A 144179-nucleotide genomic window follows, 5' to 3' on the forward strand; every position below is an offset into this window, starting at 1 on the left:
TGTGCCGAACGGTAACACCAGGATTTGGCTCGGAACATATTCGACGGTGGAGATGGCCGCTCGTGCTCATGACGTGGCGGCTCTGGCTCTTCGTGGTAAATCGGCTTGCCTGAATTTCGCTGACTCAGCTTGGCGGTTGCCTCTACCGGAATCAACCAATGCGGCGGAGATCAGACGGGTGGCGGCTCTGGCTGCTGAGGAATTCGGCAGGAGTGGTGATGATTTTGAAGTTTGCAGTCTCAGTAGTACAACGGCCGAAGAGGAAGTCATCGGAGATGCGCCGAATGTACAGGATTATTGTGAAGAAGATGAAGCGACGTATATTTATCAAAATCCAGCTGTGTCAACGAAATTTGACGAGCTCCGTCATTTGATAGTGAGTATGGCGGAGGAGCCGCTCCGATCGCCACCCTCTGTTAGGCCATATGGGTGGAGTTGGGATGACGTGGAGGCAGACACTGAGGTCTCACTGTGGCAATATTGAGACCAATTGAGACGTTAGAGGAAATAGGTCAAGAGCTTCTTCTTAACCTTGGACTAAGGTCAAATGTTCGATTATTAATAAGAATGTACAAGAGCTGTTGTTTAGTTTATTATCTATTCGGTACGCTCATTACAGCAGCAATTCTCATAATCATAAGAATCACCTGTGTCCAAAAACCAAAATATTAAATTTATGTTATGTGTGTTAATATTTTTAGGTTAAATTGGGAAAAATGCTCTTATAAAAAATTTTATCGGAGAAGATGACCTAATAAATATTTACACAGAAAATATTAATACCAGGGTATTCATGGGACATCCTGGTCTCATTCTCGCGAGATGGTTTTTTTATCTTATGTCTTGTCTCGTCTTAATGGTGTTCCATCTCGTTCTTGATGGGACAGGAACATCCTGTTTTTTTTTTTTTAATTTTTTCAAACTAAATGTATTTAAAGTATAAAAACTCATAGTAAACATTATATTAAAAAAAATAGGTAAAATTGACTAAAAAATTGACAATGATAAAAAATTAATAAAAAAATGTTTCTTTTTGAAAGATAGAAAATATATAAATTTAAGATATTTCTTAAAAACCATCATATAATCTATATTAAAAAAAACTCTTAAATTGTAGACAATATAATCATAAAAGTTATAATATTATTATATTAATAATAAAGTAAAATAAATTTAAAAAATAAAAAAAGAGAATATATCAACACTAAATTGGAATAGGACATCCCGTCCCATCAATTTTTGTTCTGTCCCAAATTTTCGGGATGAAACTGTCTCATCCTAAAATGATTAGGACCAAGATGAGATATAAGTGAATACCCCTAATTAATACTTTACAAATTTTTTACGCACAAAGTATTCTATTTTAATGTAGATCATTCTAAAACAAAAAAAAATAATCCTTCTAATATTAAATATAAGACTTATTTTGTTGTGTAATTTACACAATAAAATGTGTTTTATATTTAGGATCAGAGGGGTAATAATAATGGAGGACTTTCTCCTAGTTTTTCTTATTTTTATAAAAGAATATTTTTATATTATAGAACTTTGATTTCATAACTTAAATTTGAAATTTATGAGATTTAATTTTTTATTATTTAAAAATTAAAAAATAAAAATAGTAAAAATAACAATAAAAGAGCATGAAAAATATGAAGTCCCTTAAAAAGGTGCTTGAATTAACATAATCTAAAAAAGTATAAAATTCTAAAATAGAATTTTGAAAGTCAAGTAAAAAGCCATAAATGCCCCTATTTATTAAATGGGTAAAAATGAACTGAAAACTTGTTATTATTAGTTGAAGTTTAAGAATTAAAATTTTTCTAAAAACATGATTCCCCCCCCCCCTCGTTTTTCTAAGTTTTTGATATGAGGGGATGGCATGGATCGACTAAAAACAAGTATCGAATGGATTGATACCCAAAAAGAACCAACCTCTTGTAATCTCAAACATACAAAACCGAACAGATGATCGAGGCAGGACCTTAAGAGAACTTGTCTCTTACAACCCTAGTCATGAAAACACCATAAAGTCGATCACTTCCCTTATACTGTTGAGTATTCTCACGAGAATATGAGGATGCAAGCAAGACTCACATAAGAGAAATAAAATTCTCATATTACTAATTATTCAAATCATCTCTATATGAAAAGAGTATATACTGAAATATTTATAAACTAAGAGCTTTGAAAAAAACCTAATATAAAAACAATAATTGATAACCTAAGCCCTAAAAGCCCTTTATAAGCTATTAGAGCTTAAAATACTAACTAAATAAAATGCATAAAACATAGATGTGAAAATACAATAAAAATAAGAAAACCAAAAGACCTTCTAGAATACCCTAACTTGCTAGTCGAAAAAGAATAATCTAGATCACTCACTGCCTAAGAGGATCCTATTACCAATAAGATGGATCTTATTTGACTATCTACTAACTAACAAAGGACAAAATAGGCAAGTCTTTGCATACAAGAAGCAATCAATACAAAATAAAAAACTAATTAAAACAAATAGAATAATGATTATGCCATATAAAACCACTCTTGATGTTTCTTGAATTTTCTTGATTAATGCCATATAAAACCACTCTTGATGTTTTTTGAATCTTCTTAGACCTTTTAAATAGAACTTCATAGATGTTATTCACGTCCATAAGTATGTATAGGCTTTCAAGACATCTATTTAGACTTGAATATGAATAAGCCACGTTTTGGAACTCCCATGGTCCAAAACATAATGCATATAGGGCCCAATTTGAAAGATTATAGTTCCAATAAACTCCTCCATGCATATATAATTGTGCTGGGCCTTCAATAACATGGGAATTGGATTCAAATACTTCTTTTAGGCTCTTAGAATGTGCTCTTGTCTTTCTCAAGATTCAAGCGTTCATATTGCAATGACTCACATGCCATGGTGGCTTTCAGGGTGACCTTCCATATGTCACATTAAGCTCTACATGTGTCTATATCATCATCCACGTAAGCATTCTTGATCTAGAGATCCATTAAACATTTTGGAAGGATTGTTGGGCCTCTAATTGGATGAGTGCTTCTTAAGCTTCAGGACCTCCATATTGAACACTTTTTGATATGCTATCGGTTTTTGTGTTAAAATCACGACCTATTAATTCCTATTTTAAAATGGGTAAAATGCATTCAAAAGTTGTTATCACTATCTAAAGTTTATAATTGAAATAAGGTCATTCTTTCATGTCAATGTTTTTTGTAATATCCCGAATTTTGGGCTTAAAAGTACTAGAATTAGCCTGAAATGGGCAAGCTACCAGATCCCTTTTGGCATGAGTTCTAGAAGTTCCTTGAAAGGATGAGAGAATTCCTGTGGACTAAATCATAAAGTAAAAATTTGTTGAAACCATAACATAAGCAAGTTAGAGACTCTGATAAAGTCTTGAAGGCTTGAGTATGGGAATTGGAGATGATTAGCTGCTAAAAGGTTGTGTTGGGAACCTTAGTAAGATGATTCCTGAGGCGAAACCCGATCAGGGACCTAATCATACATCTGAAAAGTTTTGAACAAAAAAGGGCGGTGATGGTAACTATACCAAAAAAATTTTATAAAAATTCTAAAAAATTCCAAAAAAACAGAAAATGAGGTTTTGAGGTTCGTATAAAGTTAAAAATGACAAAAATATCCCTGAAGCAATTTGATGAAATTTTCAAGGTTTTGACTAATAATAAATATTAGTGAAAATTAAATTATTTAAAATATAAGGGGGTCTCAGATAATTGGAGAAAAATAGGAAATATATACTTGAGAAATTATCATAGGTTTTGAAAATAATTTTATCCCCAGAAAGCGGAGAGGTTCGTTTTACCATAATTTAAAGCCTATTTATATGCTATCAGAGAAAAGTCAAAATAAACCGTCTGTGGGTTGACTTTTGACTTGAAAAAAAAATTAAAAAAATTCCCCATAATAAAAAGGTAGTATTGGTATACAGAGATAGGTTTTCAGAATCATGGACCATTAGAAAGAATTTGGTTAATTTTACTCTGAAATAAATATTGTTAAACATTTTAATGAAGGGACAAAGGGAAGAGCATCATTTCCTCTTTAGGCATATTATATAATTCCTTGTGAGATTAATTGTGATGAAAAAAGGATTCTAGAACATGTTCTATGGTTACCTGATAGGTCAGGACCTAAAAAAATACTCGATATGACATAAAATTGTAAAATAGGTGGAGGAATAGACAATGATATGGTTATGCATGAATTTTCCTTCATTTTCCTCCCTATTTTAATATAAATTTCATGAAAGGTCAAGGATGGAATAATACAAATTGTCAAGAGGCAAGCTTGGAAGAATAAAATTATATAATAAAATATTATGTTTTTACACATGTGGAATAGGTAGGGGTGAGTAACGGGTAGATTGAGCAGCCCAGGGGTCAACCCGTAACCCGCCCATTTAACTTTAAACAGGTATGGGCTAACCCGTATCTGTTGAAGACCCATTTAAACCCAGATTAAACGGGTTATGCTAACACGGGCGGGTTGCAACGGGTTACGAGTAACCCGTTTTCACATCCAACCATGGAAAACATAGAGGAAATTGTAGATGCCAAATTAGAATCAAACGTTAGAAAAAGCAGCAACAAGATGTCGCGAATTAAAATCTAGTGCTGAAGGCCGCAACAAGTGGTTAATAATTTAGACTATAATAATAATAATCAAAAGATCTAGATTCAACAACAACTTGGCAAGAAAGAGAAAAGATTCAACAAGAGTAGCCTGAGAATTTTTTTTACAAATGATAGATTGAAGAAGATGAAGGAGGATGAAGAAGGACACAAAAATCTCATAGCAAAAATCACAAAAATCTTAGAGCCATCAACAATATCTATTACAAACAGAGCTGCATAGATCCGAATTGAGTGGATTGAGTTTGAGACTTGCAAGGCAAAGGCACGGCGGATAATAGTGAGCCATGAGAGCGACTGATTTGTTGCCCTCGCTTGTCGCTCGTCGCTCGTCGCCCGTCGCTCGTCGCGTGGCAAAGATAGGAGGTTGAGCTGAGGGGGCTTAGCAACGATGAAAGAGGAGGTTGTAATGGCAATGGGGGAGAGGAGGAAAAGAAGATAAAAAAGGGAGGAGGAGGAAGGCAACGGCAAAATGGCGATGCGTGGAAATGCCCAGAGGAACAAGAACAGCGATGGTTTGGAGGACCTAAGAAGACGAGGGTTCCATCTTGTTTTCGAGTTTTAAAATTTATTATAAAAATTAGAAAAAAAAAAGTAATTAAAAGCTACGGGCATCAGATCAGATTCGAACCTGGGAATAAGCACTACGTTTGTGGGCAACACATCTTAACCACTGAACTAGGAGCCACATGGGACAATTTGTTGCAGAAAACAATATATTATAAATAAAATACATACACATAACAAACAAAAAATAAATGGGCGGGCACGGGCAGCCTGGGGGTATGCCCGTAGCCTGCCTATTTATTTAACTAACCCGCCCATTTTACATGTTTTTTGGGTGGGTTTAAACGGGTAAAATTTCCACGGGTTGCTTACTCAGCTCTAAAAATAGGTGACATGTGAGGTGTCCCTTCAAGTGGCATGGGAATTGAATGAGAAACACACTTAAAAGGGTTCAAGTGGAAAAATCATAAAGGAAGTGAAGCAAGATCAAAACAACTGTCCTAGGGTAAATTTGAAGGATCATCCTAAGGTAAATTTGGCTTGCACTATAAATACCTTCCTCCTCCCATTTGGTTAAGATTTTCGGCCATAGTGAGTTCAAGGGAAGGGAGAACGAAATTCTTCAAGGGAAAAGGGAGAAGAAGAAGACCCTGAGGTTCAAAACAAATCTAGGCTTCAAGACAAGGTAAGAGTATGATTTTTGATGTACTTTGTCTTGCTATTTGTCTTGTTGAGCTTAGCCATAGTTTTAATAGATTTTGGAAGGTTAAAACCTTATGTTGATATGATGTCTAAATGGGTTTAATCCATGGAAGTGATTGATTAATGTTGGAATAATGTTTAAAGGCTTAAAAGAAATAATAATCAAATGGTTTTGTGATGAGATTGCAAAGAATCCAATTTTTCCTTAACCTTGGCAGAATTTCGAACAAACATAGGGTTCATTTTAGGGTTGGATTTTGATGATTTTGGTGCTTATAATGTTTTTAGAAAAATTGTGTAGGGTAAAGGTGAAAAAGTAAGTTTGGAAGCATTAGAATTAAAAATAGAATTTTGAATCCTAAAACACTATGTGCTCGAACAAGGCTTGTTCATCAGGAAGAAGTTGGATTTTCTTTGATTTGAGCTTGAAAATAGATTCTAAATGCAAAATTATGTGGAAATAGCATGTAAAATTAATTTTAGAAAGATTGAGAAGTTAGAAGTCAATGTAGCTTAAAGAGAATAAAGTGTTGATGTTGATTGTAATCATGGTTCTAATGAATGAATGGCATTATGTGTTAATGTATTTAGAACTGTGAGATATTAAGGAAGATAAATGGAAAAGGTTGAGCAAGCAACCTAAATGGTTGGAGGCCAAAGGAGCAAAGGGAAGCAAAAAGAAAGCTTAAAGATGCAAGGTAGTAAACTTACCGTTATGTGCCTAAGATTTATGCTTGTGTATTTGATGTTGCTTGATGATGATCTAGAATATGAAAGATTGAATGTTTCTCTCTTTTTTTTTGTTTCATGGCCATGTGTGAATAAAATATTGAGCTTTAGAATATATCATTTTACAAGCATGAAAGCATGAGACTAAGCATGTCATATACTTAGTATTTGCCTTGCATACATATGAGTAATGTTTACTACTAAGATTTTTCTGAATCTCACCCTTCCTTAACAAACCCTAAGAGGTGCAAAGAGCATGGAAAAAACAATACAAGAAGTGGAAATGCAAGATGGAAGGAAAAATTGAATAATTGAATAAATTATTATGATATGTCATGTTATGTTAATCAATGTTTAAATATGTCATTGGTATTACGTAATGTGAAAAGATAATAATGGCATGTATAATTAACTATGATGATGTATGAAAATTGTTAGTACAATGATAAAATGATCATATGTATGAAAAGAATTAATTATACATTGTTGATGTAAGTAAGGAGGATAGATTATCCCTAAACAGGCCACAAATTTGTGATAAAGTGGAAGTGAGAAAAACGATGAAATTTGCCCATGAAATTTGATATGCTTAAAGTAAATATCTTGAGATTTAAAACAAGTGGTAGATTATTTAAAATGGATACGTGTGCTAACAGTTATGACTGTTCAAATTTAGGACAAAGAAATTAAAAAGTACAATTTTTACCAAATAAATAGTAATCTTCCATGAACTAACTGTATAAATTGAGAAGGTTTGGGTCCAAACTTATGTTTTTTCCCTACAGAAAATTGAAAGAGTTTTAAATGGAGACTAGATCACCTTAATATGATTGTTTTTATAATTAGTTATGAATTTTTAAAGTTAGACTAAAAAGTTGAAATTTACTGGTAAATAGTAACCGGAGAATCAAATTTTAAATTTTTAATCTACGGGCTTATTTTGTAATTCGCTTAAACCACAAGGCTTCTAAACGTATACTAGAAAGGGTAAATAGAAGGATGTTTAATTTTCTGTACCAGTTTTAACTACACTTCATCATATATCAACAATCTTTTAGCAAGGCCATTCACAAATTTTATGGGTACTGACTACAATTCATTATATATTGATCACTTCCCAAAACGACTCATCTCGCTGGTGGCCGGCCACTAGAATATTCTTTGCATTGGCTGTGGCACTAGCGACTCCGACAACGGGTCTTGAAAGTGGGAGTATTTGTATTTTGTTGCTTGAATTTTAAAATTATTTTTTTGTGTTTGGTCCCTCATAGGAGTTAATAAAATTTAGGTACTCAATCTCGGATTTGAAAATATGTATATATACATAAAGAACCTAAGATCCACTCTAGGCATTAAAGTGACTAGGGCTAGGCCTCACAAATAGAGTTTTTTTTCCCTTGTGGAAAAGGACATTTTAGGTACCTATATAAACTATAGCCTAGGGGTGTATGAAAACCCAATGTAGGGTCCAATCTAGTCTAACCTTTGGTGGTTTTTTGGTTCGATCTAATCCAAATAAACCATGTGATAAAATTGGATCAGATTGGGTTAGACTAGTTGGTTGGGTTGGGGTAGATTCTAAACCAACTAGTCAGACCACTTGGACTAGTCTGATCAGGTCCAGGTATTTTTGCATAAAAAAGTTTTGTAATCTAGAATGTTGCTTTTTATTGTTGGAAATTCTTACAGACTTGTCATTAAGGTTTAATGTTTAGGGATGATTTTTAGGTGATTATAAGTATTTTTTTTTGGGTGAATAGGTGATTATAAGTATTTTTATTGTCCTAATTGTGTTTGTTAGTTCAAAATCTTGGTTCCCATAGGGGGAAAAAAAAAAGAGTAAGGCCCTAGACTGGTTACAAGTCCAGGTGTCTGATGGATCGAGTCTAGTCTAGCCTGACCTTAACTTCCTGCAAGACTAGATTAGATCACAAGCTGCCAAACTCAGCTCATTCAAAAAGCATACCAAACTTTGGGGTTGGGCTTTGGTTTGGTTTGGTTTGTCTGTTATGTAGCCTTACTATAGCCTATGGGGTGATCTTAGGTCTCGTTTGGTATGAAGTATTAAAAATGAGAGATAGAGATTAAGATTGAAGTGTAAAACTATATTAAAAAGGTGTTTAGTATGAGTAATTGCATGATACTTGGGATTTGGCAAACCCATATATATGGGATTAGAGAATACCATGAGGGAAGGTAGTATTCTTCAATCCTATCTATATGGGATTGCACAATTCTATGTGATAAGAAATAACTCATGCTAAGCATCCTTTTAACATATGTTTGCAACCCTAATCCCAATCATTATCCCTTATTTTCAATACTCCGTACCAAACGTAACCTTATAGTTTTTTGAGCTAAACCAACTTAATTTCTATAATTCTTTCATTTGTTTTATTTGAGGCTATTACTTGTAGTAATGACTAATCTTCTTGTATTGAGGCTTTAGTGATGGCCACTAAATAATTCTTTAATTTAATAAACTATAAACTAAGTTATTTTAAATTAACATTTAGGGATTAAAATGATAACCGGGAAAAAGTACAAGAACTAAAAATTACATTTATTCTTATAAATTATCAATAATATTCATTTTGAAAATTTTATATAATGTATGGAAATATATATAAGATATAGTTAATATAAGAGTTATACAATATAGTTACTGCATTATTCATGAATAATTGAACATAGTTTTTTAAAAAAAGTGGGCGAGGGAGAAAGAAGAGAAGAAAAGGATTGCATAATTTAACAAATTGGCATAGTTTGTGTATAGAAGAGCAAAACAAAATTATAATTTTAGCTGTCTAACTTATTAAGAAAATATCAGTATTACAATTTTAAATATTGACAAAATATTCTCAAAATACTTGATAATTCTTTATTACTATCATTTAAAATTATGACCTCAGCATATATTGTTTTAGGATTAACTATGTTACTTTTTCTGACCGGGGAATTTTGTTACTGTGTTTGAGTTATTAAAGAACTAAAAATACTTTATAAACTAACAAAATCAAAATAAAATTTTGGGTTAATATAATCTTTGGTTCTTTATGTTTGCTTTCACTTTGGTTTTAGTTCTTCAAGTTTCAAGCCATCAGTTTTGATCCCTCAAAGAACAAAATGGTTCAAATTTTTATTAGATTAAAGAAACTAATATTTTTTAAAAAATCTGAGGGACCAAAACCTGTGATTTGAAACTTAAAGGATCAAAACCAAAATGAGTATAAATTTGAAGGATCAAACCCTGTATTAACCCTAAAATTTTATATAAAATTATCGAATAAAAGTGTCCTTTTGAAAAACAAATAAGGAAAGTAATTATGGACCGGACAGGAGAGTGAGTAACAGTTCAAGGTCTGAGGCGGCTGTCTAAATTGAGAATGGCGTGTTGCAGCATTTTACATATTTTATTTGAAGTTCTACCTCTTATCCTAAATATAAAAGTTAGTAGACTAATTTGAGTAAATTAAAAAAATAAGTTAAATTAATTATTTGTAATAAATAGATACTATCTTTTCTAAAACATCCTTACTAGTCAAGTGTATTGACTATAATTACTATTATTAGAAGGACTATCTTAGGGGAAAAAAACACATAAATAAAAATCGGTAAGATACATAAAAATTTTAATCCGCCACAGTATTGCATTTCTCTTGTACAAATGCTCATTTATATAATATTAACATTACACTTCAAGTGCTTGAGCACACAAATGCCCTGTTATAATATTGAGTCTTTTTTTTTTTTTGTTGGCTAACCATCCTTTTGTCTGTATCTCATGACAAATTTATATATAAGATTCTCATTTGATCAAATGATATTATCACTAAAATTATTTTCGACAATTTTATTCCTTTATAGGTCCTCTTTTCTTTTATGATATAACATATCGAAATCTCTTTATTACTTTCAAACACTTGAACCTCTTCAAGGGTTAAATAATTATATCTTAGCTCTTTTGCAATTCATGCCTCCTTAGTATGATCATTTTGATCATTTGCTCTTTTCTCTTTTCTTTTGGAACCGATCATCCTCTCATGCTTTTAGCATACCTTATAAATATACGAGCACTTTTACCTAAAATATAAGAATTGAGAATTCTCATTTTAGTCAGTAATTGCATATGACAATCATTAGCAATATTTTATAAATGCAATACTTTATGAACTTCTAGTTCATACTCATTTGATTCTATTTATAAGGCATTTTCAGCATGTTTCACACAGACCAAGGAAAACCTAAAATTTCATTAACTCTCATTTAAAATTTAATAACTTTCCAACTTTATCCCTATTATATTCTCAATGTAAACAAAGTCAGCACAATAATAAATGAAGAGTAAAATTATACATATATGTCAAAAATTTCTCTTAGTGCCCTATAAATAAGACCAAAAATTATCTTCTTTCTCGGTCCTATAAATAAGACTAGAGGAGTACTACTATACTTGAGGATCTACATTTGATAGTAAAAATGCATTTTATGTGTTCTCTTTTCTAGCTACTTATTTTCTCCCTCTCATATTAGGAATATGTAGTGTAAGTCTTCTAGATCCATGAGTTTTCTTTAGAAATATTATTTTGTTTCATTTAGAGACAAATAAGAATAAGGAGATTCTTATCCAATAATGATCCTAACTTATTTTTAACATCCATCTATATGCATTATTATGGTGGAATGATAGATGTTGCACACTCTTAAGATGAAAAAGATCTAACTCCTGGCCAAAAGCCAATTATAATAAGGGAACAAGAATTTTATTTTGGTTAGTTGAGGAAAAATCACTAGCTACTTCAATAGGAATATGATTGATTGATTTTATAGGCCTCCATAATTATATACTACTCCGGTCCTAAACAATGACCTATTTTGTAGTGTAATTTATACTATAAAATAGGTCCTATATTTAGAACCGGAAGAGTAATAAGTTTTGATCTAGCTAATTATTGAGGCTTTTGCTAAGCATACAATTATTGATAAGTTGAGGAAAACTCACTAGCTACTTCAATAGGAATCATATTGGTTGCATAATCTAAGACTCATGCACTTATGCACCTAACGTAATTATTTGAATATATTTGTATACTTTAGGTTGTAAGTTAATCATAATCACCCATGTAACCATTTTATAAATACATCTTTCTTTCATAACGTATTGATTTGGTTCACATGATGTCTCGATAGGCCTATATATAAACTTGATCCATTATATATGTACACGGATCCGATTTCAAACATAACTAGTGATGTTCTCTTATTTAATTCTTTTGAGAACAAGTAGCACATAAATTTTAATGCACATTCTTCATAATATTTTGTATCATTATGATCTGGAATGATCTAACCGGTCATACCTAACAATAAACATGTGAACTTTAGGTCCATTGTAATATTATTTTCAAACATTAATAAACTTCTACTTATTAATGGAGATAATTGATTATGACATAACTCTTCTAGATGTTTATATTTTCATCTTTCACCCAATGGGAGAAATTTAGGCATTGTAATATTATTCTCAACCTTCAACGAGAATAATAAATCATGATATAACTCTTTTTGAGCCTTATATGTTTATTTTTTATCCAATACGGGAAATTCACACACTCTTGGGGGTCGAATTTACAACCTTTTAAGCAAGTGTTTAATATTAGTTGAATCTAACACTTTTGACTCTTCTGGAGTTTTAATAAATATGTAATTTTTATTTTTATAATCTTACCCATATAAATAAAATAAAAAATAGATGTTCTTTATGAACTACCGAAGTTTTGAGAAGAATGTAATGAAAAATTTATTATAATAAATAAAAGATAATCAATTTATTTTTATATTCTCTCCCAAAATCTAATTATAAGGATAAGAGATATTTTCTATAAAATTGTTTCATATCCTTTTTATTTTGCAGATAATATGAAATATCTTCATAATGGAATATTTAACTGTAATTTTTCTCAAAATATAAGAGAAACATGGTTGGAAATATGAAAACTAAGGTTTTCGAGTATATTATTCACTTAAAAATGGGGTCTTTAAGCAGATGTTTTCCATAAATAAAAAAAATAAAGAGTGACCCATTTAATAACATAAAATTATAATATTACTGTATATCAAATTCATTATGACAAATAGGATAAGATAAACATTTAATTACAATGTCTTGTTATCCCTTAAAAAATATGACTATAATATAAAATAATGGAAAAAAATTCTTGTGCCTTTTACGAAGAATATGAATCTCTACTACAAGACCATATTTTCTCTCAACAAATTAGAGTTATATTGAATTAATATAGCTACTAGTTACATTATTATTATGCTTTAAAACACACTAAGTCAATTGATATCAAATTGAGATTATCATAATCATAAGAATAAACTAAGGCCTTACATAAAAAAATAATCTAATAAAAGTAAGGATATAATACGTATCCACGTACCTTTATGTGTTGAAATATGAATCTCATAAATGAACATAGAACTTCATCGTTTATTATAGCCAATAACTTCTTATAATATAAGATATTTTAATCAATAACTTTTTGAGTTATATTACCTGTAATCTTTAAAAAGTCTAATTATCATAATTTTTTTTATAAACAAACCACATGATCTTTTTCAAAATCAAAACTATATGGCTTGTAGTCATTTAATAAGATAAAAAAACAATATATATCTTATGACTATTTAATCTCAGTTTCTGGTAATTTAATCTCAAGATAGAAAATCAAATATATGACTTCTAACATATAAGATAGAAGATTAAAGATATATGGCATCTCGCCATTTAATTAGATAGAAATTCAAAGTTGTATGTCTTTCAGTTATAACATAAAAAATTAAAGTTGTATGACTTCTAGCCATAACATTAGTATGATAGCTAATGGCCATTTAATCTCAAATTTATATGTAGAAATATATATTTGACTTCAATAATGAATCCAATGGTAAACCTTTAGGGAGATTGTAAGTATCAATTGAATTTACATTAATTGCTAGCATTTGAGCTTTCTAAGGTTTTATCCCACATTTTGTGGCCTTTTGGTTCCACAACAAATTTTGTCATTTATTATTTGTATTTGAACTTTCTAAGGGTCATTCCCACATCACTAAAAACAAAAAGCGCATTACCAACAAAATTAGCGACGAAAATTATTTCGTCTCTAATTTCTGATGAATTATGAACGGAGCGACAGATTAGTTATGAAATTTTTTCGTCGCTAATATTTTGTCTGTCACTAAATTATATCCCTAATCTATCAGTAAACATTTAGCGATGAAATTTTTTCCATCAAAAATTTCCTTTGCTAATTTTAATTATAAAATTTTTAGCAATGGAATAGTGACAAAAAAAATTCTGTCGCTAATTCAATCGCTAATTTTCATCGCCAAATTGTTTTGTCATGGAATTTTTTGTCACTAATTTTGTGGCTAATTCTATTCTATCACAATTTCATCACTAATCTATCCCTGATTTTAAATTTTATTATTTTAGATTATAATCATGCAAAAATTTATATAATAACATAATCAAGAATATAATGATTTAAATACATTTTTAATTGTAAAATAAATTGATATATTTGTGGAGTTGGTGTCAATGAAGGTATTATCATAACGTCATCATTCATATCATCATTAGATACATACAGAGAATAGGAAGATAATTTCTTAAAAAACTTGTTTATATTTTATTAAAATCAATTCCTCTTAATTATTGATAATAATTCAAAAAATATAATAAGAATATTAATAACATTCTTATGCAAACTGATATAAGAAAAAAAATAATTTTATCATATGTGCATTATAATGAAAGATATATTATATGATAGAAATTCAAAATCGGAAAATGAATTTATATGAATACCTCAATTTATGATTCTAAATCAAACTAATATTAAAGTGTATTTTGAATTTTAATCATTAAACAATAAAATTTAGTCATGATATAATTAACGCCTATGATATAGATTGATTTGGTTCTTCAATACAAAAACAAATGTGATGAGAGCTTTTGTCGTTCGCTTTGGGGTTCCCAATCAAAAATAAATCCAAACAATGCAATATAGTGCAAAACTCGGGTCGTTTCACTTTGAGGAGCCTTTATTTGAAATCCTAAACAACTAAGTATCAAAAATAAAGAATTGACTTGAAAAGGGATTGATTTTCTTGTCCTGATTGGCAAAATTTAAAAGGATGTAAAATGAATAAATAATTTTTGGATTTTTAGTTTATAAAATGGATATGAACGAGATAAACAAAGAGAATTAACAAGTGACAACAAATGGAAAAGCAATCCTCTAGCACAATGATTAAGGCTATCATTACTTCAATTAATTTAGGAGTTAGTTAAATTCAAAAGACTCTAAAGGCCACCCCTAGACTCGGTTTAATTAGAATAATCAACACCAAGCCACCTTGCATATTAATTATGCACAATTAAATTGTTTCAGCACAATTAGCCAAAAAGAAAATCAAAGAAAAGCAATTAACATTTTTAGTTCAATAACCAAGCCACCTTGAATTACCACTAAATGTTCACAATAATTTCAAAACATAGTCTGATCCAGTACAATGTAAAGAAATTAAAGCTAATCACAGCATAATGTTAAATGCTAATCAAAGATTCCAACAACTACAACCAATCTCAATACAAATATAAATCATCACAGCCCATTCAAACATTATAAAATTCATTCTAAGACCTAGAAATCACAATTATAATGAAAGAAGTAAAGATTAGAAGAGTTGAAACTCCCCTTTAAAGCTCCAAGTTCAAGCCATAAACACTATTCTAGAGATTTGGAGGATTTAGCTACTCTTAACCATCACAACCATAGCTCCAACAAACCAATTCGGTTCAGCCATGAAGAACAAAGAAGATGAATGCTGGGATGTGATTTCGCTGTGGAAGCTCACGCTGAATCCTCTCCTTCACGCCGCTGGTTCGCTGTTCCTATTCGTGCCTCTCGCGTGTCCCGCCTCCGGCTTCTCAAGTCTTGACTGGTCCTCTTTATTTTTCTTTTTCGCCGCCGCCCCTGCTGCGTCTTGCGTCCCGCCTATTGAAGATGATTATAATAGGTTATTAGTGTGGGGGGGGAAAACGCAACGTTTTGCTCCCTTTTTAAAAAAATTATTTTTTTTTTTTATTTTTTATTTTTCAAAATCTTTCAAAAACCTGCAAGCAAAAATTCAAAGATAAGGTAACATTAATTGTCCTAAAAAATCAATTAGTCACAATTAAACCAAAATATGACAATTTTGCCCCTATAAAATAATAATTCAAAATAAAATATATTAAATCAACTAATCAATCAATTAAGGCCAAAAGGGACTAATTAAGTTGACAAAACCCATATAAAAAATATCAAAATATATAAAAATAATTGAGTTTGTCAAAATGACATATACATAGAATTTTAAGAAACTAAAATATATAGGATACATATATATAAGTAGTAAAATGTTGTTTATCATAATCTATTCAAATCATTTAATTTCTTTTATATAGGATGATTTATTAGATTTTATTATCATACCTATTTTTTGAATAACCATATTTTTTTACTAATTATAAATAGTTTTCATCAAATATATAAAACATATATAGATAATATAATATAATGTAGTATAATACATATATAATTAAATTATACATCTTTTCAATATTAATTAAAAAATTAAATTTGAAAAAAATATTTATGAAAAAATTATTTACGATTTAAAATTCAAAATCAGTGTAATAAAAAAATAAAATTATTTTAAAATTATTTTTCTAAAAATAAAACTTTATAAAATAAAGAGTAAAACAAATATTTAAAAAATATTTTCTCATTAAAATAGTTATGATTAAAATTATTATATAGTTATTTTTAGTTTTTAATAATATATATAATTGTTTATGTAAAAGAATATTATATATATGTTTAATTTTGCATAATAAGTCAATATATTTATTGCCTAAAGCTTTTATCGCATGCGAGTATAGATGAGGTCTCGAGTTCAAACTATGAAGAAGTCACTTTGAAAAGGAATTATGTAGTGACGACACGTGACTTCACAAAATGACGTGTGAGGTCATCATCAGTGATGAGGTGACAACGGCTATAGTAATTGCAGGAGTATAGGTTAGTAATAATCAACTTAGATATATATATATATATATATATTCTTTTAACCTTTAATTAACTAATTTAAATAGATTAAAAATATTAAATACATTATTTAATTCTAACAAATGTGACATGATTTTTCTAAAGTATCCTTATATAACAATTGATTGTATATCGTTTGATAAGTTATATAAATTAGTTAAAAGCAAATAAATATGAAATACCCGTGTGCGTACGCGCGTGCGTGTATGTTGAAGCAGTGTGTGTCTGTGTGTTTTGAAGCAGTTTTCATCACAAAGCCAAAGATCTGAGGCAAATTAAGACGGAAAGAAAGAAACTTAAAGGGATGGTCAGGTGATGATGAAGGGAGTAGCGCGTGGTGGAGAAAGATGGTTACAAATTAAATGAGAGCTGGAGTTTAATGAAATGGAAGTGTATAATAACTGTATATAAGGGTGACTGTCCCTTGCACTTCTTTTCGATTATTCTTATTATAAGTTTAATGTTATTTCTAAAGATTGTTTTCTTGATTTTAACTTGTTTTTCAGTTGGTTTACTACTCTCAGTATATATACTTTGTAGACTTTACTTCTTTTTAATATCATTTTGTCTTTGGTTAAAATAAAATAAAATAAAATAACGGGGACTGCAAATCTAGTTGATTTTCACCTGTCAACAAGTTCAATTACTGTATCACTTTATTCATCTGATGGCTGGGAGGAAATGGGACGAATTTAGTAATATAACTTGAATTTTCCAGAATTTAGTAAGTATACCAATTATCCATAAAGTTGACAAATGATAATAGCAGTACTTAAACATCTCTAACATTATGTGAGTAATTGGTCTCTCTCTGTACAAGTTGTGCATTGTTTTTATCCTAAAATTATGTTAGATTTTATATGTTTTTAGATGCTTTAAAGAAAGAATGAAAATATCCTACTATTGGCCTTTTTTGGTTGTTGGTCCTCTATTCGTCCTTGTATATGTCTTAGTTTTTATATTAATGAAAATATCATCTCCTCTGGTTAAAAAAGATGCCTAAGAGAAAGAATCCTTGTTCACCAAATTCCCTTTCCATAGAAAAAGTACTACTCTGATGATTAATATAAGAGCTAGTTAACTAATTTAAATAAAATTAAAAAAATTATATAAGTTAGTTATTTGTAATAAATATGTATTTTTTTTAAAGTACCATTACTAATCATGTATATTAATTTAGAATTACTGTTTGATGAAACTTTTTTTTTTAATATGTAACTACTACAAAAATTACTATTTGATGAAATTTTTTTAATGGACAATATGCTTCCACGCAGTTAATCACCCAATTGTCAAGTTTTGGTTGCAGTTTGATAACAAAAATAAAAGTTTTTGGTTCGAAAAATATTTGGATCTTAAAAGAGAAATAATGCCCATTAATCTCCGAAGATGAATTTGAAAAAATCATTTGCAAGTCATGAATATAGCTTACTTTTTAGAAAATAAGGTAACTGACTTCGGTACTCGTCTTATACTAAATTATGGAGAAATTATCTCTATTCTAAGAATACGCCCAAAACTTCTTTTGAAACCAGATGTTATCTCAAACATGCACACTGATTTTAAAATTTAATTGAGAAAAGAAAGAGAAAAGCCGAAATTGTGAATTTCCAATTCAGAAAGTTAAGGATTGAAAATGACATAAAAACGTAAATTTAAATTTAAATTTTAAAATTTAGGAAAAATGATAAAATATCCCTTCATTTTTTTTAACAGCCACCAGCGTGGTGGCTGCTTGCAGTTTTTTGTGTGGCATCAAGTCAATTTTTTTTCCCTGGCCATAGGAAATTATTTGAAGAAAGTAGTGGGATGAGATTTGATCCCACTACCCTAGGATCATTTGGGCCAACAAAAAAGATAGGTAAGCATTAGGCTACCACCAATGGTTTATTAATATTATAATGTGAAAAGAATCTCAAGTTATGTATCAATTTCAATATTATAATAGTTTCTCGGATAAATTATTATCCTTTTTAATTAATTTACATGTTATTTCATATTATGTATTAGGAAAAAAAATACTTTGTTAATATCAAGTTTAGACTTATTATTTTACAATTAAGACTTATACTTCATAGATAAATTATTGTGATGAGATGGAGCCAGAGTAAAAGAGTTGACTTTATATATGTTAAAAAATCATTGAAGGCCCGATGGTCACCCATTTTTTTGGTTAGCTCAAATGACCATGGCAAAAAAAGTTGCTGCTAGAAAAGAGGGGGAACCCTACGAGCAACCATCATGCTGGTGGCCAGTGTGGCGTCAGTGGCCTATTGCTGATGGTGATCTCTAGCAAGGGGTTGAATTTTTTGGGAAAAAAAACAAATAGACATTTTTGTTACTCCTCTAATCCTAAATATAAAACTCCTTTTGTAGTGTAATTTACATTACAAAAAGAGTCTTATATTTAGAACCGGAAGAATATTTTCTTTGAATTTCAAACTAGTTACTTTTCTCTCAGTTATTTTCAACCCTTAACTTCCTGAATTGGGAATTTACAATTTCATACCTTTTTTTTTTTTTATCATTTTCCAATTTAATTGTGATCCACCTTGCCCCTTAATAAGGGGTAAGTCATGTAACTCACTAGTCACTACCCTACCTAACAAAAATACTACCTCCGGTTTTTAATATAAGACCTTATTTGACTTTTATTTTAGTCTTAAATATAAAACCTCAATCTACTTTGTCTCTCATATTTATACATTCTTTTCCAAAGTAACCCTTCTAACAATGATAGGTCCAGTTAATATACTTGATTAGCAAGAATATTTTAGGAAAGACAACACCTATTTAGGACAAATAACTAACTCAACTTATTTTCTTAATCTTCTCAAATTAGTCAACTGGCTCTTATAATTAGGACTGGTAGTATCATTTAGTAAGCTTTAAAAAAATATATATTAGCTTTGGCCTATATATATATATATATATATATATTAGCGAGCCAACAGTTTCACAAAAATTAATCTATTATTTTAAGCTTCTCATAACATAGGATTGATAATTTTAGGAAATCTCTAAATTTTTTTTTCAGACATGTCTATTTGAACTTGGTTGTTTGATAATCTTATATATATATATATATATATATATATATATATATATATATCTTGTTCATTATCATCATCATCATGTGAGCAATTTGAACGCAATGACTTCGTACACACCAAAAAGTCCACCCCAACTTAAGCTTCAGCTTTCTGCAAATAGTGTGAGGATAGAAGGGAGAGAAATATCAAAGAACATGTGGCTCTCATATTCTCACAACAAATTAATATGCAGAACTTATTTGCTGGAAGCATTATTCGGAGTTCCATTTCTCATATTCTGATATTCTCACACCAGAACCCCTCAGGATATGCTGATCCGCCGCGAAGAACTGATGGCCGATCTATCGCGTGAAGAGGAAAATGCAGGTTTGTGTGCATTTCTCTGATTTATATTCTTTCTTCCTGTTTCATACTTGATTTATGTCTTTCCGGGCCTTTCGTCATACTACAGCTTCATTATAAGAAAATCAAAATTATAAATATGCAGATCCTACCGGAAATTAAATTTAACATTTATTTAAGAAATGAAACTCAGCTTCAAATATAATTTTGCCTTTCCATGTAACACTTCGTTGCTCTCTTATATTATCATGTTACATTTGCAGATAATAATGTGGGTCTCACGGTAAGGTAAAAATTGTTTATTTCATAATTATTAAAATTCGTACAATTTTTTTTTTTATAAAAATGAGGTTTTATCTTAAATATTTTTAATTGAAAATTAATATGACAGCATTTAAATAATGAGCCATCATTTTAAAAGTAGTGAGTTATCATTATTCATCAGTGAGCCGTGAGGGTAATGATGCTAACTTTGGGGGACTATAAAGAGATAGTTTAAATTTAAAAAATTAAAATGAAACTTGATATAAACTTAAAAAAACTAAACGTATATTTTGACCATAAAAATACTAAATGTGGTTTTTCTTAAATTTTCTTTATGTGTTTCATAGTGTCCCTTTATCAATTAAAGCTTCTCATGTACTAATCAATTTAAGGGTGAAGAGAATTGCGGAAAACGTTAATTAGATCCTTTAAATACAGAAGACTAAAAAGCAAGAAAGGAGGTTTCAAATGGAGGAGTCCACTTTTGTTTTTTTACCCCCAAGCAGTGGTCTACTTTGCTTCTTGGGACCACAAATCTCATTTGCATTGCTGAATCCGTTTAGAGATTGGTCAGGCGAAATAGCATGGGGCCACCGTTTGTTGAACATCGCAGGCACATATCTTGTCAACAGTGGGGAATAAACTATGCTATTCTCTCTCCACGTGAGAGCCCTCTCTCTACCTGGTGAGAGTTGGTTACGGTGGTTCTCACCGGTGTTTCGAGAGTGCGAACTTCGTCGCCCGCTGGGGCGGAGGAAATAGAGGGGGCTATTCTTTCGTACACTAAGAAAGTATAGCTGTGAGGTTCTGGTGTCTGGAGGTGTGGCGGATAGGAGAGATTTCGAGGAAGATCGGAGGGCGACATCTGGTCTGCCGGCTAATATCGTGTGGAAGGAAAGTGCTCAAAGAAAGGTAAATGGCGGGGCTCTAGCGGGCAAATTGATGACAGAGAAAAGTCTGAATCGAGGCACTACAATTCAGATGGTTTGAGAGGGATGGAATCTTTAAAGAACGAAGATCTGGGAGTTATTGATGTGGATTCTCATGCTTTTATCTTTGAATTCTGTAGAAGAGAGGACTATATGAGGATTTTGCAAGGCAGACCTTGGTCGATTCAAGGTATGTTACTAAACATTCAGATCTGGCAAGATTATATGGTGTATAGGGAAGTTAATTTCAGTTCATCACCTTTTTGGATTCAATTTCATGATTTACCTTTAGAGGCAATGGATGAGGAAAATGCAGTGAATTTGGGTTCAATGATTAGTGAGGTTGTTATGATAGAGGTTCCGAGAAGAAATGGTTTGCTGGTGAGGAATTTTTTGAGGGCAAGGGCCTTAGTTGATCTGAATAAACCTTTAATTACTGGTATGTGGACCGAGAGGCCAAGGAAGGATCCAATATGGGTTAAGGCCAGGTGTGAACGGTTGCAGCACTTTTGTTTTTGATGTGGCAGATTTGGTCACGATCAGAGAAATTGTTTGGCTAATAGAGATGATAGTGATGATTACAAGAATGGGAATTATGGGAACTGGTTGAGTGTACAGGCAGCCAGACTTTGGTCACGATCAGAGAAATTGTTTGGCTAATAGAGATGATAGTGATGATTACAAGAATGGGAATTATGGGAACTGGTTGAGTGTACAGGAAGCCAGACCAATTGAAGGTATTTTGAAGTGTTATAAGGAAGATTGGGAGGAGTTCGTGGCAGATGGAAGGTAGAGAAAACAAGAGGAGAAGTTAATTGAAAGTGCGAAAGTGAGAGAAGCTGAGGTAAATGGAGTTTATAAGAATGAGAAAGGGAAGATGCAGATTGAGGAAAGAAAAAAGAAGGAAGGAGAGAGAAAGGGTTTAGATTTGAAGTCTATTTTAACTACTGAAGAACAGAAAATTGCTGAGATTGAAATAGTGGTGTTGGATAAGGAAAATAAAGGCAATTTGACAAGAAATAAAGAAAAAGAGGAAGTTAGTTCTGGTATTTCATCAGAACAGAGAGAGGATTTATCTAAAGCTATAGTGGCGTATGATAATGTCTCACCATTAACTGAAGTAACGAAGGGGTTGAACAGAATTCATTTAAAGAGAGGTTTAGTGGATGAGGAAGGGATACATTGTAATAAAAGAAGAAAGCTGTGTTTGAAGAGGGAGATCGCTCTTGAATCAAGAATGAGTAGGTGGCAGAGAAGAGGGTAGGAAGAAGAAATGTTAGAACTTTTAAGAAGACGGGAAGAAGATTAAATGAAAGTGGGTCAGATTGTAAAAAAGAGATGAGCGGTGTGAGGGAGAAATACAGATTTTGAATAAAGAGACTCTAAAAAGGATGAGTGATCTTTTGGCTGAAGGTTTTGGTGGTTAGCCTTCAACAACCACCAAGGCACCGTGAAGATAATTAGTTGGACTTGTCAAGGCTTGGGAAGGGCCCTGACAATGAATAAACTGAGGGAGGAAAGTTTGAAGTTTAAGCCCTCAGTAGTCTTCCTAATGAAGACAAGATTAAAAGGAAGGAGGATTGTTCCTCTTAGAAGAAAATATAGAATAGAGGAGGAATTTTATGTAGAACCAAGAGGTAGGAGTGGTGGTTTGGCTTTGTGGTCGTTTAATGAAGTAATGATTAATGTTTGGTACCATTCAAAAAACATTATTCATGTGAGTTTGGATTCTAGAATACTGGGAGTTCCCAAGTACATCACCTTTGTGTATGGTGCACCTGCTGTTGAGGAAAAGATGAAAGTTTGGGATAAGATGAGAAGTATAGCAGCTGGCATAAATGAGGCATGGCTTTGTTTAGGTGATCTTAATGATGTAGCCTCAAGGGAAGAGAAGTTGGGTAGGTTGCCGGTACATACTTGAAGATTATTGAATTTTCAAAATGTGTTAGCGGACTATGAATTGCTTGATTTGGGGTTTCAAGGTGCAAAATGTACATGGGGTTATGAGAGTTTGGGGAGTGAGAATATGAAGGCAAGAATAGACAGAGCAGTAGCTAATGCAGATTTCTGATTTAGTTTTCAGAGAAATTTGGTTGGTCATATTGAGCCGATGGGTTCTGGCCATCAGTTGCTTATATTTGATTCTGAATACAAGTATAGAAGAGTGCCTAAAGTCTTCAGATTTGAGTCTGTATTGGCTGAACATGATGATTTTTTAACAGTAGTAAGAAGAGGATGGAGAATGGAAGAAAGTACTTGGGGAACTAAAGTGCTGGATGTGGTTTGCGGATTAAAAAAATTGTCAGAAGGTTTTATTAAAATGGGGTAGAGAAAATTTGGAGGCTTTAGGTTTTGTAAAAGTATAATGAGCAGTAAACTTCAAGGTTGGAAGCAAAAGTTATTAACTTTTGCTGGGAGGGAGGTATTAATCAAACCAGTGGCCAATGCAATTCCTGTGTATCCTATGACATGTTTTAAGTTCCCAAAAAAAGTATGCATGGATTTGGATAGTATGGTAGCTAATTTCTGGTGGGGTCAGACGGGACAGGAGGGCAGGATTCACTGGAAGGCGTGGAAATCATTAAGCAAGAGCAAAAGTGAAGGAGGTTTGGGTTTTAGAGATCTAGAAATGTTTAATAAAGCACTATTGGCAAAAACAGCTTGGCAATTACTTCAAAATCCTGAAGCTTTGTGGTGCAGGATTTTAAAAGGAAAATATTTTCCTGATGATGACTTTATGCAGGCCAAGAAGGGTAGTAGAGCATCGTGGGGCTAGTCAAGTATTTTGGAAGGGAGGGAATTATTTAGAGATGGCTTGTGTTGGAAGATAGGAGGGGGACAAAATATTAAAGTTTTCTCTTATAGGTGGATTCCCTATATTGAAGGTTATGGTTTGAGAAGTAGGGTTTTATCTGATGATATGGCTAATTTGGTTGTTAAAGATTTGATCAGAGATGGAGTGTGGAATTTTGAAAGGGTGGAAGGGTGCTTAAATGAGGAAGAGAAGTGCTGTATTAGTAGAATTAGATTGCCAGTGACTCAATCAGTTGATAAATTGATGTGGCTACACAGCAGGGATGGTGACTACTCAGTAAAAATGGGTTATAAAGTAGCTATAAATAAGTTGCAGGGTGGAGGTCGAAAAGATCCTGGTGGTTCATATGTGCCGTCAAAGCATTTGTGTTTTCCACCAAAGGTTCTGCATTTTTTATGGCGTGCTGCAGTTGGGCCTATTGCAACTAAAGAGGCTCTTTTTAAAAGGAAATGTGCACACAATCCAGTGTAAGGAGCGGGTTGAGATAATTGAACATTTACTTTTCCTATGCCCATGGGCAAAGCAATGCTGGTTTGGTTCCCCTTTAGTGTTGAAATTTGATGAAGGTAAGATAACCAGAATTGATAGATGGATGGAAGATTGGATAGTGCAACAAGATGGGCCAAATGATTTTGGAAAGGCCAGCTATTTGTTGGGGCATTTGGAAAGCTAGATGATGTTTTATTTTTGAAGGAATAGAATTAGATGCTTGGACGTGTGTTGCCAATGCAATGAGATTGGTTAATAATCATGATGTAGCTAATTCTAAGAAGGAAAGATTGATGGCTCGTAATTCAGGAGACATAAGGAAAAAGGAGTGGGAGAAGCCTGACGTTGGTGTGATTAAGCTGAATGTTGATGCATCTTTCTGTCGTATAAGTAGAAATGCTGCAGGGGTGGTTGTAGGAAGGAATGATAAAGGTGAATTTGTTGAAGGTTTGGGGAAGTTTCTGGAGGCAAACTCACCTTTCATGGCAGAATGTTTAGCATTGATAGAAGGCTTTTAGTGTGTAAATTTTGTTAATACAGATAAAGTGTGGATAGAAACAGATTGTGATGAGCTTTATAGTAAAGTGAAGAACAGGGAAGTTAAAGGCTGTAAATGGGATGGTAGAGATGTTTTGTATCAGTGTGTCATGCTTTGGAACTCTTTGCGTGGTTGTTCAATATCCTTGGTTGCTCGTGCAGGGAATGAAGCTGCTGATCATCTTGCAGCTGTTATTTTGAGAAGAATGGTTCCGTCAAGTTGGTTAACTCAGCCACCATCTTCTCTGTTGCTGGTTTTGCTTAGATACCTCCGGAGTCCGGCAATCTCTAGCAGGAATAGGACTGGTGTAAGCTAATTAGTTGGTTCTGATTGTATTTTTTTAGCTGATATTGGCTATTACATGTTATTGGTGATTGTAGTTTTCTCTTTGACTTTGAAATAAAATGACTCATTATTCAACTCCCCAAAAAAAAAAAAAAAAGAAGGTGTTGGAAGGACTATTTGGAAATTGGAAAGAAAAAAAGTTATGAAAAAAATAAGAAGATGATAATTTAAATGATGGTGACGCGCCATCTTAACTGTGGAAATAATCAAGGGAAAAGCATTATTAGGGCAAATAAATGCGGTAGCGTCAGAGAGCAAAAGTAATACTAGCTCGTGTGTTTGGGTGACACCCCAAACCATGGTTTGGGGAATAATCTACCCAAACAGCCCCTCCAAAAACCAAAACCATGGTTTTGGAAAAAGCAAAATTTTTTGCTTTTGGAGAAAAAAGAGAGTGTGAGGGCCTATATGATATGTATCTTGTTATTTTTTTTATAAACATATTTTTTTTATAAATATATTTATCTTATATTTTATAAATATATACACATTAATTATTTATTAATTTATTATCTTATGTATTATTAATTATGTTGGTAAAAAAACATATTATTAACAATTTTATTCCTTCAAATTAAAATATATCATAAAATCTATTTTTTCTGTAATTATCATATTAACTTATGTCTTTTTTTAGTAATTTGTATATATAAAAAGTGCTTCTGATAACAACTATCCAAACACTCTCACTTCTCAGAATCACTTTTTTACAAAATCTATTTTTCACAGAATCTATTTTCCTCAGAATCTATTCTCCAGAATCACTTTTTCAAACCACGGTTTGGTTTTATCCAAACACACCTTAATATAACAGCTAATGAAAATTTAATTTGATTTTTAAATATAAAACTTTAATTATGTTGTCTCTAATATTTATTCATTTTACTTCAAGTAATCTCTATAATGATTGCATACTTAAAATATTTTAATCAAATGGTAGTTTTAAATTACATGATTAACTAGGATATTTTAGGAAAGATAATATTTATTTATTCTACTAGGTTATTTCTATTTATAAGTCAATTGCACCCCAAGCCCGCAAATTAAGAAATGTATTAAATTATTTTTTTTTATAACAAATATTTTTTTTAATCTGCCCTTATTAAAAAAACGATGTTAAAAATATGTTTTATATTTTCTCTCACTTTTACTTCATATCTCTTTGTATTTATTAAGTCATTAGGGGTAAGATTGAAAAAATCATATTAATTACCCTACAAGTAATTTATATTTAGGAACAAACTTTTTTTCCCCTATAAGTAACTTATCAATAAGAACATAGTGCTAATTTATAAATAACTAATTTAATTAATTTTTTAAATATTCATAAATTAGTTATCTAACTTTTATATTAAGATGGTAGTAGTATAAATTAAACTAAACTCCAAATCAAATAAAATCTTCATTTTTATGGTTAATTATTTGACCATCTAAAAATTATTTAATATACCATAAATTTACACATAATGAATGCATGTTTTTATACTTGTTGGCAATTGTTAATTCTACAGTAGTTGAATCATGATGGAGAAAAGATAATTTATAAGGGCCAAAGGATAGATTTACTCATCCTTAAATGTACATCAAGCTCTAGTTTAATTCCTTACATTTAAAAGTGAATTTTTAATTTTTTTTAACTTAACATCATTAATCTTACTAACAGAAAATGTTGACTTAGCAATTTGAAAATGACAACTCAGCATTTATAAGCTAACATATCAATTTTTAATTTGAAATATGTAAATTTAAAAAAATATTAAAATAAAACTTAATTAAATTTGTTGTCAGATATAATTATTTCCAATGGCCGAATTTTCTAACATGGTCCTATAGGATTTATTCTTAAATTTTTATAAAAATAATAATTTAAAAATATTTTAAATTGTAACTTTTAATTTTTTTATTATCATCTTTTAAACTATCATGTTGGATCCAGTATAAAATTTAATAATATGCTAATCCCTAAAATAATTATCACTTCTCAAATGTTTTAATATAAAATTTTAAGATTAATTAGATAATTTTTCAAAAATAAAAGTAAGGGAAAATTGTTTATTTCATATTAACGGCATACAATTGTTGATAACAATAAGGTTTTCTTTTAAATATTTTTTAATTTGCATATTTTAAATTAAAAATTAATATGTCAGCATTTAAATATAGAGTTACCATTTTAAAATCACTGAGTTGGTATTTTTTTCGTTATCGAGTTAACACTGTCAAGTTTAAGAGATCAAAAATATATTTTTTGAATTTAAGAAACCAAACTAAAGGTTATGCAAATTTAAATGACCTAACATGTATACTTTAGGCCATTTTTAGGTATCATAATTAAGGGATCTCTGCCGGCCAAAAAAAAAAATTAAGAGGTCTCTAAGCATTAAAATGTAATTTCCCTCAATTTTTGTGATGTATGCGTCTCAAACTCATATAATGGCGCCGCTATTTTTTTTTTTTTAAAACTCATATAGTGGCCGTTAATGTCTAATATTTATATTAAGGATTATTAATTAATATTCTAGACTAGATAATACAAAGAAAACAGAGTTTGTATTTTCAACCACAAACACTTTGGTCCGCGCTTTGCTTTGGAAAATGATGTCTTGACCCTGGTTTGTTTTGCTTCCCCGTACTTTTCTCTTTAGTATCTTATTTTTCCATGCAAAAAGGTAAATAGTAGAACTATCTAATTGGGTTCAAATATAAATTTATTCTGAAAATTTTCACTTAGAAATACTAGGTATTTGAAATTTTTTTGGGGAGCAAATTTATGTCAGAAGTGTAAAAGCGTAGTAATATTACCACATGCTGTTAAAATGTTAGCAGTCAATGTTACTATTTTAACAATTAATATTTTTTTTATAGTAGAGGACAATATTGCTATGATTTTAAACTTTTAGAACAAATTTGCTTCTAAAAAATTTTTTGGATACCAAAGCTCGTGCATGAAAACTTTTGAGACAAATTTGTATTTGTTTAATCTGAAGTCTCAAAAAACCTCATTGTAAGAAATTTCATATGTTTAATTATTAAATTACCCTTATCTTCTTTTTTAGGCATCCCTTGACAACTGAAAGGAAAGTCACTAACAACTTAGGGTGTGTAATGATCAACAACTTAGGCTCCAAAGATGTGATGCATGTGTTGTCAATAACTCTCAAGAAAATAATACGTATTATTAACTTCGAAACTAATTTTTATTATGTATTTGTTAATTGTATAAATACTTGATTAAACAAGTAATGAAAGTGAGCTATTCATTTTTCCCATTCATTCAATATCATGGCAACAGAGCCTAAACACATTCTCTCTCCTTCTTTTCTTTTTGCCCTTTGCCCTATTCGACCTTTCCTTTTCTTCAAGCTTCCATGGCTGACTCTACCACTGTGAGTCCACCACTTCTTCTATTGATTAAAGCAACTGTTACTATATACATCCTAATGAAAATCCTGCCCTTATTCTAGTTGCACTGCCACTTGATGGCCCGAATTTTCATGCTTGAGTGAGAGCGATGCGTATGGCATTACTATCCAAGAACAAACTCAAATTCTTGACATCACTTGTAGTCTCCTTCCCTTGTTTGTGATACTTGTCATTTTTCCAAAGAAAAATGATTATCTTTTCTTGTAAGGTTTAGTATAAGCAATAAAAATTTTGATTTGACCCATGTAGACATTAAAGGACCCTTTTTTGTCCCCTCTATTCAAGGACACAAGTATTTGCTTCCAATTATTGATGATTACTCTCGATATACCTGGTTATTTTTGTTGCAATTTAAATCTGATGCCAAAATACAACTTCAATATCTAACTATTACTAGGCATGACTTAAGCTTTGCCAGTCAACAATTGAGCCAATTCATGTCCTTCCCAATTGATGTCCACCTTCAAGCAGGACATTGGGTCTTGAGATGTATCAAATCATCTCTTGGTGTAGGTCTCCTCTTTTCTACCACATCAAGCTTGAAGTTGAAAGGTTTTAGTGACTCAGATTGGGTTGGTTGCCTTGACACTCGCCATTCTGTCACTGGTTTCGCCAGCTTCCTTGGTTCTTCCTTAATTTCTTGGAGAGTAAGAAACAATCCACAATCTCTAGATCTTCATCTGAAGCTAAATACAGGGCCCTCGCTTAAATGCCTGTGAGCTGCAATGGCTTACATACTTGTTAAATGATTTTCATTTGTCTTATATAGATACAGCACTACTCTACTGTAATGATCAATTTGCCATTCAGATTGCTTTAATCCCACATTTCATGAACGCACAAAACATATAGAATTATAGACTGTCATATAATTAGAGAAAAGCTACAAGCCAAAGTCATTCGTTTCTACTTCCAGTCCAGACCTCATACTAACTGGCAGAGGTTTTCACCAAGCCTGTAACACCACCACTTACTAACCAGAACTAACCATGATAGAAAGGACTAAAACTAGTAAACATACCCTATCATGGTTATTTAAGAGCAATCACATCATTAAGGGGCTAACCATGATAGAAAAGCATTCGACCTTAATTAAGGCTATCATGGTTAGAAAAAGAATAACCTATATTTGTAATCATGGCAAACATGGTTATAAAACAATACGCCTTTGAATGATAAATTATAATAGCAGTTTAGACTTGACTATCTTAGTCAATACTAGCAACAACTAAACTTGCAAAAATTGCCATTTCACATCGTGGATCCACAATAATTCAGTCACATGCAATCTAAGGGCCTCGGGCCCACTATCAGCACTCTAGTCTAATATTCAGACAAAATAACCCAAAGATAGAAGGTATAATGGGTTCACTAAGTCAATTGACATAAAAATATGAGAAGGTAAAATAAGTCCCAAATGAATGCAATCCTGATGCGTGGCAATATACGAAAAGATTGCATAAAATAAGGTCCAGAAGCTCTACACTGTCAGCTACAGCTATTGAGCCTCAGGAGTCTTCCCCGAAGGTCCCGCTAACGTATTGTTTCTTGAAAATGGTAAAGCAACAGGAGTGAGACAACGTCTCAGTAACTAAATCCCTACCTATCCCACACCCTTAGCATGGGCTAGCGAGTGTCAGGTGGGATACACAAGTTAATAATAGTTGATAAACATTTATTTAACATTTAAACTCACAATAATCATACAAGACAAATATTTCCACCAATCTCATGCAATTGATACATTTCAAAAGAGATAACATACTTGTCATTTATTTAAAAGATATAAATATCAATGAATATCCCATGTCATATGCAATTCCTGAACCCAAATCCATCCTTATATCCTCCTTATTTCCCCGACTGGACCCATGGGCTAAGTTTTTCCATTTGACTGGCAACTCTGACAAGCTCACCACACGAATGATGTGGACCGGCCAAAGACCACAGAGCACTCGGTGGACCATGGGTCCCCCCTCAAAGAACTAGTGGGGTGTCGCAGTCCCTCGAAGAACTAGTGGGACAATAATAACAGCCAACCATAGAGCTCCGTATGGAGGCTAATACCACGTGGCAAGTATATGAATCTCAATAACTCCAATTATCTCCTTTCCCCACCCAAAATAGATGCACAGGGTTCAAAATGACACATTTATATGCATAATCAACAGAATTTCATAATAACACATCATAATCATGATCACCAATTTCTTGCAATACAAACTATGTCAATCCTCTTTAAAATAGCATCCCACAAGACAGTTCATACAAAACGTAATATACTTTTATAGAATTAGTTATAAAACCACTCACCAACTTCATACTAGAGCATGCAACAGATAGAAATTTAGTTACCTGGTCTCCTAGCTAACAGTCAACTACAACCAGAGTCCAACCTCGAAAATGCCACAATAGAGTTTATATCTACAAAAAAATTAAAATATTATCTCTATAGTATTAGAGTTTCTACTCACAAAATTTTAGCCTCTAACTCCTCCTCTAAAAGCTTTAATTTTACTCAAAACTCTAGCCTAAAAGACATTTTTCTAAGGTTTGGAATGAGAACATATATATATATGATTTAGACTCGATTCCTAAATTTTCCTTACTTAAATATCCTTTAATTATTAGATTATATTATTAGAATCATCAAATTCATAATGTAAATAGACAAACTGTAAATTTATAACTTATATTCCATCTTCGAAGGACTTAGACAAATAGACTTAGTACGAACCAGGTTATTCTCACTACAGAAGTTAAACCCTTAATCTAACCGTTGAATTTAATTTTCTATCTATCATGATACTATCCTCTAAATTATAGCTCAATCTAACGGTGAATGAACTTTAAAATGCTAATTTACTATTCAGGACTCTATCTGCTAAATCCAAAAGATATAAGTTAAAAACGTACCTAATAACTTGTAACTCGGAGATCAAAATGATGATCCAACCGTTGAAATTAACGATTTGGATGTCCCAAATGGGCTGACCAAATTTCAGTCCGATCCAACGGTTAATAAACTCAAAACTAGCACTTTTCTGAGACTACCTCATATGTGCGAAAATTATTTACCACTTCAAGCTCCACTCATTATCTCCTATATATAGGCTCCTCAAACTTCTTCACTCTAAAGATTAGTCGATGTGGGACTTCTATACCATGGTTTAATTTTCTAGAATATCATCCACACACACACAATTACACACAAAAACATTATTAAAATAATAATAATGATAATTTGCCTATATCTAACTTTTTTTTAATTAACTTAATACTAAAATATATTTATTTATAAATTTAATTAAGTACTAGATAAAAATAAGGATGTTACAAAGCCCCCACATCTAGCCAGATTCACGAACTCATATCAAGCTAGGCATGAAAAATATTCATGCTCCGGCTTGCTGAGGGGTGTTAGGGAAACAATATTGTTATTAAGTTAGAAACTAATTTTTGTTATGTATTTATTTCTGTTATGTATTTGTTAATTGCATAAATACTTGATTAAGCAAGTAATGAAAGTGAGATATGCATTTTTCCCATTCATTTAGTTTCAATACCTACCAAAATAGTTATTAATCATTGCACCTTAAATTGTTAATGATTGCTCTTTTAGTTATGAATGCATACTTAAAAAAAAATATGAGGACAATTTAATAATTGAACAAATGGAATCTCTTACAATGAGATTGCTTAAGATTTTAGATTAATTTAATGATTTCAAGGAGCCTTTGTATTTATTTTCCTTTGATGGAACTTTCATGCAAATTTCTTCCTTTTTTCTGAAAAAAAGGAAGACTACAACAATGTACCGGTAACATCATAATATGAAAAAATGTGTTTGATGATGAAAAAAGTTCCGCATAACATTGAACTTCAGAAATTAAAACAGACAGAGAGGGACCAGCAGGTGAGGATCCAGTTCCGCGCGCAGCACGATGATGAGCATAGTCAGTGCCACGGACTGTTTCATTAAATAGGAGGAGTTTCTTTTTGTCTTAGTATTTGTCAGAGACTGTTGTTAATAAGCGCTGCTGTTAATAAAATCTCACATAAAAGAATTAAATAAAAAAATCCATTAAAATTATTAAATTATTCTGAAATTCCAAAGTAAGGGACTTCATTGCAAAATATTTTATTTGTCTAATGAGGTCTTTTGGGACTTCAAAATAATTTGATGATTTCAAGAGACCTTTTTATATTTAATTCTCTTAGGTGGAACCTGGTTGTAATGTTTCCTTGTTAATATGTGATAAGCATAAGGTCAAAGGGAGAATCCATCCTAAAAGACTAGCCTATTGAGAGGGAGAGCCATTGTGAGATTCCCTAATGTGAGATTAATAACAAAGCACCTCACTCAGTCTTTTTACTAGTTAAAACCCTCTGTAGGTAGCCATTTCCGGTTGGCCAACTCTTAATAAAAGTACCAATATGAGCATAAGGCTAAAGAGAGAGCCTATCCCAAAAGATTAGCAAATTAAGAGGGAGAGCTTTTTAAATTTATAAACCTCACAATACTTGTGAGATTCTTGACTCATAACATATATCCCTTCTCAACGTTCAGCAACATAGCTCATTATTACTTGGCATGAAGGGATTTTTCGAATGAATAAGGTTGTTGAATCGAAAGAACTGCTCAAATTTTTTAAGGTTTCGAAATTTTCCAGTGCAACGAAATTATGTACTGTATATTTCTTGAGTGCTTCATCGTCCCACTATTTTTTAAAAGCTATCAATTCCCATAATCACTCTTTGCTCTCCTAACAACCCCCTTTGAAACATTAATTCTTAACAATATTACTTTATTCAGTCTTTAATATATGATTTAGTCGACTAGTTTAAAAAATTAATAAAATTAAAAAATTACTTAATTATAACATATATGACATGATCTTTCTAAAATATTTATGTATATCATTAAATTAAATATTATTTTATCAGTTAGAAAAATTAATTTTGAGAAAAATGATAAATATAAATACTATACAATAATTTTTTTAATTTTTTAATCTCTTTAAATTAGTTAACTGAGTCTTGTATTAAGAACTAGAGGTAATACTAGTTTGACTTTTTTTTAATAGTATTTCACCTTGTATCCAAAGTAATGCTAAGATAAATTAAGGGCATATATTGGAAATTCATCCCTGTGACATAACTTCCTCTGATTTTGTATACATTGAGATACAAATAACTGTATATTAAAATATCAATTAAAATTAGTTAAACAATAAAAATGTAAAAATATATTTTATTGTCTAAAGACTAAAGTATGCGTTTAATTTTTTCAGTTTACATTGACTTTTAGTTCAATTTATTAAATTTATAAAGTGTATTTTTAGTCTCTTAATCTTAATATTATTAGTCTTACTTAACATAAAATACTGACTCGTTAAATTTAAATAATAAGTTTGTAATTAAATAATGTAAAAACATTTAATCCTTTAATATCGTTATTTTTATGTTTAAAATTAAAACATACCAACTAAGTCAGCGTAGCGTTTCCAATTTTTTTAATCTTTCCCAACAAATTTGTTTTAATTTTGAAATATAAAAATAATTGTATTGACACCCGCGCATGGCAAATGCCAAGACCAGGCTCCCAGTTGGTCCTATGAGACCAACCGGCGAGTCATTGGCAAAGCAGTCAAACAGTTATGCAGCTTTGTCCATGGTAAAGTAACCTGTAATCAATTGGACCAATCATCTTATGCTCCATCCACTACAACATCAATTGTATTAAGTTGTTAGTTGATATAATAAATCGTTTCATCCTTATAAGGAGAAGAACACAAATTCTAATATGGGAAAGCATATTTGTTAGGAAGGTTTTAACATTAATGCTCTCGGTTAACAGAAATTAGTGTCAAGCCTAAAATTACTTGAAAATACTTTAAATTATACCAAAAAAAAAAAATTATCCTATGAGAACATGCACCAATTTTATAACTATTGCTTTACGTATGCACAAGCAACAACTTTCCATGTGACGCTATTGATGCCCACTTTAGACGATAAATATGTGAAAATTGTTTATCATTCTAATAAATAACCCCAAAAAAATATAAATAAACGTTGCCTTTATTTTTTCACAATATTTAAGAACTGTTGCTTGGTACTTTCCTATGCATAAATTAGACACATTCATTTTCACTTTGTATACTTTTTCTTATATATTTTTTTATTAATTTATCTATTAATTAGATAAATTCAAAGATTAATTTAAAAACTATATATATAATATTTTTTACATTACATAATAGTGGTATTGAAAAGTAATAGTGTTTTAGGACTTTTTTTTATAAAGAAAAGCAACGTTCAAAATTGATTTTAAACATTAATTTAATTAACAAGCATTAAACAGATGTCACAAAAATTTTATTTTGAGTCTTGGCATACTCTTCTGATTTTAAATTTAAAAGCTACTGCCTCTGGTTCTAATTATAAGATCTCGTTTACAAACGAAATCTTCTAATTAGAACCGGAGGTAGTATTTAGGAAGTTGGTTTTAATTTTAAACGTAAGACCTTAATTTATTTTATCTCAAATTAATTTATTTAACTTAAAAACAAATACATGATTAATGCCATATAGGAGTATTTTAAGAAGAACTCGCACATTTATTAAAAGCAAGTAATTTATTTAAATTACTACAGATATTTTATTGGGTATTTGTTTTGGTTTCTCTCAAGTCATTATATATTACAGAACTTTGAAAGTTGAAGCTTCACCACGTCAAGGACATCCTCCTGAATGATGGTGACAGGAGGAATTTTGCACCTCGCCTGGGAAGATTGCTTGGACTCCGACATGCCTTAACAATGACAATGATGATCTTTGTGGTCCCTCCTGCCCCTGAATTGGGCCGACATTATTGGTCCCAGGCCCATCCATCTCCACGGACCCTGGCCGAACTCTCTCCCCCTCTTGTCCCTGCCTAAAGCAGGCATGCGGTGGGGTTTTCAGAGATTCCAGGGGCTTTATTCAGAAGCTTAAGGATGGCCTGGGAGTTTGGATTGAAGAAGATTCTTGTTGAATCTGATGCTAAGCAATTACTTTAATATAAAACTTATTTAACTAATTTGATTAGATGAAAAAGTTAGGTAGGTTAGTTAATTATAAGAAATATGATATGTGTTTCCTAAAACACCATAATCATCTTCCTAAATATTCCCTTTCCTCTTCCATTTGATTATGGTTGATGGAGTATTCATGGGGCTAATTTAGAAAAAATTGATAAATATGAAAAATATATCTTATATTTAGGATCAAAATCAATTCAACAATTAGGTTCTATATTAAGGACCGGAGGAGTAATTGATAATCCGGAGTCTCGTAAGCATCCCCAGAATGGTAGTGTTCGGTTTTCAATCAGATTAAGGTGCTGCTGAAGCATACGTGGCAAGTGAAACTTGCCTATATATGTTCCTAGAGCTTGCAATGGTATAGCTGATTCCTTGGCAAAAACAGGAATTTCTCGGATAACTTTTTCCAAGGTTTGCCCTCCTCAACCAAGGGCGCTGGTAGAGAAATAGCGTTTGGGAGCTAGTCCCCAGAGATTTTAATTTCCTGTAATTGGGCTTATCCCTCTTCTCTAACAAAAACAAGAAAGGAAGAGGAAACGGGGTTTCAAATGTTAAATACATCAGTACGCAAGCGTTGGGACTGCGCTTTGTCAAGGGGATGGAGAATGGGCCCAACACACTTAACTTGGGCTGACCCAGATACTGCATTTATATACTAATGACGACGTTCCCCTGCTGAAAAGAGCAAGAAATTGATTAAACTTAACCCCCCCCAAAAAAGAAAAAAGAAAAAACCCAAAAAAAAAAAGGTGTAGGCTTATGAGATTATTTCTCATTTAGTTCAGTTACTTATAAAACCCAACCTAAAACAATTTACCCCTGGCCTTTCAACTAAATTCAGGTTAGTTTTATGAAATTGCAAGGGAAGGGTCAAGAAGCGTACTTAAGCCAAATAAGACTTGGTCCCAATTAGAGCAAATATTTAATATTCACATGCCACAAATCTCTGCATGAATTGGACATCTTTAGTTATGGAGAAATGACATGAATACCTTGTGTCATGGAAGAAAACATAAAAGCCACGAGGTTGCCTATGTTTGGTTCACATAAGAGTTAGTTGAGAGATTGTATTTAATTTTATAAATAATACCTCAATTAATTTTATTTATTATTTTTTCTAAAATATTCCTATTGATTATAAGAGGTTCAACTATTCCAATACATATGATTAAATAGGACAATTTAAGGAGGTCAATATATATTTGTGACAAATAATTAATTTAACTAAGTTTTTTTTAATATTTTCACATTAGTTATATAACTCTTGTATTAATGACTAAAGGCGGTGTTATTGATTAAAAAAAAACATGTGAAGCCAAATAAAGCACTAAAAAACACCTAAGACTCAACCTAGAACAAAAAAGCTCACCAGAAAAACAGAGAACTAAACAAATACAAAGAAAATACAGTAAACAACAACAGAAAAAAACTGAAACAGCAAACTACTAACACTAGCAAAGCAGGATAGCAAAGACAGACACGCAGGCTAAACAATCCCTAATTCACCTGCAAAAATTTCCAAATGTCACAAAAGAGTACATACACGTTCACATGGAATCACCAAACATAGTCCCTCACAGAGTAATCATCAATCACTGTCTTTTCCAGGAATTGCTGCCATGTTGTTCGCCGCCACAATTACCCAGATTATTGTGAAGACATGCATTGGCGTTACATCACGGGAAATGAGGCCGCACAAGCTAGAGACGTAAAATCCCTTGATTTGCTTGTGAGAAAAGCCCGCGTCCTAACAGAAGTGTTCAATGGAGAGAAACTATGGACACTTGTATCCCATAGAAGTGTTTAAATGTGTCTCGTCCCGGTCGAAATTCGATTTATGAGCTAAGGGTTGAGATTTTCAATACCACATATATCAAACAACAATACTACTAGCAGAAACGGCTATGGCGGGGTCATCTAGCGCGACCACAATAAGTGAAACAATGCAATTTCACTTTTTTTTTTTGGGGAAAAAAATCTGCTTTTGGTCAAGAAATCTTTTGGCTGGAAACAACAGAAGGGACTGGGAGGAATGTGTCCGCCATTAAAAAAATGATAATAAAAAAAAAATTAAAAAAGACTAGTCTCTCATAATGTGATGAAATAATATTTGAATCTCTGTTAGGAGAAGTGACAACATTAATACTTAACAATATCTCGAGTAGGATTGCCAAGAGGATATAGGATATTTGTGCCTAGCAAACAATTATCATAAAATAAATAAAGATTTTAAGATATATTTATTAAAAAAGATGACATATTTAATTCTAATATATTAAAATATGAATAAAAAAATTAATGATGCATGTTAAAATTTATAATGATATTGACTTTAAACCAACTGAACGTTCAACATTTATTACTTTTATTATCTATAATTAAAATTATTTTGCCTCTTAGTCTTCCTCATCTTCCTTCTCATTCGGATTAAGAATGAGATTGAACTTCTTGTTGAGATGATAAGCATAAGTGGCAAGCTCTCTCAGGCAGTTCTTACACCCAGGAGGTGGCTCTCCTCTCTCCTTGCCTCCACTTCTCCTCAACATCCTTTATTTTGGAGTGTTAAAATTAAAGGCTAGGCCACCTTTTTTTTTTTTTTTTTTAATTAACATCCTTTATTTTGAAGTGCTTTTTAGTAGGATTTAGTATGTTAAAATAATTTTAGCACGTGACACCTAAAATATTTTCCAGTAGTACCCAGTATCTAACAAGCTGCACTTTGAACTATTTTTCCACTAGTACCTAGCATCCAATACCCTATATTATTTTTCTTGTAAACACTTAATATCCTAAAATTAGTTTAGAATATTGTGTGCTTTTGAAAAAATATTGCGTGTCCAACTTACTGCATATTTAGTGCTACTAAAAAGTTATTTTAAAGTGTTAAATGTACTAAAAATTACCTTAAGATACTAAATGCAACTGAAAAAAATACTTCAGAGTTATTGATATCGGTTTCGAAAAAAAGTTGTCAGCCTCCATTTTTAAAATGCTCGGTGCTATTAAAAAAATAGTTTAGAGTGAATCTTCCTAAATATTGGGTATTACTCAAAAATATTTTTGGATGTTAAGCGCACTAAAAATTATTCAAGGATACATGATACTGCTGAAAAATTTAAAACAAAGCATGGCCAGCCTTGTTTTTAACTCAAAACGGTATGGCGTTGGGTAGAGGAGAACGGCCGGTTCCCTCACAGCAACTGTTAGGACCTCGGGCTTCAAAGAAAAAATTCATGTTACCGGCCTGTTGGCCCAGTGGTGTGGGTGTGTGCGTGGGTGTGTGTAATGCGGGTTCGATCCCGCCCTCCTGTAACTCAAAAAAGAAAAAATTCATGTTTCACCAAGTTCCTTTTCCGTAGAAAAATTAGTAAAGTTGAAATTGTTGACCAGAAGTGAATGGACAATATGCTTCCACGCAACTATTCACCCAATTGTCTAGTTTTGGTTAAGAAGATATTTAGATCTTATGCCAGCGTAATTAATGCCCGTTAATTCTCAATAATGGTTACTCATTCTTGTACTGTATTGGGAAAGATGTATTTATTAATAAAAAAAAATCGTCATTTGCAAGTTATGAATAGCTTACTGTTCAGAAAACAACATACTTGTATTGTCTTTTCAACTCTAACATGTTTCACATAAATTAAAACAATTTTAAATTATATTTATTCTCTATTAAAATATAATAACTTTTAACGTTATCCCTATATACTTTTTAAAAAAATCTAACTATTTATATCGTAATAAATGAAAGACAAAATAATATATTTATGCTAAAAAATTAATGAAGTAACTTATAAATAGGACTAAGAGAAATATTTTCTCTTTGCCTTGTAAATAGTAGCAATTGGTTTCACTTTTCTTATATTTTAATTATAGAGAAATATTCTTCATTTTATAAATATGCCCAAAACTTCTTGGTTTTTTCTTTTCTGACCGGATTTTTTTTGTTTTTGTTTTGGGAAATCAGAAGTTATCTCATACATGCACACTCATCTATCTATTAGTCTATATAATAGGAGGGACACTGGTTGGTCAACTGCGTGACATCTAGCCACGTCCTGAGGGTCCACGTTTCATGTTTCGTCAGCCGCTGTGTGTTCTTCCGTTCGAGCAGCTACATGAACTGCTAGGAGGTTGTTGTGTTTGGTGGGGCTTCTTTTTCCCATTTTTGCCTCCCACTTTCTGTCATGGGCGCTCCCATTGTTGCCCATCTCTTTGACATCCTAGCCTTGATTTTATCCAAGCATCCCTTTCTCAATTTCTCTTTTCGGTAGCGTTCTTTGTCACCAAGCCAAGCCCGGATCTTGCAACCCCACAGCCGTCGACGCCGCTGTTCCACTGTTCACAAACGTTTTCCTCTTCTTTCACCCAATTGTCTAAGCTTCCCAGATCATTGTGTCTCTGTCCTCAGCGTTGGTGCTCCCTGTTTTGATTTCTCCTCTCCGTCTGTCTGTTTGCCAGCACCGTTTGTCACTATCTACACCTTGGTTTCTCTGTCAAGCGCTAATAACGGTAGTGATTCCCAAACAGCCCGTCTCTCAGCTTAATTGATCTTTCGCAACCTTTCTGCTTCACCATCTCTAGCCTTCTTGATTTCTTTTCTTCTTTGGTCTTCATTTTCACAATTAGAGTATGGGTGAGAATCAACCACCTTGCAACGCATATATTAGTAGTGCTTACTATTCGACCATTTTAATCCCGTGTTGCCGTCTTTTTGGAGGGTGGTTAATCTTCAATTTTGGCATCCGTAGGTTCTGTCCAGAGTGCTGGGAAAACTATGGAAAAACTAATAAAGTTTATGACCAAGAGTTTAGCATGCTCATGCGGACATTTAAAAGTTTTCTCTCGATCGACGATTTGAAATATATATATATATATATATATATATATATCATAAAGAGTGGAGAAGGAAGGAAACATCTTTCTTTGGCCTCTATATGATAGCTATTAAAATGTGATTGCCAAAGCGTCTTTTCTCGACTATAGCTTTTTTGTGTTCTAATTATTACTATGTAGGGACGCATTATATGTGAATGTAGAGAAGGCAGAAGATTTTCTTGCTCATATGAGACTACTAAAGTTGGCAGAGTGCCTTGCTCACTGACCTGCACTTCAAGTTCACTTAGTACGGGTAGAAACAACTAAAACTTGCTTGCCTTCTGGATATTACCTACAATAATTATTTTTGAGAGTTTAATTAATTTTCACTTAGTCTACTACATTTATAATGCTCTGAACAACTTAATTCACACATTTTTTATTTTCTTTTCCTAATCTTTCCATAGTATACATGAAACGGATGGGATTCATCTAGATTATCAATCCAGATAGAAGAGATTCAATCATCATTCTTATCTTAGAATCTTTGTTACAATTGACATCCAAAAAACAACTACTTTCTTAGCTCACTGGAAATAATATCACTAGAAAACTCTTGACGCTGTACAGTTCTGTGAATTTGGATTTCAGGTGAAATCTGCATACCAGGAATTCAAGTTTTTGAAGGATGCACAGAACTTGTCTTTCTTAGGGCTTGCTTAATACCTCAAATATATATGAGAAGCTTATTTTTCCCTTTTTCAACTCTCTTTGTGATGATTATTTTTGCCAAAAATTTAAAAAAGTCAATGTCTACCTTTTATCAGCATAATTTTGGATATCTGAAATTTATGGCATCTTTGTTAGCGCCTAAATACCCTATCATCCTTAATGCAGGTACAACCCTTTGGTAGTGTAAATTATAGCGACTTTATGCACTAAGATCCATCTGAGAATGAAGATGCACAGGTCTCTTTTAGCTATTCTTTTAAGCAAGGGTATGGTTCATACTTTACATCGCATTTTTTTGTACTTTCCAATCTTGCTGCTGCTAAATTGGCTCTTCAGTGGTGCCAAGAAGAAATCGCCAAACAAACAATCACCTTGTAACCAATATTTTTAAGATGATAAGCTGAAATCAGTAAGAAATTGGAAGCATATTCTTCTAGAATAAAGACAATCCCCCAATTACGACAGTTTCTTTATGCTTTAATGGTGCTTTTATTAATGTTTGTATATTAAATTTCTTATTCACATGAATGTAGATCTTATATTGATGGCACATTATCCACTTGGAGAAGGTGATAAAATATAATCAATTATACTTATGTACATTCAGTAGACATCTTTGCTTCGATTATTACTGTATATTATATTTTAACATCGTATTTATAATTGTCAGATAATAGTTTATAAGTTTTTTCTGACATTAATAGTTAATATTGTTGTCCTGATAATCTCAACGTTACTTTGTTCGTGTATTTTTCTCAGTAACTAAATAGCACGGTTGATGGACCTGTAACTTTGACAACATGGCTGCATCCTATTCTGGTAAAGGAAGGGAGAAAAAGAAGGCAAGTGGTTTATATCTTGCAAAATATAATCAATTAGACTTATATACATTTATTAGACATCTTTGCTTCCATTATGACTTTGTATTATATTTTAATATTACATTTATACACAATTATAAGATCAATTTTTTTTTATCAGTTCTTTATTTACAGTTAAGTGCAAACTAGAATGCTGAAATTTTTTCGCCTTGAAAATGACAGTTCCTTGACTAAATGGTTTGGGGATCCAAAGACAGTTTCAGGTATGTTATATTATGTTTCAGACTCTTACAAAGAATACAAGATGAATATCATGAGGTGGTGGAGCAAGAGCTGTTACGGGTTTACATATTCTACCTTATGACAGAATTAACACTGTAACAATATTATGGGACAATTTTTCTTTTATTAGTTATCTATTTAGTTTATCTTGCTCTCATGTTTTCAATTTGTGGTTGTTGATTTGATTGAATAGTCACGGGTAGTAGACCACATGATTTGGCAAGCCCCGTATCATAAATAATTCGTTTGAACTACACCAGATATAAATTTTATTGTATGATTTGCCAAGCAATGACTATCTCAGACAATTGACCACCTAATAGAAAATTAAAGCAGTGGGAAAATCTTTCAGAAGACTATGATAGAAACAGGACGAGGACAGGTCCTTGAGACAAAATTTGCATGTGTATCGTCCTATAGGTTATAACAGATGGTCAATTGTCATATTTTGAGACAATCCCATTTCATATTTTGAGATTGCAAATTTAAATCTTCTCTTGTATCTTTTTTAGAAGGTTCCCACTTTTGGTTTATTTAAATGAGATTTTTTAAATAATTGGGACACCGCGTCGCTTAATGAATCCTTTTCAAAAGATTAGCATATGTCTCGGTGATCTTTTTCCTTGACGTGCAGTTTGTATCTGAGGTTTTTTTTTGGTCAAACTATTGTTAGGAAATAAACGTGAATATTCTGATTCAAGTTGGTACATAATTTTTAGGGTGCATTTGTGAGGTAAATCACAAGAGCATCCAGTGGTATAACTTCTATCATTCGCAATCATTCTTTTTGTTGACAAAATTGAAAGTCTCATTGAATTACTCCTTTTAATATTGACCATATGGCCTTAAATATTTTTGTTCACCGGGTTGGATGTTTCTGTTTGCGTTGAGACTTCTTTTTCTAGAAGTTTATTTCATTATTTCTTTACTAGGCTTACATTGATGAGATGTTTGATTTTTTGGAAGCCTTTTTTTTTAATTAAAAAAATCCTTTCATTATTTTTCTGTAAGGCTTACAGTGACAACAATTCTAATTATTCGCTTTTGCTATTGTAGGTGGAGATTATTTTTTCAATGTCAAGTTTTTCCCCTTTTGGTTGTTGAACTTGGCTAGAAAGATGTGAAGAGATTTTTATCTATTCCTGTAAGTTTTGAGACTCTTGAAGAAGCTGATATGGAGTACAAGCATTTGGTTTTTCAATATCGTATCAAGAATTGGGGACGTATTACCGGCCTTGGTGTCTATTCTTCCTTTATTATAGGTCTTGCCGATGCAGTAATACAAACTTTCTCTTCAGCCATAACCATGTATTCACCATCTACCTCTTCTAAAGTCATTGAGCATGATGATCCTCTCAGATGTATAATCAAAATGTTATTTGGTCCAATCTCAGCATTCATCTTGCTTTTGTCGCACAAAGTGATTATGGGATTTAGAAATCGTATCATTTAAAAGAAGCAATATTTTGTTATCTTTTTATCTTGATTATATAATAAGAAAATACTACCTCTAGTCCTATTTATAAGAACTTGTTTGTAGACTATAAAAGAGATCTTATAAATAGGACTGGAGGTAGTATTTGGTAAACACAGAAATTTTAATTTCTTGTAACTATATTTTGCTGTCATCTTATCTTGATTGACTTTTATGTCAGATACATTGTTGACTTGCAATGTATTTATGGTGTACCGAGAAACATTATAGGAGTAGATGTAATAACGAAAGCAATGAAGGCTGTCTCTTTCAAAAAAAAAAAAAAATGAAGGCTGTGTAATATTCTAATTCCACACGACATTATTACGCCTCCCGATTCAGCAAAATTATGCCTTGTGATTTATCTTTGCTTTTTAGTATATGCAGAAGGTAGCTCTCAATAATATGATTATACACGAAAATCAAGGGTTTAATGACATGCCGAATTCTATAAAATTAAAATCCGATCCATAATAGATTTATTTTATCATTTTAAAATTTAAGTCAGAATTGCTTTCTGAAAAATAAAAAAAGGCCAAACGTAGAAGTTACTGTTCAAAATAAAAAAATCCATTAAGCTTGAAAATAACATAGCTTTTAAAGAATTGTCTTTAATATTTTTTAAAAAAAAACCTGGAATATATGTTTTCTATAAAAGCATGATATAATATGTAGCAGTTTTAATATTCTAATTCTATAAGTTATGGTTACGTCTTTCAACTCATCTTTGCCTTTTACTCTGTGGGGAAACCAATTTCAAATAATGTTAGTTTTCAGGCATGATATAATATGTAGCAGTTTTATGTATGGAAAAAAAGGAATGTTTCAAAATACTGATTTTAAATGATGAAGGACGCCCCACTTATAACAAAAACTATAGTACTATTTACAAAATGATTTTTGTAATTGTAGGTCATAAGTAAATAAGTGAGATTTAGCTGTTATTTCATCTTGATTCAATCTTATATGTTGGATAAAGGACCATCTATTCACTCTTGTGCATTACAGGTTCTGATCTTAATATCCACGCTATAACATTGTCTAATTCTTCGTGCTGTAAAAAAAAAAAAAACAGCAAACATTTAGCCCGCGCTATGCACGGGATCTGAACTAGTTTAATGTAACTTTTCAGACAAAACTAATTCCCTAACAAAAATATCATTTAGTAATCTTTCAACCAAATATGTTAGCTAGCCAACCTTTTTACAAAAATTAATTTGTTTTTAAGCTTTTCAACATGACATAAAATTGATAAATTTGAGGTTTTGAAAATTTCAAAGCATGTTTATTTGAACTTGGTTATTTAATAATTTTTTTAAAAAAATATTTTTAATAATCTTGTTCTTCACCACCGTCATCATGTGATCATCTTGAACGCAATGACTTCGTACACACTGTAAAGTCCACCCCAACGTACGCTTCAGCTTTCCGCGAACAGTGTGAGGATAGAAGGAAGAGAAATATCAAAGAACATGTAGCTCTCATATTCTCACAACAAATTAATATGCAGAGTTTATGTAGTTGAGGCATTATTTAGAGTTCCATTTCTCACATTCTCATATTCTCAGGATATGCAGATCTCCCGTGAAGAACCCTCTCGCATGGAGTAGAGTATATGCAGGTTTCTCTCTTTTATATTCTTTCTTTTTTGTTTCTTATTTCTGCCTTTCTACACCTTTCCTCATGTTATAGCTTCGTCATCAGTCATATATGACAGTTTGGTGGTTGGGAAGATGGAATGAAAGTCTTTCTACTGAGGGTGTCCTAAAATTAATGTCAAATCCAAAAATCCTCCAGACTGCTTCACATGGAGACTGATATGGGACATCATAGTACATTTTTATTTCATCGTAAGCGTGCACCACGTCTGTTCCCGATGAGGAAGAATTTTGCATAAAAAGCTGTTGTTGCTCGATAATGGTCCTTGTTAACATATTTAAATAAATATTTGATTGACTCTCCTTCTTTGCATCTCTCAACATTGATATGTGCCTCGTACTTTAAAAGCAGATATGCATTATAAGGTATGACTTCTATTGTCCAATGGGATGCCATTTTTCAGAATTTCAAGACCATTGTTAGGTCTTCTGTAACGGGGATATCCATCTTCATGTATGATAGCAGAAGAACTGAAGCTTCGTGGATAAATATTTAGTGCATTCACCATTAGACATACAAGGTGAGTTAGGGTTAAGTGTGCCACAAGGACCATGCATTATAAAGTTGCCAACAACATCGTATAACAAAAGGTTCTCTTCCTTATCGGGTATTTCAGCACTGATTACAGCATCAATGTCATCTGAAGTAGCAATTTTATAATCATTGGCCAAGAACAATGTGATGTGTGCATGAGGCAAGCCTCACTTCTAAAACTCAACTGTAATGCTGCATTGAAACACAAAAATAATTTTACGAAGGGTGCTAACCATTAAAAATATAAAACATTGGATTATTTTATTCTCATGACAAACAATGGAATAATATAAATAATGTGAATCTTTTATTCAGATTACTAGCCTACCTTAATGGCGCCGAATAATTGCCCTTCTCTCAGGTACACGGGAGACAATATTTGGTTAGTCCTCAATTTCTGATCGTTTTTTTTCAAGTTCCCTAGTTATTTCTGGCCACTTTGAATTACAAGTAAAAGTGATAAAAAGGTCAGGATATCCAGCCCGCATACAAATTATCATAGCATCTTGATAATTTCCCAGTGTACACCGTGCTCCTCTAGTAAACAATGATGGTACGCCATTGCAACAAAATACACTATTTACCTCCCTAATTCTTGTCTGTTTTCAAAAACAGAGGAAAAAAAATCATTATTCTGGTCTATTTTTTAAAATGGAGGAGAAAATAAAGATAATCTCGTCTATTTATACAAAACAATATTCTCGTCTCTTTTATATGAACAGAAGAGAATAACAAGTTACATCTTGTCTGTTTCAAAAAAAAAAAAAAAAGGCGAGAAGTAACTAATTTTTTTTTTTTTTTAATTTAGTCCTCCAGATTTAGATCTCTGCCATTTCTCCTCTTTTCCCCTAGCTTGGATATCGCATCGACGCTCTCCCCCTCAGCACACATACCTCGCAAAACCTCTCTCCCTTAACACCTTCTTCTCGGCACATACACACACTCAACAATCTGTTCCCTAAATCCTCCATTTCTCCTATTTTCTTCTTTGCTCGACTACCCTGTAACTTGAACGCACGACGGCTTTATCTTCTTCACGAGATGGACCTAGAGGATGACACGGTGATTTTGGGCTTGATTTGTGATAAGTTCAAAAACTCCTCTTGCTGCTGATTCTGGGTAGCATATGCGTTGATCCTCCATTCTTCTATTTTCTTCTTTGCTGGATTGCCTTCGAACCTGACTCCCTTCTAACCTGGAAGCATGACGGCTTCATCATCTTTACGAGACGCACCTAGAGGATGGCATGGTGATTTTAGGCTTGACTTGTGACATTGTTTCTATAAAAACTCCTCTTCTCCCTGATTTTGTGTAGTATATGCATGTTGTGTAGATGCGTTGATTGAAATGGTTTACTTTATGTTGTGTTCCTGTGTTCAATTTAATTCCTGGTAAAAAATCATAAACATTGATGTTCAAAAGAGATCTTTGGGCAAAGGATTTAAAGATTACAAAACTTGGTAAACTTGTTTAATGTTAATGTACACAAGGTGTTTGTGAAAATGTCTGAGAGGAATTTCATACCTTTTCTTTCTTTTTTAACTTTCATGAGTATCAATTCCGTCTTATCTTTTCTCACCGTAGCTCATTTTACTTGTACTTCTTTATGGTATTAGTTATATCCTGGGGTTTTTCAGAGTAGTCTTATGCATCCTTGTGCATGTAATGCTAAAGTAAAGTTTTTGTGAGGATTGAATTTAAATTATCTTATTCTAAAAAGTAATTGTATCATATCGTTCTTCCTGGATTTTGAACTAGACTGTAAGTGAGCTACAAATGGATGGTAAACTTTTTGGACGATGCTGATCAGATGGGTTAGTATTGATCAATTATTATGCAAATTTATCATCAAATATATGTACGGTGTCAGGCTTAGCTTCCTCACGTAGTTGATTATTTTATAGTATCTGTTATTCATTAGAATGTATCAATGCCTAGGCCTACTTCAGAATTGGAAGATCAATGATTCAAGACTAATATTGTATTTTAATAATAACAAGAAAAAAATTGTTTGTATGACCCACCTTGACTAATCAGGCTAGATTATTAGAAAGTGATTGTCCAACCTTGTTGAAAGTGTTGGACTCTTAAATTAGTTTCTTCCTTCTTTTTTTCAGAGCATAGAGCACTCAATGGAGTCAATTCATATTCTGTGATGTGAAGATTAAGTTCTTATCCTTTCTTAACCATGTGATTGATGTGTGTCATTAAGTAATCTATTTTTAACATGTTCATGAACTTTCTTTGGAAGGGTTGGGTTGAGCCTTGTTCATTAGAAGTATGGGAATCAACATAAGTTTTGTTTGAACATTCTTAAATTGCTTTTAGACTTGCATTGAGAAGTATGGCAATCAAAGGAGGTTTGCTTTTATCCATCCCCACAATACTTTATTCTTTAATTTTTATAGTTGCTTGTCTTGACTATAAACCATCTGGTTTATTTCTATAATTGTTTATGCAGGGGAGAGTTTGGGGAATGGGTAGCCTTTATTGCTGTCGTCTTACGGCTTTTCTTTTTGAGACATTTCCCTGGTAATTCTATATTTATCACTCATTAATCATTAAAGAATTTCTCATTACAAAATAGTGCCACTTGATTATCTTACATTTTATTGTTAATCATGAATACAATTGTCCCTATTCAGGAGGTTAAAAACGTGGCAGCTCTCAAAGAATGAATTCAAAGAATGATATATTCTATTCACACAGTCAAACAACTACCTGTTAGAACTTGTTGGCACCACATTTTTTCTTAGAAGTACCAAAAGCTTCAAAATATGATTTCACTTGTGTTGGTATAGTTTACTTGTATTGTGGTTTTACTTGTATTAGATACTTTTATGTTATTTTAGTATGATTTGACATTATTATTGTGACTTTTGAGTACTTATAACACTTGTTATTAATGTGCATATATGTGTGTTGTGATTTGGATTATTATGTCTTCATTAATAATTCTTTTTGAGGAGGTATTTGTGTAATGCTAATAAGGCTTTTTTTTTTTCCGGGGACTGGAAGTGATTTAAGATGTGATTTAAAATTTTAAATTACTTCCAATCCAACAAAAAAGGCCTCTTTTTTTTTTTTTTTTTTACTTTAAATGTGACTTTTACATCTATTTTTTAAAACAAAAGCTAAAAAAGGGCCTTTTCTAAAAACAGACATAAAAAGTTGACACTTTTTATGTCTGTTTTAAAAACATACATAAAAAGTTGACACTTTTTATGTCTGTTTTAAAAACATACATGAGAAGTCCTACTTTTCACGTCTGTTCAAAACAGAAATAAATGACAAAGGACCTATTATATCCCTTCTTTTTATATCCCCTGAAAAATGGACGTAAAAAGTCCTCCAAAACAGAGTTAAAAAGTGTTTTTTGGTGTAGTGTAGTATAACCCATTTGTTTGAATAAAAGTTGATAAGATTCAATCATCATATATGCATCAACAATCAATTGTTGGAATAACTTGGCTCCTCATAATATGGTTGAAAACTCATTGTCCCTAGATTGGATGTTGTAAGCAAAATATTCTTGCATTGATACAATTTTATTGCCAACCTGAAGATTTCTTTTTATCTGTGCATAGGGTATGCCTTCTCTATATCCACCCTTACCTAATGGAAACAATAATGGATATTGTAGTGGAAGGAAATCAGGATGAGTTTCCTTGATCTTGTGTAGTTGCCCTCACTTATACGGAACTACTATGTCCCTGCCACAATTTGAATCTCCAATATCTCCAACAATAAGTGCAGCTACTTCATTTTGTGCTAAGGCATATTATACTAACATGTGCCAGTTCCTTATTTATGTATGAGCTTAATTTTTATCTCGTCTTTCATTTTTTTTTGATGAAATCACGAGCTATGCGGAAAGTTCGAACCAAACGGTTGTGTCTGTCCAGCATATTTTGAACAGTGTGCACAATATCAATATCCACTCATGGCATAGTGCCATCCTATGTACTGAAACAAATTAAAAAGCAATGCATATTGCACATAGTCAGTTTATAATAAAGCTGAATATAATCATGGACTTAATAAACAAGCCAAAGATATAGAATTTACTTGACATTACCTGACAACAGATAGTCTAGGAGGCATCCCATCAAGAAGAAGAATACTACCAATAATATGCGTGTTTTGGCTACCTATTCTAAACACATATGGCTCATGACCATCGTTGATCTCACAATCAACCCTTGCGCCCGTAGGAGTAAAGGTGAACATGGAGTTAAACATCCTAATATTGCTTTGGAAATACTTGCTCTTTGAAGTAATAGTAGTGTTCTTACTTCTGCAGGCTGTTCCTTTGGAGGTGAAAGTTTAACTTTTACTTTTCCTTGTAGACAAAACATGCTAAAACCTATATAATGCTTCGCCAGTCTTATTTTATACCAGGCTATTTCTATCATTATAATGCTTCGCCAGTCTTTCATTATACCATCTCCTCGCATTGCGATATCAACACTTATATGCCGGGTCCCAATATCATGATATTGAGGTTAAGATGGAATAAAACACGCATTAAGTCTTCGCCCAAGTCAAACTATAATGGAAATGGCACTAATAGAAATAAAGGGCAAATCACGCGATCTTATATGATATAATAATTTAAAAACCTGATATTATAAATCAATAAACTACATTATTATATCATATCAGTTATATGATATAATAATGATTTTCTGGCTAGAAAAAGTTATAATGAGGATTAAAAAAATGAGAGAAATGCAATTTTATTTTATGTGTTTATTTTCAGTTTAAATATTACTACCATAAGTTTGGAATGAAGTTGATCAAATTGAAAAATCATGTTTAAGTGATAATTTTATCATATAATTTTATCAAAAAATAAGAATGCTTGAATGGTTATTTTATTATATGATCATCTAATTATATCGTATCGTATGTGAATAACCTAGGAACATGAAAACCTGTGTCAGTTTTTTAAACGTTTTGTATTTTTATTAGAAAGAAATATTTATCTATAGAAATTTATTTAACATAACATACAAAATGATATTTAAAAAATGTACTATTTAACTATATACCAAAATTATTTAAATTTGTCTATATATGTGTGTCTGTATATGTGCCCTTGCACGCGTGCGCGCGCCCGCACATACGCGACTGCTCATGTTGAGAACGAATGTGCATAATCATGCCACCATCTCAAAATTTCTTCCAACTAGAATTGATTGTGTAGTTTATAAATTATTATTAAATTTGTGCTCACCATTATTCTCTAATACACTAGATATTTTAATAATCTTTCAATATTTAACAAAAGATAAGAATTATTTTTCCTTAAAAAAATGGCATTCAATTTAAAGACTATAAAGATTATATTATTTTATCGTATTACTTATACGATATTGATGATTAGTTGATATTATATGTGTTTTCATAAAATCAAAGTAAGATTTGATACTGTATTGTTTTACCCATGAGATAAATTATTAATTTAAAGACATTAAAATACCGTTAGCTATAAAAGAATTATGAACTTAGCGAAGTAACTTATATATATATATTTATATATTTTAAACTGTCTTAAATTATATGTAAGAATTTTAAAGAGGCACATACACACGCATACCTATTTATAGATGCACACCAGACACGTTACTGGATGATGAACTGGGCCGAAGACCTCAAATATTTCCACGAACTGAAGGTCTATTAACACATTGTGGTCGATCAAAACCTGCTAAATTGCCTGTCATCATCATCAGTATAAAGTTCAATTTAATTTTCAAAGTGAAAGTCATAAAAAACTGGTCTAATATATGCATTATAGGGATCTAAAGATAGCATTGGTGACTGGACGCTCAAGCGAGAACAATGCACCAGTAATTTGACGTGGTCTAGTAACTTGAGTTTGTCGACGTACCTCAATTCGAAATGCTCTTGCTAATCATTAGTTTGTAATATGAAATATTAGGTTATAATATTAGTTATCGAAATAGTAAGATAATGACATAAAAAAAAAGCCAATTAATTAGCCTCAATAATTTTCTTCTGAACAATTGCCTTTTGCCCCAAGAACGCTGTCATATTTACCATCTGGTTGCATTCTATAGATACTTGACTGATTATCATTTTCTTCCATATTCTATTGCGAATGCTGGTTTTTATCAATGAGCATAATGAAGCGCTAGACTTTTAGGGCACATGCATGTAGCTTCACTGAAGGTAAAACAAATGAGATTATATATCACAATTGGTGGCTATGGGAGAATTTGACAGCTTACCCTGTAACATTCCTTTTTTTTTTTCTTTATCTTATTATAGGATTTAAGTTATATGGTTATGAGATTAGTTAATATTATTAGAATTAAATCTTATTGAATAACTTGAAAATTATAATTTCAGTAATATATAAATTATATATATAAGAAAATAAAAATAAAAAATAAAAAAGATATACATATTATATTATATTTTATTATTATTATATATAATATAATATATTGTAACAGTGGGTGGCACGTGGCCACCCACTGTTCGGTTGGGGGAAAGGGAGGGTTGATCCCGTGCCCTTTCCCTTAATCTCAAAAAAATAAAAAATAAAAAGGGTGAGAATTTGGAGTGAAATAGTGGGTCACGTGACCCACTATTTGAATTGTTTTTCTCCGGCTTTCATTTGGAGAATCCGCACGCCCACTTTCTTTTCCACCTCCCTTTTTCCTCCTCCCCTGTTCGTGTTCTGTCTCTGCCGCTGCGCAATAGTGAGTGAGAGTGAGTGAGTGTGAGGAATAGAAAGGGGTTCGCTTGGGGATTCTTTTGGGATATTCTGGTAAGTTATTCTCATCCTATCTTTTCTTATTTACCTTATTCTTTTATTTTCCTTAGCTTATGGCAGAAGAATGAATATTTTTTTAGGGCTTGTTAGATTTTTAATTTTTGAGATTGCTAACTTATTATTAGGATATTAATAGAGCTTATGTGGTTAGAATAAGAGTCTTATGACTTAGACTTTTAGTTAGATGGTTGATTTGATAAGTTAGGGTTTGGTTGGAAAATGGTTATTAGTGTTAATGATGATATTAATTTCGAAATTTATCTCTTAGTTGAGTTCATTTGAGGTTATATTGAGGATTTAATGCTTGAACTTTGAGGATTGTTGTTGTAATAGTAACGTTGATGATTCTTGGAGAGACTTTAACTAGTAGAAGTTGGGTGTTTGGAGTAAATTGAGAAAAATATTATAAGTTATTGAGTCTAATGAATGGGAAATGATTAATGGAAGAAGGGAATAGGATTTTAATAATGATTGAAGGCATAATTGATATATGGTTATTTTTCAAAGAGTTAAAGTAAGCACTTTTTGGAGATTTTTAGATGATTTGAAGGGATTATTCTTATTAAATAATGTGAATGAGAGAAATAGAGTTGGGAAGTACTAGAAATTGTCACTTGGAAGAATAGATGAACTATTATTTTTCCTAAAGATAATTTTTTTAAAGTAAGCCAATTATGGGGATTTAGTTAATAAACCATTTTAATACTATATTAATTAGTCTTTTATATTAATATATGTTTATCAATTTATTATTGTAGAGTGAGCTTGGTTTAGGCTCTTAGGTCTTGGATCCTCCTACTTTTAGTTCTTGTGTCAAGAACTTGAGGTAACCACTTTCTAATTTACCTTGTATGCTTGTTGATGTGATTATAAGTATGTGTTGATATTATAAATGTTATCAATATGTGTTATGGTGGTTTTTGTATGAAAAGTAATTTATATATCTATATCAAGATTTATGTTTTGATAAATTTATTAGTTAAATGGGCATGAATTATTTCATCTTATGAATATCTTGTTGATATTGAGCGAATTTGATTATTGAATTTGAGAATACTTTATGGATATTGAATCATGTGGAATTGAATAGTTGGATTGTGCTGTATTGGTTGTGCTGAAATGTAATTGTGGGAGGTTTGATTATTTATACCACGTGGTATAGCCGCCACTTGGCACCCAGTGGTTGGCATTAACATTCTTAGGGCCATTGGTATCAACCTTCCTTTGACCGGGTCAAGGGTCAGCCCAAGGGACATGACACCTTTTCATATTCCAAGGAAAGGGAACCCTTGGTTCGATATGAACTCTGTAACTTTTGGCCAAGTTACACCTCATTATTGGAGAGCTTGATACAGTCTTATGAAAGAGACGAATCCTGTTACATGTGAATAGCCCATGGGTTCTGTCAGAGGTTACAAGGAGGTTATAAGGATGGTTGAGGAAGTTCTGTGCATGGAAGTTACTTTTTGAATTATTATATATTGTTTTCTGTAAAGATGTTTCACTTATATGTTATTTGAAATTGTACTTTGCCTACTTAACTATCTTGTAATCACTCCCTGTATAATTGGAATTATGGTTACTGGGTCAATTTGACTCACCCCGTGGTTATTTAACATTTTTCAAGCGAGGGTTCAGGTGTTGGTCCCAAGGAGAAGGTGTCTGAGGCTTGAGTTTTCCTTTCCACTCTGTATAGCCCCTGTTTTGGTATACATGATTTGACTGATGTATATTGCCAAACTTTAGGGCCTTTTTGTTATACTTAACATAATTATAGCCTTTCCACTGCATTCTAGACTTGTACTATTGGACGGAGCCCTTTTTGGACATATATGATTGTTATTTTGATTGCAATTGATAATGGGCAGTAGTGGTAATTATTTTGGTGGACTTTAAATGCCCTAGCTCATTTACAATTGGTCTTAATTGTATTTTATATAATATTATATTTATTGTAGCTACAATAATATACTAAATATAAGACGTGATGATATATAACATTGTTATTGCTGACAAAAGAAAAAGACATATTATATTATGGCATTATTTTCTATTATGCTTAAGATATTATACTATGTATTTTGATTATAATAATAAGAATAACTATTTTCATAATAATATGAAACAACAATATTTAAGAAATTTCACTTTTTCAAATGAAGTTGGGGATGTGGAGATTTTAACTAAATCTCGGTGTAATCTCGTGTGAAATGGCCCATCTTCTAGTAGGCCTAACATTTGACCTTCTTCAGGTCAAATTTATTCTTCTTACCTCCCTTCTTGCTTTTCTTCTTGAACTGCTTCTCTTTTCTTTTCTTTTCTTTTTTTGAACTTGGAGTCTCCTTTTTTTTCCTTGTGAAATTTCTTGCCTTTCTTGAAAGCAGGCTTCGACTTAAAAGGACCTACACCTTGTACCCTTAGTGTAATGGGTCTAGCTAGAGGACTTCTATACCTCCAAACCACTCATCTTCTAACTCAAAATGTTTGGCCATATCATTACTAGTGACAATACACCTATTATGGGTGAGGTTAACCTTCATGTATTCCTAGCTAGAAGAAAACGACCTTATTATGACTTAAACTTGCTGTTTATCAATGAGGTCTACCCAGTATCTTTGAATTCTCTTATCATGTTGGACATTTTCATCATATACTACTTCATAGGAGTGTTCGCCTTAAGCTTCTAGGTATTGAATTTAATCATCAACCTTCTAAGCTTAGTCATGACATCCCACTGAGCTTGTCCTTTAGGTCCGTCCATATGGCTTGAGCAGTATCATACCTTTTGAGCTCACACATGAGATTATCAGCCATGGTGCTTAATAAAGTGATTCTAGCAATGGTATTTTTTTTTCTTTCAGGCTTGGAAGAGCTCTTGATCTCTTCAATGCTAAGCCCTATTTCCAGCTTCAGGTTCTTTTATCAGGATAGTCATGGACTCTAAAGCTTCTTGTTTCTCTAAGATGCATGACACCTTTCAATATCAAATATCCTAGTTGTTCCCATTAAGTTTTTCACTTTATTCAATTTAGCTATGATGTTTTTTGCCATTTTCAAAGCTATAACAGAGCTATTCCACATTAAAAGATTATTCCCTATACAAGAACCAAAAAAATTGAAGGATATTTAAATGATTATGTCACACCCCAACTTTGGAGGTGACTAAGACGGAGTATGAGAGACCTCACATTACTAAGCCTAAATATATAGACAATTGTTTAACTAATATTTTTAAGGTAATCATAAATGGGGGCATCTTATTAAACAAAACATTCATATACTTACTCATGTTGTAATTCAAAATATAATGCTATTTGTAGAAATTTTCAGCAGAATCTCCACTGTGAATTAGACTTCTCAAAAATTCTACAACAGCTTGCAAGTTCCAAGCAATATTTGGAGCTCTGCTCATTGTCACCAATATATATATATATATATATATATATATAACTACATTCCCAAAATAACCTAAAAGAGAAGGACCTAACCATAGATTACGTGGAGCATCTAATTCTAAAAGTAAAGACATAAATGTACCTTGATGTTAACATTAGCTAAAAGTTACTCAAAATAAATTCACAAGTTCTAGATCTTCAATGAGGCTCTTCACTACTCAGCTGGGGGTACAGGGTCAGTGGTACTACCTGAAGTCAACAAAAGAATCTACCAGTGAATAACGTCTCATTGATAATATTTACTAAAGTAATAACAAATGAATGCAATAAAATTAAATTTTTCTTTAGATGACTATATGGCAAAGAATTAAAATTTTCTACAGTATACAATCTTAAATTAAAAGATAAATGTATACTCAACCTCATTAAACAATTAAATCCAAATATGTACTAGGATAGCTTGTTACACAAAAATATTATAAAATAACATTTCTTAAACACTAATCTTTTTATAGCGCTTCAATAGAACGGAATAGCAAGCGCAGCTTGAAGCCACGAATACAAGCGTGGACACATAGTCTATAAGGGTAAATAACCAATCAAGCACGGCCAAAGCTACAAAACAAGCACCGGAACGATGTCCACAAATATCAAACAAGCTCAAAATTACCATGGCGCGACAAGGACTAACAGTGCTACTGTTAGTGACTAGTGTCCTGTATCCAGTCCCCTTAAAAAAATGCACAAGCATGCATGGAATCAATTTTATTACTAACAACTAGAGGAATATATATTTATATATATTTTATTTCCACTAATGAATCCTTTAAGGAATATTTTATAACAGATGATCCTAGCATGAAGATTTTTAAATAATATTTTCAAAACTCCTTTTCAAATTCCAAGTACAAATATTTATTAAAAACAAAAATGCAGATCAACAAAATTGAAAGTAGAACTTTGAATTAGCATTCAAGAAGAGAAAATATTCGTTCAAACAATAAAACATTAAAACATTAAATAAGTAAAATTGACAAATGATAAAATTTAAATTAAATCACCTTAATAGACCGTTTAAAGAAGCCAATAGATTATTTAAATTAATAACAAATAGTAAAAGCCTACTTTATTATTTTTTTAAAAAAATTATGACAATGGGCTATTCACTCACCTGTTGTGCTCCTAAAATATAACTCATTCCAATTTGCACATGCTTGAGTTATGCTCACTCCTCAATTCCCTAGTGTCCTGAAACAAAACATTATTAATACCCCATTTATAACTTATAAAAATTCCAAAATATTTCATTTAAACATTTATATACTATATCACATTGGCCCTTCAATTTATCATTACACCAACCATTACATTGATTGCATTATATAAAAAAACCAGCCTTTTAACACTAGCTTAAACTTATATACATCTAAATCATTTATCAACAATCTCTTATAGCTCAAAAATATCCAAAGATTAGCATAATAGTCGGCAAGCATAACATATAAATTATAATTCACTTGTTTCCCAATAACAACAATATAAAACTCTAACCTTCAAATTTTCTACCCACAAGAGTAATCAACTCTTATTTCCTTCATGCATCTCCTGAAAACCAAAGTTTAATCATAATTAATCCAAAATAATATCTATCTTGCTCTTTTCCATCAAAATGTTATATGAACGCCTATCAAGAAATTCTTTTGCTCATGTAGACACTTTATCAAACACCCCACAGGCACTCAACATTGTTTTGTGAAACAAGAATCCACACAAAAATTTTCTCAAGTTTCCTTCTTAACTAGATTCATCTCATAGACCAAAATAAACAGCACCCAACGATTTCAAGCCTCAAATAATATTTGCAAGCAAGCACCATAAATCACCTCGTTAACAATGTATAAAATCCTTCCTCTTCAATATGCTTTGTTTAAGACAGCCCCCAAATTTCCTTCTTTCTTAAAAAAAAAAAAAAATCTGTAGTTGAGAAAGAAGGAGGAGAAGTAGAGCTCAAAATGCCCTGTAACCATACACCTTAGCAATCATAATCTCCCCCCCCCCCCACATTCACAACGCCAACAGGAAGAAGAAGATGGAAGAAAGAAGGGGGGAAAATGGTAGCAAAGAGAGATCTAAAGTACCCAAAAATCAGAAACCCTTTTTTCCCCCTCTCCTCTAATTCGGCTATGGCACTAATTAAGGAGGAAGAAGAAGAAACGCACAAACTGAAAAATAAAGAAAGAAAAGAAGATGAGAGTATTAGCTGAGAGAAGAAGAACAATAAAATAGACCTTGAACGAAGAAGATGGTAGCAGTGGTGAATGTTGGTGACAATGAAACCGGACAAAAGTGGAGGATAATAGGTTTTAGTTCCAAGATCGAGAAGCTTCCTCTACCCTTGTCCCCTTCCTCTTTCTTTTTTTTTTTTTTTGTGTTGAAGAAGGGAATGGCATCGTAAGGTATCTGATGTCATATTTTGATTTATTAATATCTCTCTTTTTTTTAGTATTTACGAACTTTTATAAAACTAAAAAAAAACAAAATTCTTGGTATTCGAACTTAGGACTTCTCAACCTTTTAGCACCCTTCATTGCCCAACCATCTCCCCATCCTTTTTTGTACTTAAATTATAACAATTTATATATAACTATTATTTAATTGGCTATAAAAGTTTTTTAGGTTATTACAGATTATATATAGTATTAGCACAATATACAATGTCTTGTACTTATATTATTCCTAACTAGAAATAATGACAATGATAGGTCCACAATTAGGAGTGTATGCTTATACCTCCCATTACACAGAATCTAGCATCATCATCGATTCCATTAAGAATTTAAAATACAAGTACTTTACATTAAAAAACATTATATAACTTTTAGAAGACTTATATCCTAAAGCTCCCACTTAAGAAAGATATGTTAACAAATGACAAAAACATCAAACAAATTTGTATGTAAGTCAAGTTATAACATTAAAAGCATTACAAAAAACTATGTTTCTTCTTCATACAAAACCATAAAATAAGAAACATCATATAAAAAAATTCAAATGTCTATGCAAAAATTGATGAGAGCCTTTCTAAGCTTGGGTGATTTGATGTGATTCTCAACTGCTCTATTTACAATGCAAACTCAAGTATAGCTTTAACTTCTTCACAGAACATCATCATGATATTGGCATAGAAGCTAATGCTTTTATTGTTATACATACTTATAACCTATCTTTTCGGAACTCCATTTATGTCCTTGATGATTTTAATTCTTCTCACATTGTACTCTGCTATCTTCTTCCCAATGCAAGAGTGAGAATTTGATTTACTTCTTTATCTTCTTCAAGAGGTTCATAAAGATAGGAAGTTACTGATTCTAGTCTCGAATTAGTATAAACCTCTTGGAGTTCTTTCATGAGACCATGCTCATGAATATCCTCTTCCTTAGGATCTTCATCCAGATCCTCCTTAGGGTCCATCTCTAAGTCCTCCTCAATGTCCATCTTTAGATCCTCTTTCTCCGAGTTCACTTCAAGATCCATCTCAGGGTTCTCCTCCTCTAGGTCTATCTTCGGGTCCTCTCCGGGATCCATCTCAAGGTCCTCCTCTGGATCCATCTCTGGCTCCTCCTCAAAGTCATCACTTATAGTTTTAGTATAGAAGCACACCATCTATGTATTTTGCACTCAATGAACCATAAGAATGACTTTCAATGTTGAACGAAACCTCTTGCTTCATTTTTACTTAAAAATTTTTTTGAATCAATATTTAATTTTTAAAAATTTTTAAAACATAAAAATCATTATAAGGACCAAGAAAAGGTAAAAAATAAATCCTAGATTGCCTTTCAAAATAGGCAAATCATATACTATGATCAAGATCATAAATTTAGGGGATTTTAGAAACAAATCGCACCTCAAACAGAACTCTCATGTGCCTACACGCGTCTTGGGAAGAACAAACCCTAGAAAAATAGAAAATTTTGTTGAAGTGCACTCTCACCAATGGCTTGTGTATGTCACGTGCCATTGTGGATGCTGTTGCCGGTGACATACGCTGTACCATTGGCCTCCACACGTAGCCACCATTCAAGAGAAGGTGGCCACGTGGTTAACTACCTACCTACCTTCTCTTATATATAAAAAATATGTGTGTGTGTATATATGACACTATACCCAAAATGGCATTTCTTAGGCTACTATTCGTCATCTTCAACCTTCAACCTTCATCCGGGTTTAATCTGACTAGGTAGTCAAGATGGGTCGGGTAGTTGGACTCAAAACTTCTCTCCCTAATATCTTCACCGTTCGAAGTCTAATTTTTGAGTTCTTGGCATTATTTTTTGTTTTTTGTTTTTTTGAGCTCTACACAATGGAATAATTTTTGAAGCCTAAAAATGTAATTCTCAAAACACTCAGAATGAAAACTAAACCCCCTAAAAGAGGTTCTCACATATATGAGTTTCATGCCTAATAGTCTTTTTTTTTAGCTTTTTTTTTTTTTTATTTTCAATTGCTTTCTTACATTTCTTTTACTTATTACTGGCATATAATAATAGGAAATAAAGAAACCATAAAAAAAAAAAGTCATGTTTCAAGTTCCACGGAGGCGGCAAAAAAACAACACATGCATTTACACTTACAAGTATAATTTACAGATAATAATTACGCTAGAAATAAAAGAGAGGATTTAGATAATATTTGAGAGCAAATCGCATATATGGGAATTGAAATATCCTTCCTTAAACTCCTTTTAGTGCACATTTGGAAGCATTACGGTTCAAACAGATCATGAAAGAAGCCCATATATCAAAAGCTTAAAATTTTATTCTCAGGTTACTATTCATTGGTGAATTCCAGATTTGCCGTCTAATTTTGAAAATTCATAACTAATTCTAGAAAAATCATATTGAGTTAGTTCAAAATTATATTTGAAGATCTTTTAATTCTCTATAAGAAAAAAATATAAATATAGTCTTAACCATTACCAAGTCTTATAGTTAATTCGTTAAAGTTTACTATTTATTTGGTAAAAACTATACTTTCTAGTTTCTTTGCCCTAACTTTGAGTAGTAAAAACTCTTAGCACACACATCTATTTTAAGTGATCTGATCTGCTACTTGTTTTAAAGCTCAAGACTTATATTTTATGGGTAGATTCCATCATTTGGTTCATTTCTACTCTGTCACAATTTTGTGGCTCATTTAGGGATAATTTATCCCCCTTCTTATATTAATAATTATAATTAATTCTTTACATGCATGTAACCTCTCCAACAATCCATGTATTAGTTCCATATAGAATTATAATAAATCACATGTGCCAATTACATCATTCATCAATACATAATATCAATGGCGTGCTCATATATTCATACATTAACCAAGAGAGGAAATCAACACATTTGAACGATAACCCTTTTCTTTCAAATCTTCTCTTCTTTTTTGATGCCAACTTTTGTGTTCCTCTCTTACACATTATTAGCTATTATAATTAGTTAAGAAAGGATGAGATTCGGGAGAAGATTTGAAAGAAAAGGGTTATAACTTTAACCAAGAGAGGAATTATAATAAATCACATGTGCCAATTACATCATTCATCAATACATAATATCAATGGCGTGCTCATATATTCATACATTAACCAAGAGAGGAAATCAACACATTTGAACGATAACCCTTTTCTTCAAATCTTCTCTTCTTTTTTGATGCCCACTTTTGTGTTCCTCTCTTACACATTATTAGCTATTATAATTAGTTAAGAAAGGATGAGATTCGGGAGAAGATTTGAAAGAAAAGGGTTATAACTTAACCAAGAGAGGAATTATAATAAATCACATGTGCCAATTACATCATTCATCAATACATAATATCAATGGCGTGCTCATATATTCATACATTAACCAAGAGAGGAAATCAACACATTTGAACGATAACCCTTTTCTTTCAAATCTTCTCTTCTTTTTTGATGCCAACTTTTGTGTTCCTCTCTTACACATTATTACCTATTATAATTAGTTAAGAAAGGATGAGATTCGGGAGAATCTTAGTAACAAACATTGCTATTAATGCATGCAAAATGGATATAACTTTATGATATGCTTACTTGATCTAGCATATGCTTACTTATAACATATTCTCATGCTCAATGTTTCATATTAACATGTATGGCCATGAAAAACATAAAAAAATTAGAGTATTATACTTGCACGCCATTGATATTTAAATAACCACCATTAAAAATACTTCCATGGGGTTTTCCTAATAACCGCTGTGGAAAGTTTTAAAATAACCCTACACGACACGTTCGATTTCTCTCATTTCACTTTCGTTTCAGTTGTGCTGTGGTCTCCTTCTGTCCCACCACCCAAAAAACTTCCATTACTGGCCATTCGCCTACTCTCCCATTGTTTAAACTCCTCCATTTAGCTTGTGGTGTCTTGCCGCCTTTTGAATGCTCCTCTTTTGCATTTGAATCATCTCTATTCTGTGAGTATCCTCTTCTTTCATTTTTTCAATTTTTCTTGGTTTCTTGAATGTTTTGACCATAAAAATCTGTGTATTTCAAATGGGTTTGTTAGTTTTACATTGTGGTTGGCTTGTATTTTGATTTGTGTTTTTTATGTGCTTGAACCGTTGATTGGTGGACATTTGGTGTGAGAAAACCTCAATTCCTTCCTATATACTGTATTTAGAAACATGTTTAAATGTTGAAGTTGATTAGTTTTAAAGTTTTTGATTTTTTAATAATTTTTTGATATTTATTTCGAATTTTGGTAGTTTTTTTGTAATAAATAATTTATTTAGTATTTTGTGATTTTTTTTGTTATGAACTTTGATTGATGGTAAAGTGTTGTTTAAAATTTCATTACAAATGAATATCATTTGTGTTTTCCGATTTGGATTTAGAAGTTTTAGCTTTAAGAATCTTTATTCATTGAATTGGTTTGAAATTGAATTTTTATTTTTGTTTTATTGTATATTTCTTCAAATTTATCATGTTGAAATATATTATGAAGAAATAGTTTTTTTTGTTGATTGAAATAATTTTTGTTTAAATATTCACAAAACTTATATATGTTTGTTGATTTTTTTTATTTTATTAAGATTTCATTCATTCAGTATAATATACTAATTTTTAAGAAATTACTTAATATAATTTTTAAAAATAATTATATATTTTACTTTTTATTATAATATATTTAATAAGATAAATAGGGGTTAAGAAAATTTTAATTTTGATTAAAAATTGAGTTTTTTTCCTAATTTGGTGTTTAATTTGTACATAGTTGTTAAGGGGAAATTTTATCAAACATGGATAAGCTTGTTACTTTCAAGATGCCGTTGGGGATTGTGGGTTCAAAATATAACATACGACTACACCGTTGACAGAAGGATTTCGTTCAGTTCCTCAACTTTGAGGAGTTTGATATAGTCTTCATGTAGCTCGTTATTTTGTAAGTTACAATACGTTTTCTTATTTCATGTTATATTTTATGCATGTCCTAATGTTTCTTATTTGAACAATAGGCACTTTACTCAAATCTGTCAGAACGAAGGACTTAAAGGAACATATTGTTTTATGTGTCTTCAAAGGGTACAGAAAGAGCTTTATACTGTGGAAGCGAGGTCGATTTACATGATGACCACAATGACTCAGACTAGAAAGCCAACATATTTTGTACCTTACATGGAAGGGTAAGTGTATTATTGTATTTGAGATACACAAGTTATATGTGTAGGATTATAATTAACATGGTTTGTTTTTTACAGTTATCATTGGACTCTAATTATTTGTACCCCTTTTGATAACAAAGTTTACTAGTTTGATTCACTCTGTGGAAGTCTATCTAAAGAAACCATAGATGTCATCGACACGTTAGTTTATGTTTATATCTTCCCGGAAGCATTGGTTAACCTAAGTACTTACCCGAATTTTCGCTTGCTTTAATTCCTAAGCAATGAAACACTTCCTTCTTGACATCTTCACTTGTGTTTTTAGAGAAAAAGATACAACATTTATCTATATTGACAACTTGACCAGAAGCCGCACAATAGTTATCTAAGATTCTCTTTAGAAGGATACAATTTTGCCTCTTAGCATTGATGAAGAAATAGCATCATCCCAAAAAAAAAAAAAAAAAAACAAAAAACAACGTCAGAGCATAGGCAACCTCCCTCTATCCACATACCATTGACCATTAAAGAGAGAACTTCTGCCGCTAAAATGAACAAGCATGAGGATAATGGCCCCCTGCTTTATTCCCTTCTCCATTGCCAGATTTGCCACCTTCCTTCTAGATGACATTACAATGAAAAGCCTTCACAATTCAAACAAAAAAGCCTCCTCTTATATTGCTTTTTCGGACTTTCCCCACGTATATTTAATCTTATATTTCATAAATTATAGACACATATTAATTATATTTAATTATATAACTAATAATTTGGTCTTACATATGTTTACTCATTATAAATATACATACACATATTAATAATTATTAATTAATTGTAATTTTTTTCATATATTATTTGTTATGTAGGCAAAACAAAATTATATTATTTACTAATTTATTATTTAAAAAAATATAAATTAAAGTTTGCCTATAAAAATGAAATTAAAGAACAAACTTGAAATCTTATATTTAAATTAAATGATCAAACGTGCACTTTTGCTTACAAAAATTAAAGAAACATTTTCAATAATTATTAACATTTTTGTAAACAGTAAATTCTTTCCCTTCCTATATTTTTTTTATTTTAGTTCTATCCCAGAATTTGGCCACAGATTTTAGGAGTAAAAGACTAAAAATATTCTTTTTAAAGTTAAGGGATCAAACTGAAATCTTGTATAAATATAAAGAAGCAAACGTATGCTTTAGCCATAAAGTTTTCATGCTTATATGCTTTCTTTTGTCCACAATATACGTAACTCTCAGAATAATTAATACTTATTTGCTCATCTTATCCCTGTAATTTATGATTAAATGTGATTTTTTAAAATTTTTCTCTCTCCTTTAAAATTTTATTTAATATGAATAAAATTGAAAAAAATTTCAATTTAAGAAAAATTCAATAAATTGATTATCATTTTTTTATTTTAATGAATTGATTAGAAGTGACTTATATTGTAAACAGAAGAAACATCATTTTCAATTGAAGTAACAATTAAATCTACAATACTTAATGGAGCACCTAGGTGAAAAGTTGTGAAGAAATATTCAATTAATAATAATAAACTTATGATCCCATAGTTTGGTTTTAGAACATCCCCTAGAGCTTCAGCCATCAGCCTCTTTTCAACAAATTATTATATGCAGGATCGCAAGCTATACTTATCTACATTCTTATCAATTATTATGATGATGATGCACATGTTCTTACTTTTTTAATACTTTTTTCGTATAAATTGAAAGAATTAGAATTATTGATACTACTCACAATCCATTCAAACTTTATCAGTTGTCCTATCTTCAAGTGACTCACTTTCTAATACTTTTCATTCATTAGAGACTTTCTTTCATTTTTCCCCCTAACATAATAGTATGCACATCAAAGAAAAGTCTCCCAAAGTATGTTTTATTTTTGTTTACTTAAATGTAAAAAAAATAAGAACATTTTTTTTGTAAATGTGTCTTCCGAGGGGGTGTGAGACAAAATAACAACAATAAAAGAAAAGGAGAAAAGTAGAGGAAGAATAAAATAAAAATAAAAGAAATAAGGTTGATTCAGATTGGGGGAAACATAATAATAAATGACAAATTAGTGTGGGGTAAGCGTGGTGACTTAGTGTGGAGGGGTTACGCGCCTTTGATTTCGTGGTCAACTTACTTTTCACTGTAGCATGCCTTCGAATCTTGATTTTTCGCATGTATATCCTGTGCAGTTGAGAATGTTGCCAATTATCACAACTAAGTAGAAGAAGGAGTTGGGTCCGAAATCTTAAATGATAGCATGAAAGGTTTTGTCAATTACATATTTCTGTGAGATATAGTTTTGAAAGAATTACAATAAGGTCTTAAAAAAATTAAAATAATTACAAATAAATCTCAATAATAAATGAGTAGTTATCATTTAGACTACTCTATCATCATTGGGACTTTTTAGTAATAAGTTCCTTATTTAGAAATTCATAACAATTCTTCCTATATATATATTTTTTTAAGATAAAGACAAAACGATATTAATAAAAAAACAGTTTACAATTTAGCAGCAACCACTGGTAAGGGCATTAACTGGCTAATCTCAAGAACAACTTCCTAGTTATGCTGCAAAAATAAATACAACCGAACTTAGATAAAAGCCTATTGATATCCTGTTGAACAATACACCCATCAGCTGCTCTTCCAATCGGCTGCTTGAATTATTCTGTGAGATCTAATTAAAGGACCCTCAATTTCGTTGCGGGTATAAATGATAATAGTACTAATGTTCTGACTAATAGGCAAATCTTTAAGGTGCCCCACAAAAGAAGAAGCCCTAGATTTTGCTGGAAATTTCCCAGCAAAATCTAGGACTTCTTCTTTTGTGGGGCCCCTTAAAGATTTGCTAGCCCATTACAATACCCCTCATAATAAATATCCCTCCAACAACTTTCTTACTGCAAAATGCATGCACCGCATACTTGAAATCATGCCTTATGTTCCGTTCACATCAATCACTGATCTCTTGAGGTCAGTGCACATCTTAATATGTTATGAAATTACTAACACCTTTTACTATATATTATCTTACATAACTTCTGCTACGAACAAGTTTATTTTCTTCCACCCTGATTGTTAATTTATTGATGCTTATGCAGGTTCATTCCTCGACACGAAGGTTTTGGTAATTTAATCCCAGGGTTAACTGCTATGGTGCAGATGCGCTTTCCAAACTCATCACCATTGGTGGAAACCTCAGCAAGGACCTGGATTTTTCTGGCAAGCAAATGCATCTATAACTGTACGGGAGATATTATCTCAGGTTCTCTAGCTTGCGCAGTATTAATATCATTCCTCATCTCCCGCCATGAGACGCCATTATATGTCTTCCTCTTCTGGGCTATAATATGTCTTTGTTTCGTTTTATTGGAACAACAACCGGCAGCAAACGACAGTGCCTAAGATTGTCTAGTCAAGTCTCATGACATGCACACAGCTTTACGGTAGTAATTGATTGTTAGGGACAATGTTTGGTTTATCGCATTATGTTTCTTGTGTATTAACACGCTGTTGGACTGTTCTAATGTTACTTTGTTTGGACATGAGGATTAGGATTGGAAGTGGACTTGTTAATAATTCTGTTATGTCATGGGCCCACTCATCATGGTATTGCTAAATTAAGGAAATAAAAAAATATTACTACAAAAAAAAAGGAAATAAAAAAATAAAATATAAAATACAAAACATCTAAAATACCCTTGTCTTCTAAAACAAAAATTCGTCATCCCCTACTCTTCTTCATCACCATCAGAGGCAGATCAACCGTGCTTGCTTAGACTCGTCAGTTGATGGAAGAATCAACAGAGAAACATCAGAAGTGCCCACGTTCATACCCCTGAACCCAGCCGCAAGTTCGCTCCAATAAAACCCAACACATTTACTTCCACCTTTCTACACAACCCAAATGCAGTTTTGATTGTTTTCCATCCCCTTTGTTATTTCACTACCTCATATTTTTCTGGTCACATTGATGTTCTTTCTCTGTACGTATTCAGTTCATTCCGTGGCCACCAAAAATATGACCAATTTGCTCCAACCCCACAATCCGACGCCTAACTTTTCCCCGAGCCTCCCTCACCGTCGAATCGATACCGGGCACAGAATCGAGTCTCAGCAACGGAGCCATCAATGCCTCTTACATCTTCAACTTCTCCAGCTCGTTGCTCCGAACGACGTCCACCTTGTCTTGCCGTTGGATCTTGTCTTCGGTCGGCCTCCGAGTTGATGGCAGCGTCTGATTGTGATAGGAAGACAGAGGGAGATGACAGATGAAGGTCGGACGGCTAATGACCAGATCAAAGATGGAGGAGAAGGCGACCGAGGGCAGAGACTAGAGGGAGAAAACTGAAGAAGGGGAATTTCCCGTACCTCCCCTCCCTGCCATGTACATGGGATTCACAGTACCAAGCAACAAGAATTCCATACAAAACACGCTTTTTTTTTTCCTGTTTGGTATGAAAGGAAAATGGAGGGAAGGAAAAGGGAAGAAAAATTTTAATGAGCTCGTTTTAAAAAATTGAAAAGGTGTTGAGAGGGGAGAGTAAAGGAGGAGAGGAGCGTTTGGTTTTTTTAGAAGGGAAAGGAAAGGAACTTTTAATATTTACCGTTTTACTAGAGTATTATATATTAGTTTATATTTTTTTTAGTTAATTTATTTATTTAAAAGACCTCAAATTATTCCAAAATGGAACTAAAAATAAAGAAATAGGGGAATAATGGATTTTTCTAGAAACATAAGATCTTCCTTTAAATCATTTTACATATCCTCATCCGTCATCTTAGAAGTCAAATTTCGAAACCTGAAATTTTCTTTTTGAGCTGAGTTTGAAGCATTAGTGGTACTTTGACTAGGAATCCTTACATGATTGGTCGAGGAGAGAAGAAAGATAAAGATCACGTGTACCCACATAATTAAATCACTGTTCCATTTTTTTGGGCCAGAAATAACCGTTTCCAGTTCATGATTTATAGCTTTTGTCATTTTCTAAGAAAGACTCTTATTGATGAAAAGTATTACTAATAGAAAGCGAGCCCCTTGAAGCTAGCACAACTGATAAAGGTGGAATGGGGTGTGAGTAGTATCAATAATTCAAATCCTTTCAATTTATACAAAAAAGAAGTATTAAAAACGTAAGAAGATATACATTATAGTTATAATAATATTATTATAATTGATAAAATATCGAAAAGTAGTCCCATATGAATAACTTGTTAAATAGGCTGATGGCTGAAGCATTACGGGATGTTCTAAAAATGACTGAAGCATATACAGGCATCGATTTCAAAATCCAATCAAAGTATAGGATCATAATTTTATTATTTTTAATTGAATATTTGAAAATCCACTTGAAGCTAGCACAACTGTTAGGTTTTGAATCAGAGAAAAAAAAATTATATATATATATATATGTAGGTTATGGTTTGTTTGTCTGCAAAGTTGACAAATATAAACCTTGGGGTAAATGTGCAAAACTACCTATGAACAATTGTGAATAGTGTGGCTGGTACCATAAACAAGCTTTGGACGCAAATATACTTATAATCATTTCAAAATAGCTCTAAAATGCGAGCACTGTTAAAATCATTCTAACTCGTAAGATTGAAATATAGTCATATTTTGACCGTTGGATATGGCAGGTGAGGAATCATTAATGGTGTGGGTGAGAGAGCATTGAACCTGACATCTAGAAAGGAGAACCTGTCACCCTCAACAGTCTGACCGGGGGGGTGCGGCTAAACCCAAGAAATGCCACCGATGCCTCCACCCTATCCTTATATTTTCTGTCATCCAACATCTCCAACGCCACCTTATTCACCACCTCTGCTTCATTGTCCAGCGTGAGTGCGCGTGAGCACAAGCAAAGAAGCGACGGGGATAACGTTTGGAGAAGAAGCCGTAGTTGGGAAAGTTGCTGCGGCCGAACTCGTATTCACATGTGGTGGAGAACCGTAAATGGCGTCGTCCGAGGCGGCGGAGGTGCCATGGTGGCAGTGATGTTGGTCGGAGATGAGATTGGAGATGGCTTTTCCCGCGAGCTTGCCTGGACATTTGAGGATGAGGTTGAGGTCCGTAAGGAGTTGTGGTTTGGTGAAGCCTTTTCGGAGCATGAAGAAGACGCCGCAAACGATGCTCCACACTCTGTTATTACTGGCAAATCACTCTGTATTATTGGATAATACTGCTTTTAGTTCTTAATACAAGAGTTTGTTTGATTTTTATTTTTTTTATAAATATAAGACATCAATCTATTTTATCTCTCATATTATTTTTTTCCAATGTAGTCCTTATAATAATAATAATTCTAATAAATATATTTGATTAGTAAAGATATTTTAAGAAAAACAACACATATTTATTATAAATAACTAATTTAATTAATTTTTTTAATCTATTTAAATTAGTCAATTAATATTAAAAACCGGAAGTACTACTTATTTTTCTTCTGATATGGTGTCTAGAGAGAGAAAGAGAAATAGAGAGGAAGAGACGAATTGAAGAAGAACAAGCCAGAGTGAATATATTTGTATCCGAAATTTATTTATGGAGCTACACTTTTGGCAATTGTTCATGAATATTACCCTAAAACTTAACATCATCTAACATTATGTGAGTGAGTGGCATTTCTCTGTGGACGTTATTCATTGGTTTTATCCCAGAAATATTGGAATTTACATACTTCTAGCGATGCTTTAAAGACGGAATTCATGTTCACTTATAATTCCTTTTGCCGTAGAAAAAGTTTGACTGGAAGTGGATGGACAATACGCTTCCACGTAATTATTAATCCCCGGAGATGAATTTACAAAAAAAAAAAAATCATTTACAAGTTATGATATACCTCATGTCCTAAATATAAATCTTTATAGTAGTGTGTATAAGAATATTATATTTAGGACTGAAAGAGTAGTTTACTTTTCAGAAAAGAAGTTAACTGGATTCAGTACTTCTCTTATATTAAATTATAGAGAAGTTATCTTTATCCCCAAAACTTCTTTTGAAGCCAGAAGTTATCTCAAACTTGCACACAGGTTTTAAAATTTAATTTTTATCCACCTTGCCCCTTAATAAGTGCAACTCACTATCCTTAACAAAAATATCATTTAGTTATTTAATAATCTTTTAAACAAGTATATTTTTAATAATCTTATTCTTCATTATCATCGTCAATATTATTACTTTGAACGCATTGATTTTGTAATGCACACATTGAAAAGTCCACTATGTACGCTTTAGCTTTCTGCAAACGGATAGAAGGGAAGACAAATATCAAAGAACACGTGGCTCTCAGATTTTTACAATAAATGCAGGGTTTATGTAGTTGAAGCATTTGGAGTTCTATTTCTTATATTCTCACACTAGAAAGACTCCGGATATATATTCTTCAGTCCTAAACGTAAGAGCAGAGGAGTATATATGTGGTGCGCAGATCAGCCTCCTGAAGAACCCTCTCGCATGAAGTAGACTATATGGAAGTTTCTCTCTTTATATCATTTCTTCTTTGCTTCTTATTTCTGCCTTTCTCCACCTTTCCTCATATTACGGCATTGTCATCATTCTTGAGCTGCTTCTTTGTTTTATTCTTTGGGAAAAAAAAAATCTGAGAAAAGTTAACTTTTATTTAAGAAAGTACAACTCGACTTCAAACACAGCTACTCTTGATGCTGATTCATCAAAGGCCTCTTGAATTCTCATATTATTTATTTATATTTGTTGGGGATATGCCGGTTATATGTTTCCCTTCTGTGTTATGTGATGATCTGTAAAAGAAATTTGTTTTTGGTGTTATATAGTTTTTTCATTTCTTTATAAATGAGCATCTTTTAGTGAAACTTTATATGATCTTATTCCATATTCCATATTGAACCATAATATAATGATCAACTAGGATACAATTCTTCTCTCCTTCCTTCTATGCCATCTCTGTTAATTTCTCCCAAATAATTCTCCATCATATCACATTCATCATTATTTTCCTAGATTCATCCAAATTGATTGAGGTTTTAGCCTCCTTGTTGTAGACTCAAATAGAGGAATTTCCCCAAACATAGAACCTTCATTTTTTGAAGGTCATAACAGAATGCCTCCTTGTTCACATATATGAACAAACCATTGTCAATAATAATGATCTTTATTGTATACTACCGGATGACATTACAATGAAAGGCCAATGAAACAATCTAAGGATAAATGGAAAGTGAAAGCAAAGAAGGTAATGTGGCACTGAATTACTTTCTCTTACACGAAAAACAAATTGGTTAATACTATTTTTAGTTACTAAAAATTTGACCTCATTTTAGTTTTAATCTCTGACATTTTGGTTTTAATTTTTATTTCAGGGATCAAAAACACTATCCCAAGGACCAAAATCTATAGGCGGACCAGAACAAAATTAAATTTTAAAGACGAAAATGACTTATTTCAAATTTTATAAATTAAAACCAAAATAAGGTTAAATTTCATGAACTAAGAATGGTATTAACCTAAAAAAATTATTTGAAAACTAATTGCCGATTTAATAAAGAAAGCAAATATAATCCATGAGTTGTAAGTAACAAATAGATTCTACACATGTATGGTATTTGCAGAATCATCGCTGCCTTTAGTAATTGCATCCCACCAAGTCTTCAAAGAAGATACAACGGTCTTGCATATATCCCGTACTTTTTTGTGGCCCAAGTACATTAACAATGATGGCGAATAGGCAGGGAAGAGATATAACTTCACATCATCTTGAACTAGCAGTGAAATTAATGCTACACAAGCATAAGTTCCTGAGATAATATTTGACGTAAAGAAATTGATGGATAGGCATATGATAAATGCCCGTAGAATTGCCGAGCGTTAAAGAAAAGGTAATATATTTGGGAAGTGCCATCCAACAACAACGCTTAATATTAAAATGAGTTTTTTTAAATCTTTCTTCTTGAGGAATAGCCCTGCATAATATAATATAAGAAATTAATTAGATAAATATGTACGTTGTGTACAATTGAAATTGTATTTAAATTTCCATAAAAAAAAAGAAATTGTATTTAAATAGTATAGATTTCATTATGGAAAATGGAGCCTTCTTTATTTTCCTCCTATTATTCCGATTTCCTCCTCCGTCTCCCCATTTGTAAAACACAAATACCATTATTCCCCCTTCTTCTTCCTCACTTTCCATTTGATTATCCAGCCTTAAAATGTGAAGTGATTTTAAGGCCAAAATCAATGTGAATTTCACCCAAAAAAAAATTGTATGAAATCAAGGTCGATTATTTATGAATATAAAAAGGGTTTAGGTTTAAATTTACTCGAAAATTTAAAATCATAGTAACATTACCTCTTTTAAGGGGGCAATATTATTATTATTTTAAACTCTTGGGGCAAATTTGTATATTAAAAAATCTTCTGGTTCTCAGCACTATTAAGTAAAAAATTTTGGAGCAAATTTACACCTTAAACCATATAAAAAATATTTTTAAAAGAAAAGAGCTAATATGCAAATTTTTTGAAAGTTTTTATTTAGGAGTGCTAGGTATTCAAAAATTATGCCCCAAAAATTTAAAATTATAGTAATATTGCTACTTATTGTAAAAAAGTAAAAAAAACTAATGCTAACCTTTGAAATAGTAACATTGATAGTTAACATTTTTAACTATATAGGACAATATTGCTATGATTTTAAACTTCTGAGGCAAATTTGCTTCCAAAAAAATTTCGAAACTAAGTGCTCATGAGTGAAAACTTTCAAGGCAAATTTGCACCTTAACCCAAAAGATTATTAAATATAATCATGTTCAAGTTTGATTCACTATATAATACTACCTCTGATCTTTAATATAAGAATTAATTAAATATTTAATTTGGTTCTAAATATTTTTGTCAATGAGTAGCTTTAACACATATGATTATACGTTATTAAATTTAACTATTAAATTATATGGTTTGATCAATGTTTTTAATGTTCAAAGTTAACAATGAATAGCAGTTTATGATAAAAATGTTATGAAATAAAACTTTCAGGACATATAAGAGCAAAATAACTCCAAGTGCTAGGTGCTCTTTTTCTAATACATTCGGGTATTTAAGAACCTTATCTCTTTTTATTTTTCAATTTAAGTATAAATTAACTTCATTTTGGAATTAATTGAAATTGGAAATTAAATATTAAGACCTTTTTTAAAAAAAATGCTTTATTTTTCTTCAGTCCAAAAAAAAAGCTTTATTTTTCTGTTAAGAGACAAAATTGCTGGACATTACAAATGTGGGTATTTATCAATTTTCGACTCCTTGCCCTCTTTATTTCTATTGCCGGGTTATTTCAACTGGGGAAGGCATGACAGAGAATTAGACAGACCGCCGCAAGATGCTTTTCGATTTGATCACCGTCGGAAAGCTTGTCGAAGAAGAGGGGATCGGTGTCGGAGGGGACAGAAAGCTTCCTAAATCCTAAGATAACCAACAAAATCTCAGGCCCCCGTTGCAACCCGACCAGACCCGATAAAACAGAGCATGAGAAAACGACCTTACAAAAAAGAAGCAAGTAAGCTTCCTAAATCCGAATCCCCTAAATCACTAGGTAAACAACAAAACCTCAGGCAACCGTTGCAACCCGACCCGACCCGATAAAACAGAGCAGGAGGAAATGACCTTACAAAAAAGAAGTAAGCTGAGAGAAAGCTTCCTAAACCTAAGATAAACAACAAAATCTCAGGCCGCCGTTGCAACCCTGCCAGACCCGATAAAAACAGAGCATGAGAAAATGACCTTAAGCTGAGAGAAAGCTTGCTAAATCTTGGCATAACCCAGCCCGATAAAACCGAGCATGAGAAAGTGACCTTAAGCTGAGAGAAAGCTTGCTAAATCTTGAGATAAACAACAACTAAATCTCAGGCCATCGTTGCGACCCGACGTGATAAAACAGAGCATGAGAAAATGACCTTGCGAAAGAAATAAGCGAGAGAAAGCTGCCTAAATCCTGAGATAAAGGGCAACTGAATCTCAGGCCATCGTACCAGACGCGACAAAACAGAGCAAGAGAAAACGACTTCACAAAAGTACTAAGAGAAACAAGAAAAAGAATGCAGACCTGAAGAGATTAGCAATGGATGCAAACGAAGGCATCATATTGATATTTAGCTAAAGAATATTGTGAGTAGCTGTGTGCCCCGACTTTCTCTGCAACTCAGATCATGAACTTGTGAGAAAGGATATATGTAGAGAGAGCGAGCGAGAAAGAGAGAATGCTGAAGGAAAGGACAGTAGAGGGAAGAGATAGTGAGAACTAGGATTCCTATATATAGACGCCCTGGGCGTGTCGGTCGTCTCTTGCACGTTTTGAAGTCAGAGTTAACTTTAGGGAAACTTTCAGGAAAGGACTACTATAGCTGAACAATTTCCATTTACCATCAAAGAAGAAATGGCCAATGGCCATGGAGCAAAAACAAGATGATTAACAACAAAAATAAAAAAAAAATTAACCAAAAAAAGGGTGATTAAGAATAAAAATAAGGGATTTAACAAGAAATATAAGGGATTAACGAAAAAGGTAAATACATTAACGACAAAAATAAAGGGACTTATAAGAAACACAAGGGCATTAATAAGAAACTTTAGGAGATTAACAACAAAAATAAGGAGATTAATAAGAAACATATGGGCATTAACGAAAAATGAAGGTAAATTAATAACGAAAAGTCGAGCATCAGGGGATTAACGAGAATCATAAAAGCATTAACAAGAAATGTAAGGAGATTAATAATGAGTGATTTCTCTGCCAAACCGCTGTTGTTTTTACTTCTTTGCGATAAATTTCCAATCATTATTATTAATTCCCTTGTGTTTCTTGTTAATCTTCTTAGTTTTTGTTGTTAATACTCTCATGTTTCTTGTTAATTCCCTTACTTTTGTTGTTAATCATTTTATTTATGTTGTTAATCCTATTATTTTTATTGTTAATCCCCTTATTTTTGTTGTTAATACCCTTATGTTTCTTGTTAATTCCCTTTTGTTGTTGGTTCCCTTATGGCATTTCTTGTTAGTCTCCTTATTTTCTTGTTAATCCCCTTATTTTTGTTATTAGTACCCTTTTGTTTTCACTTTTCAATTCATTTACTTTTCTGTTAATAGCCTTATATTTCCTGTTAAATCCCTTATTTTTGTTGTTAATAACCTTACTTTTGTTGTTAATTCACTGACACAGTTTTTGTTAATACCCCTACATTTCTTGTTAAATTAATTCCTTATTTTTATTGTTAATCCCTTTATTTTTGTTGTTGATGCCCATATCTATGGGCTATTTCTTCTTTCTTTTCCTATGGTCATTTTTCTGTTTTTTCCACAGAAATTAATTTCATTTCAGCCCACTCAGCTGCAGTGAAGTTTTAGAATATTTTGGTGACAAATAGAAATTTTTTAGCCACAGTGGTTATATGAGAAATTTCTCCTAACATAACATAAAGTGTGTGTGTATACCCGGTCTATTTAATTTTCCCCAAATTTCATCGAAGCTGAAAAAAAACGTAGAGAAATTTGTTTCCCCATTGATCATCAGCACATGTCGCCATCGTTTTGGTTTCGCCGTATGTGCGTGGACGTTCCTTTCTTTGACCTCCGTGCGTGGAAAATATGCCCTGACATTAATTTTTCGAATGGAAAACTCTTCTCTTTTTTTGGCTAAAAATAGAAAACTCTTTTTTAAGTAATGGCATTTTGTCTCTTCTTCTTCAAAGACAAAAAAAAAAAAACAGTTCTTTTGACCGATAAAAACACAGAGCAAACACTGCGTGCTAACCCAAAACCTCCTATTTTTCTTCTTTTCTGAGCTCACGTAATCCCCGCCTTTCCAGGTTCCTAGTTCTCATTTTCACCTCATCCAATCATCATATTTATTATATCATCATGTAATATTTCATCTGAAATTGCCTACAAGAATTAATCCAGATAGTAAAGAATCAGCTCTTAACCCACAAAGTCTTGAATTTGAATTCCACTATCGATGTAAGGACCTCATCAGTAAATGATGTGTAAGTACATGTATAAATGTTTTCTGAGCCTGAAAGCACGTCTTATCCCTGTGAACTCCTTAGACTTAACTCTCCTAAATTTAAATTCATTAAAAAAATATTTACCCTGAAATTTCTATGTACGCAGCTCATAATGGTTCGGGTTTTTCTATGGTTTAGTTGCCTTCATTGCAATGCATAAATCTGCCTTATCATTAAGGGAAAATTAGTCGGTTCTTATAATTTCATCAAATTTTGAACCAGACTCCTTTTTTTTTTTAATTTTTATTATTCAATCCTGATTGTTCGCAAAGTTATTAATGTTAGTCCTTCGGTGACCGCTGCCGTTAGTTTGAAGTGACGTGGCACTGACTGGGCTAACCCAATTGCTGGTTTTAATTTTTTGTTTTATATTTCAGCTAACCGGCGCTCCCATTCGATCATCAGGTCCCAACAACAGAAAATTAATTTCCATGCCAGTGAGATTCAACACATACCTGTCGGCGTCCAATTCCACCTTTGTGGAGAGCGAGACTTGTTGCGCTTGACTAATCCCACAAATACCTTATTTAATATGAAAATTTAGAGCCAAGAACCTGGAGAAAATAATATTTATTAATAAGATCTTTAAAATTGTCAGTATTTAGAAGGACCAAAAACTAAAATATAAATGTAAAAGTATTAAATTATATTGCCCTAGTTGAACTCCACATTCCAACTATTTGATAGTTACAAAACCACTCTTAATTTTGGTTTGAGTTGTAACTCTGCCAAAATAAATTTCTTTTAATTTAAAAAACTGGTCGTAAGGATAAGTAGTCGTAATCACTGAACTATAATTCACCCTACTGATTTATGGTTTGAACAACACGTTGGTACATTTTCACATTAGACCAGCCATGAACAGCACTGGTATATAAGAACAGAAAGTACAAGAATGATTAAATATAGTAAGGCACGATAATAACACGTACGCTATATACACAGACAAAGGAACTCAAAGTACAGTGCCAAAGAGAACATCTGAACCATTATGTCACAGAAAATCTCTGTGTACAATATTTGGCGTTCTGTCAGTAACATGCCTTCATCATCTAATATTAAAATCTTGAAGGCCTTCCTATTTCTAAAGCGGCATATAGACTTGACATGTGTACAAACCTCACATATCAATAACAAAATTCAGAGAAATTATTTATTTTCCGGCATTTTAATGTCTTCATTCACTATAAAAAAACATGCTTTTAACGACAGAATTTAGCAACGAAATTTTTTATTTAGCAACAAAATTAGCGACGGAAATGGATTAATGACGGAATTTCCGACACTAATCCCTTTGTCGCTAATTGATTACCGATGGAATTGAAATTCCAGGAAATTTCCCGTCGCTAATCCTTTGCTAATTCTTGACAGAAATTTCCGTCGCAAATTAGCAACAGAAAAATTCCGTCGTTAATCCATTGCTAACCCGATTTTCTAAAAAATTAAATAAAATGCCACGTGGCACCTCTACCAATTGCCACGTCATCATTGGGACCACCTCCACGTGTGCTGCCACCTCACCTCCACCTGCCATGTGTGCTACCACCACATAATTCCCTCCTCAAAGTAACTTCTTCATGGCACAAAGCCAGGACCTCCTTTGCGCATGTGTGCGGTTTTACCAGTTGAGTTGCAATGAAACTGTTAGCTTATTATGTAAAATTATATATATATAAAATATTATTTTACACAAACAATTATATATACGTATATATTATTAAAAACTAAAAATATACTATATGATAATTTTAATATAACTATTTTAATAAAAAATAATTTTTAAATATTTGTTTTATAATGTTTTATTTTTTTAAAAAAATATTTTTAATATAATTTTAATTTCTAACGACACTAATTTTGAATTTTAAATCATAAATAATTTTTTATAAATATTTTTTAAATTTATTTTTTAATTGACATTGATAAGATATACAATTTAATGATATATGTATTATATTAGATTATATTATATTATCTATATTTGTTTTATATATTTGAAGAAAATCATTTACAATTAGTCAAAAAATCTTGTTATTCAAAAAATAAATACTATAATAAAATCTAATAAATTATTCTATATAAAAAATTAAATGATTTGAATAAATTATGATAAACAGTATTCTCGTACTTGTATATATATCCTATGTAATTTATTTTCTTAAAATTCTTTGTATATACCATTTGTTTTTGTATTGAAGACCAAAATCAATCTATATCATGGGTATTAATTATATTGTAATTAAATTTTATTGTTTAATGATTGAAATTCAAAATTCACTTCAATATTAATTTGCATTCATATAAATTTATTAAATCGTTTTGATAAAATTATTTCTTTATTCTATCAGTTTGTATAAGAAAGTTATTAATATTCTTATTATATTTTTTAATTATTATTAATAAGCAAGAGGAATTTATTTTAACAAAATATTAATAAGTTTTCTAAGAAATTGTCTTTTTATTTTCAGTATATACATAATGATGACATGAATGATGATGATATCATTATTAATATCAACTCCACAAATATATCGATTTATTTTGTAATTAAAAATGTTTTTAAATCATTATATTCTTAATTGTTATTATATAATTTTTGTAAGGTTATAATTTAAAATAACAAAATTTAAAATTAGTGATGGATTAGCGACAGAATTGTGACAGAATTAGTGACAAAAACTTCTGTGACAAACAATTTAGAGATGGAATTAGTGATAGTATTGTAAAGTTTGATTTACTAATACTCTTCTTGGATGAAAAGAAAAGTTATAAGGAAAAAAATTGGATGAGAGAAAATAAAGTGCAAAAATTTTTTTGGAGAGAAGATATCATCATCTTTCTTGCTTAGATAGATGAGAGAAAAGAAGAAGAAAAGAAAATGAGCAAATATTCAAATAACTAAAATATCCTTATCAAACTATATCATATATAACATTAAATCAAATTAAATATTGCAATACGAAAATTATACTAATATTAGCATCATGAAATAATTTAAAATAAAGTTATTTTTTTTACATATATATATTCTCATATTATTATATTTTAAAACCAAATTATTTGGTAAAAATCAGTGAAAAAAAAACCGGACCGAACCGGCCGGTTCAACCGGTGTGTGAACCGACCAGTGGTCCGGTTCGGTTAAAGCAATGAATCGGTCATAAAATGAACCGGCATCAACCCGGTCAAACTAGGATAAACCGGTGCAAACGGCAAAAACCGATATAAACCGGTAATGAACCGGTTTGAATGATATTTTGCTATTTATCGTTTTTTTTCTTATTCAACTCCTAATATTTCAATCACTATATATTTAAATGAATTTTAATAATAATTTTGGTACTAATAATTATTAATTTTAGTTATTAAGAAATCATAAAGATCAAAATCCTTAATGTTATTGTATTTTGTTTTAATTACAATCAAATTATTGTTGTATTTCCTTATATTTTGTTATTAGTGATTATTAATATTGCTATACTTTGTTATTTTTAATTAAATTTTATCATTTTAATGTGACCGGTTTGATCCTAGTTTGACCCCGATCTGACCCATTGACCCTTGAACCACTACCTCAACCGGTTTAGTGTCCGGTCCGGTTTTTTGTTCCTTGGTAAAAATATTGTTTTAACTTTTAAAATAAAAAAATGAATAATTTCTCCAATATAATAAAAGAAAATAAATATGGGGAAGAAGAACTCAGGAAGGCACGAGACGAGGGGCAGTTACAAGAACTTGATTTTTCTATCCAAATTTCTCCATATATAGAGAGAGAAAAATTAGGCATGGGGTCAACTTTATTTTCTCCTTTAAATTTCTTTCCTCCCATATTTTCTTTCCTATCCAAGTAAGAAAAAACTCGTTTCTCCTCTCCTCCCTAGTTCTCTCAATCCAAGGAAGGGTAAGAGTCTCTCCAATGTGGGTGAATCCCAACTTGATAACATTAAGATGCGATGACAGTATCTCTCATACTTGAAATGTGATCACATGAAATGTAAAAGAAGGAATGTGGAAAATTTAATATTTTTATATTTATATTTTAATTTTTAGTCCCCCTAAATAATAATAATTTTTAATATTCTCCTCAATAAACATAATTTCCTTTAGGTCATTTTCTCCATGCGTGTGGGAGTTTTATCTTGACTTGTGCAAACGAACTTTTTTTAGTGTTTTTACTTAATACCAAACACCCCCAAGTTAAGTTCATATGTGAATTTGCAAATCTACATATACATTTTAACAACTAACAATAACAAAATAACACATTCATATTTTATATAAGTGTACACATACATTTTAACAACAAATAATAACAAGTGTACGTATAAAAATTTACAAATAATAATTTACATTATAAGAACTTCACAAAAGTTTACAAGCGTTCATGGGCAAATGTGCACATACATATTTTAATAATGACTAATAATAGCATAATAATACATGTGCTTTGAGAAATCTAACCTCATATATATATAAGCAACTTGACCTTACTTTTGTTTCATTATTTTCTATTGGTGAACAAATATCCGGCTTTCATTCCGGCCGGTGAATGTGCGCGTGCGAGTTGCATGGAACATCTTCTTTTTTTCCTTGTTTCAAGTGAAATCCTATATCAAAATGGTGAAAAACTACTTTCATTTTTGGTAAAAGAATCTTTCATATCTTAATACACGTACTTACTCAATTCAATGTTATTGGAGTAGAATATACTTTTCTCCACGTAAGTTTTTTTTTTGGGGTAAAAAACTCTATGTAAGTTGAAATTGCAGCAAATCACGAATAGAAGGTGTATTTATGAGGGAAAAATAATCGAGACCAGTTCAACAAAAAGCTGTTGATGTATATGACAATAGTAAAAAGAGCTATATAAAGAAAGGACAATGAATTAGTACATATTATCTTTACTATAAAACCTAATTGATTAATTTAAAGAGGTTAAGAAAATTACTAAATTACTTAATTATAGTATATATTACATAATCTCTCTAAAATACTCTTTTGTATTATTAAGTTATATATCACCAACAAGTTCGATCCGGTTCAATTAGTTGCTTAGATACTTAATTGGTAATAGGATCCAGACAAGTGTCAGTACCAGGTGGTCCAAAGGGTTATCAAAAAGAAAATTATTGGATTATATATCAGTTTATAAGTGAGGCAAATTAGTTAGGAGGACAACAATAAATATAAATAATTTAAAGTAATTTAGTAAGTCTTTTACTTTCTTTAAATTAGTCGACAAAGTCCTATATTAAGGATAGGAAGTAGTATTTAATTATAAATGATATCATATTATAGTTAATTATTAGCTTGGCTGGGAATCGTTAGAAAAATCACGCTGTTCAATATCAATAAAACCTACGTACCAAATTGATAAAGGAAAAAAAGGCTGAATATTACAAAGGTCAAACATTTAATATCTTATCGAACTATATTTTACGCTAAAAAGAACTGACAAGAATTATATAATAAGATACGTATCAGACAAAGAATATAAGAAGGGAAGGGGTTTGAAAATGAGAGCTCGAGGTTACAACTAGAAATTGACAAGTTAATAAATCACTTTATTTTTGCTTGCCAAATCTGTATTAAACCCTAATAAATGTTCATGTCAAAGGTAAAAGTAATGCCGCAATCTGTCCAAATGCTTGTTGCTTTCGAAGCCTGCTCCAAGAAGCTTCCTGAGTCCGAAACTAAATTAAAAAATATAAATTCATTTGGTTTAATAAAATGACACATATATCGGCATGAAAACTTTGTCGTGTTCGATTTAAATTGAGTTTGTAACTAATTAATTAATTATTACCTTCGATTCTAAATATAAAAGCTGATTAAAAATTTAATTTAATTTTAAGTATAATATTCTAATATATTTTGTCATCTATATTTATTTATTTTTTTCAAAGTAATGACTATGGTGATTAAATGGTTTTTATTATGATATATAAGGGTATTTTAGAAAAAAAATAATATTCATTTATTACAAATAATCAAATTAATTAATTTTTTAACATTACCAAATTAGTTATATTTAACTTCTATATTAAGGTTCGGAGGTACTAATTTTATTTGTAACTTCAACGATATTAAATGCTTCCATATGTGGAAATATATGAAAAATTCAATTTTCTCACACAAACCAAACTATAAGAAAGCAAAATTATAAATAGGTCCCAAGTCCCAAACAAAGAAATTATTATTCATAAATAAGTTCCTTGAATTACTGAACGGTTTCTTTATAAAGGATGTAAAAGTTTTTATTATTGTTGCTGTTGTTATTCTTCTTATTATTATTAATAGGGTTAAGGTGCACACAGTACCTCAAACTATTTTCCCAAGAGCACTCAATGTCCTAAAGTAATTTTCAGTGCATCCAGTGTCCCAAACTAATTAAAATGGTGCATCCATATCCCGGGCTAACAGAAAAGTTAATTTTGACCGTTAGTTGACTGAAAAATATGACGTGGCGGCACGTAAGCGTCTGATGTGTATTATTTTAACGAGTTAAGGTGCGCCCAGCACCCTGAACTATCAGCATCTTGAACTATTTTTCCAAGTGCGCCCAATGTCCTAAAGTAATTTTTGGTGCATCTAGTGTCCCAAACTAATTAAAACGGTGCGTCCACATCCTAGGCTAACAGAAAAGTCTCATTTGACTGTTACCTCACTGATTCAGCGCAAGCGTATGATGTGTATTATTTTGACTAAAGCTCCCGAGACGAGCCTGGTGGCGGTGGGTGTTTTCTCGGAAGGCGACGATGATGTCGATGGAGTGACCAAAAGGAAGTTTACTGTGTTCTACGAGGAGAAAAGTAAATACGAGTCGGATGAGGAGTCAATAGAGATAAAGATGGAAGTGTGCTGTGACAGCGGTTGTGGTTTCAAATCGGAGTGGTAGAAGAAATGGGATAAAATGTTAAAGATGAGGATGGGATTGAATGGGTGGTACATGTACCGGGATTTAAGAGGGTGGATCAGTGGTCTTTCTTTTTTTTAAGTTTAAAAAATGGCAGAAGATAAATGTTAGAAGAGGAGGAAATAAATTGAATTTTCAGTCAAAATAATACACATCAGACGCCTGTGTGTCCGCCATGTAGGATTTTTCGGTCAACCTTCAGCCGAATCAACAAGGTAACGGTCAAACGAGACTTTTCTGTTAGCCTAGGATGTGGACGCACCGTTTTAATTAGTTTGGGACATTGGATGCACCAAAAATTACTTTATGACACTGAGCGCACCTGGGAAAATAGTTCAGGGTGCTGGGCACACCTTAATTCGTCAAAATAATACACATCAGACGTCTACGTGTTTGCCACGTTAGATTTTTCGGTCAACTAACGGTCAAACTTAACTTTTCTGTTAGCCCGGAATATGGATGCACTATTTTAATTAGTTTGAGACACTGGATGCACTGAAAATTACTTTAGGATACTGATGTACCTGGAAAAATAGTTTGGGGTGCTGGGCACACCTTAACCCTTATTAATATTATGAGCTCATTCTTACCCCAAAAAAATTATGAACTCATTGAACTAGTACACGCTGAAAAGTCAACTCAAAGGCTTTAGCATTTTGCTATAGGTAGGAGAAAATATCTATGTTAATACACTGACAACAATCGCAGCTGGAGTTCGCTCGTTGAACAATCGCCGAACGGAAAAGGAAAACCTGGGGTCGAAGAGAAACCAACGAAACGACGTCGTCCCTGTTATTGCTGCGTGGATCTTGGTAAACCTGGCTCGAGATGTCACGTTATACCAGCTTCAGTGCATGACACAGTACAAGAGTTAGTTTCATATTTAACTTAATTCTAAATATAAGGCTATGATGCAATTTGGTTCTTGTGGTAGTTACACATATTAAAGATTTTATTAAATAGTAATTTAGAAAATTTTAGAAAAAAAATATCTATTTATTACAAATAACTAATTTAACTAAATTTCTTAATATACTTAAATTAATCAACTAATTTTTATATTAAGAACCAGAGATAGTACATTGATATTGAGCCCAAAAACTCTGGTCTCATTGAAATGAAAAACTTAAGTCAAGTTTTCTATATTAATTATATCACGTTCTACAATCACACGTGACTATGTCTTTTTTTCTTTATGTGGATTTATAATTAAATATTATTAAACGTTAATATTTTAAAAATAGAATACATAATTATGTATGATTAAAAAATTTAATATAATAACATAAGTAACCTGATGCAAGTATTATTACATTAAAATAATGACCGAGATAAAAGCCCACACAGAGATAAGGAAGGGGGCGAAAATGGGCATGGGCCTCCTTGGCCCAATCAAATATTTCTACAAAACTCTAACTACATCGCAATTACAACTAAACCAACAGACTAACAGATTCCTATTCTTTACAATCTGAAGACACGTGGCTCTCATATTCTGACGATAATTAACTCTCACAATTGAAGGATTAGAGTTCCACCACCGGAAGACATCACCGTCAGGATATGCAGATCCGCCATGAAGAACTCTCGCCGATCTCGTTAGCTCGAAATTCCGAAGCCCACAGGTATGAAGGTGGAGCAAGAAAACCCAGGTTTATTGTTTGAGATTTACGGCGACAACTTTTGGCATTCTATTCTAGGCATTTAGACGTCGTTTCAGCATCGTGATTCATAAGCTGCCTCTAATTTTTATTCTTAACTTTTCTTAACATTTCTTGGAAATTAAATTTTAACTTTTATTTATGAAAGTAAAACTCAGCTTCACATTGACTTGTGTTTCCATATAACACTTTTGTGACAAAATTATAGATACTTGTACTGCACGAGATCATGTAAATAAACGTAGCTACTGCTTCTGTGGAAAATTAGGATCACAATTAAACTTGCATTCTTAAGAATAAGGTGAGAGAAAATATAAAACCAAGAGGCTGAACCCCACACAGAATGCTTGAAAGTGAGTCGAACACGAGGGACTTGACGATATTGAAGATCAAAAGCATCAAAACCATGCCGTTCAATTTGTAATAATAATGATTTTCTACTGGATCACATTGCAATGAAAATTCGATGAAAAAATCCCAAGACAAATCTTAAGCCAAAGAAATAAGGTCTGGTGATAACTGATAAGGAACCATTTTGTCTTGCATGACAATATTAATTCTGTTCATGAAAGAAAATTATTTGCAAACTGATTGCCATAGAGCAAGCAAATATTAAACCTTGTGAGATTGAAATGACCAATTAAAGGTCAAAAATGATTTGGCCGGAAAAACAAAAAAGCAAAAGAAAATATCAAATAAGACGCTGGGGCACTAGATATATATGGGCTGAAGTGGGAGAGTTGAAGCACGATGCGTAGTTAAATACTACCTCCAGTGTTTAGTATAAGAGCTAAAAAATTAATTGGGGAAATTAATAAAATAAATTAAGTTGGTTATTTATCACAAATATGTATTGGTCTTCTCAAAATGTTCTTTTCAATCATGTACACTGGATTATTGTGATTATGCCTTGGTGGGAACCTTACAATTAATGAAGATATTTTGGGAAAAAATAATAGACAAATTGGATTGATATCTTATATCTAAGATCAAATCTAACTCCCAACTAGCTTTTTTATTAAATAGCAAAAGTAATATTTTTGTTAGATCTCTTACTTTCATTTCTTTCAGTATTCAATTTATGCAAGTTTCATACAATATATGAATACTCAAGAAGACTTATTCAACATATTTGGCGTGCATTTCACTATTATCACTACAAAAAATTTCACTTTCAGCTCCAATAGTCGCCCTGAAAAGTTTCACTAGGGCACTACCCTAGCGACCGTGGCTCAAGCTTATCAGTATTGATAGACAAAGTCATCGCAGAAAGTCTATTTGGGTCGCTGCCGAGAGACCTTTTAGTGGCAACATAATGTCACCACAAAAAAGTAATGAGTTTGTTACCAGCAAATGTCGCCACTAAAACATAAGAATCAGTAGTGACAGTTGTCGCTGCTAAAGCTTGTTTTAGCGGTGACAATTATTATCACCGTCGAAACCTTAATCAGCAGGGACATAAATGTTGGCACTGAAACAGGTAATTGGCGATGAGAGAATGTCGCCGCTGATTATTGTTTTCAGCAGCAACATTTTTGTTGCCGCCAATTGCTTATTTTAGCAGCAACATTTAAGTCGCTGTTGAACGTTTAATTATTTTTATAATATGTCAAGTTTTCAAATTTTTTTATTTATATTCTTGATAAATATTATCATAAGGTTTAATAAAAACAAAGTAGTTAATTGACAAATATAATATACTTAATAATAATATTTATAACCATCAAAGTGTTTGTATGTCTTTAACAAAAATAAAAAGTTGTTCAATTAAAAATACATTATATAGTGCAAAAGGAAAATTACGTAGAAGGGCCAATACTGGAGATGCTAGAAGTAGGAGTATTTGTAGGAGCATTTAATTGTATCTTTTGCATGAAATAAGTGAATTGAGCTTGTATTCTCTGTTCTATCAATTGTTTCATACTTTGTTCAAGTTGTGTGTGCTCTGCTTTCATCTTTGCTCGCTGTGCTACATGTTTTGCTTCCATTTTTTCTCGCTCTGCTGCACGTTCTGCTTCCATCTTCTCTTGCTCTGTAGCAAGATTTGCTTCCATCTTTTTTCGCTCCTTCTAAAATCTTCTTTCAAACTCTTCATGCAATTGGGTGCGTATATTCTCAAGTGAATCACTAGATTGAGTGTGAGCTCAATCTTTTTTGACATCTTGCCACAACCAAGATAAAGTTCTGTCTCTACATCTTTTAGTAAGTTGTAGAACCTTTTGGCATGCATATTAGGCTCTTCACTCTCATTTAATTCATTGTTTATATCATTCATAGAAGGGACATTATACGCCTCGCATACTATCTTTATAAGGTTTTCCTCCTCATAAGTATCATGTTCTAATACTATACTTGAAGTCTCACAATCACTTTGATATCTAATGATTTCCCCATGCAAGTCCCATATCTTATAACTATCCTAAAAATGCTTACTCAATAAGTCAACTCTGACATCTCTTCTCACTTTGAATATAACATTCATACATTTTTTACAAGGATAGCGTATTTTGCTTGTCACTTCATTATGAGTAAAAGCCCATTTGAGAAAACCATCTACTCCTCTAATGTATGTTAGGTTGCCTCTATCTTTAATATCTAACCAACTTTTATTCCATTTCTATTTCATAAAAGGTTGAAGATTAATATAAGATACGAAAAACAATAAATACTAAAGTGCAAGAAATAAAGATATGGTTTATGATGACTAGTATTCCTCACACAATAATTTAGAATCATCAGTCCTCTTTAACCCAATATTTAAAACTTCTAGAAACCAAATAGTTATATAAATATCACAAATATCATGAACGTGACGGATTTCAAGCTGATATCCCTAAACAAACAAGCATGGTCTTGAAATAGAATGAGATAATCACATCTGAGGCACAAATTCATATTTCCTTTGGGAAAAGTGTAAAATTAAAGGGGGAAGTCACTCTTTAATATTAGATTAGTGCATAGGTCCTTTTAATTAATTACATTAATACAAGTGTAATGTTACCCTAGTCATCACACATTTAAATAATACATGTATGGGGTTAATTGACTTCTTAAAATATTTGAACACTTAAGAAGAAAAATAAAAATTTGTAGGAAAAATGTTTCTCCTTTTTTAGATTATAATTCTGTTCTACAAAAGTTTCATTAATATGCCAGGCAATACATCCACTATAATCAATCCTAACTTTTCAAACATCTCAACAAACACACTCTGTACCACCTGAAGACTAACATGAGAGCAAGCAAACTCAATCCTTAATTATAAACTAAATACTTCTTCAATTAGCTCAAAGCAACAACTTTGTCATTTTAACAAGCAACTTATCAAACACCTTATAGGCATTCAAACTAACTCATAAAGTGAGCATCTTAGTTCATAGCAAGCAACCATTAATTTTTCCAGCACCCACATTTAAATAAATTCATCAAGCTCATCAAACTAAAATTTTAAGCTTGTTCAAATTTCCAGCACCTCTCTTGCGCTACAAACAGCTACTGTACACAAAAAGATTATCAAGATCCAATTGATATCCACATCCACGCAGCAACACAAATCCAGAGAAATGGAATAGGATTCTATAATATATCCTCCACACAAATACACGGCAGCCACCAAATCCAGAAGGGGATTTAAAAAAAAAAAAAACACTGCAAATACCGAAGAATAAGAAGAACAGGAGCAGATAAAGGAACTCACATAACCAAACACTACAAAAGTGAAGAAAGCTCCAAGGTCACCACTATATCACAGGAAACCAGAGGGAGAAGCAGTTGCTGAAAACATAGAACAGGGAAGGAAAAAAAACGCAGCACTACAAGAGTTCAGGCGAAGAACGAGACCGGCGCACATATATAGATGATGGCAAGAAAGGACGCTGAAAGCGATGGACTAAACATAAGAGCTGGGCTTTCCCAGTTTCAGATCGCGAAACTTCCCTTTACTTTTGTTTGCGTCGCTGGTCAGTAAGAGGGAAGAGATTTGTGGAAAATGATATTTTTAGAGATTGAGCATGTTAAACAAATTGTTTCAGGCTTTAAAACAACAAAGGTTTATATATAAAAACAACTCATTAAAGTAAGCAAAACGCACGTGGTTTTACTGGCAAGGGAGGCACTAAATGTTCACTATGTCGCCTGTTAGAATCAGCTGGTTGATGGCTTGGTGATTTTAACTTTTTTGAGCAAAAATGAATGCGTAAAAATAAAATGAGCATTTGTCAGATTCAAACACCAGACCTCAAGGTTAGAACAAGCAGAAATGGCGAATCAAGTTAACAAATTTTAGTGGCATTATTTAACAACAGACAATATATATAAAATGCAAGAGTGTGTGTTTTATAAAATTTAATTAATCACATTTTAAATAAAAAATATAAACAGTAATAATATTTAATTAACTATATACATGATTTTATTAACTATATCTCTCACACATATTTTAATTAATGATATTATCTCCTTCAATTATTTTATTTCTCAGTCCTCTCATAAATATGTTCATCATCAAATATTATTATGTCAATTAAGTATGCTCACACTAATTTAATTGTATTTGTAATCATCTCCCTCATATATTTAATTATGTTATCTCTTTCAATTATAATACCCTTTTCTCACGCACACTCTATCTCTCTTCCAATTATATTTACATCTACCTCTTACACACACTCCATCCTTCACTACTTTCCCCCTCACTCAAACAGGCATCCTCTCTCATGCATGCCTCCACCTCATTTCTCATCCATGCACAATATTTTTCTAATTCCATCTCTCAAACATTTAATTATAGTATATATTTTTTATACACAGTCCAAACTTTCTCCCTCACCCCTTCTCTCAAACACCACATTATTTTTCCTTTAATCTCTCTCTAACATAATAATACATGAAAAACATTAATTATCAAAGTTATTTACAAAAATAAAAAAATTATAACATAAACATTTTACAAGCAATAAGAAATGGTAAAAAATATGAAAAAAACTTTCAGTGGTGACATTTTACTTTTAGCTGTAACAATGATAGTCGCCGTTGAAAGTCTACACTTTTAGTGACAACTTGAGGAGTCCCCGTAGAATGTGTATTTCAGTGGTGATCATTTGTTGCCACTGAATCACCTGCCAAACATCTCACCTTTCAGCGGTGACTGCATTTGTCGCCACCGTAGTGTGCAACTTTCAGTGGTGACGGATTTTGTCTCTGCTGAAAGTTGCACCTATAGCAGCAACCTTTTCATGTTGCCGCCGTTATTGTCATTTTTGGTGGTGACAATGTCATCGCCACTAAAAGGTTTGACTTTTAGAGGCGACACTTGTAGTTGCCGCTAAAAATCATATTTTCAGTGGCAACTTTTTCTGTCATTGCTAAAAGTTGTTACTAAAAGTCCAGTTTTTTTGTAGTGTATTGAATGGGCTAAACTTCTTTTTTTAATTTCAGAAGCCATAAGTGATGGACACAGTTAAAAACAACTATAAGTAGGAAAAGATAACAAAAAAAAAAAAACTTAACAAGGCAAGATGAAATGAAAAGTTGAAAACAAAAGTAAAGATAAGACGTGATAAAATATTCCAATCATGTTTCCAAGAAACGTAGATCTGATCCGTAAGAAAAGCGAAATAGTGAACACAGAAGACATAACAGAATCAAACGAGCACAATTGGACATCATGTAAACTATGCAAGTCTTCACAATTTGGTCCCTATGATTTCTTATTTTAGTCCCTCAAAACCAAATACGGAATATACTGCAGCCTTAGAAAAGTCCAGAAGCACAATAATGTTAGGATTGTGCTGCGCCATTAATGTTGTTGTTCAAATGTGAAACAACAACACATATGAGTACAGATGTGGCCCATACATGAAGACATATGGCACCAGATCAGGGTGGGCCATGAATGATATTAACATTGCTGGGGCAAGAAATCCTGAAATGACATCTCCTGTAAACTCATTGATAAATTTGCATGCAATAAGAGCCCACATCCTTACAGGGCTTTCCTCCAACGGTAATGCATTTGGGAAGTGATTCTGCACGATATCACTCAACTCTTGGATCAAATAATCAAGACCTTGCTGGTGAGGAATCAGCCTACATGATTAACCCTCAATACAATTAGCAACCAAGCTTCATGAAATTGTAAGAGAAAGCAAAACAGATACTCCTTTGGTCCTTAATATAAGACCTATCTAACTAATTTAATTAAATTAAGAAAGGGAGGTAAATTAGTTAATTATAAAAAATATGACATGTTTTTTCTAAGACATCATAATGATCTTCCTCAATTTCCTCCCTAACTCTCCTACTTGATTATGGTTGATGGAGTATCAATAGGTGTAATTTAAAAAAATTGATAAATATGAAAAATAGGTTTTACATTTAAGACCAACATTAACTCAATAATTAAGTTATACGTTAAGGACCGGAGGAGTGTAATGAACCTTGTTCATATATACTATGATTTGATTAGGCATGTGCTACTTGAACGGAGTATAGCCAGCACATAATAAATGAATGAATGAATAAAAAAAAAAATACTACCTCCAATCCTTTATATGAAAGCTACTTAACTAATTTGGATAGATCAAGAAAGTTAGTTACGTTAGTTATTTGTAATATATATGAGATAATTTTTCTAAAATATCCTTTAAATCATGACTACCCTAGGATACAAGCCCCCTTATACATATAATCAATAAGAATACTTTGGAGAATCAATCATAAATTTGAGAGACAAAGTATGTTGAGATCTTATATTTAGGTCCAAGTTAGATCATTAACTAACTCTTATATTAAGAACCAGAGTAATAAAAGAAGCTAACATAATGAATATTTTGAGGATGAATGAATAGCTAGGTTTGAAGAATTCGGAAGAAGACAATCGAACAGAGATTAATTATATATTAGCTAAAATATATGGAAGCAGATTTTATGACGAACTAGATAGGCTTGTGAAACAAACTAATTAAGATAGAAAGAATGAAATTTAAACAACACCATCAGTAGCAGATTCATACGCAAGATGAAGACAATAACCTTAAGATTATGAGCAGATTAGAGCTGAATGTGAAAGAAGGGGTGTTGAGATCTGATCAAGAACACAGAATTTGGAACTAGAGAGAATGGTGATTGGTGCAAAAAAGAAATAACCCAAGTATTCTGTTATATAGACGGAGAAGTCATTAAGAGTTGATCTGGATCCTGCCTTAGTTACTTTTAAATTGATTATTTAATTTCGTTAATTGTTTAGTGTCATATGATTCCAATATCACTCACTATGTTATACAGTAAGAGTTGACCAACATTGGTGAAACGACGTTTGTCTCTTTTGTCTGTAAGATTATTTTATGAACCAAATTTTCCCGGGCACAATGTTGACCCACAATGTTGTTTGCTAGTTACATTAAGTATGCATATTCAGGTGCCATTCCATTCGAATATCATTTATAATGTGCCAACGTTTCCGATATTTTTTTCCTAATCATTGAATTCTATATAAAATGAATTATATTTTAATATTTTATAATAATGAAATGATGCAGTTAAATTTTTTATGATTTTTAAAAAGAACTGTAAAATTACGTGATTTTGATTTCCTTTCTTCAAATAATCATAAAAAAAAAATTCAAAAATTTTCCATATCAAAATGTCATTCATTTTATATAGAATCTAATTACCAAAATAAAAAAGAGAGAAACATTTATAAAGTTGAGACCTTATAAAAAGCGCTGGAGAGAGAGAGGCACATTTGAAGCTCTGAATCGGTATGTTCATTACGCATCCAATAATATTCTTCTTGCAAACAATTCTTGGAAGGATCAAACAACATTGTCAAACAAAATCTGTGCAACCCTTGAGCTACTTCGTTAGTTTTCATATAGGGTTCATTAAGTATTTATCTCTTTCACTTATTATTTCTTTTTTAAGTTCATTTCCTTCTCTAGAATCTACATTGTAATGACTTTTTGTTATTTTTAATGACATTTTGATCTTTTAATAAACAAGGCTAAGGTCTTAAAATGCCTTGAAAATTTTCATGAAAGAGCACCCAACACTTGAAAGTTCATTTTGATTCTAATATGCATTATTTGGAAGTTTTATTTTGTAGCAATTTTGCCTTGAATTATTATCCACCATTAAAGACATATGGCACTCAAAATGCCGCCCCATTGCCATATCACACTTAATATTTCACCTGGCAAACTTTCTGGCACCACATCCCATTTAAAATTTCCTCCTAGCATGTTCACTCTGTAAACCACCTCGGATTACGTTTCTAGCGGTGAGAAGTAGAGGAAGTCGTGAGTAGCTTATCATGTATAAGACTTCTTGGCGGTGGACTCTCGCTGTAAAGACTTCTCTACAGTGCTGAGGTGTCTTGTTCGTTCGGTGTTCCTTCCGGTAGGAAAACGGCTCGATATGGCCCAACCGCACAAGCCTCCGCCTTGGGGCGATTCAAGATCAAGAATCAAAGGTGGCAAGAAAGAGGCAGAGCGATGGGTTTGTTAGGGTATCGGTATGCTTACACATGAACAATACTGAGAACTATAAGTTATTCACTTACAGTGATTTTGAAAGAGTGGATATTAGCGTTATAATAACTGTTTTAGTTAGCAAAGTTTACATTACAGCTAACATTAAGTTATACTTATCTCTTATATATAAAGACGTGTACTCCATTATTGATTAAGAAAAATAACATTCAAATTTTTCATCAGTTTCTCTCATTTTCTCTCGTGTTTTGGTATCCAAGCCATCGAAGTATTAGATTTTGAAGCTTTCCTTCTCCTTCCTTGCAATTCTTTCTTTTCTCTTTTCTCTCATTTTTGATCTCTTTTCTTGATGATCCTCTCATGGCCAATGCTTCTGTTTCTACCAGTACTTCTTCATCTTCTTTTGCAGGATGTTTGTCTGGTTCTTCTTCGACCTTTCTTGAGGTTGTTCAGAATGTTGCCAGCCCATACTACCTTCATCCAAACAAAAATCCATCTCTAGTTCTTGTTTTTCGTACTCTCTCTAGCATGAACTATCATTCTTGGGCAAGGGCTATGAAAATGGCCCTTATGTCCAAAAATAAGATCCGCTTTATTGATCGCTCTGCTCCAATCCCTGTTTCTACTGATTGGGTCTTTCTTGCTTTGGAAAGATGCAACATAATGGTTCTTTCCTGGATTACTAGATCCTCTCACTGACTATTGCATAGAGTATCCTGTGGATTGATTAGGCCTTTGATGTGTGGGAGGATCTTAGTGGCCGCTAATCTGTAAGAAGAGATTCAAAGCTTAAAGCATAGGGATATGATTGCAAGTGAATATTTCACTAAGTGAAAATCCTTTGGGATGAATATCTTACTTTACGTCCTATGATTTCCTGTTCTTGTACTCTAAATGTCATTGTGGCGTTGTTAATGCATGGAACAAGATTACATGATTCGTTTTCTGAAGGGTCTCAGTGACAGATTTTAGGCTGTTAAATCCTAGATTATGCTTATTGATCCACTACCAAATATTAACTGAGTATTTTCTCTTGTTACTCAACAAGAAAGGGAGTTAGGATTTCATGCAGCTCAGGCGACTGCTTTGCTTAGCAGAGTTCCGGGTTCTCGTTCCTCTTCAACAGGACAGAATAGATCTAATTCCTCTATGTCTTCTAATTAAGCAGTGTACATATTGTGGTAAATATAAGCACTCGGAAGCAACATGCTATTAGAAGCATGGTTTTCCACCGGGATTTAAATTCCCAAATGCATCTATTAATGCTGTTTCATCTGAAAATTCTTTATCTGGTAATGATTTGCTACACCTACCAAGGTCCTCAATCATTCTTATAGTTTCACGCCTGAACAATATCAAAAGCTATTAGCACTAGTTCAAGCTGAAAATTCGTCTCCTCAACCTTTAGCATCCATTAATCATATTTCTGCTTATGGTACATCTTATATTTGTGCGGTTTATTCTTTTTCAAACTCCTGGATAATTGATCCAGGAGCCACTGATCATGTTTGTTTTTCTCTTCTTTTGTTTTCTTCTTATACTTGTATTGCTCCCATCTTAGCAAATTTACCTAATGGTACTTGTGCTGCTACTACTTATAGTGGTACTATTTTGATTCTTGCCTACTTTCATCATTGTACATGTTCTATTTGTTCCAAAATTTCGTTTCAATCTTATCTCTATTTCTAAACTCACCTATTCTCTTTCTTGTGATGTCTCTTTTCAGAAATCAAGTTTCCTAATAAGACTCCTACCATCATGGGAGATAATTGGTTCAGCTGATGTGATGTCATTGAAGGCTTATACATCATGAAGTATATTGCAAATTCAACACCACATTTTCTCAGTAACGTCTCAACTTTTTCAGATTCCTCTACTTCATATTGCTCTACACCCTTTGATTTGTGGCATTTTTATTGAGGCCATTTGTCAAAATCTACCTTACATTCCATACATCAACGATTTCCTTCTGTTTTGTACAATCATTCTTTGAATTGTTGCACTGTTTGTCTTTTTACTAAGCAAGAAAGCTTCCCTTTCATGTAAGCACTACAAAATCTAACAAAATTTTCAGTTTACTTCATATGGATATTTGGGATCCTTATCAGTTTCCTTCTGTACATGGTCACAAGTATCTTCTTACTTTAGTTGATGATTTCTCTCATTTCACTTGGACCTATCTCCTTAAACACAAATAGGAGGTTCGTCATCATATTAAAACCTTTATTAATTTGGTTGAAACCAAGTTTAACACTTCTGTTCAAATGATTGGGATAGACAATGGTTTTGAATTCAATATGCCTAACTTTTATAATTCTAAGGGTATTATTCACCAAACAACTTGTGTTGAGACACCTAAACAAAATAGTAAGGTAGAAAAGAAATATCGGCATATCTTAAATGTGGCCAAAGTACTATTGTTTCAAGCTCATCTTCCCAAGGTTTACTGGTCATATGCTATTTTGCATGCCATTTATATTATTAATTGTCTTCTTACACCTATTTTAGATAACATATCCCCTTATGAATTGTTATATCATGCTTCTCCCGATTTTGATAATCTTAAAGTTTTTGATTGTCTCTGTTTTCCCTCTTCTCTTACTTAGAATCAACCTAAGCTTGATAAGTGTGCTAACAAATATGTTTTTATGGGTTTTAGACAAATTACAAAAGGTTTTATCTGGGTTTGAAAACAAGACAAATTTCAGTTTGAAGAAATGTTTACTTTTATGAATCTATATCCCCCTTTTGTAATTCTGATTCTCCTTCCTTTACCTCCTTCTAGACGTTCTAATAGAGCTAAAAGACCACCTTCTTATCTACATGATTATTATTATTCTCTTCAATGCTCATCAACTGTACCAGATTCTATGGAGGCAGGTAGTTATCATCCTCTTTCTAAAGTCTAGTCTTATCATAAACTTTCTTTTAACCATCACCATTTTACTCTATCTATTTCTATTGATGATATCCCTAAGACTTACTCTCAGGCTGTTAAACATGAGGGCTGTAGGAAAGCTATGCAAGCTGAATTAGATGCTTTACAGCAAAACAATACTTGGGTGATAACTAATTTACCTCTTGGAAAACGACCTACACGTTGTAAGTGGGTCTTTTTATACAAGCTGAATTAGATGCTTTACAACAGAACAATACTTGGGTGATAACTAATTTACCTCCTAGAAAATGACCCATGGGTTGTAAGTGGGTCTTTGCTAAGAAATGTAACTCAGATGGTAACTCAGAGATATAAAGGACACCTAGTTGCATAGGCTTATACTCAAGTTAAGGGTGTTGATTATACCGATACTTTTTTCCTTGTTGCTAAACTTACTACTGTTTGACTGTTGTTTGCTCTTGTTGCTGCCCATAATTGGCATCTTAAACAATTGGATGTCAATAGTGCTTTCTTACATGGAGACCTTAATGAAGAAGTTTATATGTTGCCTTCACTGAGTTTGTTTGTTTCATCTCCGAATCACATTTGTAAATTGCAAAGATCTCTTTATAGTCTTAAGCAAGCTAGTAGATAATGGTTTTTAAGCTTTCTGAGGGTTTACTTTCTTGTGGGTATCATCATTCTCAAGCTGATCATTTTTTATTCATTTGCAATACGAGTTCTTCATTTGCTACCTTACTTATACATGTGGATGATATAATTGTAAGTGGTACAAACTTGGATGAAATCAATTGTATTAAAGCTTTCCCAGATTCTTCTTTTAAGATCAAGGATTTGAGTGATCTGAAATATTTTCTAGGTCTTGAAATTGCTAGAAGCTCTAAAGGAATTTCTTTATGTTAAAGGAAATTTGTTATGGATATTTTGTCTAATTCTGGTTTCCTTGATTGTAAACTTGTCAAGACTCCCATGGATAGGGACATTAAACTTTCAAAAGATTCTTGTACTCCTTTAGATGATAGTTCTTCTTATAGAACTTTGGTTGGTCAATTGTTGTATCTTACTAATACTAGACTAGATATCTCTTTTGCTGTTCAACAATTAAGTCAATTTGTTCAATACCCCACAAATATTCATTTGTAAGTTGCCCAGAGTTCTTCGTTACATTAGATCTGCTCTAGGACGTGGTTTATTTTTTTATAGCCCAAGCTGAGATGAAGTTGAAAGCCTTTAGTGATTCAGATTGGGCAGGATGCATTGATACAAGACATTCTATTAGTGGCTTCTGTGGGTTCGTTTATCACGCTTTGATTACATGGCGGTCAAAGAAACAACAGACTGTCTCACTCTTCTTCTAAAGCTGAATATTGCGCCCTTGCTGCTACTACTTGTGAAATTCAGCGGCTGCGATATTTACTGTAGTAATTTGGCATTTCTCATTCCTCTCCAGCTTCTTTATATTATGATAGCCAGTTAGCCCTTCATATTGCAGCTAATCTACTTTCCATGAGCATACAAAGCATATCAAAATTGATTGTCACATTGTTCGTGAGAAACTTCACAATGGGCTGATTCATCTTCTTCCTTTTAAGTCCCAAGATCAACTAGTTGATATTTTCGCTAAACTCCTTTCCCCTTCTTCCTTTTGTGCCTTACTTTCCAAGCTGGGAATGATAGACATTCATTCTCCAGCTTGAGGGGGGTATTAGAGTTATAATAACTGTTTTAGTTAGGAAAGTTTACATTATAGTGGGCACTAAGTTATACTTATCTCCTGTATATAAAGACAGGTGTACTCCATTATTGCTTAAGAAAAATAACATTCAAATTTCCTTTAGTTTCTCTCTCTTTTTCTCCCGTGTTAGTGGATCTGGCAAGTTAATGGGAATATAACAACACATGCACAAGAATATTTCAGACCAAGAAAATGGGCTGTAGTGAAAATGAAGATAGCTTTTGCTGTCAAATTTTAATATTCCAGTTTGGGGAGGAGTGGCGTAGCAGAAACGTGGGGATCGAAGGGAAAGAAGTTTCAAAGAAAAAGAGAGAGAATGAGGGAGAGAGAAAGGGAGAGAGGAGGAAGTGATGATGAGGTGACAAAGTCAATATGGATATCGCTGTCATGTAATCAATCATAGTCAAAACTAAATGTCAACATTAATGAAATTAAATTGGGACAGAAATATTACAAAATAAAATTTTCGAAACATATTACAGTAAAAAAAACTTTAAGCTGGTGGATATTCCTTCTGAAAATTTTCGAGGCATTTTACCCTTAACTCATGAAAAACACTGATATTCTAATAAAAACACCTTGTGAGATTTGCAAGTGGCTATTCGTGACAACACGTGGAAGAACAATAGCATCTCCTGACTTGCAAGTATCAATTAAAAAAAAAAGAAGAGGAATGTCGTGCTATTCAAATGAAAAAAAAATAAATGTTGTTCCCATCACATCATGCACATATGTTAATTTTAAATTTGAGTTAAATGGTAAACTTGTCTCAAATTTCACTTGAGAGCACTTTCATTCAAGAGCGTTGGGCATTTAAAAGTTTTCTTATGTAAAATTTATCTTAAAAGTTTAAAATCATAACAATTTTATCTCTTTATCATTAAAAATGTTAAGGATCCATATTTCTATTTTAATGGTGAACGTTAGTTTTTTAATGGTCGGGAATAAAAATGCTATGATTTTTAAACTTTCATGAAAAATTTGTATTCAAAAATACTTTCAATGCTCTAACTAAAAACTTCATGAACAAATTTAAACCCTTCAAATTTTAAAGGTTCAGTTTGGAATTACTCCTACAACTCAAAGCCAACATTTATGTTTGACTTCGTATATATTTTAGTAATAAAAGTCTATCTTTCGTTCTTCTTAAATTTTATTTATACTATTTACTGTTTTATAAAATTTCTTTGGGTAAAAGTGTATCCATTTATGTTCTTCTTATATTTTAACCTTGATTTTTTTTTATTGTGTGTCCATCACCTTTATCTTTGCTTTTTTTTTTTTTAATTCAGCACCCTAATCCTTTTTCTTTGGACACAAGCACTCGGTATCCTGAGCCAGGCCATCTTTCAGGCACAACAATAGGTTCAAACTAATATGGATCAAGACACGATAGGAACCATTGAGGTTGGTGACCCTTGCCCCTAAAATGTTGCATTCCCACGACTCGAACTCAAGACCCTTGGTTAAGTTAGAACAACTCTAACCAACTGATCTAATCGTCAAGGTTGCCCTGATCTTATTTTTAATGCATTGAGGTGTTAGATGGACTTGAAAAATAAAATCAAGGTGCTATGTGAATCTTTATCCAAAATCCCTTTTTATCGACTGAAGCTTCTAATTCCCAATGAATTTAAAAGTGAAGAGAATGTCAAAAGGAAAAAAAAAAACTAATTAGATCCTTTAAATATATAATACTAAACTATAAGTATGGTATCGTCTAGGTCTGAAAGGAGGTTTCAAATAGATCTACTTTTATACGATCATGATTCTCATTCATTTTATTGAGTCCATTTGGAGATAGATGGAGCGAGAGGAAGTGCTATCAGGTTACGTGAGGGCTACCTTTTTGGTCAAAAATTGGAAGAACATGTTTTACCACTACTACAAGAAAACTCTAACTGTAGTGCTTATTTTTTAATTTTTGTAGCATTTTTGAAACGCTACATTAACTCCCGCTACAGAAGGCGGTGGATATAAGCTGTAGCGCTTTGAAAACACTACGTTAGGTGGACTTCCCGTAGCGCTTTAACAAGAAAGCGCTACAGGAGGTCTAATAACTACTGCAGTGCTTTCTCAGGAAAGCGCTATAGGAGATTATATCTTATAGCGCTTTCCTGAGAAAGCGGTGCCGGAGTTTGTCATCTCCTATAGCACTTTCTTAAGAAAGCATTACAAGAAGTTCTACTTCTTGTAGCAATTTCTTAAGAAAGCGCTTCAAAAAATTTTTCCGTAAAAAAAAATTAATTAGTATTGCATTTCCAAAACCACATTTACAGAATTTTCAGCCAGCAAAATTCAGAGATGAAACAAATATATACAATAAAATTCTCAGAAAATTACCACTATATATAAACTGGCAACAGTTGTAAACAAAATGAAACTAATTCTAGTTCTACAACGTAACTAAAGTCAAATCATAAAAGAGAAGTAACTACCCACTTTAGATGAAGAATTGTTCGAACACATATCTACACCACTCTTCAATCACTTCATTTACTTGGTTATCAGTGTAGTTTGCGCAACGTGCATCTTCATAATACTGCTCAATAATTTAACATAGCCAATTAAAATCACTAAAAATTAAGTATCAGACAATAATCAGTTATTAAACAATATAGAGTGAAAATAAAACCACTTACATTCTCAGGAATAAAAATTTAATCATGAGTAATAATTTCCTTCATGAATCTCATAATATAATAACCACAATCATTATTATTGGGTTGGAAAGGGCACTGCAACAATATCATCAAATAGTTAAATCAATTTATGAATGCAAATAATTTATTTTCAAACTTAAGAATTGAAATAAATACCTGAATTTTCTTCCACACATAGCTTTTTGAGGTGTCAGCAGTTTTAGAATAACTTCAATCTAGCAGAACTTCGATAGCCAATCAACGCACTATAAAATGAAGTTGAGATTAAATTGATTATTCAGTCTTATTATCTCTGGTCCTTAATAACATAATAATCTTCTAATAAAAATAAAATAGCATAACAATTATATAATTAAAAGAAAATTCAGAAATATTCGTATATGAACTTATACGAAATATAGAAAAATTCAGAAATAAAATAGCATAACAATTATATAATTAAAAGAAAATTCAAAAATAAAATAGCATAACTCTAGCGAACAACATTAGTATAAAATATACAAAATATAGAAATTGCATTATTCACAAACCGTGCTCTATCTTTCTTTAAGTTTTATGCGCGCGCACACACACATATGAACTTGTAAATTCTAATATGTAATATAGCTACTCCAAACGCAGGCTGCATATATATGTATATATAATATCATACAAATATACACATTTACACAAGTATGGGCAGACACTTTACCTATTGAACAACCACATCATATCCGGACGGTCTCTTGGTTGACCATGCTCTAAAGGATCCAAATAGTAAATAAGGGGACCTAAAGGTGCCACTGGATTGATCACAATCAATATCCAATGTTGCCTAAAATTTTTTAAAAATTGTTTAATTAAATCAAAAGTAGCAAAATGATTGACGAATATCATAACTCAAAAGAGTACAGCCAATGACTTACCCCGAATTGAACGGTGCTAGAAACAACATATTGCGAGTTGCTTTTGCTGAGAAATACTCTTTAACCATGTTAGATTGAAAATCAATGTCTTTTTTTCTGGTATGTTGGCCTATCATATAGGGATTGATAAATGAGAATTGTACTGATCTCTCAGTGTCCATCAACACGTCATGGTACAAGTGCCTTCATGTAAAAACAAATAATTAGTACTCAAACTAATAACATTAAATGATAAATAATAATAATGATGAAATACCTAATCCATATGTTAATAGTCGTAGCACCAACCCATCCACGATGAAGTATGTCATTCAGCACATGCCAATCAATATTGTCAAACATATCACTTGTACTATAGATGTGCCTATCAAACTCCACTTGAATACCATTTCCTTCCCGAAAAAAATTAGGTGCAATCAATTCCAATTGATTACGATATAAGGCAATTTGTTTTTGACCTATTTGACTTGCTGATCGTGAGCCTTTCTTTTTTGATACACTTGTTGAACCCTTAGAGTGGCTACCAACCAATTGAATTTGTTTGCTCCTTTATTGTGTAACCTATAAAAACCATCAAACTAAATCAAATAATTCTAATAAGATATATGAAAAAGTAATAAAAAGGGTAAATTTATTACCTTTTGAAATGGCTCAATAAGACCTATAGGCTTGCAACATAAGCAAACACAATATCTTTCACCATTGTTTGCTTATCTGGAGCAGGAAATGGTAATTGAGCATCTTCATTGGTGCAAACATCAATCCTTACATGGAGTGTGTTTTGAGGCAATGGTGAATTATGCAGAATTTCATTACCATTGTTGTAAACAACACCCACAGCAACTGCATGCTTAAAAGATTGATCTAAATACAACTTACAATTTAAGTTTCCCTGCAAAAAAAAGTCAATAAAAAAGAAAGTATAAAAAAATTAAAAATTAAGTAGAAAAAAAAACTTGGGAAAATTTACCAGAGGAAGAGGGATTTTAGGAACTGAAGTGCAGTTGTCCTTTACGCTTGGGCTATCACATGTGTGAATACTTGGTCCCACCCCATGTTGCATGTAGCTCTGCAACTGCTCCATTAATTCCATATTTTTTTGTTGCAATACACGAGTTTGTTCAAAAAATTGTTCTTGCATTTGCTGCTTGAAAGAATTCATTTCCTCTTTTAGTTATGAAATGTCATTTCTGCTGCAGTGCTTTTGGGGTCCAGAATAAGATGTTGGTGTCACTCCAAAACCAACACCTCGAACACGACGAGGAACTTCAGGGACATTTAATGCTCTACTAAGCAAATCATCACGTCCAATACGTTGGGCCTCATCTAGTGATTCTTGTGTGATTGATTGCTAAGACAAAAAGAATGACAAAATTATTTCTTATAAAATAGAATCATTTAAATAAAAACTACTTAATGGAACATATAATACTTACACAATACTCTGCAACCCTTCTAACTACGTCATGAACAATTTCACCCTTTTTGTTAGTACAACCAGCCAGCCACAACACCTGCCGTGATAATTGTGTAGCATTTAAGTTTGATTCCTGTATCTACAAATTAGAATTATTTTAAGTTAAAAATTATTCTAACAAATGATATACACATGAAGCAATTATTAATGCATATACTAGTTTTTTCTCCATTTGTTGATATGCTATTCGTCCTTGTCTATAGCGATATTTCATGTTTATCACTCGGGACCGATTTTTGTCACTTAACTCTTGTTTAGATGAAAATTATTAATATTAACATATGTTAATTACATATAAATTACAGTTAAAAAAGTCTATTATTACATGAAATTGCTCAGTTGTATGTGACTCCAAAAAGATATCCCATTTTTCTTGATTGATAATACCATCATATAAACTCGGTGGTGTTAGGATGATATTCTCATCATCATCTCTCATGTAGTATTGGACTAAATCAATATGAAACTTTTTTAGAAGATTGCCAGCTTTCATTAGCACATACCTCTCTCGAGTCTCATCAATATCAAAACAGGACTATAAGAAAATACCATATTTAAGTAGTTAAAGTGTGATCTTATGAGAAAAATAATAAGAATATTAGAGTAATTAATATTTTACTGCCACTTCATTCCAAACTAAGTTCTTATACTGTTTCTGGACTCTTCTCCAATTGTCAAATGTACAAGGGACTCTATCTCAAACTACAGTACCAATGAAACTAGTAAATTTGCTACGATTGACTCCAATTGGTTGCCCCTTGTAATTCCACTTAATTGGTGACTTAATTCCCTTATTTCTCAACATGATCAACTTAGCCATAATGGTCCTACCACGGGCTACGTCATGCTCATATCTCTCTTTTTCAATATGTAAAGGAAGCAGGACATTATCCTCATTCTCTTCAAGAATATCAACATCATCTTCAAGTGGAGAATCCATTTTCCTACAAAATAATTGAAGCAGACAAAACATTAGTCAATAATGAGAAAGTTGAGAAAAGTAAGTAAAATAATTTAAAAATAAAATGAAACGTGCAAATAAATTTAACAAACTCATGTTCCTTTTCTCTTTCTTGTTTGATTTAAAATTGTGTTTCTCTTGAATCTTCTAGTACTTTGAATTCATATATTGACCCAATTTCCCTCTTTATGATCATGTCTAACATATAAGGGTTCACTCTCATCTGCATCTTCATCGACATCAAAATCTTCTGATCCTAATGTCTCAAACATAGGATCATCCTCATCTTTTGATTCATCCTCATCTATATTCATGTATTCCTTTTCTTCAGTACCATCTTTTTTATGATTTTTGTTTGACGGAAGTATAATGAACCAATTCTTCTTAGCAGGATCTAAAATGAAAAACACTTTTCTGCTTGAGAGGCTAAAATGAAAGGATCATCTTTATACCCAACTTTGGAAAGGTCCACTTGAATAAACCCTAACTCATCTATCCACAATCCATTGTTGTTATTAACCCACTTGCATCTGAAAATAGGGATCCTAAACATCGAGTAATCTAACTCCCATATGCGTTCAATGGCACCAAACTATGACATTTATGCATAGACAGGGTTTATGTCTTTAGCACTGAGTATATGCCACGACCCAGCAACAAGTGTTACACCACTATTTTGCATTGTGCTATGTTCATCTTGGTCTTGTGTGTAGAATGTGTACCTGTTGATTGCATAACCAATGTAAGATAATATATGAAAGCTAGGTCTTTTTGATAACTGTATCAATTTTTCAGAAACTGAATTAGGATTCTTGTCCAACTCATCAGTGATGCGTCTTTTCAAGCAATTGGCAAAATGTCAATTGTGTTCTTTTGTTATCAAATTTTCATTTGTATCACCAAACATACCTTGAAGAATATTCTTGTGTTCTTCAACAAATGGTTCAACCTCGTTAATATTATGCAATATATATAAGTGAGCTTGCTCCATTCAATCACTGATATGCTTATCACATGACTCCCACTTGTTCCTTTCCCTGATCTCTGCCAATCATGACAAGACTTCGAGATCCCTATGTATTCAATATTAGAAAGATAATCAGCACATAAGTCCCTTGCTTCCTCAACCATATATCGTTCTGCAATACAACCTTTTGGTCGATATCTATTTTTGACTTACCCTTTTAAAACTTTCATAAAACACTCAATTGGATACATCCATCTTAAATAAACTGGGCCGCACATTTGAACCTCTTTGACCAAGTGCACGGTTAGATGAACCATAATGTCAAAAAATGAAGGTGGAAAATACATTTCAAGTTCACACAAAGTACAAATAATTTACCTTTGTGAGTCATGCAACTTTGTTGAATCAACTAATTTACTACAAATCAACTTGAAGAACATGCAAAGTTTAGTGATAGTGTTTCGCACTTTTTTGGGTAAAATAGACTGTATACCAACTGGTAAGAAATTCTGTATGAGCACATGACAATTATGAGACTTAAGGTTCTTTAACTCTTTTACTGATACAAGGTTCTTTACATTAGAAGAGTAGCCTTCTGGAACTTTAATTCTGTATAGAAACTCACAAAAGGCTTTCTTTTCCCTTTCTTGAAAGTGTGTAAGCTGCAGGAGGTAAATAAGTACAGTATCTACTCTCAACCAGTGCTAACTCTTCTCTTATTCCCAAGGTAACCAAATCCAACCTCGCATTGACACTATCCTTACTTTTTCCTTGCATATTGAGCAATGTGCCAATTAAACTATCACAAATATTTTTTTTATATGCATCACATCAAGAAAATGTCTCACATGCAAAAACTTCTAATATGGAAGCTCAAAGAAAATTGACTTTTTTCTTCCAACCAGTTATGGCAACATGTTTTGCAAAATACTTGCCAAAATTACTATCTAAATCTTTCACCTTCTTAAAAACCTGCTCACCAATCAACATCTTTGGTGGACTACCTTCTTCTGAGTCCCCATTGAAAGCCTTTTTCTACTTCCTCCAACGATGTTTTGCAGGTAAGAATCTACGATGTCCTATATAGACATTTTTCTTACAATGATCTAATCGCATTGAATGAGTATTATCTGCATATATAGGGCATGCATAATATCCTTTGATACTGTATTCGGATAGATTACCATAAGTAGAAAAATCATTAATTGTGCCAAACAGCATGGCTCTTAAATTAAAACTTTCCTCCCTATACCCATCATACATATTCACCCCAGTCTCCCACATCAACTTTAGGTCATCAATCAAAGGAGCCAAGTATACATCTATATCATTCCTAGGCTGTCTTGGCCCTGAAATTAACATGGACAGCATCATAAACTTACATTTCATGATTAAGCATGGGGGAAGGTTATATATCATCAATATCACAGGCCATGTGCTATAAGTACTACTTTGAACACCAAGGATTAATTCCATCAGTTGCCAATGCAAGTCGTAAGTTCCTATCTTCTTCCCTGAAGTTTGGGTACTTATAATCAATTTTTTTCCATTATGGAGAATCTGCAGGGTGCCTAAGCTTCGTGTCTTCAATCCTCTCATTTGCATGGCATGTCAGCTGCTTCACAATTTTTGCATTACTATACATGCACCGAAATCTTGGAATAATGGGAAAATACTGAAGGACCTTCAAAGGATTTTTGCCTTTCTTCCCATATCGTGATGCATTACATGTAGGGCACTTCTCCAATAATGCATACTGATGTCAAAATAAAATGCAGTCATTAGGACATGCGTGAATCTTTTCATAACCCATCCCAGTAGAGCAAAGAATTTGCTTAGCCTCATATGTTTTGGTAGGAAGTTCATTTTTCTCTAGAAGCATGTCTTGCAAAAGTGTAAGCAATGCAGTAAAACTCAAATCACTCCATCCATGATGCGATTTCAAGTTATACAATTTTAATACTGCTAGCAACCTTGTGTATTTTGTGCATCTAGCATACAATGGTTTTTCTGCATCACTTTTCAACCTCTCAAATAAATCAGGATAACCACAAAGATCCTCTTCAACTACATTTAGCATTTCTTCAAGACCATCGTCTTCATCACATATGCTTGTGCCAAACTCACTTAAAGCACCACTTACGCTATGAACTTGATCACTACATGTATCATAAGTCTCACCATGCCTTGTCCATCGTGTATAAGATTGATCAATTCCATGACACACCAAAGGATCTAACAAATTAGGTGGACTAATTCGCTTTCCATAGCAACATGATAAGCATTGACAAACAATTTTTTCAGGGTCTTTTGCATGCCTCATTGCAAAACTAATAAACTCTTTCACACCATTTATATATTCTATTGAACATCGATTAGATGGCATCCATTTTCGATCCATGTCTTCAACCTATTATAAATAAATAGTTAAGTACATAATTATTATTATACCTCCTAATAATGTTAATTTTTTTTATTTATCTAAAAATAAAATGGGCAGCATAACAGCTTCAAAATGCAAGTTTTTCGGGTTCAACATATCTCTTTTAACTATAATCAACCAATTAATCCAGCACAACTCAATGATTTTTTACAACTATAAACAACAACAACAAGAAAATCATATTTAGACCATTCTAACTTCCATATCTCACAAAACCAAATCACATACAAAACTATGTAAATAGTTGTTTAAATAATGTTTTTTACCTTAAACATTTTAGCAGCATAACAAGCTAAAAATTTCATGGTCCTAAAATTCCTTTTTAACAGTTAATTAAACAATTCATATAGCAAATTTTGTTAATTTTTCACAGCCCATAACAATAGCAATCATATTTGCCAACATATGATTCAACCTAAAATAGAAAATAGAAAAATAAAACTATCACATATTTCCACATGTAATTACAAACTTAAATTTGTAAGCTTTTAAATAATTTAGCTGGAAAAAAAATACTTACAGTGTATTGTAGACTGACTTGAATTATGTTGAGAGTCCTGGAAAAAAAAATTAAATGACAGTGTGAAGAGGGGTAAGGGTAAAGAGAATAGGAATGGGGGTGAATTGGGAAAGTGGGTACGGGAAAGGGGTGGGGACAGGGGGTAGGGACGGTGGGTGGGTGGTGGGAAGGGGGTGGGGACTGTGGGTGGGAGTTGGGATGGGCAAGGGGTGGGGGTCGTGGTGGGGACGAAAGGTAGCGGTGGCAACAGAGAAGGAAAAGGGAAGTGGGTAGCTTAGGGGAACATTTAGTGGTGGGGACGCATGGGGAAAGGGGCATGACTGGAAGCTGTGGGGAAAAGGGGAGCTGAAAATGGAGTAGCTAAAGGACGGAGGTCGAGCTGGAGCTACGGGTTTAGAAAGAGACAGGGAGAGCGAGCTGGAGCTGTGGGGTCACGGGAGTGGAGGGGAGCTCTGGGGTCGCGGGAGTGGAGGGAGCTGTGGCTTAGAAAAAGAGAGGGAAAATGGGGAAAAAATGGAGGGAGCCGGGGAAGGGAAAAACGCGAACTGCTATAGCATTTTGTACACAAAACGCTACAGAAGGTTATTATTTTTAAAATTTTCTGTAGCGTTTTAAATTAAAACGCTACAGAAGATTTTTTAAATTTTTTTTAAAAAAATTGAATTAAGCTTTCTTTTTTTTTAAACTTAACAAAGAAAATATAAAAAAAAACAAGGAGGGAAATATCATTAGTAGGGGATTTTTATAACTTAAAAAAGAAAATGCTTTAAGCTATTTTTTTTAAAATTAAATAGGGAAAATGAAAAAAAATGAGGAAAATGCTATAATCAAAATGCTACAGCAAGTTATTTATATAATTTTTTTTTAAAAATATATGTTACCTTTATTTTTAAACTTATCAATGGAAAATGAAAAAAATGGAGGAAAATGTGTTATTAGCAGGGGATTTTTTTTAACTTTACAAAAAAAATTTTTTAGCTTTCTTCTTTAAATTGTGAAAATGAAAAAAAAAGTTGAGAAATATCATTAGCAGGGGATTTTTATATTTTTTAAAAATAAATTTTAGCATTTTTCTAACCTAAATTTAAAATGAAAAAATTTGGCCTTCTGTAGCGTTTTCTGAAGAAAATGCTACATTTTAGTATTTAAAATTAAATTCTGAAAATGAATAAAAAAAGAGAGAAAAAATGGGAAATATAATTACTAGGGGATTTGTATAATTTTTGAAATAGTGCGTTATCTTTTATTTTAATATAATAAAAAAATGAAAATAAAAAATTCTGTAGTGCTTCAATGTTAAAACGCTACATCAGGTTCTCTAATTTTTTTTAAAAATTCGGTGGCCTTATGTAGCGCTTTATACAAAAAGCACTACAGAAAGGCTCTTACTTTCTATACCACTTGCTTAATAAAGTGCTATAGATTTTTTTTTTTTACTTTTTTTTAAAAGGTAAATTGAATGCTGTAGCGCTTTCTTGAGAGAGTGCTACAACATGTATCATACATGCTGTAGCACTTATTTAAATAAGTGCTACATAATATATCTTTTTTTTAATAAATTATTGACTACAAGCTGTAGCGTTTTCGTTTTAAATGCTACAAAACGTGCACTAAAAATCAATTATTTTGTAGTAGTGTACCACTATTGTGGGATAGATTATTAGGATAAAAAAGGTTATTATGAAAAATAAGATGGTAATCCATCAGGCTCCCTATATCTACTCGTATCAGGATTCAACGACTCTTTACAAATTTCATCTGGGGCATCAATGAAACCCATAGAAGTATCCACTAATCAAATTGGCAAACAATATGCCAGCCTAAACTCTCAGATTTTGGGTTTGGATATGCCATTAAGGGGTCAGATTATTTGATTGAATGTTCACTACAAAAAAGAACGTACTTTGTAACGGTTAAAATGTGTGATTTGTAGCGGTTTTAACCGCTACAAGTGACAGTTGTAGCAGTTCTGATGATTGCTACAAAAACCACTAAAGCAAATAGATTTGTAATAATTAAGGAGAATTGCGGCACACGATAACCAACCACAACAGTATTTTGTAACGCTTATAAAATCGTTGCTAATAACGCAATCAATGAGATCACATCTAGACATTTTGTAGCAGTCATATAACCATTACAAATTTGAGATTTGTGGTGGTTAATAAAACCGCTACTAAGTGTCGGTGACAAAAAATGGGTATGGCAGGAACTAAAAATTGAATTTGGCGGCAAAATTTGCAGCAGTTATATAACCGTTGTAAATGGTAAAATTTTCAAAAAAATGGTACCATCGGGACGATTCCGCAAACGTGAAAATATTATTTAATTTTATTTTTTGTAGCGCTTTTTAAAACCGCTACAAAATGTTATGTTGAATTTTAAAAAAAATTAATCAAATTTTGAAGATAAAATATAATAAATTAAATATGATTTGCAAATATAATTTTGAAATGAAATGTGTTATCAAATTTGTAATCAAGGTTTATTTAAATTTTTGTTATATAAGGAAATTTTAGTAATATTTTAAGTATTAAATAAATATTATTAGAAGATTTATAATTTTATAATCATAAAACTTAAAAAAATTTCCAAAATGTTATTTATAAATATAAGAAATAAATTAGAAAGAGTTGAAAATAAAAATAAATAATTCCTGCTTAAAAAATTATTAGTAAATTAAAATTAAATAATATGAGAAAATAAAAGTAAATAAAAAATAAAAAAAATTATGATTTGAAAATGGGAAGAGGAATATTAAAGGAGAGAAGGGGAGGTTTTATGATGAAAGAAAGGAGGAGAGGTGGAGGAGGTGTGAAAAGTGAGAGGAAGTGTAGGGGTATTTATAGATGGCCAGTGACATTTGTAGCGGTTTTTTGAGTTTTGTGGCAGTTAAAAAACTGCTACAAATAATAAAATTATGTAAAAAAAACTTACTAATTTGAAAAAAATGGTTTGGAATGAACTATTAAAAATTTAGTCTTCATCACCTTGCTTGAAAGAAGATATATAAAATCAAATAATGAGAAATAATTATAACACATAAATTTAAGTAAAAACAAAAATGTTAATTAATGTAACAAAAATGAATCAAAATTATGTGTAGAAAAGAAATACCTAACAATTGGTAAATTGTCATCTCCTTCGGAGAAGAAATTTTCAAAATTCGTTGGTTGGAAAGGTTCACTGTCGTAAATGATGTCATCACCATCATCACCCATGTCATAAAGATCTCATGACTTGAGATGAACCACTATACTTCAATCTTTATGTTTCTCATGCTCGACATAGTAAACCTGATGTGCCTCAAGGCAAGAATGTATGGCTCATGATCTTCAGATTCTCCCGTATGAATAAGCCTGGAGAAATTAACAAATGTGATGCCCAATTCGTCAATAGTGAGTCCACGTGAAGTTGTAGTATTTACCCAGCAACACTTGAAAAGAGTGACAGTGAAAAGTCCTTGATAATTTAACTCAACAATATCAATCAGCTTTCCATAGTAAGGAATGCCTCCAAATCACATGTCACTATCACTAGTACTAGCACAACTCCTTGTTCCAAACATGCCAAAAACTTCATAGTTTTGTGCGAGCAAACCCTGATCATGCGCTACTATACGAAAGTTGAACCCATTGACATTATATGCAGTAAACCTCCTGGCATCATCAAACAGACCATATGCAAGACTTTTGAGTTTAGCTATGTGAGGAGTGTTGTCATTACGTATTCGATGTGTAAACCAACTCGGAAATTCTCTGTGGACTCTCTTGTCAGCCTCAACAAATCTTTGTGAATGAACCTGTAGTTGTCGCCTGACATATCTTCTAAATTCCCTATAGTGTTATTTGTTAGAGAAGGCAATGATGAAGAAATTTTAAACATAAAAAAGAAAATCAGTGTACAACTTACTAGAGAAAAGGTTCAACTTGAGTGCAATTTATCAAGACATGTCTGTGTGCTTGTAACTTCTTGGTAGGAGTAAGTTTGAAGTATTCAAACGCTCCAACTGGTTTCCTAATAGGAGGAAAGAAGTTGCTCAAGTTGGAAGGACCTAGTGGACAATTGTCAATACGTGGGGGGCAATTGAAAGTTGTCTCGATGTTGTCAAAGTATTTGGAACAAAAAGTTCAGACCTCATCTCCAGCATAACCTTCTACTAGTGACCCCTCTAGCCACGCCTTATTCTTGACATAGGATTTTAATTTTCCTAAATATATGCATGTTTAATTAATTAATGATTAATAATTGTCTATGATTGAGATTAAAATGTGGAAAATTGAAAGAGATAATATGACACACCTTTCAATAGGGTACATCCATCGATATTGAATTGGGTCAGCAAGTTTTGCTTCTTGAACAAGATGAACTATTAGATGAACCATGACAGTGAAGAAGGATGGAGGAAATATCATCTCCAAATGACAAAGCGTTAAACTTATTTTATTCTGCAGTTGGTCTAGCTCCTCTGGTATTAAAACATTTGCACATAACTTTTTGAAAAATGAACACAACTCCACCATAATCATAGAGACATCAGGAGGGAGTGTGTTTCTAAGTGCCAAAGGAAGTAATTGTTGCATCAAAACATGCTAGTCATGACTCTTCAACTCAGTAACCTTTCGAGCCTCCAGATCAATACACCTTGAGATGTTATTGGAATATCCATCAAGGAATTTTATTTTCTTTAATGTTGACAAGAAGATATCCTTGTTCTGCTTCATCAATGTGAATTTAGCTGGTTGAAACATGTCATTATCATCAGGCCAAGCATCTGGACGAATTCCAAGGGCCTATAAATCTTTCCTAGCAGAGAGATGGTTTTTAGACTTTCCAGGTTCATTAAGCAACATGTATAGCACATTATCACACACATTCTTTTCGATGTGCATGACATCAAGATTGTGGCGGATCAAATTAAAGTTTCAATAAGGAAGGGTAAAGAAGATACTTCTTTTTCACCACTGTATTGGCTAAACATCAGATGTGCCACGAGAACGTCGTTTGCCTTGTTCAACTTCGTCAATCTTGCCGAACTCAACACCAACACCCTCTTGCTTTTGAAATATATCGATACTAGATAAAGCAAGAGGAGGATCTCTCTTTTCTTGTTTACTATTGAAGTGATTCTATTGCAATCTAAATATGTGCTTTGAATCGAGGAACCGCCGGTGACCCATAAAGCACCATTTACAACTATGTGGAAGGCGCACAGGTTCAAAGTCAAAGTTGCACTCAGGACAAGCCAACCCTATATGTACGTGCCAACCGGATAATGTTCCCAACCTAGGAAAATCACTAATTGTCCACATTAACACTACACGAAGGTTCAAAAGCTTCTTCTCGTATGAGTCACAAGTTTCCACACCAGTAGTCCACAGCTCGATCAATTCCTGTATCAATGGTTATAGGTAGACGTCTATATCATTTTCAGGTGCCTTCTTACCAGGAATGATCATGGACAGTAAAAAAGAGCTGGGTTTCATGCACATCCAAGGTGAGAGATTATACGGAATTAACACCACAGGCCATATACTATAACTGGTGCTAATATTGCCAAAGGGATTAAAACCATCAGTCGCTAATGAAAGTCGGGCATTTCTAGGATCGATAGCAAAATCTGGAAACTCTGAGTTGAATGCTTTCCATGCCTCAGAATCTCATGGATGTCTTAACTTGTCGTCTGGATTTTTGTCAACATCATGCCACCGCATATGCTCCACCATCTTTGATGACATATATATTGTTTGCAAGCACAGATTCAAAGGAAAGTACCTAAGAATTGAAATATGAAAATATGTAGTAGTTAATTAACAAAATAATTGTAAAAAAACAATGAAGCAAATATATTACTGAAGTAATAAAATAATTTAAAAAATAATAAAGCAAATATATTATTACCTTATTAACGATATAATTTCTAAAGAAAAATTAAAGCAATTATATTAGTTTATTAATGACATAATTTGTAAAGAAAATAAAAACAATTATGATTAGTTTAATAATGACAAAAGTTATAGAAAATTTAAGCAAATATTAAAGTAACTCAACCTTAGAATCTTCGCAGGTTTCTTCTACATTTTCCCCTTTTGTGTGGGCTTGTACTTAGATGTCTTGCACCTTATACAAGTCTCTGTGCTGGCATGCTTTCTATAATATAACATATAATCATTTAGGTAGGCATCAATTCTCATGTAGTTCAAGCTAAGCTTGTTAATCATCTTCTTCACTTCATAAAACGATGATGGCAAATTCGCATGAGGGAATGTGTCTGTCAATAATTCCAGGAGAGTTAACATTGCCTTGTTTGTGATACCGCATAAGCATTTTATATGATATAGCTTTACCATGAATGATAGCTTTGAGTATTTTGTGCATCCGTGATATAAAGGCTTATTAGCATCATCCATGAGATCAAAAAAAACTTTGAGCAACTTTGTTTCTAAGGAACTCTGGTTTAGGTCCCTGTACTTCTTCAGTTGATATGTGTTCGTGAATCCCAAATGCATTACGCATAGCATCATTGATAGGGTTAGACTCCTCTGCTTCAACTCCCATTCAGGAAATTATAGGAGTTGACTGAGTAATAATATCGTGTTGCTCACCATGGAAAGACCAAAATGTATAATTTTGTGGGAAAGGCTTCAAAATTAAATGGTCTCTAACAATATCTTGTGGGTGCCACTTATTAAAATTGCGTTTAGCACATGGACAAAGAAGCTTACCATTAGTAGTTGCATGCGTAGAAGCAAATTCTATAAACAACGTTAATCTGGCCAAATATCGTTGGGACGTACGCGGCAACTTGATCCTTGACTTATCCATAATTTATGTAAGCAAGAGCAGGGAAAGATTTCAGAGAAAAGCTCAAATGGAAGCGAAAATGGCACTTTGAAACGTCTAAGCTGGTTAAAAAGGAGTAAAGCAACGGTAAAAAAATCTATAGCGGTTAAATAACTGCTATAAAGTGCAAAAATCGCGTGGTTAAATAACCGCTATAAAGTGTAAAAATCGCTGCTAAATACGACGATCATATATTTGTAGAGGTTAAATAACTGCAGCAAAATGACAAACTGTTGGTAACTCTAACGGTAAAAATATTTGTAGTGGCTAATTAGCAACTACAAAATGACAGGTGCCAAATTCAATTTTGGCTGCTGTAGCGGTTAATGTAACCGCTAGTAATTTTTGTAGCGGTTTATTAACGGCTACAAAAAACAGCAGTGGAGGAAAATTTGATTTCAAATTCAAGCATTTGTAGCGGTTTATTAACTACCACTAAATTTTTTTTAATCCAACATAAATATTGATTTTATTAATTTCAATTCCCAATTTAATTGTTATCTTTTAATTTAATTAATAAATTTAATTCATGTTTAATTTTATCAAATAATTATGAAGTAATAAAAAATGCTAATACTAATTCAACTATTTATAGAATCGAATATAAACTTTTAATTAAAATTTGAAATATTATTTTGTTTATTGAATATAAATATTCTTTCTTGAAAATTTATTAATTTCTATTCTAATAAATTAGAATTGAATTATATATTATTGTAATTTGATTATATTGTTTTTATTAATTTCAATTTCCAATTTAATAGTTACTTTTTAATTTAATTAATAAATTTTATTCATGTTTAATTTTATCGAATAACTTTTAATTAATGAAAAATGCTAATACTAATTCAAATATTTAGAATCACATGAAAATTAAAATTCAATTATTAATAATAGTAATCCATAAATAAAGAAAAGTCTGACTGATAATAAAAATTAAAAAAATCCTCAAATATTGACCCTTAGTGACGACTCCACAAAATCATCATCATCCGTATCGGGTTGGGGCTACTACTAGGGCTGAGGCTGGGGCGACTAGGACAAAAGATCATCGTCCATAATGTCAATATCAGGCAGGACAAGAGGAGGAAGGTCAGGAGCTACCCTTCACCAAACAATCTCCATCATCACATTGGCAGCTTTCATCCACTCCTCATATTTGGCCTACCTCCTGGCATCACGAGCTTGATACTAGGCCTCAAACTCCTCATGAAGCTGCTCCACTATTGGCTCTCTCAGACACCTCGTGCCAGAAAAGGTCTGGTGTGATGCTGCTGCTAGCTAGGAGGTCCTCGCCTCAGAAGACACATGACGGCCCTGACCGTAAACGACACTTAGTGCGGCGCCAAAACCAAGTCCCCTAACTCATTTGGGGTGCTCGGGTCTGGCAAAACCTGCTCTGAGTGAGGTGGTGGAGTCCACAACTGACCCTTCAAACTCTTGCAGCTCTGTAGCACTCTGGGTCATCCTCTACTGCCAAAATAATTTTATGAAATTAAATAAAATTAACATAAATTAACAATAAAAATGTGAACATTAAATTTAAACACTAAGTAGACAATAAAATTGTAATTAAATACTCACACCTACTTCCTCAGCCCGCTCAGATACAGGAGTACTGTCCCTATGCCTATGGAGCTGTGGCCACATCTCTCCATAGGTGGGTGTTCGTCCCTCCTCCTGTTGCATCTTCCTCCCCTGCCAATTTATAATAAAACAAAAAAACATTTTAATTATTTAAATTCACACATATATATACATGTACATATAATTTGATTAAATTTGTAGTATCACTCACAATCTCATTATAGGTCACAGCAAATGACTTCGAACCAGTGGTATGCTGGATATCCTGATGGCTGCGGCTCATAGTGTTTCTCTGAGAAAGACGCTGCAATAAAAATATAATAAATTTAGTTAACTTTTATGGCAATAACATAACAATAATGCAATAAATTAAAGTCATACCATTTGCTCAGGTGTCACCCTAAGCTAGATAAATGATGCCCAGTCATTGGCAGGGACGTCATTTGGCACATTTGCCTGCATCTCCTCTAAGGGTCTCATCCCATTGCCTTTCTTTGCATTGTACAGGTGACCCCTCCTGTTCTTCCAACCGTCCTCTAACTTTTTCGGGGCACATGTCTTCATGTTATCCCCAATGATAAATTTTTTTTGCAATTAGAAAAACCTCTGTACACACGCACAGTGAAAGTGAAAGAAGAAGGGGGGAGGGTTTATATAGGTGCTGAACATTTGTAGCGGTTTTAAAAATAACTGCTACAAATGTGACATTAGTGGCAGTTTACCGTACAACCGTTACAAAGTCGGTCACACATGTCGTGCCTCTATCGAATAACTAAACACTTTGTCGCGGTTGTCTATGTAACCGCTACAAATTTGGGACATTCTGTAGTGGTTAAACTAAAACTGCCACTGGTGTCAGCTTTTTGGGGTCTTTGTGTTGGAAGTTATGGGATGCAAGAGGAAAATTTTTAGCCAAGAGCCTACCCATGCACACTATCTAGTGAACGAAGTCCCTGCTATAAGCAATCACACTGCTCATGCAATTGAGTTTAGGAAGAGTTTGAGAACTGTCTGAAGCTTGGTGGCTTGTAGCTGTTTCTTTCTGGCTTTTTATTTTGTAAACGCAAGTTTTTCTTTTTCAATAAAATTCCCTTTTCACTCAAAAAAAAAGAAAAAGAAAGATGGTAAGTGCCTATGACTCATATAATGGCGCTGTTAAACTTCGACACTTTATGTGTGTATGAACTGTTTTTCAAAGGGATAAAGGGATAAGGTGTTTAAATATTCTAGAGGTATTTGTGAAGAAATACTTAGCATCTGAAAGCTTTTATTATATGCCCTGAAAGTTGCTTTTCCTAGCAAAAATACTCTGACTATTGTCTGTCATTAAGTTTGACCATTAAATTAACTATATAATTTAATGGTCAAACTTAATGGCAGATAACATTCTAGGGTAGAAATACTACAAAAATAAACTTTCATGGCATATGAAAGCTAAAAAAAAAAACTTCCAGGTACTAGATATTCTTTCGTGAATGCTTTCAATATATGTAAACACCTTATTCCTTTTTCAAAATACTATCTCCAGTTTTTAATATAATATCTAGTTTAAATTACAAATTAAATTTTATATTAAGAATTGGATGCAGTATCATTCTAGACAAGATGATCCAAAGAAAAATGGGAGGTCCACGCTTCGCTTTTGAACATGATGTCTTGACGGTGGTTTGTTTTGCGTCCGCGTGCATTTGTCTTTAGTATCTTTATTTTTTTAATGCAAAGGGATAAATACTAGGAAAAATCCTAATTAAATCTTGCTGAAATACTTAAATTTAAATTGAGGCCTACACTCTTAACAAATTTTTAATCAGGACATAAAACCTAATTAGGAATTGCTGAATATTGTTAAATAACTATAATGCCCCTCTTTAGTTAAAAATGAAAATTGATTATTTTATCCCTCTAAAGTGGTTCATCATCTCTTATTATTAATATTTAGACAAAAAAATATAAATAATTTTTTAGTGTTTGAAATTTTGTAATATAACTAAAATCTTCAAAATATTTTCATAAAACATTTCAAATTCTAATATAAGTAATCTTTAAATAAATATTTTTTTTCAGGTTGTAAATATTTATTTTAAAATTTTAAAATATTTTAATTATAATAAAAATTTAATATTAAATCATAATCATTTACATTTTCAGTTGGATCCAACATTGTTTAAATAAATAAAACTAACGTAAATTATAAAAACTGAAAATAAAAAAATTTATTTAAACTTTACTTATATTTATAATTTTACTTATATTTGTAATTTAACATGTTTTATTAAAATATTTTTAATAGTGTAAGTTATATATACAAATTTCAAACATCGTAAAATTACTTATATGTTTTTTTGGTCTAAAAAAAATCATAAGAGATGAGGAATCACTTAGGAGAGGTATATTAATCAAATTTTCTTTTTAATTGAAGAAGGGCATTCTGGTTATTTAACAATATTTAAAAATCCCTAATTAGGTCTCATGGCCTAATTAGGAATTTACTAAAAGTGCAGGCCTAAATCTGAATTTAGATATTTCGGTTGGATTTAATTGGGATTCTCCCTAAATACTATTCGAATCAAAGTCATGGATGATGATTAATAATTTTAATAACTTTTTTTTAAAAAGGTAATATTTGGAGTGTTTTCCTTCAATTAGTACAAAAGAAAAAACATGTTATTACCTTTCTAGGTTTGATACTGTTATTCTAAATTTTTTAAACTAATTTGTAAATTAAGTTACCTTACGCCCTTGCCTTATCTGACTCTGCCACAGCTGGTTGGTGAATTTATTGAAGAAATGGATATCAATCAGTGGATAAGGGAGAAATCTGATTAATTTGGTGCTGCTAAGGATGTCCCTCATTGGCTTCTTTGCATTTTGATATCTAACAATGTCCTGTATTAACTAGTAAACATTTAGTTCTTTTAATCAACTAAGTTACAAATGAAATAATAATTAATTAATTAACTAACTTCGACAATTTTCAATTGGGAGTGGCTACGGATCACCAGAATAAAATAGGGAGAATCACTATAAGTCTATGAGTCTCAAGGAAGGAATTTCATTGCAAAAAAAGTCTCAATAACAAGTAACTTGTTATCATTCTCTCTATTGGAAATAGTCATTACATACTCATTAATTGTTATCGGGCTTTTAGGTAATTAAATCGCTTTTTTTTTTTTGGCCAATATTAAATCCCTTCTTTGGGACCATATAATAACTCCCCCAAAAAAATATCACATTAAAATATTTATTTTGGTTCAAAAGATGGACTTAGGTTTCAACGCCTACTTACCTCATCACGTAAGCGTTGGGGCTAGGCTTTATCAAGAGGATAAAGAATGGGCTCAACACACTTAACTTGGGCTGACCTGATGCAGCATTTTATACGCTAAGAGGAGAACGCAAGTTAGAACTCCAAAAAACTTTGATAGGCTTTAACTTTAATATTCTTGGTCTAACAGAAATTAGTTTTAAGTCCAAAAATAATTTGAGGATACTCAGAGTTTTATATATATATAAAAAAAGGCAAGAAATTGATTAAATTTATTATTTTGATTAGGTTTATTTTTATGAGATTATTTCCCCTGGGAGCAAACAAGTTCCTTGGCTTAAGATGACACACTGATACATGGCATCTCTTCCTCCCTATTGATGTAGGACTCTTTAAAAGATATTGTATTTGTGCTTAAAGATCCCATTCATCTTCAATGCAAATCGCGATTAAGGACCCTTATTAATATCCTGCGTTACCGCATCTCTCCGCTGTTTCTCGTTGATCTGTTTGGGATTATTGTTCGTCTTCTCAATTTTTTTCCTTATCAGCGTTTTTCAAGTTTGCCAGAAGAAGACGTTGATGCCGCCACGCAGTGAAAGTCATTTCTCTTGTCGGTAACGCTACTTTTTCCGCCAAGGTTCTCTATTGTCAGCTTCAAAACTTCAAGAAAAATTAGTTTTTATTGTTTCGTTCTGACTTTTTTGTAGATTTTTATTTACCAATATACTTATTATTTTTTTCATGTTGATTTTAAGACTGACTACCATTAAATCAAATTTATGTATATTCTTAATGGATCAGGAGGTGAAGAGAGATAGACATGAATATTTAGGTTAAGGATAGCTTTAAACATCTATGGTGACTTGAAACTATAGTTTCATGGTTTAATTAGTTGTTTGGGTCTCGTGAGAATGAATTCAGCACTAATTAAAAAGAGAATATTATGACATTAATAGTTTTTTTTTTTTTTATCAAAATGACATCAATAATGTTGTACCGATTATAAATGCACATCCCGCCTAATCAATGAAAAATATATACTACTTGATAGTTGGCCCCAAAAAAAAATATTCTACCTTGGATCCTTTTTTTGACTGAATAATATCTTTGATCTTTAATAAAAGAGCTAGTTATTGTTAGAGTAAACACCCAGCCCACTGATGCTAATATTTAGCCCAATACCTTGATATTCTAGAATCTTGTAATAAGGGCTACGTGTACAGTTATTCTTTGCATTATGCACTTGCTACTCACGTGACACTACCCTACACTTGTCTTTATAAGCAGCACTGTAATTCATTTCAACATATAACAAAATGCCTTGCTCTTCCGTTTTGTCTTTTGTCTTTGTTTCCGGTTCTGCTTTCTATCATGGTATCAGAGCTGCCGCATCCCCCTAGCTACCTTCAGACCTTAACCTTCAAAAATGGCATCCTCTACACCTACCTCTACCACTTCCGCCTCCTCTGTGTCCACTTCCAGCACTACTTCTTCATTCAGTCTACCTCAATCCTCTCCTGTCTCATCTTCTCCATCCCATTTTATCTCCATCAAACTCACAAATGACAACTATAGTGTCTGGAAAGCACAAATGGTTCCTTATTTACACGGTCAACAACTTTTCACTCACCTTGATGGAACCACATTTCCTCCTCCCATGCTTCTTGATTCTGGTGTCACAAATCCTGATTATTTGCTATGGTTTCAAAAGGACCAGTACATTCTTTCTGTTCTAATTTCATCACTGTCCGAACCATTAATCGGGCAGTTCATCAAGAACAAGACAGCAAGATCCATGTGGGAGGCTCTTGAACGATCATTTGCTCAAAAGTCACAGGCACGATTCCTTCATCTTCATAGCCAACTTACTCATCTAAGGAAAGGCCCAGAATCCATCTCAGAATACTTCAAACGTGCTACACTCCTTACTGAATCATTAAGCACCGCAGGACGTCCAGTCGAGGACCTTGACTTCATTCTATATTTGCTAAATTGATTGGGTTCAGACTTTGAATCCATTGTTGCTTCCTTGACTACCAAAACCCATGAGCTGTCCCTAGAAGAAGTTCTAATCTATCTCCTCATTCATGAAGCAAGACTCAACACATTGTTCCCTTCCCCTGCGTCTGACATCTCTGCAAATGCTGTGGCTCGACTTCCCTTTTCTCCCTCTCGTGGAATTTTTCGTGGCAGAGGACGTAACAGATTCCACCCACGCGACAGAGGACGACGTAGCGGTAGTGGCAGAGGACGTTTTTCGCCTTTTTCTGGACCACCACAACACTTTTCTAATTTCTCTGACTTGTACTACCCTCTTTGCACTCGCTCTGGCCATGCTGTACAAAACTGTCCCCATCGCTATGATCATGCCTACCAAGCACCCCCGCCACCTTCCTTAGCTGAAGCGCATAATGCTACACTCTACAGCACGCCAGACAACAACTGGTATTTTGATACTGGTGCCACTCACCATATGACTTCTAATTTGGCCAACCTCAACTTGGGATCAGAACCGTATAGGGGCCACGATCATGTTAGCATGAGTGATGGATCAACAACATCTATTGCCAACACCGGGGCTGGCTTGCTTCCCTTGCCACCAACTTCTCCTAATAATCATGGCATTTACCTGCTCTCTGATTTATTGCACATTCCTGCAATTTCCAAAAATTTAATTTCAGTTTCCAAATTTTGTTTAGATAACCCTGTTTACTTTGAGTTTTACTCCTCTCATTTTGTTTTGAAGGACTTAGTCACAAAGCAACCTCTTCTTCAAGGCCCAACTAGACGTCTTCTATACCCATCATCTCCTCAGGCGTGTCTTGGAATCCGAACATCACCTAATCAGTGGCATGCTCGACTTGGACATCCAGCACGAAGAATAGTTCAGCATGTTATAACCAAATACTCTCTACCTGCTCTTAGTCTTTCTTTTTCCCTTTCTTGTCCTGCCTGTAGAACTTCTAAAAGCCATGTACTACCCTCCTCTACATCCACTCACAGATCTTCTTCTCCCCTTTTTCTTGTTTTTAATGATGTCTGGGGTCCTGCTCCAGTTTTATCTTGCTCTGGTTATCGTTACTATGTATCCTTCGTTGATGATTTCACTCGCTTTACTTGGTTTTATCCACTTCGTGCAAAATCTGATGTCTCTAAAGCTTTTCTGCAATTTCAATCCCATGTGGAAAAATTATTTAATACCAAGATTAAATTTCTCCAAACTGATAATGGTGGTGAATACCAAACCTTAAGTCATATTCTTAACTCTCAAGGCATTGGGCACCGTCTAACATGTCCATATTCTCATTCCCAAAATGGCACTGTCGAGCGAAAGCATAGACATATTGTTGAAACAGGTCTTGCACTTCTTCATCATGCCTCCTTACCTCCCAAATTCTGGACTCATGCTTTTGCCACTGCCGTTTATCTAATCAATCGTCTTCCCTCTGTTTCTCTTAATTATAAATCTCCATATCAACTTATTTTCCGTCACAATCCTGACTATAGCTTCCTAAAGGTTTTTGGTTGTGCATGCTGGCCTAATCTTCGTCCTTACACTCATAACAAATTACAACCGAGGTCCACACTCTGTGTTTTTCTTGGGTATGCCACTGATCATCACGGTTATCTCTGTTTTGATCCCAAGACACGGCGCACTTACATATCTCGTGATGTTGTATTTGATGAATCCATTTTTCCTGTAGCCCAATCCCCTACATTTGCCTCTCCCCCGTCCTACTCTCCTGCCCTCACTTTGTTACCCATTACTTCCTATCCCCAGTCCAGCCCAACTTCCCCAACATTGGCCCATTCCGACACACCCTCGTCCATTTCCACTCCGTCTCCTTCCTTTTCACGGCCAGCCCAATTTCTCCCCCTTCCCCTCAATCTGGTTCCCCTACTCCCTCTGCGTCTGACACTTCTTCCCCACCTGCTGCCCCAGTCCCTTCTCTCTCTCCTCCTTCATCCCCTTCTCGGCCTCACCGAATGATTACCAGAGCTCAGACCCATACTCTTCGACCAAAACAGTTCACGGATGGTACGATTCCATGGCCACCGCCAAAATCTCATCACACCTCTGTTCTCCCGACTCCCAACACATCCTTCCCTACTTCCGATGTACCCACCACCCTAACCTCTGCTCTTCGCTGCCCTAACTGGAAATCTGCCATGGCTGCAGAACTTCAAGCCCTTCATCTCACTCAAACCTGGTCTCTAGTTCCTCCTCCACCACACAAAAACATTGTTGGTTGCAAGTGGGTCTTTCGGAAGAAGCTTAACTCTGACGGGTCCCTTGACAAGTACAAAGCCCGTCTAGTAGCCAAGGGCTTTCATCAATCGCCTGGGATTGATTATACCGAAACTTTCTCCCCTGTGGTCAAGCCAGTCACCATTCGGCTTCTACTCTCCTTAGCTGTCTCCAAAGGATGGACAATGAGACAGATCGATGTTGACAATGCCTTTCTCCATGGAGTGCTGGATGAAGCCATTTACATGCGCCAACCACCCGGGTTCAAGCATCCCTTGTTTCCTCATCATGTTTGCAAGCTTCACAAATCTATCTATGGCCTCAAGCAAGCTCCCCGTGCGTGGTTTTCTCGATTAAGCATCTGCCTCAATCAACTCGGGTTTATTCCCTCAAAATCAGATACCTCCCTCTTCTCCCGAGTTTCATCTGCCTCTGCTCTCTATGTTTTAGTTTATGTTGATGATATCTTGCTTATTGGTTCTGACTCTACTGAAATCTCTGAGTTAATTACTGCTCTGCGAACTCACTTTCCTATTAAAGATCTCGGACCCCTGCGTTTTTTTCTTGGCATTGAAGCTCATCCTACTTCTGCTGGTTTGTTCCTCTCCCAGAGGAAATATATTCTTGATTTGCTAAGAAAAACAAATATGCTTCACTGCAAACCAGTTCGCACACCTATGTCTGCCTCAACCAAGCTTTCTGCCACTGACGGCTTACCGTTTCCTGATGCTACATTGTTTAGAAGCACTGTTGGCAGTCTTTAATATCTGTCTTTTACAAGACCGGATTTATCCTTTGCTGTCAATAAAGTGTGTCAATTCTTACATGCTCCTCGAGATAGTCATTGGAAAGCTGTTAAACGTATTTTAAGGTATTTGCGCCATACTCAGAATTTTGGGATCCTTCTCCAAAAATCAGAGTCGCCTTCCTTAGTTGCCTTTGCTGATGCTGACTGGGCTGGTTGTCTGGATGATCGTCGCTCCACTGGTGGTTTTTGCATCTTTTTTGGTTCAAACCTTATTTCTTGGAGCTCTAAGAAACAACAAACAGTAGCTCGCTCGTCCACAGAGGCTGAATATAAAGCTTTAGCTCTAGCTACGTGTGATCTCATCTGGCTACAGAACTTACTCAGAGAATTGGGCATTCCCTTGCATACTTGTTCCACACTCTTTTGTGACAACATTGGAGCTACTTACTTAGCAGCGAATCCCATTATGCATGCTAGAACAAAACACATTGAATTAGACTACCATTTTGTCCGAGAAAGGGTAGCTGCAAAGAATCTCCGCATTCACTTTCTTTCTTCCAAAGATCAAGTTGCTGATATCTTCACCAAACCTTTAGATGGCTGTCGTTTTGAATCCTTGCGATCAAGCCTCACTGTTGGCTCACCACCGTTCAGCTTGAGGGAGGCTGTTAGAGTAAACACCCAACCCACTGATGCTAATATTCAGCCCAATACCTTGATATTCTAGAATCTTGTAATAAGGGCTACGTGTACAGTTATTCTTTGCATTATGCACTTGCTACTCACGTGACACTACCCTACACTTGTCTTTATAAGCAGCACTGTAATTCATTTCAACATATAACAAAATGCCTTGCTCTTCCGTTTTGTCTTTTGTCTTTGTTTCCGGTTCTGCTTTCTATCAGTTATAAATTTAATTTAATCATAAATATAAGACTTCCAATCTACTTTATTTTTTATATTTATTCATTTTACTTCTAAATAGTCTTTATGTTATTGTAGGAGAGTTTCCACCAATCGGTTGCTCCAAATTTTTAATACACATGATTAATAAGGATATTTTAGGAAAAGAAAACTTCATCTATTACAAATAATATTAAGTACCAGGGCCACTACAATATACACTAAGACCAATTGGCTTAACTAATTAATTAATGTTCGTATAGTTATCTACCCTTTATATTAAATAACAGGGGCACTATAATATACACTAAGACCAATTGGTGGCATTATTTTATTTATTTAATTATTTTCATAAGCAACCACTGAACATGAGCCCGCCGGGTCTTCCCCTTTTGATGTCAACGCTAAGCAGTTCACGAGGTAGAAAAGCATCAACAGCCTGCCACTCTACCAATGGAGCGCCAGTAGCAAGATCTATGATCGCCGATATCTCTAGCTAACAGTTCCGGAGCAAAGATCAGATTAATCAAACAAAACTAAGGTTTCCATTCTTTTCTCTAATTTGTACTGTTTCTTCTCTTTTACACACACTCATGGATCTCTGGATCTCTCTGACTTAACGTTCGAAAGCGAAGAGGATGAAGATGAAAAGCAAGGTTCCTGTCATTTACTATAGTTTACACTGTTTTCTTCTATAGGATATATGGTTGTAGCTTTTGATACTCTGGCGCTTTGTGGACTTTTTCCCTCATGATCGTCGATCTTGCTTGCTGAATGTTCCCAAGCCTCCGAAGCTGAGAGGATGAACCAGAAAAATCAGGTTTAATTTTTTCAAATTAAGCACTAAATATAGACACATCTCCCAAAAAATATTTGAATCTTTGTTCATCATGTCATGAGATACTAGTTCCTTCTGCTTGATTTAACTCAGATTTAATTTTTATCCCTTTCTCTTATTTATGCTGTTCCTTTTTTGGTGTTATACTACTGTTGTAGCTTTTTGTCTCTATGGGGCTCTGGATTATTGGGCCTTCCGTAATAACTGTATCGTGATTTATCTTGCTAAAAACAGATATCCTCTTAATGAAAACAATCTTGTTTAAAGCACAATTGAGTGCTAAATATGCATACTTCTCTTAATGAGTATTCGAACATTAATTCGTCATGTTATAAAAGACTGGTTTCTTCTGTTAAACCAAACCTCTACTGGTAGCATCATGATTTTTAGTTTTTCTTAGAAAATTTAACACTGAGTCTTTGGGTTGTGGGGTTTTTCCGTTTATTCAGCGTGCATAAGCGGATCCAGTGCTATTTCTTAATTTCTTTTTGCCAATCTGGATTTTGGATTTCTTGGTCATTGCAGCAACATTACTTTAGACGCTAATCTATATAAAATGATTTTATTAAAGAGTTGGATTTAGTGCAAAGAACTAATCTCTCGTAATATGATGAAAAGATTCAAATCACCATGAAGGGAGGTGCTCACATTTAGTGCCTGATAATTCCTCGAACAAGATTGCATCTAATAAGAAGATACTTGTACTTAACCAAAAAAAAATGATCTTTTTCTTTTTAATGGTCAATTAAATTTTCTTAAAATAAACTTATTATTTAAAAAATTATAAATTAAACAAGAAATCCATCCAGAATTGGAAGCATCAATCCAAAAAAACCAAATAATTAAAAGTTTATTTATGTATTCAATAGGTTTTCTGCATCCTTGGGTATAATTTTTTTATCTCTACAAATCATGCGAATATAATATTCAATATTAATATTTTATACATTATCTGCGTCTTTTTATACCAACCAAAACTGACAATGTCTTCGAAGATTGTATTGAAATTTTGACATTCCCGTTCAGCATGTGGATTCCTTAATCACTGCATATCATCTAATCTCATCAAAGTTACACATAAAAAATATTAATTATTAATATTATAGACATTTTCTTATTTTGGAAATTATAGATTATAGATGTGAACCCCGCTGACTTTAATTAGTATTGGGTCTTCGCTAGTGCTGGTTAGGACCGGAGAAAGTGAGGGCAATACTTTTTTCAAGGAAAAAAAAATAGAATATTATATAGAGGAAAATGCATAAATATTAACATTAAAATTATGTAAAATTCAATAAATAATGAATCTAACAACTATTTTCTAATGAATTGTTTTTATTTAAATGCGTCACCATTCAATGACAAAGAATGTTGTCATTCATATAAAATTGTTTCTATCTCCATTCAAAATTTAGAGAGTTTGAAATTGGCCTAAATCATGTTTTAAGGAAGAGCAGAGAAGAGCACATTTGGTTAATACAGGAAAAGATAAAATTTGATTAACTAAAAATAACTAAGTGCATCACAACGTCATAATCATGATTTAGATATATGCATATAATCTAACGAGGCATTGCGCAATAACCCAAAAAAAAAAAAAAACAAAAGTTAGATAAGGAGCTGTTCGATTGACTTGGAATAGAAAGGATACTCATGTCCCAGTTCTCCTATTTGCTTCCTCATGTTTTTGTCTACAAAATCCTCTCATGCTTCGCTGAAAGAAACATATTTGCAAATGGATCTGATACGAGAAAAATCCATTGGCCTGATCGTACAGACGTCCTGTAACCTGACAGAGAAGTCAAACAGTCCAAAAGCACAATGATGGAAATAAGTAACACTACTTCCGATTCTAATTATAAAAGTTAATTTTTAATACCATTGTACCACAAACTACCTTTTACAATTAGGATAGGAGGTAGTAATAACGTAAAGTTGTGCATGTTCATGAGATTTGACCCTAAAGAATCTTTAGACACTTGAGGAATCACTGTGGTTTTCAGGAATTGCTGCCGCGTTGTTCATCAAATAGGAAACAACCAATATTGCCCAGATGACGAAGACATGTATTGACGTCTCATTACGGGAAATCAAGAATGATATTAATACTGCACAAGCTAGAGAACCCGAGATAACATCTAAGGTACATGTATAAATGCTTGTGCTTGCAATAAAAGTCCAGGTCCTTGCAGAGTTTTCTTCCAACGGTGATGAATTTGGGAAGCGCCTCTCCACCATGCGAGTTAACTCTTGGATTAAATTACCCAAACCTTCATGTCGAGGAATGGACCTGCATAATCAGCATCGTCAATAAACTAATTAACAATCAAGATGGATGCAGAAACAGAGAGGAAGTTCTGTCGAACAAGAGCCTTCTAAAAACGAAAGATTGTTTGGAAACAAGGAGACATGCCACCACGAGCTGACTTTAGAGCAAGCCATAAGCCTCGCGACATACAGACCGCAAGGGGTATTGAAACCTTGTTGGGTGTTATAATTCACAAAGCATGTCACCCACAAAGAGCTAATCACCTCATACACTTGTCACCGGTTGTTGCAACAAAAAGTTCAGACAAATATGACATTAATGTTTTGGAATTATTTTATCTTGTTGAAATAATAATTATTATTATAAAAATGTTTGTTTTTCTACTGTACATCCTATATTCTAAAAAATTAAAACAAATATTGCATTTGTATATCCTACACTCTATTTCACTTTTCAACAAAATTATACTTATTTCTTTCATATTTTAATATACGTTGCTCGATTGGTTTCAATTTATAAGAATTTTTTTTGAGCAAATTCCAAAGACCGATAAATCTCATTAAATAAAGTGAAAACTTTTTTCCTTCAAAAAGAAGTACTATAAACTTCCAAAATTTTAATTCATAATTTAATACTAACCCCTACTTAACTCACACTTAATTAAGAACTAATGAAGGGTTCTTTTTTTAATTAAGGGTTTTCCTTTCGAGACTTAGAACGTAAAAGGTTTTCCTCTCTCCCAATAAGTGCGTTTTCTGATATTCAAACTTATATTCTCATCTTATGGGGTAAAGCTGCTTACCACGTTAACTAACAGTTTGTTAGTTGATGAAGGGTATTTTATTTTGAAACTTGATCGTTAACGAATGTGTTTTCCCCAAACCAAATTATTTGTATTGAACACGAAACTACTCTCGAGGGAGCTTAAAGTTATGTGGTTGAAGTTTTTCAACTAGACAACTATTTTTTTTAAAAAAAATAATATCTCATATTAACACAGGATTCTTTTTTCTTGAACTAATTAATTAATTAAGTCCGACCTTCGTCTATTACAAATTAGATGGCCTGGTTGTATATCCTGCCAAATACTGACAAATGACCAAAACAAATTAAAGTTGGTGCTCTATGCTTATTTATTTAGTGCTCCTTGTCACACACGTTTCATTATTTATATTTTTTGTGTCATAAGATCGATACATAAGTCAGTTATCCAAGTCCCAAAAAAAAAAAACATAAGTCAGGTTTAACAAAAAAAAAAAAAAAAAGACTGATACATAAGAACATCTCCCTTTTCGTGGATGATCAGAGTTTATGCAAATAAATAATCATATCAAATATACAAAAATCTTTTGATTAATATAATAATAATTCTTTTAAATTTGAAATAACTTAGATTCTTGGTTTTTCACAATCAGTTAGAGCTTGTGCGGGGTTTCTGGGCAGTAGACCCTAAACTTGAACCGGTTTATTTGCCAAGGGGTGTCTCAGGTTATCATAACCGACCAGATATAAGACCCGTTGTAGGATTGGCCACCTTGAAACACATGAAACAATCAACGAAGACGACAAAGGAGTGTGTGGAATTACTCTATTTAATGCGGCAAACTGAAACAACCAACCAAGACGCACATCAAGATTTGATACTGATATAGAGAGGATTCACGGAAATGGAAGAAACCTTTGGTTATACCACCTTTGAAAAGGACCAGGATCGATATCAAAGTGGGAAGAGAGCTTCCTAAATCCTAAGATACTCAGGCCATCGTCGCGAGCTGAACCGATAAAACAGGCAGTGAAAACAGTACGGAGAAGCAAGGCAAAAGAGCAAAATATTAGAGAGAAGAGAACGTTATTATGAATCAAAGCTTGCCCAATCCGTGATATCTGGCTCAAAGCATCTCTGAACTGAAATAAAGTGTCCTTCAAATTTTGATTTGGCGCTGCTTGAACAGAGCGTGAGAAAATGACCTTGTAAAAGTAGTGGGTGATGAGAAAGAGGAAGAAGAATACAGACCTGAAGAGACTAGCAATGGATGGAAAGGAAGGCATCTTATTGATACTGAGATGAGGGATTTTGTGAGTTGCTGTGTGCCTCTTCTTCTGACTCCACTTCCCCTGCAACTTACAATGAGAATTCTTGTATGCCTCATCTGCAGCTATTTATAGTCGTTTTCTAAGGATATAGTATATAGACACGCAAGTATAGACAAATATATATTTATTTATTACTATCTTTCAGTTCTTAATATAAGAGCTAGATAACTAATCTAGAGATATTAAGAAAATTAGCTAAGTTTGTTATTTGTTACAATTGATCTCCTGAACTAGCCTATTCAATTATGTGCCATGGATGATTAGAATTATCTCTTGGTAGAAACCTCTTGCAATGAATAGGAATATTTTGGGGAAAGATGGGAGAGAAAGTGGCTTGAGTTCTTATATTTATGACCAAATTTAACCCCCCAACTAACTCTTATATTAATGACCAGAAGTACTCCTCTGGTCTTATTTATAAGGCATTTTCAGTGTATTTCACACAGACTAAAGAAAACTTTAAAATGCATTAATTCTCCATTAAAATATAAGAATTTCTCAACTTTACCTATATTTAATATATGCACATTTCAAAAGAGATAACTACCTACACTATAATAAATGAAGGACAAAATAGTACTCCTCCGGTCCTTAATATAGGACCCAATTGGTGAGTTGGTTTTGGTCCTAAATATAAGACCCATTTCTCATATTTATCAATTTTCTCTAAATTACCCCTATGGATACTCTTTCAACCATAATCAAGTAGAAGAAGAAAATGAGGTATTAAAAAAGATGATTATGGTATTTTAGGAAAAATGTGTCACATTTCTTATAATTAACTAACTTACCTAACTTCCTTAATCTAATCAAATTAGTTAAATGGGTCTTATATTAAGGACCGGAGGAGTATATTCATACTGAAAATATAATGAAGTGACTTATAAATAAGACAAAAAAAAACCTTCACTCTCTGCTTATAAATATGACCAGAAGAGTATTATTTAAGTGTTAACCTGTCACTTGAACTCAATAACTCGAGTTTGAGAATAGCGTACCAATCGAACCCTTTAGTTGATTAGAACGAAATGTTTTCTAATCCGAGACATTAGATATCAAAAGATAATCAAAGCTACATCCTCAGCATCACCAAACTCAATCAGGTTTAGCAAAAATTGATATCACAAAATAAATTGTTCTCTTTCTGTTTTGGTGCCTTATTGCTCTTTCTGACTTTGCTTTACCGCCTATTTTTACCTAACGGAATCATTGTTTTGCTGCTAAAATTTAGTTGTATTATCTTTGCCAACAAAAAGCAGTCGAGGAACAAATTGTGATTTTTGATAATTAATCTAAGCATTCATACCTGACGCGTGGAATTCTGTTAGTGACCTCCTAGAAAATGGAAAAGCCAAGCATCACTGTCTTCTCCCTCTCTCCTAAATATAAAATTCATCTTCATTATGACCATCTTTTATTATTATTTTTTTTTCGGCCAATCACCTTCTCTTAATTATTTATATTTGTTTGGTATTTAAAGAACTTATGTATTATATAAAAGTAAATAATGTTTTCTTTCATTATATTCCGAAGTTGTGGAATTAAAATTCTCCTGACTAAGACTTGCCCATAATACATGCTTAATGATAAATTGCAGCCGTGAGGGATTATTTGGTTGTTATTAACTTATTGACAATAGTTTTCAAGATTTTCTACTCCCTATAAAAAAATTACCTGCGTGAATATCATCAATTAAAAAAATAAAAAATTGGATCACATATAACCTCATAGGTTCATACCCCTTTAATCCCTAATATAAGAGTTTTATCTATTGAATTTGTTCTAAATATAAGATTTTAATATATTTTATCTGTTGCATTTATCATTTCTTCTTAAACTGAGTTACCTAACTTACAAACACACACACATATATTAGAAATATCATGTCTCATTGAATTGATTTAATTTTTTTAATGTACTAAAATTAGTTAAAGAGCTTTTATATTAAAGATGGAAGGGATTAATATTCACTTTTGTTTTTGTCCCACCAATGACCTACCTCCAAACTTACTCAATAATATAAATGAGATTTATGGTCTTATATGAAGTAAACTAGACTGCCTTCGGTGTATGTTCAATGGGAAACCCATCCATTTGAAATTCACGGGGAATTAGAGGCTTTAGTTGATAAAGGGATTCTATATAAAACAGTAAATCGTATAAATAAAATCTAAGAAGAATGACATTTTATTGTTATTATTATTTTTAGTTTTGCCTGTACGAAGACAATTATAAAGGATGGCTTTCAGTTGTAGGAGTAAATAGACTTTATACGTTTTTATTCTTAATTGGCATAAAAAGCAAGTGGTCGTCAGGAGGGAAATGGATGACAAAGGGATAGAGAGGTTCCGTGCCGATAACGAGTAATGTCAAGCCTACCGACATTTTTTTATTCAATACCAATTCAAAGACACAACTCTTCAAATTTTAAAATTTTGTATGTGCATGACGATGTGATCGGAATAGCATCCAAGTTTTTTTTAATTATTGGTCAATCAATCAAATAGTTAAACAAAAAAAAAACCTTAAAGCTTATTGAAAGTGCCATCATGTTAGAGGCACGCAGTTCAAAAGGCCATTTCTTTCTTTGGCTTTGCTCACGAAAATGAGATCACAGTTTTATTTTAGGCAAAATGACCCACAAAGAATGCGGAATTTGCAAAAGCTCAAAAAGAGTAGATGTAAAAACAAATCTCAAAATGAGATTTTGAAATTTAAGAAAAAAAGACATAAATACCATTATTTATAATTTCTCTTCTAAAATTGATAAAATGGATTGAAAAGTTGTTATCACCAGTCAAAGTTTAGGAATTAAACATTTCCTCAAGACATGGATTTTTCTCATTTTCACAAGTGTTTAGGTTGAAATCACGACTTTTTAATTTCTATTATGAAATTGGTAAAATGGATTAAAATTTTTTTATTATACGAAGTTTAGGAATTGGGCATTTTCTCATAATAAGGTCATCCTTTCAGATTATTCACAACTTTTATACAAGTATTGACTCATTTATTAGCTAAATTCCATTAAGCAACAAGGCCACTTTTTTAGGCCATTCATAATTTTTGTATAGGTATTGATTACATTTCAACGGCTATTAATAACTTTTGATTAGCAAGTAACAACCTCACTCTTTTAGATCATTCACAACTTTCGTTTAGGCATTAACTATATTTCATTAGCTATTAACAACTTTTGTAGTCAAAGAGCCTCATTTATTTATTTTAAAAGCTTTGAGACTTAAAAATCATGATTGTTAAATTACTAAATAAAATTTGTTAATAGCTGATGAAATCATGAAATGTCATCAATGTGTATACAAAAGTTTTGAATTACTTGAAATATTGGTATTGTTACTAGCTAAATGAAATTTATTAATAGCTAATGAAATGTAATTAATACTCATACAAAAATTGTGAATAACTTGTGATCAAAGATAATTAATTTACATATATAATATTTTGCATTATAATGTTATTAATGAAATTTGGTGGCTTAATAGCTGCCCTTAATTTTAGGATGCAAGTTATTGTGAGATCAAATCCCATCTTCACCTCTAATCCAAAAATATTTAAGCTTCTTTCTAGGTTATTTTCCCTTTATTTTATCTCTCTCATATTCAAATCATTGAAGCCAGCCATTACTAAGAAGCTCTACTGTTGTTAGTGTTTATTAATTTTTAATTATTCTGGTGGTTCCAACTAATACTACTCCAGCATTCCTTTATGCACCTTTTTTTTTTCTAATTAAGAATAGATATTCTTTTATTAGAGGCTTATTCGAGACGTTATTAAACACTAAACGTGACATGATTAGAAACACACATAATAAGCTCACGAAGTCCGATGAAATGGTATACAGCAACAATACTTCAAAAAAAATTTTTATTTCATGTTATAATGAAATTTGCATGATATTATTTTCTTTAACATCCATTGACGACGAACTTCCAACCATATAGCTTCAGCCTTCAGGTTTATGATTAATGATTATTCTGTTTTGTAACTTAAAATGGTTGAGAGAGAAGACGACAAAATACGCTCGAAACTCCTGTGGAACTGCAAATAAAGTTGCTTCGAAACGACAACATATCTATTATTTGAAATGAAAGATCTATAACAAATATCACCAGCGGTTCAGATTTCTCTTTAAAAAAAAAAAAAAAAACTTACCACCCCTCGAAATGCTACGTGGACGTAGTTTTATTTTATTAAATAACTCGTAAGCTGAAGGTGGGTTATTATTGTGAAAATCGCTAAAACGCCCTAATGAATTTAACGTATAAATTCAGCAACTTATCAAATTTATGGAACTTATTTATAAATAAATTTGTATTAGTGCAAGTAACGATCGAGATTAAACGAAAAGAAGTTTTAGAAATATTGCTGACCTTACGTACACTGGCAACATTCGTGGGACATTGCGTCATGTTGACCCTTTATCTTTTTAGGCTAACTAAAAGGAAGTTTCTTGCGACATTGGCAGGGAGTTCGGACTAGCAAGGATGCTGCTTGGAACCCTCGTAAACCCATTTGGAGCCAGATTTGACAAATAAAATATATTACATGGAGTATTGACATTTTCCATGTCAAGATTGGGAGCAAGCTTGCGACATTACTTTGACCACACCCCTCTAATTGAGAGATATATATATATATATATATTATATATATATATTACTTGTCCTTAATATAAGAGTTGGTTGACTAATTTAAATATATTAAAAAAATTAGTTAAGTTAATTATTTACAATAAATAGGTGTTATCTTCTTTAAAATACCATTGTTAATCATGTGTATTAGTTAGAATTATCATTTGATGAAGCTTTTAAAAAAAATCGATAAATATGAGAGATAAAATGAAATGAAATCTTTTATTTAAAATTAAATCGTATGTCGAATTAGTTTTTATATTAATAATCGGAGGTAGTATATATAATTTTTCATTTCAAAACTTCAACATCTATTTTTTTTTTTTTAAGATTTGGTGAGACGATGTATTTAATTTGCTCGTTGCACATTTCCAATGAAATGAGTACGGCATGAGATTTTTTTATCCCTGGCGCTTTTCTCTTCTTTTCTTAAGCTGACCCAATCCCACAGAATTTTTTATTGGCAGATCCGAGGCAGTTTTAAGAGATAGAGCTCATAATATTTAATCATTTTTATATAGTAGTTTAATACATATTTGTCCAGAGAGCTACTTTGCTGTGATTCTTTGCTTATTTCATAATTGTTTTAGTTTTAACTCTCTGAAAACTTATTCAGATAAAGCAATTTGATCTTTATCTTTTAATTTGGACAAAAGGAGTAATTTTGATTTTTTCTATTTAACCATTCGGTGTGTTGAAAGATAATTATAGAAATATGAATTTAAAAGTTTTTTTTAATCTAGAACTATATAATAACTTTTGGATTGAATTTCTGCTAATAGTTTTCCATGTTCATGCTTGATGTTCTTGTCTTTTTTACCACTTCTCTTTTCTCACATCGACACGTAAACGGGTACCAGGCCCAGTATGATACTGGAGATGTATCGTTAAAGTTCTGCAATAAAAATGAGTATGTGACAAGCAAGCACGCGTGCGTGCATTATTTTTATAAAAACAAAAGTTAAAATTAACTTATAAAAACTAACTAGCATATATACCCCCGTGCGATGCACGGGAAGAGTTCACTTCAATCAATATAATCAATAATATTAATTTATCACAAAAGTATCAACACATAATAACACACATCCATATATAAATAATGATATTGAAATTGCCTCCTCTGTCTATAAGTAGTACATACCGTAAAAATTGTGACTTTGGCGCAAGCCAAATTTTCAGCTTGTTTGGTGGTAAGGCGTTTTGAAGAGGAAAAAATAGCTTATAAATATGATAAGTTAGTTTGTAAATTTGAAAGTTACTTATCATAACTTTTGACTAATCTAACTTATAGATCAAAAGCTACCTTTTTAAACACAATTATAAAAGTATTTAAAACTTACTTATGACTTATACAAAATCACTTTTTTGGAATCAAAAGATATTTTTATCTTTATATTTATGTTGTTCTTATGCCTCTATCTATATATTTTTTGTACTTCTCAATCAGTTTTTAGTTATTTATTTTTTATTTCTAATTTTTAATATTATTTTTTACTTTGTATTTACATAAATTATGTAGACTATATTATCCAATTAATTATATAATATTATTTAGTTAAAAAATTTTCACATTTCTAATTTAAATATATTTTATTCATTAAATATAAATTTTTTTATGATAATAATTTAAAATTATTATATTTTGTAAATTCATATTTTTAATCATTTTTTATTATTTAATAAAAATCATACCCATTTTAGTCATTCTATAAAACTAAACTTATTCAATTATAATCCAATAACTTTTTAACTTTACCAATAAACTTTTATAAAAACTAATCCAAACACAAATCACATTACCCAATTTTACTTTTTTAAAAATTAAATTAAAAATAAACTATTTTTTTATCATTAATCCAAACAGACCTTTTTTTTTTTTTTTAATACCAACGATAAATCAAAGTATCTCTTTTCCAACCTCATATGCTTATAAATTGGTGCATGGTCTTTTTTTTTTTTTGGCCAAAAACTTGATAATTTCAAAATTTTTCCCCAAACAACTTTATTTTGGAATGGCATTTTAGATTGCATTTTTATGCAAAAGCTTAACATTTATTTGCTTGTAAGTTTTTTGCATTTTCATGAAAAGTAAATTAGTCTTGCATATAGGATGGTATGCTATGTACAAAGCCAGAGACAACATTTCCTTATGGAAGAACCTATAAAAACCTTTTTCTTTCCTTTTTTTTCCCCAATTATTACTGCTGGTCCCCAAAAGAATGTCATGAAGGCAACAAAATATAGCCCAATGGTCAAAGACCCTGTGCACAATTCAACTTGCCAAATGCCTCCAAACTCACTTGAACATTCATGTCTTTAATGTGACGTGATTTTCTTTTGCAAAGCCCTTGAAGGGATTCTTTCAAGACAATACCATGGTTATTGCTACCTATGGTTCCTTGATATGAATATGAATATACTTTATGAGCCTATGTACAATCAAGGAGACCGAACGGCCTTGCTATTTTAACTACCTTCATGCTTCATACTTTTGGATCTCCTTTTTCTTCTCTCTTCCTGAGACCTATTTGAAGAAGATCAATAGACCCAATGCTTCAGTCACCTAAACTTGACTCCAATATAAAGGAAACAATGCCTTGGCCTAATCTTGGACATAAACATTTATTCAAAGAGGCAACTCAGGAAATTCCAGTAGAAGTGTCTGTCTATGTAGTCATGTTTGCAAATATAAAGACTCTGGGAAACAACATCAAATATGCCCCTGCAGTACTAGCATTGCAAGAACATCCAAAACTCATTCCTTTTGAAAAGTATAGAGCAGGCTTCTTTAACATAAATGCACTTATTATTTTTAACATAAATAATCTGTCCCAAGGGCTTAGATAGATATTCATTATAATACTGAGAACCATGAAAAGACATAATGAGAAATTATATTTTCCCCAAAAAAAAAAATTGCTGTATCGGTCCATGCATTAAGAATATTGTATCATCATGTTTACTAAAAACTTGGAAATTCTTCCATCTCCACCCCCAACAAATCGATTTCCTCAAGTAGCACTGATCCTGCCAGTTCCAGTCTAACATTTCACAAAGGAGACATTAACTGCAAACTTACATTAGGCCAAAACAACACAAATATGTCCAGAATACAAGAGAACAATAATGCTCACAAAAAGAGCAACAAAATGCCACAAATGAGCTCTGACCTTGGTAACTCTTGGTTCTTTGACATACCACCTTAAACCTTACAGCTCATTAAAAGAGTTTATTAAATGGATAAACCACATACTCCATTGAGTAGCAATTCTCATACTTAGATAATGTACACTATTGGATTCAAAATCCATATTCCATACCAAAATCCCTACATGTTGCAAGAGGTGAGTTTGATTTTGACATTTAGAACACCTCAACAAATTCCAACAAAACACCAAATAGTCTAATTCAAGAACCATGCACTATAGCAAGGATGGGAAGCAAATTAATACTAATCCAATTTGGAGGGAAATAAAAAACAAACACTATGGTAAGGGTGACGTCTCATGTGAGAAAAAAAATACACCACTATTCTTAAATTGAAAGTATGAAGCCCACAAAGGCACTGTTAAAACTGCAGATATTAACAAATTAAATTGTATATACTCTTCGTGACAATTAATATCAAGCCTCCACCAAACAAAATAGCATCCATCATACAACACCAAATCAACCTTCTATGATATTAAACAACACTGGATGAATATCAAGAAGGAAAACAACAAATATGAAAAAGCTGATATGAGAGCAGAAAAAAAGTTAACCTTGATCTCTCTTCACCAAAGCAAACTGAATCACCATACCAGTTTTTGCAAGTAAATGTAAGGCTGATGTTCAACCTATAGCTTCACAACACAATATCCAAGCAAAACACACCTTATCCTATTCTTCCTATATGATAGATGAACTTAGATAGTCTCATAAAAAAATGAAGCAAGACATTGGAAAAAAAATAATTGTACCAGAAAAATGCAGAAAACAAATCATACTGGAAGGCACAATATTAGGGTGAATGCACTATTGAGCCATAATTACCTTTGAACCAAAGACGTTGTTCATGAAAACATCTGTGTGCCTTCCCGGGGGCCACTAATGAGACTACAAAATGAGAATTAGCCCAGTAGTTTTAGGAATAAGTCCTGCATCAGCATATGCCACTAAACCTACCCGGCTACCCCACTATAACTTAGACGAGAAAAAGAATTAAAACCCAGTATTTAAAAATAAACAATGGAGGATTTGAATTGACTTTATAGTACATAATATGTAATAGAAGCGTAAGCTTTGAGAATGGATGATGAACACTTGACAATGAAATATAAAAATGTTCAGCCTGTTTTGTGAAGAATTTTAAAAACCCTTCGTTTAGCAAGGAAAACCCATTACAGAACAATAAAATACATTAAAATAAAAAGACAAAATAAAACTGTGAGGCATACTTGAAGAGGATATGTAGAAAGGTGAAAGGATGAAGAAAGCTAGGATCTACCTGCAGGTTCTGCTCCAGAAGCACTCCTTGCCGTTATATGAGAGCGTCCTACCAATATCTATCACCACCCTCACCCAACGGTTGCCGGCATCGGAGACCGCAAACTTAAGCTCCCACAACGGTTTTGCAAGAACGATTCACCTGGGAAATTGAGGAGAAGAGGGGGGAAAAAAGAGGAATGGGAAAAGACAATGGGAAACACGCAAAGGAGAGAGTAAAAAATAAAGAATAGAAAGAAGACGATTTACCAGGCAGAGGAAGCGAAGGAGTCCACATCTGGTGACAACCTGTCAGAACTTGCTAAGAGCACAACTAAAGCTAAAATGACGAAAAGATGAAACTCGAAGCAAAAAATGAGGGCAACGGAGAAAAGTATACGACTTATCAAGACTACAGAAAGCGTGTTGCAGGGAGAAAGCGTGTGGCAGTCAATTTTGGGATATGTTATAATTAATTTTTTTTCATTTTTCCAAAAGCCAAAAATTTACAAATTTAAAAAAATCTGAAAATTTTACTATATTATAAAGGTAAGCAAAACTATTTATATTACTACGTCAAAAAATATTTATATTATAATATTGTTATTTTTTCAAAGATAGAAATTATTATAAACATTAAAATATTTAAATATTGATTTTTTAACCGTATTAAAATTCAAGTAATTTCTGCATCTATTAATTTTTAATTTAAAACTGTTAATATTAATGCCAACCGTAAATATATATGCAGTAATTTTATATTTACTTCTTATATTTATATCATCATATACATTTCTAATAGGGAAAATGACAATAAAATACCACCTGAATTCCAAAAAGACAAATAAGGGACCTGAATAAGCAAAATGACAAATAGGGCACTGGGTACCAATTTGGAATATAGATTTTCGGCCAAAAGACCGAATTGCCCTGATTGTCTCTGAACATTGAGCAGTGTATTCATGCGATAGAGAAAGGGAGAAACTGATTTCCTTCTACGAAACTAAATCCAAGTTCCTGCAGTCACCAAAAAGGATTTTTCGAAATCACGTTGCCGTCGTCGTAGGAGTAGATTGCCATCGCTAAATTTGGTTACCATCGCTGAAATACATTGCCCTGTCTGAAATAACTTGTACCCCTGAAATTGTCGTCGTCGAAGAGGTCGCTGAAGTATTTGAATTATTCATGAGTGAGTAGAAGTTGATGGCGGGATTTGGATTATTCATTTTTGTGGCTGTTTCATGGTGAAATAGGAACAGGATTATTGCATTTGAGGGTTCATATTCAGTATTTGGTGAATGATGAAGCAGAAATCAGAAAATAGTCAGCAAGCAATTACGTAATATAATTGCTGTCATATGTTTGCTGGTTTTTGGTAAATCCCATTCCGTGAATGGTAAATCCCATTCCGTGAATGGTAAATTTTAATATACATGTAGTTAATTATGAAACTTAATAGTTCAATGTTTATTGTGATGTACTTCAGGTGCACGTTCACTGAATGATTTATTTATGCTTACAAGTTGCTCTTCCGGTGAAAACAGGTTTACAAAACCCATTGAAGAAGTGGTCACTTTCACTATAAAAGTTGTAAATCCCATTATGTGTTTTGTAAAATTCAGCGTGAAATTTTATTGGTGGTGAAAAGTAAGTTACTCATCCCCCGAAAATATATTGCAAAATCTATTAACAAAGCGGTCACTTTTATCATAAAAGTTGTAAATCCCAGCATATGTTTTATAAAATTCAACGTGAAATTTTATTGGTTTTTAGAAACAAGTTACCTATCCCCTGAAAACAGGTTACAAAAGCCATTTAAGAAGTAGTCATTTTCACTATAAAAGTTGTAAATCTCACTGTGTGTTTTGTAAAATTCAATGTGAAATTTTATTGGTTTTTAGAAACAAGTTGCTCATCCCCTAAAAAGAGGTTGCAAAACCCATTTAAGAAGTGATCATTTTCACTAAGAAAGTTGTAAATCTCACTACATGTTTTGTAAAATTCAACATATAATTTTATTGGTTTTTATAAACAAGTTGCCAATCCCTTAAAAACATGTTGCAAAACCCATTGAAGAAGTGATCATTTTCATTATGAAAGTTGTAAATCTCACTATGTGTTTTGTCAAATTCAGCGTAAAATTTTATTGATTTTTAGAAACAAGTTGCTCATCCCCTCAAAAGAAGTTGCAAAATTCATTTAAGAAGTGGTAATTTTCACTACAAAAGTTGTAAATATTACTCTATGTTTTGTAAAATTTAGCATAGAATTTTATTGGTTTTTAGAAACAAGTTGCCAATCCCTTGAAAACATGTTACAAAACCCATTGAAGAAGTGATCATTTTCACTACGAAAGTTGTAAATCTCACTATATGTTTTGTCAAATTTAGTATGAAATTTTATTAGTTTTTAGAAACAAGCTGCCCATCTCCTGAAAACAAGTTACAAAACCCATTGAATAAGTGGTCATTTTTACTACGGAAGTTGTAAATCCCACTATACGTTTTGTCAAATTTAGCGTGAAATTTTATTAGTTTTTACAAACAAGTTATTTATCTTCTGAAAACAGGTTGCAAAACCCATTAACAAAGTAGTCACTTTCACTACAAAAGTTGTAAATCACAATATGTATTTTGTAAAATTCATAATTAACTACATGTATAGTAAAATTTACCATTCACATAGTGAGATTTACCATTCACGTAGTGGGATTTACCAAAAACCAGCAGGCATATGACAGCAGTTACGTAATGTAATTGCTTGTCATTGTTTTCTGATTTCCACTTCATCTTCCCCGCAGGTTCACTCCCTCTCTCACTACAAATCCTCTTTCCCACAACCAAAACCCACCAAATCAACAATCTCTACAGAATGGTGATGCGAAGGAGTAAGATAATAGCATTTCCAACATTCTTCTTTCCTTCTTCCCGCATTTCATCACCGTCGGTCTTCCTCTCTCCTTTCTCTCACTGCGTCGCTTTCTTCCTCTCTCCTTTCTCTCACTTTCAGACAGGGCATTTTGGTCTTTTGGCCAAAAATCTGAATTCCAGATTGGTACCCAATCCCCTATATGTCATTTTGCTTATTCAGGTCCCTTATTTGTCTTTTTGGAATTCAGGTGGTATTTTATTGTCATTTTCCCTTTCTAATATTAATTTTTATTTGCTTATTATACTTTAAAACTTTGGATATAACGTGGGGAGGAAGTCAAAAAAGCATCATAAAGAAATCCTGCAGATTTTGAACCCAAAGAGTGAGAAAGAGTTGAAATGGAGGGAACTTCAAATTTTAAAACTCCCATCTGGACACTTT

The 144179-nt window shown here is 32.5% G+C and overlaps 1 protein-coding gene and 1 long non-coding RNA gene across 2 annotated transcripts in view; one reads left to right on the forward strand and one right to left on the reverse strand.

Annotated features, from left to right (window-relative positions):
* Positions 1-582, forward strand: part of LOC114754312 (dehydration-responsive element-binding protein 1E-like) — an 803-nt gene extending 221 nt beyond the window's left edge. Inside the window, exon 1 of the mRNA XM_028943091.1 lies at positions 1-582. This exon is cut by the window's left edge and continues 221 nt beyond it. Within this exon, the coding sequence (XP_028798924.1) occupies positions 1-484 (484 nt within the window). The 3' untranslated portion in view covers positions 485-582.
* A 139831-nt stretch (positions 583-140413) lies between these two features.
* LOC114754315 (uncharacterized) lies at positions 140414-141175 on the reverse strand. Its single transcript, XR_003741148.1, has 3 exons — positions 141138-141175; positions 140890-141030; positions 140414-140498 (listed from the first exon to the last, which is right to left on the reverse strand). It is a non-coding gene; the product is annotated as an uncharacterized LOC114754315 (long non-coding RNA).
* Positions 141176-144179: the final 3004 nt, after the last annotated feature.

Source organism: Neltuma alba, unplaced genomic scaffold (genome assembly GCF_004799145.2).
Source record: "Neltuma alba isolate B1F8T4 unplaced genomic scaffold, ASM479914v2 tig00010128_pilon, whole genome shotgun sequence".
Classification (NCBI taxonomy): domain Eukaryota; kingdom Viridiplantae; phylum Streptophyta; class Magnoliopsida; order Fabales; family Fabaceae; genus Neltuma; species Neltuma alba.